The following is a 121,896-nucleotide window of genomic DNA, read 5'->3' as shown; positions in this document are numbered from 1 at the left end:
AAATGAGCACCATTGAAGAAATTCTGAAACAAATCATGGATGCCTTTTTTGAGGACGGTAGAGTGACAACGATTTGAAATAACCTGCAGTTCTGACCCACACAATCAAGGAAGGATTTACTGTCGTCCTCGGTCAGTAACAATTTTGACAAATCGAAAGCTAGCCGTCTCCCTCGAAGAAAAACACACAAACTCGCTAATATATGCAAAATCATTTAGAACATTCATTTAAATAAGTCTTATTTTCAACACCGCTTTTGCAAGCGATTCTACAATGCTAGTTTGAAAGACGTATTTTTAAGTAAAGTAAACTAATCTTGTCCAGAAATGACAAATTGTGTTCTTTGTGGCAAGATGTGTGTGGCTGATGGCTGAATCGAGTCGTTTATAACCTGGCTTGAATAGAATGAAGAAAGCACCAAGCCAAAAGCAGTGTCCGATTATAATAATTGAAAACATAGAATAACCAAAACATGATCTTTGCCATGGAGAAGTCCGATAAGCTGTTCTAATTGTTTAAAACATAAATAAGTTTTAGTCAATTGTATGCACACTTTCTTACTTTGGGTAGGTCATCTAAAACTGATGGCGATATTCTTTCTGGTGCTAGCTATATTTGAATATATTAAATCAATGCGCGAGCCCCTGATCAAATTCTTCAACTGACGTCTATGGAAAGTATATTGACAACATAACAAGAATTATCCAAAACGCATTGTGAAATTATCAAAGAATTTGAGGAGGGAAGTTACGTAAACAAACGTACAGATGAGTCTTTGAGCATGCTACCAACTGACAGGTTATCGAACAGAAGAAATAAAAAGATCAGCAAGGACATGGTGGCAATTTTGACATTAAATACAGCACTTCAGATAACACTTTACAACGTTAGAATTAAAAGAACCGTATCGCAGAAGAGATTTTGGCTGTTTTGAAGGAGATTTTGGATATCGAAACTGACAGTTTGAAACCGAAAGGTCTGAATGAAATGATGGCCAATAATCTTTGTAAAGACATTTGGTTAAGTTTCCGACTGACTGATAAAGGAAATTCTGTCCGGATCATTTAAAAAAGTTTTTTTTCTGTTCGATTTTTTTTCATTTTTCATCAATTTGACATTATTTGTTAATACTATTTTTGATTCTTTCCTCCTGGCAGGTTTACCTTTAGTGTTTGTACTATTTGTTTGTGACGGACTCATTATCTTCCAAATTCGATCCAATCAATGGAACGAGCAAAATGATCTGCAATTTGGAACAATCTAGATAACAGCTTACAGTATCTTCGAAATACTGAAAACAAAAATGAATATGCGAAGCTCTCGCCTAAAAATTAGTCGTTAGAGAAAATTGGTTTTTCGATGGGGGGCCCCTTTATTGAAAGTGGAGTCCAGTAGACAATACGATATCTATTACGAGGGTGGCTTTTGAGTTTAGAAATAGTTACGACATAGTAAAGAACTTTTAGGCGATCTAGTGGAAGAACAACGCGCATAACCAAGGAGTCAATGGGAAGGACGGACCAGCTGTGATCATGTAAAGAAGGACGCTCAAGTTATCCTTGATTGAACAACCTGTTCATGAGGTTGAAGTGTAACAGGATTCATTTAGTGTCTTGCATAAAAAATCTCAGCTCCACCAATGTGTTTGGCTTCTGATGGTGATGGCATATGTAGTCAATTATCTGACTCCGTGATGGATCGAGATCCACCAGTAACATCAAATATTCACTCTCAGTCTCAAATCTTTTACTTGACACCAATTTGGGCAGAATGAAGAAAACCAAAGAAAGAAAGCCCATAACTTTCCTTGTCTGGGGGATTAATTCACATGGGGGAAATTTTTTCATGTTTTAGGCCAAAGTATCTCTTAATGAAGAGCCAACAACAAAAAAGTCAACATTGAAACGACTAGTTTTCTACGACTCAAATATGGTGAGTGTTGATTTCAAAACAAACGACCACATAAACATTGACACACCTAAACGCCACATTCCGCAATGCACAAAGCACCGTCGACCACTACCCAATCATTTATCTTCTCCAAACCACAACAAGCGCAAACACCATCCACACAATCCGAATTCGAACCTTGTGGGCATGATTGAGGAAGAACAATCAAAAGGTCCCAAGCAGTTTGGAGCAAGTAAGTCACCCCCATTTTAAAGATAATTACAACAATTTTCACACTGGACAATGATACAGAATGAATGAAATTTGGGAAATGATCCACCAAGGAATAAAAAGAAAGATTAAGCCTAGAAATCACTTTCCATTTGAATATTTGTTTTTATTTTTTACATAATGTACGTAACTAGAGAATAAATCTATTCGAAAGATGCGGCATAAGTCAGATGGCATAACTTATGTTGTACCGATTGAAAATGTAAAATAAAGACCTAAAAAAAGCTCCGTCGCCTTCGACCATGGTTTCAGCCCACTTTTCAGGTGCCCCCATTGAGCATGGTGCCCCCAGCAATTTAGGTCCCCTTGAAAAATTGCTTTGAGTTAGGTACCCTTAATGAATAGGTAACCCCAAAGAATTGCAAGGCATTAGCCCCCCTCTACTAACCTGGCCTAGGTGCCCTTCAGATTTCTGGGGGGGGCTGATACCATGTTCAACGGATGTGAAATTTTGCTGAGAAGGACCACTATTTCGAGCCCGTATTGAAAGAAATGCTGCATAACGTAAGTTAGCTAAAACATCTTTTGCAATGTTTTAACTTGATTGTGGTGGAAGTGGGAACGAGGGCAAAAATGGCAAAAGTATAAGTGAAAAAATTGGGCTCCAAGATAGGTTGTTGAGCCAACCTTAACCCCTCACTCACTGCAAACAAGCAATATTGATCAGTATGTCAAATCAGGGATTTTTCCAAGCACCAAGCAATGCCTCCGTTTTTACTTTCAAATTGAGTTTTTAACAAAGGCGTAAGCCGCGATATCAGAGGCTGGGGGCGCCTTGAGCCCCCTGTGGGTCCAGGGCTAGCCCTGGTGGGGGGTTCAGAAAGCTGAGCATATTTTTGTCTTAACTAGCACTTTAAAACGGTTAAAATTGAATGAATTTATAGAATTTATCTATGAACTCAATTTGAATTGAGTTTAATGCCACCGTCTAACGGGGGCATTTGGGTGCTTGGAAAAAACACTGCAAATCACCTGATGAGCTTGGTGCCGTCATTCTGGCAATCTTTTACCGGAAGCCTGGAAGATAGACAAGCAAAAGTTAGACGATCAAATCAATAAAGAAAGCAGACATTGGTTAGTTCCCATTGTTTGGGAATTAAAAGATTATGTGTGTTTTATAAATTCTGGAATTGTACCATCCATCTGAGTTTAACAATGAACGGGTTCATAGTTTGAATTAGTAATCTGAACGCTTTGCTACTATGATCAGGTATTAACAAAAAAATTGAAACCAAGGAACCACTTTTTGAGGTGGTTCAAAAATTAACCAAAGGTGCATCTGGGAAAATAGTACATCCCTGAAACGACTAGGCTAGGCTGTCACAACAATATTGCAATTCCTATTGTCTATTTTACCAAAACCTTTAAGGGATGACAATTTTCAACAAAAGATAAGGAGAATTCTTGGGTATAAAACTAATTTGTTCCTACTGCAACAACATTTTGGAATAAATTACCAAATTCAATCAAAAATATTGAATCTGAAGTTTTTTAAAGCAATTTTATCAGGTTCCTTAGTTTGATATCTAGGTAAATCTAGTGTAAGTTTGCCTAAAATTGTTCAAAGTATCCATTTTGTCACAGCATGACAGGTTTTTTCAAAAATCAAAGGGATTGCAAGATTCCAGCCTGGGGGTACCTAATGAAGGAATCTGATTGGCTACCTTATCAAGTGGGCTTTTTTGGCACAAAATTCAAACCAATATAAACAAATTCAAATCAGGCCATAAATACCATACTCTCACTGAACAGCTTCTGATGGGATATTTAATAATCAAAGTACCTCTGAACCAAAAATGAAGTCTTATAGCACCCAAATGAGAAAAAGTCCAATTTTTGGTCAACCCTGATGACCCTTCAAATCCCTTTCGCGATTTTTTCCCCGACAAGACTTCAAAACTTTTCATTTTAAATCTGATTCTACTACGTTTTCACAAAAATATTTCAAACGGGTTTCTAGAACCGAACATCGCTGATGGCTAGCCCTAAGCAATATTAGTCATTATTCCGATCAAAATACACGTGTGATTTTCTTTTCCCTCTTTATTGTAGTAAGACAGCAAAAATATATACAATTTTAAACCTTTAACCTTTCTTGGCACTCTGAGCTGAACAAAACTGATTTTTAGACTGGATTGTCACTATTTGATCACCATCTATCTTATTAGAGCTTTAAACATTTGAGAGCTAATAACATGACAAAATCAATCATATTCCTTTTCTCGCAAAGTTTGGTATTTCTCCACAATAGGGTCTATTTTGGTTTGTTTATATTTCATCACAGTGCACACTTTAAAAGCAAATGGACTTTAGATGGCTCTCTCTTTTTTTACCTAATTATTAAGATCACTTTCTTAACAACCCTTTGAGACTCAATAACTGGTTGAGCACTTTGATTGTTGATTACTAAAATAACTTCGATAACCAATTGATTACTTCAATAATAATTGATTTCTTCAATAACCAATTGATTACATATAAGAAAATATATACATTTATCTTTAAGAAAAACCAAAAAGATTGACCTAAAACCAAAGGGCAAAAAGAAGCACCACCCATAAAGAATAACCTTCAGTAATCACCCAGCCATTTTGAGTGTTCGCCCAGGTTACCTCAAGTAACTCATATCGCGCAATCTGATTGGTCGGAGAAAACAAAAGTGTTTTTTTTATTGGACAAGATAAACTTGGTTTCAGAATCTGACACGTTGCTTCAGGAAACATATTCAACATAATCGAATGTATTCAATATGATCAAAAGTAATCGAACAGTAATCAAAATCATCGAACAAATAAAAAATGGTAGAAGAAAACCGTAAGTTCGTCCAATGCCGACATCCGTCTTCTAATCTCAACACCTTTCTTAAGAGATAGGATTAATTAGGAAGGTTGGAATCGCTGATGGAGACTATTTTTCTTTGCTTATCAAGCAGAGTGGAAACATTTTTATTTATCAGTGATCCTGACCTTCCTATTGTTCCCATCTTCAAAGAAGGGTGTCGAAATTAGAAAAGGGATGTCGATATTAGACCAACTTACGGAATGCCATGATTTGGAGGTGAGGGAGTATTCAATCACCGATAGAATAATCAATAGGTGGTCACTGACTACCTTTGATTATTACCTATCGATCATTACTGATGACTTCGATCACAATCCAATGTTCGATTAGTACTGTCTGGTTATTATGAACCTAACCCAGTAGGCGCAGTAGTGTAGTGGTTATTATCAATCTTAACTACCGTTCAGGGTTTGATTCCCACTTGGTAATGTGATTCACTTGGCAAGTAAATGTACCTTCGCCCGAGCCAACCCATGCCATGTGATGGGAAGGAATTGGGTAGACAGAAACTACAGAATCCTGTCAGTTTGTCGGCCGGTGACTGTGCTAGGTATCAATTCCACAATGGGTAGTTCCAGAAAAAAACCATTATCCCTTGTGGACAAGGTTTTTTGGATTTTTTTTTTTCACTTGGAAATCCTGAGAAATTTGAGAAGGTTTCTGAAAATCCAGGATTTTTCCACGTTATTTAGTTATATGTATCAAAAAATCCATAAAATTTGCTCTATTCTATTACTAAGTATTGGAAAATCCATAAAATTTGCTCTATTTTCTTGTCAAATATCGGAAAATCCAAGATTTTCCCATAAAAAATATTGAATGTTATGGAAATCCTGAAATTTTTCAAAAGCAAAATGCTACGGAAAATCCATGTCGTCCACAGGGGGTAACAGACTATAACTTGAAATTTTGATCTGTTCTGATAAGATCTTCGAAAATTTATCAGCTAGAAATCAGCTCTTGTTGTCTAGGTAACCCTAGAAAGCTTCAGAACACATCTTTTAAGGAGTTAGTGGTATAATCAAGAAAAAATTGATGAGAGAACACATCTTTCGCGGAAAGAAACAAATATCTTACAAGTATATCTTAGCAAAATGTCTTTCCTAGATTTTAGAACACATCCAACCATAAAGTAGCAATAAGTTTAGGGAGACAAAATAGTGTGATAAAAGTTTCCTAGAAATAAGAACACATTATTGTATATAAAAATTGAAGGTCATAGCGTGATGAAAGTAGATGAAGGTCATACCTATGCATGTCTGCCTCCACTGATGCAAGTTACCTGATGATCTCACGGTAAAACATGTGGTCTCCTAGAAAATAAGAACCAGTAAGAACACATATTTCTAAAAAATCTCTCGGCCAGCTGCTTCTGGTGAGAGTGCGCTGGTCTTGTGCCATCATAATGGTTCACGCCGGATTAACACACTTTATCTGAAAAACTGTGTGTCAGTATAAAATACAGTTCTAACCTGAGCTGAGGACTCTTAGTCAGACTGTTCAATAATAGAACTGAGCATCCTTTGTTTATGTAAGGAGAAGCCAGTCGCCGTGTATGAACCTAACCAAAAACTGCACTTTTGCGGTATTCTTAATTATAATGGAGAAAAAAAAATCAAAGAAAAAAGTATAATCACCTGAATTACGGTAGACTTGTGGAGCTGCTTTTCCCTTTTCACTAACCAATTAAGTATGGTCAATATGATCGATGTGATCGATAAATGAAGAACACACTGCCTGACTGCCTGACTGCTGACTAATGAAAACTTTCGAATTAATTTGGCAGTGCAGTCTCCCAACGTGCCTTGCAACTTCGACACCAATCTACTTGTATTCGAATTTGTTGTTGCTCCACAATAAGGTTTATTTTTTCAAACTTTTTCCAACGTCGAGTCGAGCTGGTCCTAATCTCAGTCATTCAATATTTCCCGCGCAAATATGGGGCAACCTCGGCCCATTCCTTAAAATACTGAGTATAAAATCATTGAATTTCCCGCGCAAATCCCAGCTGAAATCGGGGAAGCTGTTTTGCTTTGGCTCCATTTTATTTTTTGACTTTTGATGTCACAGATCTCCTGATTGTAGCAGTGGCGTTGTGGGAAAATCTTTCTGCAGGGGCCATATGCAAAAGTCAATTTCTTGAAACGGTGCCCCCATCTTTGGAATATATGGCCCCCCCCCACAATTTTTTTTCAATTGGTGTGGTGTTTTTCCCCAAGTGTTTTAATGTTTCTCTTTATTATTTATGTTACATTGGCAAGAATAACTTTTTGTAAAGTTTATGTTAATTAAAGAATAGAAATACATACAGTAGTGTGCAATAATTTTGATTAAATTCGACTGGATTGGAGTACTCCTCCGAGTAACTAGTACTTTCATGCATGGAAAAAAGACACTTCTGACTGCCGAAAAGCCTTCCCATCAAGAAGATGAAAATCAGAAAATTCAGGAATTTTGCCATACTAATTCTTTTAGACAGTATATTATTATATATATAGCTAGTCTTAAACTCGTATATATAGATTACGGGATTTGGAGTACCAGTCGGGTGTTTAAGATAAAAACTGCAATTATTGCTCTTTTTGGAAATTATTGCCGAAAACGGCAATTTTTTTAACAATAAAATGCTGAATCAGCAAAATGTGTTGTCCTTTTAAGGGCAAAGATGTCAGAGGTGTTTGAAAATAGTAAAATTGCATTGAGAAAAAGGTTTTTCGGATTTCTAAAAGTGATTTTTTCAATTTTTCGCTGCTCAATAACATGAAAAGTTCTAAAATAATATGTTAAAAGATCCTGCATCGATGCCGAAACACAGCCAGAAAGAGATAACAAAACCCCTGTTGTAAATTGTATGTTTATATAAGACTTGATTTTGCTATCTGCATTTCCAACGAAAACCAGTTGAAAACAATACTAAACGAGGCACAGTGGACCTACTTATCGCGCGGGTGTCAAATACCACGTGCTCAATAATAAAATCAACTTTTATTTGCAAAAACGGCAATAATTGCCGAAAACAGCAATTTTCATTTATTTACTTTTTTGTATTTCTGCTGATTCAGCATTTCATCGTTAAAAAAATTGCCGTTTTCGGCAATAATTTCCGAAAAGAGCAATAATTGTTTTTATCTTAAACACCCGACTGAGTACAGACTGATTTTACTTTCATTGTAAAGTGGTTTCATTTTCGATTTAAAGCCAACATCTTAGCAACAGGGTGCTCGCCCATAGTTACAGGGGTTTGTGCAAAAAACTAAACATAGAAAATTTTCCAAATCCCCCATCGGTGCTATGTCACCTATTCGACAACTCAATTGTTCGACAACTCACTTGTTCGACATTTTTGCAAATTTGTCGAACAAGTGAGTTGTCGAACAATTGAGCGCCCAGATGATAGACGGACCAGTTGTTCGACATCAATTTGTTCGACAACTCACAGTATTGTCGGACAAGTGGATGTCGCACAGTTGACCATTAACATGTTCGACTTCCATTTATTCGACACCTACTTGTTCGACAGTCGAACAAGTTGGTGTTGAACAGTTGAACGTTTACATGTTCGACATTCATTTATTCGACACCCACTTGTCGACAATAGCGAGGTTAAGGAACCGTCGTAAGACAAAACATTGAAATAAACTAAGATCTGTCCCCGTGAAAAAAGCATCAAAAAATATTATTCTCATTTTTTATTACACAGTACCAGCCTGGTTCGTTTCTCAACTTTGCATTTTCCGGGCCATTTTCTGATCTTTTTAAATTCATTTGCCTATCGAAAGATTTTTAACAGCCATAGTTGGCGCCTTCGCAAATTTTTTCCGTGCATGGACGGGGGTAATGTTATTATAATATGGGTAAAATTGCCCCTTTTTAACCTGACTGAAATTCGAGCCGTTACTAGCAACCCTGCGGGGCCCAAGGCACCGAGTATGCACCCGGCACAGTGACAAGCCGTTACTAGCAACCCTGACCTAAGCAATTCCAAACAACAAATCCAAACAACAAAGATGAGATACTCCCAACCGTCGATGATACTCCCGTCCATGTACGGAAAAAAAATTTGCGGCGCCTTCAATACTTCAATATGTAACTGTTTAGTTACCGCTACCGATACCTCATTTTCACAAAAGTTTTGTCAAATTAGAAGCTTTTTGTCTAAGCGAAATATTTAGGTAAGAACAGCACGGTACCAAGTACAATATGGGTATATATATATTTTTTTTGAATTCTGATTTTCTAAGTCACAGAGGCAAAATTCCGTTATTTTCGGAAAATGACGTAATATGGCGTAACTTGCATATCAAGAACATGCAATTAATGGTTGTCGAACAACTGGTTTGTCGATCAACTGCTATGTCGAACAAGTGGGCGCTTAGATGTTCGACATCCATTGGTCGAACAAGTAAGTGTCGAACAGCTGGGTGTCGAACAACTGGGTGCTTAGATGTTCGACACCTCACCAGTTCGACAAATGAACAATGTGTCGGACTTGTAAACGTCGAACATGTGGTCTGTCGAATATGTGAGCGCTCACTAGTTCGACAGAATAGTTGTTCGACCAAATGTACTGTCGAATAACTACATTGTCGAACTAGTGAGATTCCCCCCCCCCCCCATTTCGATTAATGCAATGAAAAATGAAACTTTTCTATGTTTCACTTTTTTGCACCTATTCTTCAAAATGAAAATATTTAAGATTTTGAAGGCACTGAAAGGCCACGGGTGCCAAAAAGAAGGGCTGTTTGAAATGTGGCAACCTCATTGGTGGAAATTTGATAAACAGCTGAAAGGAGCGCTGGGAAGCAATCCGTAGAAGAGACCACTTTCGTTTTTGTTGCAGATTTCTATAAAAACTTTTCTCAGGGATTACTTGTCAATGTACATGTCAACATTGTATTGTTGTAAAGGAAAAGATTAAAGAGGTAACACAACTGTAGCCTAATTTCTAATCCTGATATAGGAGACTGTTATAGAGCTGACTCTTCTTCTAGTCTTCTTTTCTTGTATTTTCTATTTTCTTTTTTAGGGGCCCAAAACCTGCATTTTAACAACCAGGATTATAGTTATACCGTCAACTGCACCAACTTGGGACTATCTGACGCAACCTGGGACGGCCATTCCATTGAAAATTTTGAAAAAGAACTTTCTGGAAATAAAGTAGAGATGTTAAAGTTTTGCATGTAGCAGAAATTTTTGTAAAACTTCTTTTCCTCTGGATTTGAGAGAAATTTTAGATTTAATCAATGTTTTGGGGGCTGTAGGCAGTACTCTCAGGTTCCAAATAAACGGGCCTCCCCGCTTGTTAATTTTTCGAAAACTTTCCAAGCCCCCTGGACCTTATTAGGACCCCCCCCGTTTATTAATCTCTAAGAATATTTTCAGCTGTTAAAGAGAAGGCCCCTTATTTTGCTCTAAATAGCATGATTTTAGCCTATTTTTACCTTATTTTTGGGTTTCAGAATTACAATTTCCAACTCCCCCCCCCGGCAATTAGGTCCCCCCGTTTATTCGAACCTCCCCCCCCCCGTTTATTTGGAACCTAAGAGTAACTACTGTGAGTGGACCTAAATCCGACAGCCCTGCCTTTATCCGATGGGGTCTTTCAAAGATACAAACTAAAATAAAAACAAACCTTTTGCTGTGACGCAATGAAGATACTAAAGTGTCAACTAAACTGAGAGAATTGATACACTGAACCAATTGAACCAAATAACAATAATTGCTTCTTATACAAAACATAATTTTCTACAGTATTACAAAATTGTTAACGTTTTAAACACGAGCAACGGATTCGATAGAGGTAATTATTTTTAACTCACACTTTTTTGATCAAATTAATTGACATCTTGACATTATAGTCATCTTATTAGATGTTTTGTTTCGAGAGTTCTTGCAGTTTATTGTTCAACTTGTAGAGAGAATGCTTGTAAACATAGAATTTTTTTTCATAGTAATTATTTGGGGGGGGGTCGGATTTAGGCAGGGCTATCGGATTTAGGACCACTCACGGTATAAAACTTTGATGCCCTTCTGAATTCTATGGGGTGCTAGCTAGCAAGCTAAGGGCGCAAAGTTTTTGAAAAAAGAAATAAAGGTTATTTTGTCTAGTCTCATTTGTTGATTTTGTCGCCCCTGAATCTTTGACACCCCCTCCCCCGACCACAATGCCACTGGACTGTAGTGTAGTAGTAGGTAGAAGAAGTTCATTTTTCATGATAACAGATAATCAATGACAGTGTTTTAAGAACTTAATTGTAGCTAAAAAGTTAATGAGTTAACATAAAACATGAAACATAATTCTAACTTTGCCATCAAATATCATTTCTGATTCAATCTGAGGGTGATTTTGAAAATTTTAATAAAACAAAAAGAAACTGACATTATTATTTAAAGATTTTTACCATTGGATTGGTTGGTTGGCACGGGTTGATTGTGGACAGTCCAGTGCTTCGCAACAGGGTCGTGTAGGTGGTATACTTAATTACAGCTGAATAACCTCTTTGGAAATAGTTGGCAAGCAGTGGCTCGTCCAGTACTATCAACGGCTCTAACTTGGGACTATCTTACAAAACATTGGACTGCAATTTAAACCTCCAAAGTCATTTAATTAAAATACTGCAAATCATAGATAGCAAATAATGTGAGTACGGAACAAATCTAGCAAGAAACGCGTAAATGTGGTCGTGGGCATTCGCGCAAGCCTTTGTTTGACACAGATATAAAAAAGTCCGTTTTTCTGTGGAAAATTGTGAAAATTGTGAGAATATACCCATCTGAAAACCATGTGTGTTTGAGTGGTTTGTAAGAGCAAAAATATTGATTTTTTCAGTCTCTATCACAGGTTAAAATAGCCTTACTAATTTTCTAAGGAGAAATTACCCATTTTTAGCACTTTTGACTTTCAGCTTCTTACAATATCTTGGAAAGTAGACAAGCTTCTTACAATATTTTTTCTGCATTTGGTCAGTACTAAATTTGGTCTTATTTGTGTGGATATTTTTAGTCTAAACTCAACTAATCAACTCTTCAGATGACTCCAAAGTTGAAAATTGACGAAAAAAAAATATTTTTCAGAAATTTTGGTTGCTAGGCAACCTAGTCTGGTTGCTAGGAGCAAAGTATCATTAACTTTAAAGTATGTATTCAGACCATCAAAAAGTCATTCTTCATTCGCCTAGGTGTCAAGGAACCCTAAAATACCAAAATAATGTGCAGATCCAAAGGGTTAAAAATACATTTGGTTACTGATTATGGGATGGTGAAAGTTTGATTGATAAATTTGGTTTTAAAGTATCAAAATAAACTTGTTGTCAAAATTAAACAGTAAGTGAAAACGCAGTCCAGATATCAACAATCCCATGTTTTGACCAATCGTCCCAAGTTAGAGCTGTTGACGGTACAGTTGCTAAGGAAGATGTCTAAATGGTTTTTAAAAGGTCTTTTGAGCAATTGGTCATAGATGTCTTATACTTTTGGGGGGGGAGTTTAACAAATGAGGACCCTCTCACCTCTTGTGAAAGATATCCCTTCAAGATATTTTTATGTTTGGTATTGACAGGTTAGCAATAATCCAAGTGTGGAATTGCCAAAGATTTCTATAAGTTAAGCATCAGTTCTACCTTCTTCGATTTTGAAGGTTGGATAGATCTATGCACTTATGTTCTTTACTTTTTGAATTTGATCTTGTATGTGTACCTTAAGAGAAATATTTTGGCGGGCAACGAAAATCCTAAAAGTTTTTTAATTTTGGTGGCAGAAACTTATTTTTGTGAATGGCAAAATTTCTAAATTTTGGCGGGAACTAATTTTGGCGAATGACAGCGTAAATCTTTTCTATTTTGCCTTATTTTGAGCAACTGAATTTTACAGTTCATTTAGGCAAAAAAACAAAACATTTAATTTTGGTGGGAACTTATTTTGGCGAGTGAGCAAAATATTTAATTTTAGCGGGAACTAATTTTGGTGAATTTCGTCTAAATTTTCCAAATCCGCCAAAATTAGTTCCTGCCAAAATAAGTTCCCTTATTTATTAAGGTATGTCATATTGATGTCCAGTGTGACTCTGAGGTCTTGATTTTTGGATTCAATAAATGTCAGAGAAGTAGAATGAATTCTATTTCAGGATGTCATTTTTGCCATCTGCAAGATGTTCAAGTTTCAGAGCATTCTAGATCATATTATGCCAATTGTCAGTTTGAAATGCAGATCACAGGTCACAGGTCACAGATCATCTTCAACTACTGTAAAATACAAAAGATATTATAAAAAATGTCACACTGAAGGTATTTTATTGATCTAGAACCCTTTTAAAGGTCAAAATCTATTCATGTGCTTGCGTTTCGCATTCTGTGGTGTATAACACAGACCTGTGATACTTGTATTATTATATTACACCTATATCACACATGTAATAAATAAGAGTTCTCTTTTCAATGTTATCTGTATAAAATAACAAGAATTGATATGAATATAAAAATGAAATATAAATTACTCTAAAATTTTATTTACCCCTTTATCAGGTAATATTTCTTGATATGTATTGAAAGTGCTACAAACTTGAAATTTCAACCAGTGGCAGATGATGAATATTTAAATTCAAATTTTATCGTTTTGAACCACTAACCTTTTTAAGATGTATTATTTCTCATGGTGTTCACTCATATTGTCTAGTATATCATTACGGTTTAATTTGATTTCAGCTAATGAACAAAGAATCTTAAAACATCTAAATGGAAGTAGACAGCCACCAAGATGATCATCAATTATTGGATTGGGAAGCCAAACTTTTCCTGGAAATCATGGAAGATGATGGACTGCTTGTGTTAGCTAAAGGACTTGGCCTTGACCGTATGTTTTTGAAAGTTGTTCAAACATTTTGTAAACAAGACAATTTGGTTTTTGTACTCAATACCATTCCAGAAGAACAGTTCCATTTCCTTAATGAACTCAGTGCACTTGATGTTAAACATTTACCTAAAGTAATTTCAGATAGTTCAGTTGAAGAACGTCGACAACTTTACCTCCAAGGAGGTGTTTTCTTTGTTTCATCAAAAATATTGGTCATGGATATGCTTACTAAGAGAGTTCCAATTGATTACATTACTGGTATTTTAGTAACACGTGCACACAAGATAGCAGAATCAAGTCAGGAGAGTTTCATTTTGCGGATGTTTCGTGAGCACAACAGTGATGGGTTTATCAAAGCTTTCAGTGACATACCAACTGCTTTCATGGCTGGGTATTGTCAAGTGGAACGTGTGATGAAATTGCTTTTCATAAGACATCTCTTTTTAAGACCACGTTTTCACAATGAGATTGCTGCTTGCCTTGAATTACATAAACCTGATGTTATTGAGGTGAACATTGAAATCACACCAAAAATGAGAGCTATTCAATTGTCTTTGTTAGACTTGCTGAACATCTCCTTGCGTGAATTGAAGAGAGCTGTACCAAACTTAGATCCTGATCACTTCACTTTGGAGAACTCCTTAAATAGAACTTTTGATCGCATGTTAAAAGTTCAATTAGATTCAGTCTGGAATGAGTTGGCAAACAGAACAAAAGAACTCGTTTCTGACATTCGGGTTCTTAGAACTTTACTCTCCTACCTTACTCAGTATGATTGTGTGACATTTTATAACTTTCTTGACACTTTAAAGAAAAATGAGAAAAATAAAAAGAGTATGTGGATGTTAACTGATGCCGCTAACACTGTTTATGTCAATGCAAAAGAGCGAGTGATGGGAGTCCCTGAGAAAGATAAGAAAGGAAAAGTTGTTAAAAAGGGCAAACCAGAGCCTTGTCCAAAGTGGGAAATCCTCACAGAGATCTTGGATGAAATTGAGAAGGAAAAGGTTAATCAGGATGAGAAAAAGGTATTGGTTTGTGCGGTTGATGACCGAACTTCTTATCAGCTGAGTCAAGTTCTATGCCATGGTATTGATAGTTTCTTACAAGGGCAATATGAAAGGAGTGCGCTTTCAACCGGCTATCATAGTGGCTCTGCTGAAGAGACTGATAGCGACTTTTCAATGAACTTTAGCAAATTTTCTGACAATGAAAAAGCAGGTGACAAAGGCAAATCAGATGAGGAAGATAACGATAGCAAATTTTCACTTGATTTGAATACCAATCCTCTCATCATTCATTCGTTACATGGCAGTGCAGACCATTACAGTTTGTTCCAAACACTCTATGAATTTGAACCAACTTATGTTGTTTTGTTTGATGCATCTGTTGAATTTGTTCGTCAACTTGAGGTATTCAAAGCGTCTCGACCAGGAATACCTCTTCGAGTATATTTTCTCTTCTACAGTAGTTCCATTGAAGAACAACGCTATTTGACATCCTTGCGCCAAGAAAAAGATGCATTCGAGCTTTTAATTCGTCAAAAAGCTGACATGGTTATTCCAGAGGAACGACAAGCCAAAACACAAGCAGCTAAGAGTAGTCTTCGAGATGCGTCCAAAGCTTCTGCTACCGTTGTAAGCTCTCGTAAAGCAGGTGGACGAGATGTTCAAAATGCAAAAACCCGCAACATTGTGGTTGATATGCGTGAATTCGGAAGTGAGCTACCCAACATGTTGTATTGTCGTGGTATCGAGTTGTTGCCAGTAACTCTGGAGGTTGGTGACTATATCTTGACTCCTGATATTTGTGTTGAGCGTAAAAGTGTCTCTGATTTGATTGGTTCATTGAACAATGGACGATTGTACACACAGTGTGTTTCAATGACGCGATTTTATCGGAAACCTGTTTTATTAATTGAATTCAACGAGTCGAAATCGTTTTCATTGCAAGCAAAAGGATCATTGAAAAACGAAATCAGTTTGCAAAATATCTCATCCAAATTAACCTTATTGACAATTCATTTCCCAAAACTCCGTATTATCTGGTCACAAAGCCCACAGCTGACTGCTGAGATCTTCGAGGATTTGAAATCGAATGCTGATGAACCAAATGCAGAAGTTGCGATGGCTGTTGGAGTCGAGGGTGCCGGTCAACAAAACCATTTCTACAATATCATTCAACAAGATCTGGTGGATCGCTTACCTGGCGTCAACATGAAGAACTGCCGTCACATTTTGAACAAATTCAATACCATGAAAGAATTAATGAACACTGATGAGAAAACTATCAGTGATGTTCTTGGTAATGCAAACAATGCCAAACTGTTGAGTAATTTCATTCATAAAAAGCATGACGTCACTCAACCTAAAATGAAACGTAGGAAAAAGTAGTTTTTGTTGTTATTTTATTGGGAGCCATCTATTTTATGCCATATTTAGGGAAGTTTTGATGCGTTGCTATTTTTTCCATCTTTTTTTTGAGTTTTTGATATGCATTAGGAAGGAAATTTTGAACATATCAGTGAACAAAATTTTGTTAATTATTTCTCCTTTTTTATCCATTGTATTTTTCGATTTATAGCTAAAAACAACTGTACTGTAGTAAATGAACTTTTGCTTACTAACTTCTTGTCTTGTCTTGTTCTCTCTAAGCGTCACTGTGCCCGTGAATTTTTTGCGATGCTTTTTGAATTAGTCAACCTAGTCAACTATTCTATTTGAATTCGCTTTTGTTAAACTCCAAACTTTCATTCTAAATTCTCCTTTGAACGTTCCTGATAGCATTGCTAGATTCATTCATTAATTCTAGTCATCAGAAAGTTCGTGCATGATAATATCGATATTAAAATATGTTTTTCGTATTTTTCTTTTAGAAGCAACAGAGAAAACATGGCAACTATCAAACACTCCATGTTCTTTCCATCTGAACTTGATCGGAATCAAGATATTCCAGCTATCGCTTATGGCAAAGATTTCCTTACTTTCGAAGAACTGACTGAAAGTTTCGACCATAGTGGCGAGTACTATGTTATTTTTCGTCGAAATTTCGCCCATGAAGAGATTCATTTGCAGATTATATCTTTTGATAAAGACACGTTGAATCTCAAGAAAAAAGATGTTCTCATAAAACGTCCAGTCGTTCCGGATACTTCCAAAGAAGATTTTCATTTTGAGCCGGAGAGCAGAAAGATGGTACATTCGGTGACCAATTTTTCACCAGATGAGGACGAAGAACTGAAGGTGTCCAGTGTTGATCTGCATTATTTTTATTTTGACGACGATTTCTTGAAGAAGAAAGACCAGGAGATTTTCCTCGATTGCAATCGTAAACCTGACGTTACTTTGAAAGGCTACAATGAATTGTTCAATCAAGTTCGTGTACAACAGATCTCACAAGATAAAGAAGTCACAAAGTTCATGGTGCTTGCTCATGACCGAGTGTCACCTTTTTGTCCTATCGGGCCAATGAAATATAGCGGATATTGTATTATTGATTTTATTCACACATCTGATCACAAAATTTGGTCATCTCAAAGAGTAGCTTTTGGATTAAGTGATGACAGTATAACATTACATCGATTTCCTGATGTGGTCTGTTTTAAAGAGAAAATCTATTTCTTTGGTGACATTCGACAAGAAAAGAAGTTCATGGTTTGCGAATGCGATTCTCGTGACGGTAGCCAGCTGAATTTTTACGAATTAAATGACTGTGAATACTTTCAAACTTTTCCTGAGTGTAAAGACACATTATTTGTCGTGTCAAATAGTGCTAAGCAATCGGGATTAAAACGATTAGTGACCTTTGATGAAGGTGAAGTAAATGTCTTACAAGAGATCAATATGAATGAAAGAAAACATAATTACTACCATATGGATGGAATCATCAAACGTCTGGGGCGTCATTACATTTTGTACCGTGTCTACAGAAAAACCGTTCACTATCTCCTTGTCGACTTTCAAACTGACGAATTAGTAGCTGAAATTCCACTCCATATTAGTGGTGCATTCTTTGCTTTCGCACTCAACTGGAACATGACAGAATTCGCATATGCCTTTAGTGAGAATGAAAAACTATTTATCAAAGTGTCGAAAAATGTTCACTTTACAAAGGATAAGATTTCTTTGAAACACTTTTCAAGGCAAGCCGTTCTGACTTCATTCAGCCATGAGCATTTATTGAAGAAAAATTTGCCCTCCTCTCTGTTCACATACCTTGGTGTCAAACCTTGACAAGGACAATTCAACCAGCTTCCCTTTCTGTCTTTTGTTTTTCATATGTGTACAAAATCACGTTATTGCGTTAATATAAATACATCTTTTGTTGTCACTTTTTTGTCGTTTTAATTTGTGATCGTTGTTTTCATTTTATTATGACTAATTTTCCCATGAAACAATTACCATTGGTTTTGCAATAAAGTAAATACAGTCTCTCTTTGTACCAGCCATCATATCCGTTGGAAAACTAATGGAAACGGCGAGACTCGAAATCACGTACTTTTCATCTAAGTGGAATACGAGAACTTGACAATTGAGAAAGAATTTTTGTCTGCTGGCTGAACAGAGACAGTGAATTGGAAGAACTTCATATCCACGTTTGGTGATGCGTTTGGATTACACTAGACCATAGATATTAATTATGAAACCATCATGATGGTCTGAAGAGAATTTCATAAGAGCGACTGTTTTTACTTGATTGCGATAAGAAGCTCATAAGAAATACTTTCATCAAAAAATAACGAAAACTATTGACATATCCTTGATATTTTGATACTGAAGATTTATTCTACTGATCTTTAAAACGATTGTCTTTATTATTCATAGAATTATATTTCACAGGTCTATCGACCTCTACGAAATAATTTTAGATTTATAAATTGTCTAATTCTTCATCTGTCGTCCAGTCGTCAGAAGATATGGACAGAAGAGAAGACGTTGTTTTGGTCTTTGTCCTAGGTTTTCGAACTAGGCGAAGGTTTGTTCTAGGGCTTCCTCTTACATGCCAAACGAAATCGTCATTTTTTGAATTCATTTTTTTCGCCTTTTGGCACATATTTTTAATAATTTTTCTTTCGTTGATGGTGAAGTCGTCTGTGATGCCAAAGCCACCAATTTCATTGAATCGTTTCAGCTTATGCAGATTTTGCATTATCCGTTCTTTTTCCTCTATACTTTTTAAGATCAACTTGATTGGACGCCAATGTAGCCCTTTTCGGTTTTGTCCAATGCGATGATGGTGGGACGGTTTGATATCTTGAACGCCAATGTTACCTAGTATACCTTCAATATCTATTTTGTCTTGTTCCTGTTGTTCCTCTTTGTTGTCTACCTCTAATTCCACCATTCCATGTATAATAATATTTCGTTTTCTTGATTCGATGTCTCTTTCTTCATTCTTGTTTTCTTGTTGGTGTTCTCTCACTGCTGATTTGAAATTATCCTTGTGTTTCTTAGTTATTTCAGCGTATGTTTTTTCTGATGTTTTCTCTATGTAACTCGTCGTTTGCTTTATTTCTTCTTTTATAATCTGCTTGGTTTTTATTTCAAAGTCAGCCATCTTATTGATTAAGATGTTTTCGATATCGTTCTTAAGGCTGCAGTTCTTGGCTAGCTGGTTTTTGAGCTTTTTAATGACGTCGTCCTTCTTCTCAATCTCCCTCTGCATCATATGATACGAGTTCTCACCTATTTTACTCATTAGAGATCGTGTTATACGCACGCAATTCTGACATAGATATTGTTCGTTATAAGTGTTGGCAAAAATTTGCAGCTGATAAAGCGGTAATTGTGTGCACTCGTAGTGTACCATGCGATTTATTGTAATACGAGATAAATACTGGTCTATATACTTGTTTTGTCTTTCTCTATTTGGTGTACCAATGGAAGATTATATTGTTTATATTCGTTTATCTTTTCAGTGCAAAATACATAATAAATTAAAAAAGGCCAACAATGATTATTGATTGTATGAGGATATGTCATCAACAGGTGGTCATCACAGCAGTAATCGTGTGGTGAATGATCTCGGTAAACGGTTATTGGAAGCTGCCAGGAATGGAAATACTGAAGAAGTCAAACAGTTGATGACAAATGGTGCTCCTCTCACCACTGACTGGGTAGGTCACATCGTGTTTCTCTGCCTCAGTGTATGGGGACATGGGTATGATGACCTGTTTTTAAATCCACTATACAATTCGTATTTTGGGCTTATCAATTTTTTTTTAAATCTGATAGAGAAAATATTTCCCAGCGTGTGGTAGGACATAAAGGAAAAAAGTTGATGGATATGAGAAAATTTGAAATGTGGTAGTCATTAATAATAATTTTGATAATTTTTGGTTTCATTTTAGCTAGGGACCACTCCACTTCATCTGGCATCAATCTATGGACATACAAGCACAGCAGAAATTCTCATCAAATCTGGCATCAACAGAGATAGTCGAACTAAGGTAGTTGAAAACGTACTTGTAATCAATTGAATTATCATCTCTATAAATATTAATAGATATGCATCTGGTGTATGTCTCTGTGCTACACATATAGGGTCTCTATCCTAAAAATCCTGCATTACTAAAAATAGACAAAAAGAACGACAAATTACGCGTACGTGTTATTAATGCAGGAATTGCAAGACGCACCTACTGCATAGGTAAAAAAACTCTGATAGATTACATATGGTGGAGCTTTCGTTCTTTAGCACTCTACCACCCAATCCACACATCTACATTTTTTTATAACTCAAAATGTTTAATCGAATGAATTTTCTCCTAATGTAAATTTCGTGTACAGGTGGATAAAGCACCTCTCCATTTTGCTTGTCAACATGGCCACATGGAGATTGTGAAACTACTGGTGTCTGGTGGTGCACACATCAATGCTACCGATATGGTGAGTCTTTAGCTGCACAATGTTCACAAATTGCTGAAAATAAGATTAGACTATAAAATTAGATGTCACAGCTGCTTTTAACCCTATTATTATCAGGCTTTTTCGGTTTTTGTATTCTCAAGGCGGGGTGTTTTCCACCAGCCTTGCATAACTTTTGATCTAGAAAAGATATGGACTTGAAATTTGGCAGAAATGTTCTCTATCATAAAAGGAGTTCATAGAAAAAAATTTGGGTTGATGACGTCATCAAAAATGTGATGACGTCATCACAAAGTTCCACAATTATCGCTGACCAATGAAAAAGTACCATTCAATAAAATAGCAATTAAAGTTGAACTAATGAAGATATTTCAATTCTGTTTTAAATTTCTAAAAGCCAAAAAGAATATCTTTAACATAATTGCCGGTTTTTAACATACTAATAAAATTGACGTTTAAAATCCATGCAGAAAATGAGCAAATTTTTTCAAAAAACAATGACGTCATTTTTGATGACGTCAGCAGTTTTTGAAATTTTCTTGAATATTTTTTAAATGTTATTATTGATACCTAAAACCTGTCAAAATTTGAAATTGGTTGGATGCCTAAATCAAAAGTTATGATAAATTTAAGATTTCGGAATTTTACAGGGTTTTAGCTGGATTTTATGATATGCCTGCACAAAAAAGTCATAAAACCTGATCTGGTCGGTGTATAATTGTAAAATTTGGTATACATGCTCCTAATAGGATTATATTAAAAGTCAAAAACTTTCAGAGTGTTAAATTTTTTTTTCAGTGAGCTATTAGCAAAAGAGTGCCAGCCTGGTGGAAAACACCCCCCCCCCCTGATAAAAATAGGGTTAATGGATGTGGGATTTCTGTTTCTGTTCTTCTGTTGTTCAAAAATCAGAAATTCTCAGGGATTCACAAAATTACATTTACTTTTCCAGTGGGATGAGACTTAAGTGAGTTTACAACATGGATGAAAATATGGCTTCACTTGAGAGCTAATTTTCAGCCAATGGGGATTCGAGATACAGGGATGTAACAATTTAAGCTACACTTAAAGGTTTTATAAAGATTTAACCGTTCACTTTTCATTGAGACTTATTCTTGCTTCTCCAAATACGTCATTTGTCATTCTAACTACAGTTAAAGATGACGCCTTTACATTGGGCAGTTGAAGCAAACAAATTCGAGATCTGCTTAATCCTTATCAAAGCTGGAGCCAATACTGACCTCAAAAATAAGGTGAGCTCAAAAATTCTTTTTTTATCGTTTTTTCGATGGTAAAACCGTAAATTTACCGACTTCGAACAGGTTTTCTCATTTTTCCAAATATGGTTAAAACAAGTCTTGTTCGACAAAGCACGCCTACATCAGGATCACTCTTTTTGGACCGACCTGGAGGTTAACCGTTGTCCGTTTGTTCGTTCGTTCGTCCGTTCGTCCGTCCGTCCGTTCGTCTGTTACCAACTTTTCTCGAGATTTTATCATTAGCTTTTTCTGATTATTTGCTCAAAGATGCGTATTAACAATGCCCAAAACATGGCCGCGTCTGATTTTTGAGAACAATTTTTTTCCGGCCGAAAATGCCGGAAATATATGCCGGAAATCGCCGTTTTTCTGGATTTTCATTGGACTTTTTCCTTATAATTGGTTATTTTTTTCTCATTCAAAAATTTATTAATAGCAATGCCCACCATCAAGCATGTTTCAATTTTCAATACAATTGATTTTTGAAACAGGAACTATTTAAAAATCGCCGGAACAACCTATTTTCGCCGGAAAGACAGTATTTCTTGAATTTCTCGAGTTCAGTGATCAAAGTTCTTCCGTCTCAGACGGATTTCCGTCTCACAGAAATTTTTGTCAAAGTTTTCCATCTCAGTCAGAAATGGTCATTTAGCAAGAAATGGTGATTTTATTCTCTAGAATAATTCCATCAGAAAGAAATCTTGTATTAAAACTGTATGATAGGCATTTTAAGAACATTCTGAATTGTTTTAATTAACAAATTTTAGTGCCTTTCTAGCCAACCTCTAGGGGGTAAAATATCTGAAAATTTTCTGGCCCTCCGCCCCAACCATGGTGGGGCCTGCGGGTGTCACTGTATAACTAAATATCTCTATCAAGAAATTTTCCGTCTCACAGAGAAAAAGTGCTTTGATCACTGCGAGCTGTACTTTATATTTTTTAATGAAATTTTGTACACTGATGCAAAATAACAATACCTAAAATGTGACGGAGCCCGATTTTCGAAAAACATTTTTTCCCGGCCGAAAATGCCGGAAATATGCCGGAAAACCAGGTTTTTTTCATTTTCTCGAGATTTCATCATTAGTTTTTTCTTAATTTTTGCTCAAAGCAATACTAGCAATGCCTAAAATATTTCACAAAAATTGTTTACCGGCTGAAAATGACAGAAAATAATATGCTGGAAATCGCAGATTTTCAATGGACTTTTTCATTTTTCTTCGTTTTTTCAAACAAAAACATTATTTATAAGAATGTCCAAGATTAAGCATGGTTCAATTTTCAACGAAACTGATTTTGGTAGTCGGAACTTTCTAAAAATCGCCAGAACAGCCGAGAATTGCCGGAAAACAGATTTTCTTAGATTTCTCTAATTGTTCATGTATTATTCTGCACTATCATATTAATGTTGCCATGTTCTCAATTGTCTTATTACATCAATCTTCAGGTAGGTCCATTCAGCATGTAGCTTGTTCTCCTTTAAACTCTTTCAGTTTGGTAAAACAGCTTTAAAGATAGCTACAGAGAAGAAATACAATTCTATTGTTCAAATACTCAGTGCTGAAAAGGTGAGATTTATGTTGACATTTCTACTGAGCTCAAGTTAATTTCTGTTCTTATTCCACTTTGGCCAAACAAAATTTATCTTTGTTGTGAATTGTGTTATGTTTTTTCACATGCATGTAAAATCTTTCTTTCCTTTTAGCTCCGAAGGGGTGTGTAGAATCTACCACGCTGTTGTTTTTTACGTATATTTCGAAGAAATTTCCAGACTTTTAATAAAATCTTATTAAGAGTTCCTGTGCAGATTTGAGGCTCGTAGGTTGTCTAGATCAGGTTTTATGATTTAATTGTGAAACATGACTTAAAGCCCAGCTTAAATTGCTTAAAACTCAAAACTAGGCTTAGGGCTGTTAGGGTTAAGAATTTTACGGAAAATTGTATGTAAGGTTGTCTTTTGGGAATTTCCCCGACATTACAGCCCTCTTTTATTTTCAAATTCAAAAAGATTCTCGAAAGATTTGGGAATCATTGTCGTATATCTTTCTTTATAGATTAAAATCCTTCAAGAATTAGGTAAGAGTCTATATTAAAGTTTTCTCAAATGTCTATTTTCTTTTTCATTTCTTTTGTCATGGTATTTGTATTTCCAATGAAGATTTTTCTTAAGTTGTTGCTGTTCGAGATTGATACATCTTTTCAACTTCAATACATTTTAGATATGTTGGGTCAACAAGACTTTCGCAATCATTCTGTCACTTCCGTCGAAATATGCAGACGTAAGCAACTTTTATTGGCTCGTATGGTTTAGTTTTGCGAATTCATTTCTAATAGTAGGGGGCCAAGCCTTAGGTCCCGTGACATCTTTTCTACGACCTAGCCATTTTTAGTCTATTCCAAAGAACAGTATATTACAAGATATTTTTGAGAGGGAGGACGCGGATTAGGCCCTTTTTATGACCAAAATAGTAACGCCATAGGCAAAACTGCAAGGGAAATAAGGGGTAGAGAAATAGCTGATTTTCAAAAGTCAAAATAAACGAAAATGATTGATACCATCTGAGAGAGCAAAAAAATGTATTACAACAACTCTCTGACTAAAACACGCAAAGAAATATAGCCGCTCGAAGTTCAAAATCATACCGACGTCAGTACGATCAAGATAAGATTTGAGGTCAAATCACAGTAAAGAGCTGACAGTTAGTTTGTCTTAAAGCGGCTGTATTCCTTTGTGTGTGGCCCCCTACTATAAGGCAATTTTTTTTTGATCTGGTAACCCCATGTGTAGACCCTAAATATTATCTTTTTACGGGATAAATTTTCGCGGGGTTTAGGAAGACAATATTTTCAATATTTTGTGCCTTTTTACACCAAATTATGCATGTTTGCTGTCGAAATACGCATTATTAGCGCTTCTCTGTTGCCCGTAAACATTATAAAAGTTGTTATTTTACATTTTTCGAGTTTTTCTCAAAAGTATTTCGCGGATAAGGCCTTTCCATTCTTTCGTGGATGACACCCAAATCCGCGAAATCTGCTAAATTTAATCCCGGCGGAAATTTATCCCATTAAAGTATTTTACTCATTGGGATTTTAGATTTTCGAAAGACCCAATGTATTTAATTCTCGAAAAAAAAAATTTATTTAGCTGGCGACTTCAATAATTTAAAGAAACAAAAAACTCATCGTTTTCCCATGGTAGCTGGAACCTGGACAGGAGGTGAACCACAATCTATAGGTAATCCTTTCATATTGCTGCCACGTTGGTTCGAACACCGGCTGCATTTAAACTCGGTATCAAATCACCTGTGTCTTTTTGGAGTTCCTTTAAATTAAGTTTCTTCCGTCCGCCCGTCTAATGCAAGCTTTTCTCAGGATTGGCTCATTCGATTTTTTGCACAATGATGCAAAATGGTAATGCCTAAAATGTGATGGAGCCCGATTTTCGACAAAAAAAAATTTCCGGCGGAAATATGCTGGAAACCCCGGTTTTTTGGCATTTTCTCGAGATTGATTTTCACACAAAAACATTATTGATAACAATGCCAACCATCAAAATGATTTTTGAAGCCGGAACTGTTTTCGCCGTATGAAACAAAAACTTTTGTTTGTAAAATTAGTTTTTAACAATCTAATCAGATCTAATTGGAACATTATGGATCATTGCAACTCAAAATATAATACATTTATTTTTTCTTTGGATTTTGCCTACCCTTGCTTGAAAACTAAGTCTCAAGAATTGCTAATAAACTATTTCTCGTATTTTTGTCGAATTTTGATGACCATTTGTTTATTTTTGTCAGTCCCTATACGTTTCTTATTTTACTTATTTTTCTATTTCCATTCTACATTTTGCATTAGGTAGGTCCAACATGCATTGTGCTTGTTTTTTACTTCAAGAAGAGTCAGATAAGATGCCCTTGGCTTAAATCTTTTATGAAACTATAGGAATCGATTTTTAAAGGTCATAGTCATAGATATAAATAAGTAAGATTGATGTCTTTTTGAAGCATCTATATTTTGAACATCCTTTGATTCTTTCTATGTTTTTCCCTTCTAGATCGTCAAGATATGCATGAACGTAAAATGTTCGGCAACTTCAACAAGAAGAGACCTTTAGTTTCCTCACATACTGATGTTCTGTCGCCTTCACTCGGAAATCTCCAATTATCCAAAAATAAAAAAATTGAAGATACATCTAAAGGACGTAAGACTTTTGCTTTACCTCTTTGCCTGTAGACGACACGTTGTACATCGTTTGATGCACTTAATCAAGCATACCAAATATTCTGAAAATAATGAATGTAGTTTAGCATCCGTATCATTTCGTAATAGGATCACCATTACAACAGCTGGTAGAAACGGTCCGCCAATCCACCAGCAATTTGGAATCAGACAATCCACCGCGAACCATCAAACCAATCAAAACAACGGAAATATATGATACAAAGAAGGAAGATGGAAATATGGACTCGGAGAGAACTACTTGCCTTCCTTCGAACATACCGGTCATTTCATCATTAGCATTAAAATCATTGCCACCGAACATCAAAGCTATTCCATTGCAAATGAACATCAGGGATCACCTTGATGCCACTGATGTCAAGCAGCCAGAAAATAAGCCTCCACAAAAGCAAGATGGCCAACCAGCCCTGAAACCTGCATTAGACGTACCGATCGAGTTGCTCAACCAAATCATTAATGGAGAAGTCACCCTACATTCTCTGTCAAGCAACAGTAAGGAGGAAGCTGACAACAACCTGGTAGCCATCAATACTGAAATGGGCACCATACCCATTATCCCTGTCAAAGGTGAGGGAGGCTTACAACTGATACCTGTTCAAAAGGAAGCACATCGCCACCCTTCTCCACCAATATCACATTTAATGCGGCACCCACCGCCAGCGGTTGTATACCCTGGCAACCGACCGCGCTACCCTGTATCGTTGGTTCGTCACCCGCCAACTACAGGTGGTCAACTTTTTGAGAGTGAAGGATTAAAAGTGTCAACTGTATCTTCACAACAAGGTACATTTCATTGGCCGCATTTTTTCTCATTATTGTATGTTTATTTTCTCGTAAAGATTCATCAACTATTGTTGCCAAAAAGTTTTAACCGCTTGCATAAATTATCTGGCTCTATAATTATTAATGTATAATTGGTCAAGGGCTATCCTTTGCCATGGTTAGATTATCTAAAATGCTTTCACTTTACGTGATACTGAAAGAAATTGGCAAATTTGTTAAAGAGCTCTTTATAATAAAATCACAAATTTCATTGAAAATCACACATATTAATTCCCCTATTTCTCAAATGTATTTTTTACACTGTTCTTTTTTTCAGTTCGAACACCAATGCTTGTACCAACTGGCATATACGTACAACCTGGCCACCCAGCCTTCCTTCAATTACACCGCCCACCACCCCATTCCTCCGCACCACCAGGTCAAATTTCCATCTACCCACCACGACAAAGACAATTCACACATCCAACGCATCCACCTCTAATTCCAACTACACCCATCCTCCAACCGACGGGGAGGCCACAATTTCTGGTGCACCCTGCGGCAACCAGGGGTTCAGCCGCTTTCGTTCAACCTCATCTACCGACGTCGTACGTTTACGTTGAAAGAGATGACGGATGAAGGGAGCTTTTATTCGTTGGGTCAAATTTACTCTTATCCAAAATGCTGGAACAGACTTTCGTGGAATTTTACTATGGAGTTTTATAGAGTTCCTTTATTGTATGGAAACTGTCGCTCTGACCTTTCCTTAGAGTTATTCTCACAACGGTGATAAAAATTTCTATCAAAATCCCAATGGGGATCAAAATTGGACGGGAGTATCATCAACGGTCGGGAGTATCTCATCTTGACGGTCGGGAGTATCATCGACGGGCGAGAGTATCTTAAACTTATCTTAAATCTTGAAATATCGACCCGACCGGGGTTCGAACCCACCAAATGAAAGAGTTTCTGATCAGAAACCCAGCGCGCTATCCGTTGAGCCACACTCGCACAGCAGAACACAAAATTTGGAAATACTTATAGAATGACAAAAAAGACGGGAGTAATGTTATTATAATATGGGTAAAATTGCCCCTTTTTTAACCTGACTGAAATTCGAGCCGTTACTAGCAACCCTGACCTAAGCAATTCCAAACAACAATACCAAACAACAAAGATGAGATACTCCCGACCGTCGATGATACTCCCGTCCATGTACCGAAAAAAAATTTGCCGAAGCCCTACCGGGTCTGTGACACAGGGGAGTAACTGTTAACAAAAAGTTGGTTAGTTCCAACTAATATATTTATTTTGTAGTCACTTTGTACATTTTATATTATCTTTTTTATGTTCTACATTATATTCTATAATCTTCAATTTTTATACAACCAAATTTTAGAGAGATATCCATAGTATATTTTCATAGTATTTTTGTACCTCAGAGTTTAAATATTTTTGATAGTGTTTAAAAAGAAAGAAAGACTTTACGAAATGAACTTCAACTTGAACTTCAAAACAAATCAAATTTGTAAACTTTGGGACAAGATATGACCCCACACGAGCCATTTGGGTTTATAGTAAAAATCGGATGTATCTTTATAGTTTTGACCTCCTACAAATGTACTTTTATAAAATACCTAATTTCGAGAATTTCGATTATCTCAAAGTGTCGTAAAATTCGAAGATATTTATTCAAAATTTTATCAAAAATCCCTTCAAAAAATCAAGTTTGTCGGACCTACAATCAAGGTCATAATATTTGAGAAAAAAGGGAAATCCACCGGGAAGTTTTTGAACCACAATCGATTTGTAAGTGCTCTAAAGTAGGTTGGAAGGGTAGAGTTTTAACTCTGAGTTTTAACATGAGACTTAAGACTTAAAATAGTCCAATAAGGCTCAGAGTATAGCCTGTAAGTCTGCCAACCCCTTCCGAATTGAAATATTCGATTAAATTAAAGAGATAGCCCAAAATCGACTTTCTCGCCGGAACTTTAAATTATGAAAAACGTTAAAATAACCAAAATTATCAAAATATTATGACCTTTATTGTAGAGATTACACAATTGAATCTAAGGTCATAAAACCTCTATATTATACTTATGGTAGGTATGAAAAAATAATTTTCTTCTTCATGGTTAGACCCCAAAGAAATCGTACGGCCCTCAAAGTTCTATTTTAAAGCTCATTTATGGTAGTGGCCAATTAAATCTGAAAATCGACTTTCTCAAAACACGGTCATATTGCATGTCACAAATTATTGATGGAGATTTAATACAACTATTGTTTTGGGAATGGATTTCTAGCCAGTATTTGATCAATTGAATCACGGCTCAGCACCTGGCTTGCAATTTCACAGTTTCAGTAAGTTGTGAGTAAGAGCTCATTGCTTGTAGGTTTGAAGGTGCAGTAGTGTAGGTTTTAAGGTGCATTTTGATTTTAACGCAGTTTTAAAAATATTTAGGTACCAATGATCTAATTCCTCTTGAAAGACTGAAAACTAGTTTCTACAAAACATCACTGCTAGGGAAGAAAACCATAGACAGTGTACTTACAACACAGAAAGTATCAGCCTAAAATTCGACTTAAATTTTGAGATAGAGGGTATTTTTTGTAGGTTTTAAGGGGTATCCACTAATGGTAATTGAAAATTTTGATTTTAAAACAAATTTTGAATATCACTGATTTCATAAGTGTGTTTGAATTTTTTATATCATTTTAGGATCGAAAGTCACAACCTTTTGAATGGAAGATTTGATCCAAAAGAGGTAAGAAAAATCGGTATGTGTAATCGGAATCAACGGGGTTTCAAGTCTGCCGGACTCCTGACTTAAATTACTGCCTGAAAAAATAGAGACTAATTGTAATCGATAAAGCAGGATAGCATGCAGTCGTTTAAAGTAAATCAGCTAGCAGTGGCAATTAATTCAAATAATACTTAATTAGGTTTTTAATTCCCATTAGTCTATTTCTTTTTCATTCAGGTTAATCATTTCGTTCAATGATTTTTTACATCAAGACAAAGTTTACAAATGAAAAAAAAACACAAAATTCTAGAATTCTTACAAATTTACAGAGGAAAAATATAGTTTTTAGTAAAATTTTATTCAGAATTGTTTAGAGTTGACGAATGGAAAGCTTTAAACAATAGTCCACTCATTCCAACGCCACACCCCTTCGTATCCACTGCTATAGAAACAAGGGAAAGAAAAAAATCTTCCTCTGGAAATTATTAGAAGTTGAAAATCACTTTGAACTTCTAAGAGTGGTAGCTAAGCAACAATATTTCAAAAGTATAAAGTGCGTCTTTGGCTACTTTCAACTATACAGTAAGCATTATGAAACAGCAGCGACTTCAATTTATTAATGCTAGAGAGATGTAATTGAAGTTTGATAGCATTCTTGTTTTACCAAAAATAAATAGGATATCATCTGATTATTACCTTTTCATAAAAAGGAGAGCTCAGTTATGAAGTGAGTTTGTATCGTCTATTAATAAAGCATGCATAGTGTGGGATCAAATCGTCTTGCATCAATGCGAGATCAAGATTCTTCCTTGTGTTCTTTTAGAAATAAGATACACGTTTTTTATAAGAACATAAGGTTTCGGTGGCTAAAATGTTGAGAACAAGTTAAGAACATTTTTAAAGGCTTCGCGGACTCTAAAACACCCATTTTCTTAAGAAAAGGAACAAAAATACTCAAAAAATGGCGAAAATAAGAACATGTTAAGAACATTTTTAGACTTAAAACTCAAAAAGTTAAGAACATCCGAAGGCTTCAAAATTTTTGGATGTTCTTACAAAAAAACGTGTAGAAAGCTCCAGCCTACGCATTGATTTATGATGGCGATTATTTGAAAAAAAAAGAACAGCTTAATCCCATTCGTCCCTTAAAAGGATCAGATTAACAGAATGTTTTGTTCAAAACCACAGCCAACCAGTCAGACGTTGAGATTTAAAATCGTAGTAGATCAGAACGTTAAGCCGTGGTATTTTTTGTAACTTCATTCTATGCTATTCTATGCCTTGCTGGGTTCTATGGAATTATATATTCTATAAGAATTATCCTTCTTCATCAGAAGCTTCAAATATCTATCCTGTTAGATTTTCTCATCCCTTCGATCATGAGGCACGTAAACTCAAGTCGCTGCTGTTCAAATAAAATTTGAGAACAAAAAATCCCTACTAAATCTAATTAAATTTTATACACTTGTGAATTGTATCAAATAAATAAGTTAAAAAATAAATGTTTTTTCTTGCATAAGACGACCTCATCACGACATTATTACAGCCAACGAAAGATAATATAACCGAAAGCGATCCCGTTACTTTGACTTAATAAAAATATAGCAAGAAAAAATACGACCCCTTGACATAGTTGTACAGTGGTGCACAGAAAAAAATTGAAGTTGTTTTTATACACATAAATATAACCCATGAGTGCGTTAACAGAAACGGAGAGATTTCAATATTTGATGATTTTATGCCACATAGCAATGGGTTTGCGGGGATGATTCATCATTTCAGTCCAATGTTTAAGAGAAGTACCAGCCGTCCGGTAACCAATAATCACTTGTCCGATAGCTTCGTTCGGTAATAAGCGGTCAAAGTCTGTTACAGTTAAAATGAAAGAAATCTCACGAATTTTATCAATGGGAACGTCGAAATCGAAATTCTCATTCCATACTGGGTTGAGCGCTCTCCGTTTGATGCTCGTTTTCTTCTTGTCGATTCGTTTGCCAGAATAGACTAGGTAGATTTTGACATACGGATCTAGCGAAGGAAAAATCGAATGACAAATTAACAACATGACCAGAAAAGACAGTAGTAGGTCATTAGAATAAGGAAACATTAGTAGATTGATTTGTTTGTTAGAGAATTGTAAACGATTATCTTTCGGACTGGCTTTCGTCAATAGTTATGATTTTGTAAACTTTTCTCCGTGACAAAGATAAGTTTGAAAGGTACGCAATGGGATTAAAGATATTTTGAGGGCTTCTATAGGAATGAACAATGTGAATGAAAACATTATCATTCTTAAATTGCGTGTGACATTGTATGTGAAAGTTTTATCATGGTCATCTTTATACCATTTTGGTCAGTTTTTAATGAATGAATAAAATGAAAAGGCAAGGGAGATCAAAACTAATAGAGAAACATACCGCAGCTTCCCGTGATATCCATCACTTTCAAATTGGTACATTTCATCACGACAATATTAATCTGACTTGAAGTCGGATTGTAACACATGGAAATTAATAGATCTCCCAGATAATCCTACAAAGAAAGTAGAAACATATTCAGAAGATTAGTGACCTTGAAAACTTGAAAATAATATTCACAAGATGGATAATACTTCAAATGTTTTCGCCGGATTAATCTAAATATCAGGCTACAGGAAAAAGAGCATATGGTGTTGATCTATGGGACCTGTTTTTCAAAAAACAGGATCAACAAAAATAGGGGGAAACTTTGCACCAGTCACCGCGACCAGATGGGAAGCTTCAAAGAAGGGAAAATTATTTCATCAAATAATATTTATCATATTTTAAAATGACACGAAAAATAATATGTGGAAATTTACATGCATTTTTCTAAACACAACGCACGAGAGGGAAATATTTTGGAACTTGTAATAGTTTTTCTTAACAAGAAAAGAAAACAATGAAGAAAACTGAAAATGTAAGCAGAGAAGCAGGTGTTAAATTTTTGATTGCTTTTTAATTTTCAGAAAGATTATTCATCAGAAGCTTGTGAAAGCTAGAGAAATTTCTTCTCTTGGTGTTTATTCGACCTCAAAAGAATAAAAATTAGACCTACGACCTTAATCTTTCCATTAGGGAAAACTAGCCTTTTATATCTTTCATTTGTTTGTAAAGGAAAGGTTCAATTTTCCATCGCAATAAAAAACAATGTTTCAACGTTCTTTCAAGAGCTGTTTTAACACCTAGACTCTTTCTTATGTAAAAGACCTTTGAAAGATTGTTATAAATTTCATCCCTATATCAAAAGAGAAAAACAGTGATCATGTTAAACCTTAGATTAGTTTTTTTTGTGAAAAAAGAAGTTGTGAGAGTAAAATATGCCCTCAAAGATAAAGGGAAACTTCATCCTACAGAGAAAACCTGAATAATAAAACTCGTAATTTCTGAGGAATACAAGTGTTCTGTGAATCAAGATCTCAGCAGTGGAAAAAATTCCCCCACAATGAATTAAAGATTAATCTAAAATACTTACAGCTGAACGTTTGCATGGACTCAACTTCTTCACAAAAGGAACAGGTTCAGACTGTAGATGAACTTCCGATAATGGCAATTCAATTTCACCAATAGGATCATTCCTTGAAAATCTATCATAGTCCAAAACTTGCAGATATAAAGTCCTTTGCACTAACTTTTGATGGGGAAATCCCTCAAATGTAAATACTTCATTCCATACTGGATTCAGCTTTTTCCTTTTCACTCTTGTTTCAAGTTTATTTTTTTTATCAGGTAATAATAATACTTTCACAAAAGGATCACTTGTACCAGACAAGTCCTTGGCTGGAAGATTAACAGCTTTTTGAATTGTCAATTTCAATACTAAATCATAAACATCATATGAAACACTAAAATAAATAGAACCCAAATCTTCTCCTCTATCCGTAGGAATTTCTGGCTCGTCTGGAATAGATGCCCAGGAAGAAACTAAAGAATCATAGGATTGTGACAAGTCTTTATTTTTTGGTTGTACACCCATGCTCTCAAATGTTGTATCGCCTGGTGGACTTCCGAATTTCAATGTTTTACGCCCCCATCCAGGCATTTCATTAACTGGTGATTCATTAGAAGCTTTACCCAATGAATTTTGTGAACGAGATTTTCCATCATCTTTTGAAGAATTTAGGAATGAGAAACCATTTGATTTATTTTTGGCTGATGATGAAGACCCAAGTAATGGACGCTTAGATGTTTCAGAAACTGGGTAATCTGCAAGATCCTCAGCATCAGTATCTCCATCATCACTCCGTTTTCGCTTATTCTTCCTTTTGAAACACCAAGCACAGATAGCAAAAAAAGCAACAGTTGATACGATTGAACATGCTATGACGTAGGTGACTGGGTTGCTTAAGATACCTATAAATAAAGTATGATTTTGTTTGTTCAATAATCACATATATACAAATTGTATTTTTGGATCAATCTAACCCGTTGAAATTTTCAATAGATTATATAGACAGATAAATAAATGCCGATTCTGACTACCTTTGTATAGAAAGCTATACATCATTGGAAAGATAATTCCAAGGAGCTAATCTAATAGATAAAAGATTTTTGAAAAGTTTAAAAATGAAGAAGAAGAATGAAGATGAAAAAAATGAAGATTTCTTCTTCTGATAAAAAACTCATGAGATAAGACTTTTTTAGAAAATCCTTGCTGATTTCAAATTTGTGTCAAGGTTTTTATTATCTTTCTTAGATAAAAAATTACAAACACTAAATATGTTAATTATATGTCATTTCTGCTGCTTTTGGTCATTATTTGGACCTTTAAGGCATTATTATAAATTCAAAAGTAACTACAGACTTATATGAAAGAAACTCAAATTGATGGTTTTATGTTATTGACACAAAGTAAGTTTGACAATTTTTTAATTCTTACTTTATAGACAGATTTGGCAAAATCTAGTGATGAACTATCTTCAGCCAACTCATGCAAGCCGCCTGTTCTCAAAGACAAAATTTTCACCCAGGAAATAAAAAGACATACAATCATCATCAAAGAAAACAAATACAAAACTATGCCCAGGTTCAAAGTGGAATCCTGCCTAAAAGCAATGGAGCTAATAAAGGTGTTACTAAATCATCCTTCCTTCTGTTTCTTAGAAAAATGGCTGGTCAATCGTGGGTGAAAATGATGTCACATGTAATTAGTATTATTATGCAGAATATGTCATTATTTTGACGCTGAGAATTAATTATTCAACATGTCATTGTCTTTAGCAAAAGGTCTATTTGTTATTAAAGTCAGCAAAAGTATTGAAAATTAAGTTTTCAGAGTTAAAATGAATGTTTTTTTCTAGCATAAATTATACACTAGACTGTACTGTTGGAATTCTCTAGATTTAAGGCTATATTATCAAATCCGGCCATATTCTAAAAAAGTAGGGCTGCTTCTATCGCAGACCAAAATATTTTTCTCATAATTTGTTACAAGGGCAGCGTCTGATCACCGCTGACAATGCTTCTTAAAGGTTTTGTTTTTGAATAAGAGCAATATCGTTTGTTTGCTTACTCATCAATTTTAATTTGCAAGCTTTTTCACATTTTGATTGACACGGAGGTGGAGCAAGATGATCAGAAAGAGGGAAAGAAAAACATTTTTTTGTTTATATCAGCATAATATAACAATAGATAGACACTGTCCTGATATGAAATATGTGTCTGATATGAAACGAAAACACTCATCTAAAAATAAAACCTTTAGCTAGAAGGAATGAAAAATGCAAAATGGTTCTGCAAATGAAAGATCAATCCAATAAATGAGTACACTAACTAGTATTTCAAAGTAGAATTACCTTTGAATTTGTGACTAGCTGATACCATTGCTTTCCCATCCAAGTCAATTTTCAGCTTTTCATATTTTTTTTCTTTTACTGTCGAGTCAGTTCAACATATTACTTTCATCGCCACTAAAAAAACAAACAGCAGCTAGCAGGTAGAAAAAATGAATAAAGTCAGAATTAATGGCTTACTAGAATTTCCTATAACGTCACTCTCTAGAATGGTATGTCCTTTCGATTCAATTATAATATACAGAGGCCATTGTAGAAAAATTAACCGTTTTTAATCATCAGCATCACATCCTATTGAATCTTTCCCTTCCAATCACATCAATCACGATCTCTAAACTTCAGTCAGTCCTCTCAAGATAATTAATTTCTGCTTGTCGTTCACGGAGAATGTTTTGATTTGTACTACATATTTTGAAAAACGGGGGTCATAGATGACTTTCTATCCTGTTTTCAAATACTTTTCAAAAAAATAATTGTTATATCTTTAAATCATAGGTTGAAATTGTATTAAAATTTGTATTTCTACCAAACAAATATACAAAAAATAAAGTAACTTAAATTTTCTGATTCAGTTATAAGTCTAAATTACCCCCGTAAAATTATCATAGACAAAACTCCTCCATTGGTAAAATTTACATGTAAACAGACGGAGGGTGCAAAATGTAAATAAACATTGCAGACTTCACGCTTGCTCTTTTTCCTGAAGACATGGCTGCTCATTTGGAAAGAAATCCTGGAGTTTCTTTTGATCCTTCCTGGTTCCAGGATATCAAAATTAATTTTCCTGGTGTTAAATTGAGAGCTGATACAATAGGAAAAAGAAGATCAATAAAGAAGGAATGGCAAGCTGCATGGCTCCTAAGGGCTGTTGCTTGTATGGATTTGACAACACTGTCAGGTAAAAACTAAATTTCAAAAGCAAAAAATCTTATAAGGTAAAGCCTAAACTGTCTGAAAAGTGTCAGATTGATCTATCCTGGTGACCTAACCTGATGCTTAGGCCACTTCCATCATACTAATAAAAGAATAAAAAAGGAATAATTCAATATATGTTTTGTTTTACCGTCAACTGCTCTAACACTTGTATTGTTGGGACGATTGCGGTCGAAACATGGGATTGGTTGATATCTGTGTAGTGACCTACCTTGATAGGTTTATGTTGAGCGAGGCAAAAGCCTCTTATTTGCAGTTTGGCAGAGAGTGCAGACGTTTGTTTCATGAAGAAAAAGAAATAGTTGTAAGAACTAAACTTACCTTGTCAATTATCTGTTTAGGCGGCAATCAAAAATATGTTCCATTCGGGTCCTAAAATATGTTCAAATCCAGTCGGTCGGTCGGTCGGTTGGTAGTAAATTTTGTCGAATTTTTAAGATCTAGTAAATCCCGATGAATCAAGTCGGCAATCAACAGAATCTTATGCCGCCATCACAAGTGTTACGCGTAAGCCAAATCGCGTATTACGTACAACCTCTAAATTGCTGAGTACAGGAGGAAAAAAATTGAAATTCAAAATGGCGGCCAAGGCCACCCTGATAACTATCAAAAATCTTTGTTTTTCAATCAGCTATTGCAGCTCAATAAATCAATGAAATAATTTGATATAAAAAGTAAACAAACCTTGAACCTTTCATGAATCCAAATAAATAAAAGTATTCATCTAAAGTGAAGATTACATTTGAAACACAAACAAATTTCTCTGCGGGGTCACTGGCAAGGAGTTACAACTTCAGACTTTAGATTCCAATTCTTGTATAGGCTGCAACTACACTGCCAAATTATCTGTATTACAAATACTTCCAAATGGGTCCATAAGTTAAGAAAATGAAATTATCATCTAGCACGGGGGTTTTGTTTTTAAAAACAAACTTCAAAATAAAATTGTTAATGAACTTGTTACTTAAAATATCACTTACTTAGATAATTTATTTATGATAAAACACCTCTTTCTAATAAATGGCCTCTTAAAGTCTTTTATCTTTGCCGCAAGAAGGGAGAAAAATTTAATTTGACCCCCGGTTTTTTCTCTCTTTTTCTAGCTATTTCCCGCGTGTTAGTGTAGACACAACTTTAATCCAGGGAAATGAAGCGTTTTCATTGGTCTAACATCACGGATGGTCACATGACCAGAATTTTTATCCAGGGAAATGCCTTGGCGGTAATGTTTTGCTTTAGTGAGATTGACCATTTTGTTGTTTTGTTTTGAGCGGGCGAAATTTCTGTACAAACCAAAATATGGCTTCGTTGGAATACCGGTTGAAAGACTTGTGCCATCTTTAATTTGCCAAACTAAATGTGCGCGCACATGTGTTAACCTTAAAGCGGCCAATACCCCCCAGGGTATTGGCCCTACTGCGTTGCTAAATTTTGACATGAAAATTTCAATAAGGGTACATGAAAAAACTTGAACGGGACTCAATGTTTGTTAAGTAAACAAAAAATAATGATTCAAAGACATGCTCCGTCCGACCGACGATTTTACCGACTTTCCGAATCGGGTTTTCTTGTAAAGAAACGGTCGGATGACCCGAATGGAACATATTTTTGATTGCCGCCTTACTCCCTGTTTGTTGACCCCCAAGCATTACCAACTAAGTGGGTACTACAATCTGGTCTGTATTTTCACTTACTGTTAAATCTCTTTGACAACAAATTTGTTTTCGTGTATTTTTTAAGAGTCTGCTAAATGACGCGCCCTACGTGCCCACGTGCCCTCATTTTTTGACTTGCCTTTGTGCCTTACACTTTTTTTTTTATAAGAACAATTTTATAAGAACAATGAGGCTCAAAAATGCCAAAAAATAGGAACAATGAATTTAAGAACAACCCTGAGCCTAGAATTGCTAAATTCCAAGCAAAATAAGGGCCAAAATAATGAAATTAGGTTACAAACCCAGAAATACCCCAAATTTTCCCTAAAAATAAGAACAGGATAAGAACAATTTGAGGCTAAAAGTGCCAAAAAAATAAGAACAGCCGAGCCTCAACAAAAATTTACTGGTTCTTATAAAAAAAAAAAAGTGTACGTGCCTTCGTGCTCGCGTGCCTACGTGCTCGCGTGCCTTGACGTGCTCGCGTGCTTACATGCCCTCCAAAATTTTACGTGCCCGACGTGCCTACGTGTGCTTACGTGCCCAAAGTTTTGACGTGCCCCCAACTTTTGACGTGCCCCCAAATTTTGACGTGCCCTCAAGTTTTGACGTGCCCTCGAATTTCCACGTGCTCTCAAATTTTGACGTGCCCTCAAATTTTGACGTGCCCTCAAATTTTGACGTGCCCTCAAATTTTGAAGTGCCCTCGAATTTCGACGTGCCCTCAAATTTTGACGTGCCCTCAAATTTCGGCGTGCCCTCAAATTTTGACATATTGTCAAAATTAACAACAGTATTCTCATTATGATAAATTATACACTCAGGGCTCCCACAGCTCCTCAAATCTCCTCAATTCTCCTCAAATTTCAAATGTCTCCTCAATTCTCCTCAAATCTCCTACTTTTTCTTGAATTTCTCCAATATTTTCTTCAAATCTCCTCAATTAAATTTGACCAAAAATAAAAAACATTCAAGGTAGTATCGCTGGCCTTTGAAAGATGTTTCGAAAATTGATTTTCAAGAATAAAATGCAAAATCTTTTGCTCGCTTCGCTCGCACATTTCTTTACTCTAATATCATGTTTCCATTTTCTAATTCTTTTTCAAAAACACGAAATCAGTGGCGTTTTAGCAGGGACAGAGACGACCACCCCAGAGCTTTTTAAAGGGGGCGCTAAAGAGCAAGGGGCACTAAAGGAGGTTTTTAAAACGCCCCAATCTTAAAAATTATACTTTATGCATGGCTCCCTTAATTGCCGCCCAGGACCAATTTTACTAAAATCATTTTAAGTTACTTTCAATTTTTCTTGCTTGCTTCCCTCGCAATCTAGTTATTTGGTAATTTCTTTGAAACCTTGCTAATTTACAAGTTTTTTTTGTGTAAATTGTAGCTTTATTGAATGAAAACCTAACTGCGCCCCAAGACCAATTTGCTAACAACAATTTTTATTTAAAACATAAAAACTCTTTTTTCGCTCGCTTCGCTATCGCAGTCTTTTTGATCTAGCAAATCTAAAATTTGTCTCCTTTTCTTTCATGATTTAGGGTATCTTGGCAGTTAGATTTTAAAAAGCTTTAATTTTAGAATTTGAAAATCTTTTCAGGTCTTTGTGGTTTTACACTTAGAGCCACTGCTCCCCTCTAAGGATAATTACTTAGGACCCCTCCCCAAGAAGGAGACTTTGGTAAACCTTTCCTTTGTTTAATTCGTAAAAAGCTAATTTTTGCAATAAAAGGAGACAATCTCAAAAGAATTTTTGTGCATCTTTCAGGAAGAGCCACCACCCCTACTGCATGTTTGGATGATGTCGATCTAACCCATTACCCAATTTTTTCATTGAGCAGTATACGTTGCTTTTTTAACAACAAAAAGCATCATTTTAACTTGAAAAGTTTACTGTCAAGAAAATCTCCTCAATTTTTCTAAAAATATATGAAAAACTCCTCAAATTGTTAGAGAAATCTCCTCAAAAAAGTGAAAAATCCTCCTTAATTCTCCTCAATTCTCCTTAAATTTGAAATTTTGAGAGCTGTGGGAACCCTGTACACTTCACTAGGCTGGGGTTTTAAAATTGGAAGAAAAAAGTATGAAGAAGATGTTTTGTCTGCTTATAAAAGAATTAGCAAGAAACACTGAGGGATATGGTTAAGCAATACTTCGAAGCAACCAAAACTAAATAAAGAACATTTCTGATTGGTTGAAAAAAGAGAAAATATGTGAGACGCGTGCTATTTACTTTTTATCAGCTGGCTCTCTTTTTATTTCAAGTTAGGGGATATAGTGTTAATTATTAGAACTTTCTGAAATAGGAAGGAATTTTTTAAGATTTTAATAGAGGTATGGCATTAGAAATCCCTTCAAATCTCAAGTATCACATTGAAATGCAACTTGAAATTTTGCACAAAGACAGTCTGATAGTTTTTTGCTTCCCTGTATAAAAACTGTTTTAATTCGTTGCCAATTTTTTGGAAATTTGTATTAAAAAATAGTGTTTCCATTTTGGCAAGATCGTATGTTGTCTCAACTTTAAGGAGAACATTTTAAGTAAAACATCATAAAGTCGGTGACGCTGAAAATCTTATATCCGCTGACCAAAAAGAAAAGTTTGTGTTTCTTTAAACACCACATTTTCTTATACAAATTGTCTGTCAACGTTATTCTTATGTGTAAATAAGCGACACTCGAAAACAATGGCTTTCGCGAATATTCAAAGACAACCTTATTTAAAGCTGTGAAGCGTGTGATGTACTCAATATGATGATGAGTAAATACGGTGATTTTTGATTTTTACTCTTTTGTCGACTTTTTGCGATTTTTGTGTGCAAAACGAGGAACAGTTTTACTTCACAGAAGAATTCATAGGAGAGGGATGAAATGTCTCCTGATAATGAATCATCAAAGGTAAATTTGAGGGCACGTCAAATTTTGAGGGCACGTCAAAACATTGAGGGCACGTCAAAATTGGAGGGCACGTCAAAATTTGAGGGCACGTCAAAATTTGAGGGCACGTCAAAACTTGAGGGCACGTCAAAACTTGAGGGCACGTCAAAACTTGAGGGCACGTCAAAACTTGAGGGCACGTCAAAACTTGAGGGCACGTCAAACTTGAGGGCACGTCAAAACTTGAGGGCACGTCAAACTTGAGGGCACGTCAAAACTTGAGGGCACGTCAAAACTTGAGGGCACGTCAAAACTTGAGGGCACGTCAAAACTTTGGGCACGCAAGCATGTAAGCACATTGGCACGTCGGGCATGTAAAATTTCGGAGGGCACGTAGGCACGTAAGCACGCGAGCACGTCAAGGCGTGCACGTGCTCGCGAGCACGTTGGGCACTTAAGGCACGCAAGCACTTAAGGCACGCAAGCACGTAAGGCACACTAGCACGTAAGGCACATAAAAAAAATGAGGGCGTGTGGGCACGTAGGGCACGTCATTTAGCAGACTCATTTTTTAATACGCTGTTCATTAAGTCAAATTAAATGACTTTGGAGGTTCGGTGAAATGGTGAAATCGCACACGCTGACAAACACCTAAAATGGTTTGCGAGTGCTAAAATAGCACTCCTATAAAATATACAAGAATGTAAAAAATCCCTTTTGCAAAGGCTAATAGAGCACACCATAATCTATGACATATTTTTATGGAGTGCTATTTTGGCACGCGCAAGGTGTTTTTCATGGCCAGGCCTGGCAGGTTCGCAAAGGCTGATTTAGTGGCATAATTCTTTTGTGGTAACCAGGAATGGTTTTCATCGATCTTTTGGATACCAAGAAGTTTGACAAGTTGTTCATATTTCACTGATATACCCTCTGACCAAAGAAGATAGGATCGATCGGATAGAAGGACTCTTGGTTTTCAAATAACCATCATCTGCAGCTTATACTTGTACTTGCTGGTTAAGCCAAATCGTCCATTTGACAACTGTTGGCGGTTCGTCTGGGATGAACCATGTCCCTTTCATTTTAGTGCTTCTTTGTAGAAATTGTTATTTGTCAACCCAGAAGATTTCATCACTTTGTCTTCTAGTTCTAGTGTCTCAGTTGGTCGACCAATTTTCGTACGTTTGTTTACGTTGAACAAGAGTCTTTTTGTTAAACATTGGTTTGGTTGTCGCGCCAAGTGTGCGAGATAACTTGATTGTTGTTTTGATACGAAAGTTGCGATATCATCGGTTCCACAAATTCGTAGAATGTCTTGGTTTGTCACAACAAACCGATATTCCTCAGTCTTGGAGCTATTTCGTACAAGTTTCCTAAGCATACCAACATAATACAGAATTTATTCTATTCATTTCTGCAGTACTCGCATTCCAAGTCTGGCAAGAATAAGTCAGTCTAGTGCGAACCATTGAATTGAAAATCAGTACTCTTGTTTTCAAATTAATTTTATAATTCAGCTAGTGATATACGAAGGCTTATTTCTGCGCTGCCCGTCGATGTTTCGTCATATTTTATCTTGTCTCCGAGGTATCGAAATGTTTTAACGTTTTCGATCGCCAGATTCTGTAGTTCAGCAATAGATTCAGGGTACGTCGACTGGTAATGTTCTTTGATGTATTCAAAGATGAAGATCATACTTTTTGTTTTCTTGATGTTAATACTCGGTCCGTATTTTGAGAATATCTCATGTAAAAGAACAAGGCCCTTTTGAAGATCGACTATATTTTCGAAAAAGAGTTCTAAATTGTCCGCATAACCCGACCAGTTTGCGTCATGATCTCCTTCGTATCCTTTTGCTCTCTCTTCTCGGGTAGTTGCAGTTGAACGTATACGATATTTCAGTTTTAGAAAATTGATTTGTTGAGTTTGACATTCATTTTCATAAACTCTCATAACGTAGTCCATGTACAAATTATACAAAAGCGGGGATTCAGGACCACCTTGACGTACACCAGTTAAGATTTCAAATGAGTCATCAGGAGTTTCAGACAAGGCTGTTGTAGTGTAGGAGTAAACACTTGAAGAATATCAAAAAGTTTGGTTGATCGATTGGGTTTGAAGCGTTCGGATATTGATTTAAACAACCATTCTCTGATAACGTGGTCGAAGGCTGAGCTGAGGTCAACAAATAAGACGTATACCGGCTTTCTAATAAAGTCAGTTATTTGTTGGATTCGTTTGGTTATAAAGATACCATCAGATGTTCCTCTCCCCGAACGAAATCCTTGTTGCTGGTCCATTAGCGTTTTATCGTACCACGACTTGATTCTGTTTATAATTACTATCACGAGAATCTTACATAGGACTGAGCCAACTTGTAACGCCCTATAGGTTTTAGGGTCAGATGGACTTCCCTTTGAGGCTCCTTTCCATAGCGCAACTAGTTTGGAGTGTGTCCAAGAATTCGGAATTGTCTGTGATTCCCAAATATCATTGAGATTATAATGGACTTCATTTAGGAGTTCGACAGAGTCGGTGGCGTATTTGAAAAATTCGGAAGGGGCATCTGTTGACACCTTTCCGTTTTTCATCGATTTTAGCACTTTCTTTATTTCCTCGGGTGATGGTGGATTTTGGTTGATATCGTTTTCATTGTCCTGAAGCATTTCAATGAAGGATGGGACAGAATCGAGTTCATTCGGAATTTCAGCCTGATCGTTAAGCTTCGCGGTGAAGTGGTCATAAAAATAGTTTCTGAGTTTTTCGGAGTCACATTTGTTTTTCCTTCGAACGTTTTGGAACGAAGAACTAACATTTTTAATCTTTCTGAACAGTTCCTCAGTTTCTCAACGAGTTGCGTGCTGGTTTATCGTCTCGGCTTCGCGTCTTAACTTTTCGTTACGTAGGTATTTCACACAATTCTTTATCTTCCTGGTAGCTTTCTTGAATTCTTGAGTTCTTGAATTCTTATCACTGTTGAAAATAAGGCCAAAATCGGTCTTGACTAGTTCAAAAGTTTTGTCAGATCACCATTCACTCTTTGATTGATTGATTGATTGTATTGTATGCATATCGTATCAAAGGAAGTTTGGATTTTGAGTATGCCTATTTAATCCAAAGGACAGTTTTTTTTCGTTTTTTATTTTCGTTCATCTATTGGGACAATTGTTTTGGATTTGATAGATAGCGAATGATTATTTGGATGATGGATTTTCTAAAACCTATTAACCAGTTTTTGTATTAATGTGATTACAGCGATTACTACTTCATTTGTACATAAATTTGATTATGTCTCGAAGTTTCAGTAGCAATGTGACTGTTGAGTGGCCTTTGTGGAGTCCCAATTTGTAGCAATATAAACTTGAGTTTCTACATAGTTCAGTATTCTGTTTAGAATGATACGTTCAAAGATTTTTGAGAAGATTGGAAGAATTGATGCCTTTGCAACTAACAGATTCAGAACTTTTGGAATGGGACAAATGTATGCAAGCTACCATTGTTCTGGAAAGATTTTTGCAGTGATGAAAGTTTTGATGGCGTGAACAAGTGGATTCATCAACTTGACTGGAATCTAATCATGACTACTCAAACAGTTGCTGTGAAGTTCCTAGATGATCTTGCTCACTTCTTTATAGGTCGTATGGAGATTCTTTGGTATCAAAAGATAATTCAGACATGATTTGCTCGGTATATCTCTCACTTATTGGAAAGTGTTCTTTATTACTTAATGCTCCCTAATTTAAAAAAAGGGGATCCATCCCCTCATTACCAACTTTTAACTTTTCGGTTTTGAAAAAAGATCACACATCATCATCCCCAGCCCAAGGATAGATCCTTACCCATTGATTTACCCCCATGAAACTTTGAATTGATTCAGATGGTGTTCGAAAAAAAGGCCTGGTTTGCGGCATTTTAAATATCTGATTGCCCTTTTTGCCATTTGACGAGCTGACAACCAAAACTTTTGTATAGATAAAAGGAAAAATCCTTCTCTCAAATTGTTTTGATGTCAGATTAGGTCACTTCTTGGTTTTGAAGATATCATTGATCACATTTTGAGTCATTAAACTTACATTTGGCTTACAATAATACCAGTTGTAAAATGAAGAATTATTGATATATTTTGTTGTTGTATAATTAGCGACTAGATTGTTGAATCTCGATAAAATGAGCAAACAAGGATATTATGTAACTTTCAGAATGTTCCAAAATGCCTTGAAAAAATTGTGTACAAAGACTTTGGGCGTTAGATATGATCATTTATATACCAGAAGACGCATATTTGAAGTAGAATTCAGAAATCAGTGTTACTAAAATTAATTTTTTATAATTTTTGAGAAATTAGGTAAAAGCTGGTTTGCGATGTCACAGATGATGACAGTTAACTATTAAATGCTTTGTTCTTTATTATCTGTGAGACTTCACAGCAACAATTTGGGATTTTATTAAAGATGTGGGAGTTGAGAATTACGCGAAACAAATTACTGAGATGTACTAATCTCTTGAAAATTAGAACTTTCAATGTTCGAACCTTGAATGGATCTTCCCAATTCAACGAGCTTGTGCGTTCAATCTCTGAAAAAAATTCTATAGATATGATTGCAATCCAAGAACATCACATTTTCCATCCTGCTGATAACCTTATGTATTTTTCAAACTCTTCTTTTCAACTTATTACAACATCGGCAACTAAAAACTATGTTAATGCTACGGTTTGGGGAGTAGGTCTTCTTCTTTCTTCTTTCTTCCAAAGCAAAAAATAACTTGATTAAGGTAGAATCTTTCACGCCAAGAATTTTGATTGCTGAGTTTTCAAGCAATCCAGTTTTATCAATTGTTTGTGCAGGTTTGTGTCTAAAGTCCACATAATAGTGCCCCTAAAGAGGAAGTTGAGGAACTCTATTTGGGACTTGAAAATTTACTCGACGATATTCAAAGACATAATTTCGTAAGCATTGCTGGTGATTTTAATGCGAAGCGTGCCCGATGTCTCTTTCTCAGATAACGACCTATATAGTGCACATATGCCCATATTTTAACTCAGGTTGAAAAAGAAAGCGAAATTGTTTAGGGGAAATGTAAGATCATCTGTATCCCTTTGGAAAGTATTTTACGGGATAATTTAGTAGTAAAGTAAACATACTAATCGCAATGGCGAATACCTCTTAGATCTGATTGATGAATATGGCCTTTTCTCGTCAAACTATTTCATGAAATGTGTCATTAATCACCTTTGGACATTCCGATATCCAAATGGCGATAAAGCTCAACAAATTGACTATATTCTCTTTCGTAAAAAATAGAGAAATGGTATTAAAGACTCTAGAGCAAATTCTTTATTCTCCTCTGTCACCGTATTGTTTCTTCAAATATCAAATTAAGCATTCGTGTATCAAAACACTGGAAGCCACACACTCTGAAGAAAATCGATTGAAAGGAATCTTCTCTCAATCCTGAAATCCGTAACAGATTTACTGTTGAAGTATATAACCGTTTTTTCATCTTTTCATTGAAGATCTAAATAAAGACAACATTGAAGATGCTTATTCCAGTTTGATTTTGCACATCCTTTAATTTTCGCGCATCTTGCGAAATCTGAGATATTTTCTTAGTGTTTTAGACGATTTAAAGTGAGCTTTACTCACTTTTAGTGTGCATTGAAGCTAGATTTTACATACTAGAGGCATATTTACCATAAACCGAGGCCCCATTTTGTTAAAAGAGATTCAAAAGATTTAAAAGATTTCTACTCATTCAAAACAATTACTAATTCGTGCATCCTTTAATTTTTGTGCGGTCAGGTGCGCAAAAATAAAAGGCATGTGAAAATTAATGGAATTAAGGTAAGAAATAAAATTTCTCACCATTACCCAGGTCATCCTTTTTTGTGGGTCACTGGGTACTTAATGCTGGAGGTAGGGGGTAGGCAAAAAATAAAAGCAAAAATCAGATGGATGGTGAGCTCTGCTTTCGATTCTTTTTGAATCAAGGCTAATAGTCTTTTTGGTTGGAATTTGCCTACCTAACCCTTCGTGTTTATGTATATTGCTGATTAATGTGATTAGATCTAATCGGTACGGTATGCAATGCTGAAAATACATTTGTCAGCTCCGCTAACAACTCTAACAACCTGATAGTTGTGGAGAAATTTTTTGACATAATCTTTGTTATTTCTTTTTTCTAAAAGTCAAACAGTTTTAAGTATGTACATACCCACATTACCCATATGGTTGACATCTGTTGACAAAATTTTATCATTAATGATTAAACGCCATTGTATCATGTATCATATATGAAAAAAAATTAAAAAATATCTAAACTCGTCCGTTAGTATCTACAGTAATCAACTAATCGAATTTCAAGGGTAAATCACTTTTCAATCACTGGGATACGAGGGAACCAGGAGTATCCCCTTGTCATGCAGCAAGGGTCGTAAAATATTTAATACTTCAAAGATTTCTGCAAATAAATTCCCGAAACTTCGCGCAAAAAATACTCATGAAATCTAGGAAATGAATAATAGATTTTTAAGTCATAATCTCCCTAACAAAGGTGTTAATATAATTTTTCGATCCTTTATCACTCTTATATTATCACTATCAAAATCGTACATAATTCAATATTCATTGTCGATGGGAAATGAAAGGGTGAAGAAAATCTTCAACTGGTTTAATGGAAGATTTCAACTGGCTTCTAATGATATAGGAAGTCGAAGCATTAAAAGATCTTTATTTTCTTTTATCCATTAATAACTCCATTAAAATCATCATATGGATTTAATACATTTTACGTGGCTAACAATTTTTTTTTTCTGGCTCCGTAAGAACTTTCATTTTATTTGAATAAACACTACAATATTGAGTGGTATTTTTGATAAAACCGAATGAAACTGACCTTGCTTAAAAATGCGCCTGCAATTCCTCCCATTGTCATTTTAAGTTACTGACTAAGTTAGCTGACTAAGGAAGATTTCTATTTTCGTTATTTCAGACACAGTAGATTAAAATGATTGTGATTTTATTTTCATCCATTGTATACCTTAAGAGAAGAAATTTTGGCTAATTTGGCGAATTCCCTAAAAATTTCGCTAAATTCGCCAAAATTTCTTTTCGCAAGATTTAAATTCAAAGGTCATTCACCAAAATAAATTCTCGCCAAATTTGATTTTCTTTAAATTTAGTCTCTATTTCTCCTAAAAACCCTTTCCCCCCCTCTTTTTCCTCTTTTTTCCTCTTTTTTCAGCTAAAATATTGAACAAAAATGGGTCGTTCGTCGCCAAAATTTATTCTCGCCAAATTTAGAAATTTTATTAAATCGCCAAAATTAATTCCGCCAAATTGCACCAAAATTGGCAAATGGGCTCTATTTCCATTTTGTTTGTTTGGTAGGTGATGACTCGACTTCAAACGTTCGTCGATTGTGTTTCAAAGGACAGAATCCCATCCGTGCGGACCTTGTGGAGAAACTAGGTGTTGGACACTTGAACATCACTTGTGGTGCAATATGTGTTTACTCGTCACGTGTCCCTGATGCAAAGAAAGCATTGGCTGATGCTCGTTCCAACCTGCCTATCGCCTCTGTTGCCTTCGGATTCCCAGCAGGTACTTATACAGGTTTTTATTGTGTTTTTCTGCGACGGAGACAGTTAGCTTCTCACTGACTGGGAACCACGGTAAATAAGCACTTTTACCGTCCTCAATTTTGCGTGTCAGAACTAAAATCGTTTCACTCACTATACCATCCTCAAAAGTGCAGATACCTTGACACGCGGTAGAACGATATGATATATGATAGTTCGGACAATCCTTCTGACCTGAAAACATACTATTGAATCTTCGAATTCGATTGGGCTTTTCCAGAAATAGTCCGTGCCCCCCCCCCTGTTGAGGATATCGGATATCCAGGGGGTTAACGATTTTTGTTCAAAAGTGGATATCCAGGGGGTTAAAATCTACAAGGGAGCGGGTATCCAGGGGGTAAAGTGTCTTTTCAAGTAAAAAATACGATATCCAGGGGTAAGTATCTTTATAAGAGAGGATATTCAGGGGGTTGAGCATATTTTTAAGAATGGATATCCAGGGGGTCTTTACTAATAAAGTAGGATATCCAGCGGGTTTGATACTTCGAAAAATCAATATCCTCAACAGTGGGGGTAAATTTTTTTTCTGGAAAAGCCCATTGTAGGATTGTCTGTAGTAGTCTCCACCGCATAAATCATGTAGAGGTTTTATTAGTTAGTAATCTTAACTGGTAAAACAATAATAAATCTTCCGTTAATATGTCCATCATTCGATCTTTTTCAGGACAGACACCGTTATCATACCGTTTGATGGAGATCAAAGACGCAGTTGCCAAAGGAGCCACTGAAATCGATATCGTCCTCAGTCGATCACATGTCATGCAAGGAAACTGGGAAGATGTATTTATATTTTAATTCATTCTTCTCTTGTTCAGTTGTTGTAAATATACCCTTGCCAAAAAGTAATTGCTGTAGCGAATGGTTCGGATTTCTTGCAAGGAGAACATCTATTTGGTAAAAAGAAAATCGTTTTTTTTGGCACTTCACTAACTTTGTTTCAATTTCCAGTCAAATACTTTTTCTTTCTTTTTTCAGATATACAATGAAGTGAAAGCAGCTCGCGAGGCTTGCGGAGACGCCCATTTGAAGACCATTTTAGCAACAGGTGATTGTGGTTCCCTTGACAACGTGTACCGTGCAAGCATGGTTTCCATGATGGCGGGATCAGATTTTATCAAGACGTCGACTGGTAAAGAAGGGGTCAACGCCATCTTACCCGTTGCATTGGTCATGGTTCGATGCATTCGAGAATATCACCAGGTGAGCAATACGCCTTCCCAACAATAATCATCCCAACTATTTCTTTCTTCCATTCCTCCTAAGAGGTCCCGACCTTGATTTACAAGCGTTACTTCGCAGAACTCAAACTGTTTAACTCTCACTGTGAAGGCCAGAAAGCGCAGAATTTGTGGAAGACAATGCTATCTGAAAAACTTTTCGGTCACCCTTTTCACGAAGCTCGCTTATCTATCAGACGTCGTGTTAAAAATATATATATATTTTTTTTCTTTATTGAAACAAAGACAAATATTAAAAAACATTAAATGTATGAAGAAAGGATCTACAGCTTTTTTTTATACTTTGTGTCTCAAAAATTGCTACAGGATTTGTTACTGAGCAATGTTACCCTGGCCTTCTTAATATCTCTTAGATTATACTAGAATACTGAATTTAGTAAAGAAGAAAATAAATAATATATTTGAATGATACCTGACTCGAAGAAGCTTGATGCAAAAATTTTACTTCAATTTTCTTCTTTCCTTCTGTTGGGACATTTTTCAGTAAAACCACTTGTGTTTACACTTTACAAAATGTTGCTTGACTTCTGCAAACAAAAACATTCAAACGTTAACTTGGTTGATAGAGGCATGGTCGTTAAAAATAGTTAAATAGAATATGTGGAGTGGTTTTTATTTTCTGAAAAACTACAAAATCTCTCTCTTTTTTTGGGTCAATTTGGGCCAAAGTACAGTTGAACTCATGTAATTCGAACTCCCATAATTCGAATACTCACCTAATTCGAACAGATCCTGTGCTCCCCTCAGAATTTACCTTAAAAACCTTACAAGAAAAAACTCCTTTAATTCGAACTCATGTAATTCGAAAAATCATTTAAATCGAACAGATTTTCAGGTCCCATCAAGAGATTTTAATCATGTAATTCGAATTTTCGACCTTTTTGATTGACGGGGCTATCGACACTCTCAAAAAGATGACTCTTTTCGAATCATGAACGTCATCCCACTGATTCAGAAGATCTCCGAGGAGAATTTTTAAGAAACGAGATTAGAAAATGAAAAATCGATAATCGAAGACTTTTTTGAAAAATTATGAATTGACTTTTAAATTTCAAAACTTGTCCGTGTCAAGATAATTCATACTAGTATTTCACTATTCTAGCTCGAAAATACAAAAATTGTTCAAAAGTAAAAATGGGAAAGTCTGTTTTCATCAAATCAGGTCAAAAATATGAAAACTCATTTAAATCGAAACTCATGTGATTCGAACAAAATTCTCGGTCTCTTGAGAATTCGAATTACACGAGTTCAACTGTATGCCCAAAAATGAGGTTTTTTGAGATTTCCTCGAGTTTGAATCATTAAATGTTTCTGATCTTTTGCATAAAGACAGAGCGCCATCATAGGAAAGAAATGGTCGAAACAGATTTTTGTAAATAAATTTTCTCGGCTCAAAAAATGAATTTCTAGCTATAAGAATCACTATTTATTAGCATATATCAATGTTATGATCTTACCTAAGTCACTCATTTTCTCCATGAGATGGATGTTTTTGGACCTACCCCGGTGGAGGTCCTATAAATTAACCTTTGTCCGTTCGTTCCTTCGTTCGTTCGTTATTAGCTTTCCTCATTATTGGCTCGTTAGTTTTTTCTGATTTTTTGCACAAAGATGCATAACTATAAACCCTCGAATGTGACGGAGCCCGATTTTCCAAAAAAAATTTTTTGGGCAAATTTGGGCCAAAAAACGGCTAAAAAACGGGTTTTTTGGACTTTGTGAAAAATTAGGTCGTTAATTTTTTCTGATTTTTTTGCATGAAAGTAGGGTACCATCGTAGGTAAAAGATGGCTTAAGCAGATTTTTGCAAAAAAAATTTGTTGGCTCAAAGAACGCATGTTTATCTATAAGAATCACTATTAATAAGCATACATCAATGTTCTTAGTCAAATTACTCAATTTTTTTTATGAGATATAGATGTTTTTTTTGCTCACGAGGGCTTACTTTTAAAGAATATGTGTGTTTAGACATGAAGTTTTGGTTGCTTGGCTTGTTTTTTATAGAAAAACTGGCCAAATTCGATATTTTTTTATAAGCACACTATCAATTACTTAGGTATTAGCTTTTCTCGAGATTGGCTCTTTTATTCTTTATGATTTTTTGCACAAAGATGCATAACTATAAACCCTCGAATGTGACGGACCTCGATTTTTGAAGAAAAAAATTTGGGGTAAATTTCAGCTAAAAAACGGCTAAAAAAAGGGTTTTTTGGACTTGTTTTTTTCTGACTTTTTGCATGAAATTAGGTAAAAGATGGCTCAAGCAGATTTTTGTAAAAAAAGAATTTTTCAGCTCAAAAAACGCATATTTATCTATAAGAATCACTATTAATAAGCATACATCAATGTTCTTATAATTACTGAATTTTTTAATGAGATATGTTTTTTTGCTCTCGAAGTCTTGAATATGAAAGAATATTTCAAGAGCATGAAATTTTGGTTTCTAAACGTGTTTTTTTATAAGAAACAAACGACTAATTTTAATAGATCGTCACTATTTGTGTTCTGAATGTTTGTTTAATGGTCACGCTTATGTAGATATCAATTATATATGTGTTAAATGCATAACCAGGTAGGTCCATAAAAGTATCACTTGTTTGCTATTGAAATTTGTACCTTTACAGTCAGATTGGGGTTTAGGTTTGAAATTTTGAGTTGCTAAAATGCTTTTTATAAGAACTTGGCCAAATTCTTAATTTATTTATGAGCACATTGGGAAAAAAAACATTTTTACTTGGCCTGAAGAGTTTTTCTCGAGGTTTTATCATTATCATTCAAAAAATGAATTTCTAGCTATGAAAGAATCACTATTTACAAGCATAGATCAATATTCTTCTATCTTATAAATAAACAAATTACCTTTTTACCCAAACAAACCTTATTATTTTTGATTTTGACCAGATATGTCTTGTGTGTTTCATTGTTTTAATGTTCATTGATTAGTTTTGATAACCAGGTAGGTCCATAAAAGTATCATTTGTCTTTCTACAGAGGACTGGGTACAAAGTGGGTTTCAAACCAGCAGGAGGGATTCGATCAGCCAAGGATGCTTTGGTTTGGTTGGCATTGATGAAAGAGGAGCTTGGTGACGAGTGGACACACCCTAACCTCTTTCGTATCGGTGCAAGCTCACTATTGGTGGATATCGAAAGACAATTGTTCCACCATTGCTATGGAAGGTGATTTTTCTTCACTTTATTATCTGGGTTATCTTTTTTTCATACCTTTATCGGTTTCATACTCGCCAAGTCGCCTTTCTAAGAGGTATCGATATGTCTATTCTACAGGAATACTGGAATTTGAATGGGGGGAGGGTACAGCGGCAGGGTACTAACTCGTTTGGTGAAAAGGGGACCGCCACCCCCTACTTAGAAGCTGGTTACCAAGAAAACATTGCTAAATCAACCTAGAGAATGCCTTGTAATACGTTGCAGCCAATCTTAAGGGATGTTCTGGAGTTTTTATAAGATACTTCAGTAATTGGTCATTTAAAGTAATAGAGATGACGCGTTCTTTAGAAAAAGTAACAAAATTGTTGTATTACAGGTTAACGACCAACCAAATCAAGAAAGAGCTTGTAAAAACTCCAGCTTGTCCCAATCTTAACTCACCAAAATGTGGGAGAGCTCAAAATCTATAAAGTTTTGTGTGACAATTCGATTTTTCAACGTTAGGAAATCAGAAAAACAAAAAACATTTTTCCGTTAAATGAAGTTATAATTTTTTTCGGGAATATTTTTCCGTTAAATGAGGAAAATTTATATTCTGATTTGCCAAAATTGGTAAATTTTTACCCATTTTACCCACCGAAGATCAGAATTTAGTACAAGGTACTAGCTTGAAATGTAGTACCAGCTACTAGTTTTTTTTTGAGATAGACACTACTATTTATTTAAGTACCCTGTACCCCCCTGTTTGAATAGCAATATTTCTTTCAAGGGCTGTTCTTTTTAATATTAACTTTCTTATGTTTGATTCTGTTTCCAGATACGCAGCTGCGCACGAATTCCCCATATCATAATTGGGACTATCAGTAGTATTGAACGCCTGTTTAAATGTTTACGCCCTGTTCATCCTGGATCCACGTGTGCATTTGGAATGACCTTTGTGCGCAGATATATTTTTACATCAATCCATCAAATCAACTTAAAATGCACTTAAAATATTATTTTCATAAAACACGTTCAGTTTGTTTACATTTTTTGATTAAGACGTACTAAAGCACCATTTTAAAATTATATTGCCGTAACATTGTCAATCAAGCATGATTTTCGTCATTCTTCGGCCAAAGGTTATACTCTATACAAAGGTTGAAGGTGTATCTAACCATGCTCGTCAGACCGAACCACTTTTCACTTCAAAGACCAGCCTCTTTGTGGTTTCCCTTAAGCTAGATTTTTCTAAGCTAAATTAGTTGTTTATTTTTGGGTAATATAACATTGTCATTGATAATTTTTGTACTTTTTCCACATGTTTTTCATGATGTAGATAATTTAGTAAAAAATAGCATTTTTATACAAAATATATAATATGTCAGAAATATCAACTGTAGCCTCAATTTTGTCGAGACACAAAAAGCACTCTTATTATGGAGCATTCGTGTTGAAAATCAAAATATTTCGCCTACAACAGAAACCACAATCATGGTCGAAACAAGTGTATTTTGGCGTTTTTTAGAATTTAAAGTTCGGGCGAGAATTGCTATTTCAGCTCTCTCACTTTTTTCATCGAATATTTTGATTCTGGAGGGGCTCGGTGGCTTCTAGGCTATATTCCAAGCAAATGGAGCAAATTTGAGCTTTTAAATTATAAGGTCGTAAGTCTTAAGTCTCATGTTAAAACTCTACTTTCCAAACGTACTTTAACGCGCTATAAAATCATTTTTAAAATTTCGCAGGGAAATCACCTTTGTCTCAAATGTTTTGTCCATGATTGCAGTTTCTGCAACTCTTTCTTCAATCTTTACCGACTTCGGAGGTGTGCCGCTTCGTGGCAAAAAGAGTACCTTGTCCAGCGACACTGCCCCCTCCGGGTCTTCATGTCCACTGGATTTTGCATTTTTGCTTCCACTTGATCAGTTACCGGCTAAGATGTCATTTTGCTGTTGTTAGAATTATTTTGAACTCGCACTCTTGGCGTGTCTGTAATGTAAACAGCCTATCTATGGAAATTTCAAAATTCATTGCCATCGTAAGATAAAGGTATATGAGATGGTTCAGTGTAACTCTAAAACAGCAGTTTAATCACACAATGGACGAAATTCAATTTTTCACAAATCTAAGGTGGTTCGGAGGTTTCGAACAATCACGATTATTGTGCGTGAAATTTCCAGCAGACTAATCCGCCCTGTTAATTGTCCCTCGTTACGTTGAATAGAATAGGATATTGGCTATTTTAACACCTCCATTCACGTGACATCTGTTATTTTGAATAAGCTTCTTCAGTATATGCCCCATTTTGTAACGAATGATCACGTGATCGGGGCGAAATGTCATGTGAATGAATCATGGGGTAATTGCCGTAACGGAAACGATCTATTAGCGTCTGATGAGTTATTTAACTTTCTGACGTCTCTCAACCATTAGCAAATTTATTTTCGTACTTGAGTGGCTTTTTAATAAAGTCTGGACAGAGTAGAGCTAATCAGAGTGCGTACTTTAACCTTTACAACCTGCTGTTTTGATAGTAAGTGGTGTCTGATTTCAGACTTTCCTGTTTCAGAGAATTTTATCGTTCAGCATTTTCGTAATTTTCTAAATTAACCTTGCAAAAACACGAAGCTCCAAGACATAAAGTGACGATGAAGCTCTGTGACTTATCTTTTTTGAACAGTGCAATTAAAAGTTGGAAAATGTTAAGTGTTGGTGCATTGGTATCATTGATCATTTCGAAACGAAGTGAAATCACAGTATAATTGTTTTTATTGAAAAGATAAGCACGAACTTATATTGCCTTTGTTATTTTTAAGTCATTAAAGAACTTTGCTAATTCCCAAAACACTAAACACAGTTTGGCTATGCGGTCATTAAAGAGATCGTAAAATGTGTTATGATCGAAAAACTGTTTTATCAATCATATCACTACCCCCCCCCCCCCCCCCGTTTTTAATAAGTTGGAGATTTGATATTTCACAGAAAAGTGCTACCAAGGGGTACTTCGGGTCCCATATCTTCCGAAGGACTTTTCTGTTTATGCCTTAAAATTTAACAAACTTCTTAACCTAAGGTTGAACTACCACTGGTGTAAAAATGAAAGTTATAGCATAAGTAGAAAAAAAGCTCAATTTTTACAATCGCAAATTTAACCGCTAAAAATCGCGAATTTTTCAACCAAAAATACATTCAATGTAGCGCTTTTGATTCTCTAAAAGAAGCAAAAAATTTTCCATAATCATATTTGACTATCAAAAGTTACAGACATTCTTCTTTCCACTGCAAATTATATCTGGACAGACTTTAGCTTGTGCTACGGGACCAATAGTTTGACAATTTCACATTAGCAAAACTTCACCTAAGTTTCCTTCCTAATCATGAATTCTTGGGCGTATACGAGCCCTGCAATGGATGTTATCCGATCTTTGAGGAATATTTTCTAAATACTTCAAATACATGTTTTTTTTTTTATAAGCATAACGCTTATAAGCATATGAAGGCTCAGATTTGCAGAATTCCTAAGCATAACATGAGCATATATGTCAGCCTAAAATATTTTTCAAGTGGTAATTTTTATCTGTTTTTGTTTCATTTTTAACTGGTTTGGTAGAGGTCAAGTAAAAAATGAGACATTCCACGGCTAGCTACAATCCACTGCTCCCAAAATCTGAACAAATTTTTTACAAAATTTCTGAAATTTCATTAAAAAACTTGGCTCGGGGTGAATCATAGGGCATAATTCTTAAGCATATAATAAGCATAAACTATGCCTGGATGCTTTGAGAACTTAAGCATACACGAGCCTGACCAAGGAGCATACACTTGCTTATAAAAAAAAAAACATGTACCAAAACATTTTCTGAAACTTAAATCATAGAAAAAATTTATATGACAAACAATAATATATTTTTGTTTGTCTCAGCCCAATTCATTTCACCATGGCGGTGACCTTCGTACTTTGTGCCGTGTTCAAGCCTGGACGAAAAACGTGGCGATGAATGAAAACGTGTAAGAACTTTGACATCTCAGGAATGACAGGGTATGACAAAACATTAATCAAACATGACTCAACGTTGAGCAAAAGGAGTTCAATGGCCGATCTTTTCTTTCTCGGTTTGAAAAAGAACTTCTCAGACATGCACAATTTTTTCGTGTTTTCAATTTTAAATATTCTGCTATCAACATAATTATACAGAAATTTGTTTCAAAAAAGACCTAAGAAATTATCAATAAGGTAAAATATGGCTAACTATAAAAACAAAAACAAATGTAACGTGATTAGAAAATTCTAACGTCCTTAGGAGCTATTTTACTTTCACTAAAACAAAAGTGTAGCTAGTGTGTCTGTTGTGGTATGGAGATCTATCCCAGTAATTGTCTATAGAAATGAATACACAAGACAGGAAAAGGTTGGCGGAGAAATTTGAAAATGAGCCTAAAAAGTGGTCTATAATAGTCATATTGCTTTAAAAAGTTCATTTCCTTTAAATTAATTTATTCTTGCTTTATACTTTATTTTGTATCGGTATATCCCGGCGTAAATTCTTTTGTCATTTTTTTCTTGGATGCATATACTTCAACAGAATGAATGTTTGATGTAAGTCACCATAACAGTAAAACAACATATGTACATTTCTTTGAAACACACACACAGTTCAACTAATGCATGTTGAACAACAGTCCCCAAGACAGAACGTTTTCAAAATGTCTTTTAACGTCAACAACAATTAGTTGAACCCGGAATCTTTTAGAAAACCAATAAAATAATATTCGGATCAACTTTTTTGTGTGTGATGTGTACGAACGAGGGATGCGATTTAGAATTCTTCAGGTTCACCTCCATCGATATATTCTGCCCCTTCTTCTTCTTCCGGTGGTGCGAAACCATCCTAAAATGTTCAAAGAAGTATTTGACGAAGGGAAATTGCATTCTAAACTACGCTGACTTTTGTAACGTTCGAGTCCATCTAGCTACAAAACTAGTGAGGTTACTAAATTTGAACGGCCGATATAATAAACTTCGCATTTATTTTTTTCTAAGACCTTTATCTTTCTCAGTCGAGTTTCCATAACTCGGGCACCCACGAGGAACACAAAACTGCTCGAATCAAGGAAACTTCGAGTTATGGAGTAAGGTTTATTAATCGGATATGAGACGATAGCATGAGAGGACAACAAAACGTCCGACAAATGGAAACGGATACGTGATTATCTAATTCCTTCATTATCGTGCTTTAAAAAACCATTTTCCTGAGTGTGCACGTGCTTTACGATCAAAATAGTCGATTCGAATAATTGACACAGCGCTACTTTAATTTCCGCGAAATGAAAGAAAAGTCAATCAAAAGTAACATGACAATGAAGACGGGGGAGTCAATTCCTTCAATTTATCAAAAGAAAAAAATACCTCAGTTGCGTATAAGATGGCCAGTACTTTTTCACTAAGGGGTGTTCCCACTGCTCCTTCTTCTTGACACAATACTTCGATATCACGTAATTTGCCGAAATAAAAATCTCGCTCTTTTTCCAATCCGTCCACGCTAGTCTTCATTTCTGAGAGCTAGAAAGTAATGAAAAAACTGAATATCGATATTCACGTTACTTTTATACTTCAAACAGAACAGTTTCGTTTTTGTCGTAATCGACTTAAATTCTTTTTGACATTTCTGAAGAATGATGACAGAAAACTTTGCTTTGTTTCGATCCAGTTTACCCAAATAACATAGTAGTAGGGGGGAATTTGTTCGATTTTTGGAGGTCACTCGACTTTTTTAGTCAAAGCACTTGTTATACATTTTTGGAAGTCTAAGGGGTAGGGGAATCAAAATGACATATAAAAGGTGCCAATTTTTTTCAGACACTTTGGTGTCTTGCTTTGAGCTTGAGAAAAGAGAAACATGTTGTATATTTTTGGAAAGCTCTTAAAAAATTAAGATTAGAGATATATTGCGAGTATATATGATTTCTCTACCTAACTCGAGACATTGAGCTTCAAAAAGTGCAAAAAGTGGACAAAAAAGCTATTTCTGGTTGAAAAAAAAACACACTATTTTTGAGAGCTTTCCAAAAATATACAACAGGTCTCTCTTTTCTGAAGCTAAAATTTTCATTAAATTTTGACCCTATGACTTTTGCCTGAGACCGTCATATTTATCTGAAAAACACACCAAAGTGTACGAAAAAAAATTGGAACCTATGTTATTTTGATTCCCCTACATCTTACCTTTCCAATAATGTATAAGTGCTTTGACTAAAAAAGTCGAGCGATTTTACAAATTCCCCCCCTACTATAGAGAGTTTCTTTCTGTTGGCAGTCAACCAAGTACAACTTACTTCGGCAGTTACAGTGTCCATTTCTTGTTGGCTAACACCTGACCCTTTACTACTTGGTGCTTTTGATACAGGGGCTGCTTTAGGGGCGGCTGTTCGTTTGGGTGGAGCGGCCCTTGACTTTGAGGGAGCTGCCATATTTCTTGAGCCAGCTGCAGCAGGTTTCTTTCCGTCAGCAATGGGTTGGAGACCTCCACGGATGGCCAATGCGTCGTACTCTTGTCCAGCGTAGTTTGCATCGAAAAACTTCTTGAACCACTGACAAAATTCGAAATTGTCTTGGAATCGTGCTTTGATCAATTTATCTACTGGTATAGTCTAAACGAAAAGTCAAAACAAGATGAGGTAACCTATGGGAAACGGAAATAACACGATAAAAACGGTGGAATAATTATAGGAGAAAACCTGATAACAAAAAATAATACTACCTCATCAAAATATACCCAAAAAGAAGGATTGGTAAAAGTGCAACAATTGTATGTCCATCAAAATCAAATTTGTCAACCCCTAAACTCTGTAGAGAAATAAGCTTCAAAGTAAACATTCCACCACTTACCTTATCTACGCCAACCTTTTTGAAGCCATTTTGTAGCAGTTTCCAATTGACAATGTACTCATGTTCTAACTTAGCCTGAACTTTGACTTTCTTCATTGGTACACAGTCTGAAAAGGAAATTAATAGATATGACTAGGAAAGCCATGGGATCCTCTTCTGTCTAGGAGGGGTAATTGAATATTTCTATCTCGATGGGGAGGGCTAAGCCCAATGGAGATTTCAAAAACATCTTATGTGAAGTGCAGCTGAGTGCAGAAATGTTTATATATTTGTATGTTTGCTGCAGGGAAATATTACTCGATTGCTAAGTTATAAAAGAGGATGTAAATTTATTGTTCTTGACAGTTCTTCAAGTGTGGGAATCGAAGAAAAGGGTGGGTCAGGGAGAAGAGAAATACAAATGGGGGATTCGGGACCCAGATAGGGGACATTAAAAACCTGCAGAACACAATGCATCCATAACCAGTCAAATCATAAAATCCAATAAAAACTTGACTCACTTTCAAACAGCATATCAAGAAATTGACAATATGCAGCACCTAAAGAGGAAATCAGAAATGAAAAATTTTAAACAGGATATCCAAACAATCTTGTTTACAAAGCCCTTCAGGTTCAGTTAGAAGACAAAAACAAAAGGTTTCACAATTCATCTAATCTACTAAATGCACTAACTGTGGGTGCATGATAGACCCCTTGTGGTGAGAGTTTTGCTTTTGTTAAGAAAGAATATTGTATACTCAAGACATTTTTACCTAAGAAAATATAACAAGACTACTCAAATGTTAAAAAATCATCAAGCAAAACAACTCAAATAGAGCAAACGAGAAATACCTAGTGTTTGCAAGATTACAAAACTTTTTCAAAAAAGATATTTTTTATCAAGGAGTTTCAAAACTAAATTTAAGATGGAGTTTCTACTATCATTAACTGATAGCAGAAAACCCCTGGAAATATGCGCCTCGATATATGACACGAGAAGCACTAAAAATGCAGTATCCTGTTTAGCAAAAAGTCTTCTATTTGACTCAATGTTAATGAATTTCAAATTTTTTGACAATTTTTTTGAAAGAGCTAGTCAATTTTTTTGAAAGAGCTAGTCAATATTTTATATCTGTGTTGCAACTAGGCTTTGTGAGTCTGAATGGAGGTCGTTAAAATGTTTTTTTAAATTCTTCTTGCTGGGAAGTTGAATGTATATATTCATATCTCAAAAGGAGAGAATTCTGTCCACCCTTTTCGTACTAGGGAGGGGGTGGGAGCTTTTTCTGTTAGTGGTAAAATAAATCAAGATTGCTGCAGGGTGTCTACAAATTTTTTTTCAGGATTTTCAAGGTTTTCAAGGTTTTTTTGGTCATTTTTAAGTGGTTTTTCAAGGTTTTTGGCAAAGGATTTGGCATATTTCAAGGTTTTTTTGATACTCAGTTGACATGGCTCTCAACAGGTTTTGGTTTTTTTTTCAGAGTGGTACTAGGCGAAAGAAAAATAGAGGACGGCAAATAAAATTTATTGGCTTTTGGCAGCCGGCGAATTATTTCCACAGTAAAATTCCTATCTCCCTCTCGAGAACGATATATACCACATTTTAACTCCGGCTACCTAGTCTTTCAACTGTCGAAATAAAGAATTAGAAGTAAAAGCCAAATGTTTACAGTGACCATGGTTTGCGCTAACAAGAGAAAATTTTGATTTTTAAGACTCTTTCAAAAGGCAGAAGTGTTGTTTTAAGGAAATTATTTTCGATGCTCGAAATTTTAAGGATGAACGGCCATTGTTCCAAGACGTCAACCAGAATACTCTGGGGTATCCAGTTCATAAATAGGGTAACGTGACATAATATGAATGGAATGATTAATGGCCTGAAGAAAATTGGGGAACAGCCAATTTCCTAGGGCTCAAAAACTCAGCTAATGATAAAAGAATATGTTGCATTCCTTGAGACATGGAATCACAACAGAAACATGTGAATATAGAATTCTCTAAATGTTATAAAGGTTTAGCGTCGCAGGCAATTTTTGGAAATTTCCCCATGACAAACAGTTTAAGAACGTACTTATTCTTACTTTTTGAATGACTGGATAGAAAGCAGCAAAATTTCATCGGCCAGCAAATGGATTTCCAAGACCAGGGAATTTAATTTGTTTAGAGTCTTTAGGCTGCCGAAATTTGCCATTCACCGGGCCAAAATAAGACCCCTGCTCTCAGATAAGTTTTGTAAGATCTGGTAAGATACTACTAGCAGACAATTGATAGAAAAAATGAAAAAAACTAGTTCATTGTAAAGGGATTGAGATACCTCAATTTGCGATTCTAGAGAAAAACCTAGACTCAGCCACTGCCCTATTAAAAAGCTTGTATGACAAAAAGAATGAATATGAAGAACTACTTTTCAAGGTTTTTAGCGATTTCTCAAGGTTTTCAAGGGTTTTCCCAGAAAATTGATGGATTTCAAGGTTTTCAAGGTTGAGTGGTCCATTTTCAAGGTTTTCAAGGTTTTCAAGGTCCTGTAGTAGGGTTCAGGTTTTTTAAATTAGAAGTATGCATTGTCAAATGGACTAGAATTTTATCTTACGGTATCATTTACTACAATAAATTTTGAGTAAGATAGTTAAAAGGGCTTTTAAAAATTCAACAAAGTGATCTAAATCAACTGAGGTTTATCAAAATGATAGACTAGAGAAAAGGATGAGACAACACTTATCACCCCTTTCAGAAAAATTTTGATGAGTTATAAACATTGTAATTGCCACTTTGAAAGTTTGACTTAAGGATTAAATTGTCTCATTTGTTGTAACTTTCCTGGCACATTTCTGGGATCTTAACACTATTTTTCCAAGACATGATGGCAAAAATGGCGAACAAATGCATAGACAACACACATTGCCACAATTAACATTTGAGTGACATTTGTAAAGTAACCAAACTGCGCTGCCGTTGGATTAGCAGAAAATCCACAAAAAAGCAAAAACTAAATGATACATGTAAACTCAAGTTTGCTATTTCCCATTGAAAACAACCATAAACATCACTACTTCCCAAAGCCAGGGAGCATCAAAACAAATTATCTTCCATGATGAGGCACCCAAAATGATCATCCAACAGAAGGGGACTTTGTAAGTTCATAGTGTGCACCCCCCCCCCCAAGATAGTGGGGGATTTGGTGTTCTGGGTCAAAAATTTCCAGCTGGGATTTGGAAATTTTCAGGTTTTAGGTGGGACAAATAAGTTTAAGGTGGGGATTAATTTCTTTAGATGGGAGTCTGGTGTTTTGGTAAAAGTATGTTAGTTTTTTCTTATTTCCAATTCAATTATAATTTCTTCTATATTTCATATTCTATAAATAATTCTTTTACATACTAAACCTTTCTCCTTTTTATCATTATACAGTAGGAATTTTTGTTTCGTTGCTGAATTTAGTATAATTTTGTGTGGGGATTTTTCAGCTGGGATCTGGTAGTCTGGATTGAGGGTGAGAATTTTAGGGTTAGGTGGGACCTGAATTTTTAGGTGGTACCTGGAACCTCCTTGCGCACTATGCGTTAGTTGTTATGTGAGTTGCGTCATGCACTCCATAGCAGCACGCAACAAACAGTGTTTCAGGAAATATCAATAATCATAAGAATATCTTATGTACTCAGCTTTAGTAGATTTTGAGTGCTTGATTGAAGATGAAGGAGGAAGATGAAAAAATTTGATGGTTAATTTTGTTTAAAAATAGAATTGTTCTAAAGGGGCACTCACATATTGATTTTGACCGCGCTTAGCGCCATTCCGAAGCTATAGGGTGGGTGGATTAGATAGAGTGACACTAAGAAAATCTACTAGACATATCAATTTTCGAGGTCCAAGAGATGTTCAAATTTCCAGAAAACTATAACTTTCATACTTATTATTTTTCTGGTAGCAGCCTCTTCATATTCAAGATTCAACAAAACATCCTCACTTCTTCAAATTTGTCTCTTTTTCACGGCATTGAGAATAAATTGGTATAGTAAAATGCCGGAGACGCTCATTATGTTAAAAAAGTTTGGGGCCTTTTTTTCCCGCATCACAACTAATGTGGGTCTGGGATCCAATCTGTGTAAAAGTCATATAACAAAACCACTATTAGAAAAACAAGCGAGCGAAATGTACCAAACAGACAGAAGGGGGAAGCAACTTCTCTGGCAGTTGAACATCAATACTTGAAGTGAGAAAGGAAAAAGGGTTTTCATCTATTTCCGGTTTATTTCATAATATGATGCTAAGGGTAGGGGGGTGGGTGGGTTTTTTAATTAGCGTATGAATGATGCTTAAGTGTGGGAAAATTGATATGTGAGTGGCCCCTAATAGACCTTTTTCAAAGAGGCCACCCTGTTGAATAATTATGTAGTCCAGCAGAAAAACAATGATAAAACCATGCATAATTATTACAATATGCATGATACAGTAAATTATGCATGACTTTATCATTGTTTTTATGACTGGAATACATAATTATTCAACAGGATGTCCTCTTTGAAAAAAGGTCTATATTGTTGAAAATTGTACCAAATTCTACAGTTGCAAAAATTTTTTACAGCCAATTAAAGGCATAGCCTGCTTATATACTTACTATGTATGCTATTTTGCCTAGGCAAAAAACAGTAAAAAAGACGGGAACGTAATTTTTTTGAGTATTGTTATGATTATTTTTATTGCTGCTGCGTACAGTACAGGCAGTCTTTGCTTAAACTCCTATATCAAGATTACTGGACTTGGAGTGCGGGCCGATTTTACTTTCATTTTCAGTGGTTTCAATATCTTAGCAATGGGGTGCTTGCACATAGTTACAGGGGTTTGTGCAAAAAACCAAGCATAAAAAGTTTTTCCAAATCTCCTATTTCGATTGAACCAATCAAAAATAAAACTTTTCTGGCAAAACTACTGTTCCCAGCCGGTTTGGTTTTTCGCAACAATTCTTCATTTAAATTTAAATATTTAAGATCTTAAGTTCTTCTTTCATTCAATTATTTTTTACAGCACTTTGTTGACAATCTAACTCTCGCATCAAATTCATGCTTTCTTCAGTAAATTGAAGATGAGAAAAAAAAATTAAGCCTTAGGATCACGGATTGAAACAAATACTGTGAGTCGTCCTAAATCCGACACCCTTCCTAAATCCGATGGGGTATTTCAAAGATACAAACTAAAATAAAAACAAACTTTTTGCTGTGACGCAATGAACCAGGCGCGTACCCAATCGATGAAATCGATACGGGAAATCAATCGATATTAATCGATATTAATCGATTTTAATCGATAATAATCGATAGTGATCGATAAATAATCGATAAATAATCGATAGCCAATCGATACTAAGACTTTACGTTCTTATCGATTGGATTCGATTGTTATCGATTGCTATCGATTAATCGCTGATTGCTTTCGATTGTTATCGATTAATATTGATTTCTTTATATTCGCTAAAAATTGCAACCCTACCGTGTTTTTTCTAATTTAACGCGTGGCAATAAATAATTATTTTCGACGCTACGCGTGAAAAACAAGAGAACAATTAATTACGATATTCAAGTGTTTTAAGTACGCGTTAAAGGCTTGTGTAATATATATTACATATAGATCGTATAATGTATTAACAAGCATTAGCTGATTTGGAGGAGCCAGAGGAGGATGACGAAGATCCCTTTAATTTGTGTTTTTGAAAGAAAGAAGTTTATCAAAAATAAAACTTTCCTGTCTAATTTTTCTTTTCCAAGGCTTGATCACGCGTAATAATTAGAGTGAAATTAATTATGCAGAATTTTGGCTACGCGTTAATAATTAGACTACGCGTTAGATTAGAAAAACCACGGTACATGGTATTTGGCCATTCCTATTCCCCTGCTGTGCATTAATCCGATTAATACAGTGATTTATTTGTGTGATTCTACCCAAGCCCTGGTCGCCAAGAGGGTTAGAATTGTGGGAAATTCGGCCATCTAGATAGTTATTCGATCGGTGGATAGTCGTCCACCGACCGGTGGAAAATTGGTCGTCAGAATAGTCATCTGGCCGTCAAAATACTTCATTGCATGAAAATTTCGTGGTTTCGCGGTCGAGTTCAGAAAACCGCGAAATTAAAATGCCGCGAAACACGACTATTTTCAGGATTTAAAAAAATGTATACCTGAAGCCATTTGTTCTATTTTTGTAAAATTTGATTGTAAACTGTCATTGATCCAAGTTAGCATTTCATGTCGACTGAGATTGTCAGATGTTGCGCCAGTGTTGAAAACGTTGACAGCCATTTTATTCAACTTTTACTAAAAGAGGTAAGGAATATAAGTAAGAGGAAAATAACAATGCAAATAATAAAAAATTTACGAAAAAATCTAAGGATTCTGTTGGTTTTTCCCAAATAAATTTACTACTCCTCCCGCTTGCAGGCTTGGAGAACGCGGAAGACGCACCATTACATAACCGTGGCCATACGATAAAAGAAGCAAATACTTCAAGTTTTATCATAGTCCGTGTAACCAGGTAACAACAAATCTAAAAGATTGCGACGATATGAAGTAGCTATCTACTTTCTGTAGGCCAATGGACACGAATGACTTGGCTAAGTCGAGACTTCCTTAAGTGAAGGATTTAAAGTGTGGAAAAAAGTACGAAGATAGCAAGATAAATTTGTTGAAAACAGTTTTTGTTGTTCTTGTTTTTTTTCTGAGAAATAATTTTTAAATAGTAAAATTTTTCCTCTAAGATAGATCAAATAATGGTTCTTAAACCAATTTATCGAGGAAGAGTATTACTCTGGAGGTGTTACATTAGTAGGCGTCACTTGTCAAAAGAGGGCGTCGTTGAAAAACGCCCATTCGAGCCATAGAAAAATGTAAACAAACATATTATTATTGAGTGAGTCCGAAGTCCAGAGCCATTAAAAATTTTTCCTCACTTTCAGTCATGGAATCAAAGTTCAATGTATAGACTTTCTTTTAAAATGAGAACTGAGATTTATTTTTATTCATTAAAGCTTGAAACTGCGATCGAGCACTTTCTCAAGAGGTTGCAAAACAGGGAACAAATTTTTTTGAACTGAAGACTGTTGACATTTTTCTCATATTTTGTTGCTGAGAGAGGTGAGTTTTATCATTGATTATTTTAAAAATTGTTACCCTCGACTCTAACTTGGAACGAGTGGTTGAAACATGGACTTGTTAATTTTTGGACTGTATTTTCACTATACTGTTGAATCCTCTTTGACAACAAGTTTTTTGATATATAAAGGGGGGTACCCAGTCAGTATAGACCTAACTCTTCACACAAAAATTACGGGAAACGCATGTTTGGACTTTGTACCCTATGCTGCACTCAAGCACTTAAGCCAAAGTCCCGCAAAGGCGGGACAAAAATCAGTTTTTTGAAGTTTGCAAAAAAATGCCACATAGAAGATCTTTCAAATTCAGCATGTGAATAGAGCAGTAAAAAATACAACTTTTCTATTTTTCCTTTTTTTTGCAAAAGTTCTAGGAATGAAAATAAAGGGATAATGATAATTGAATACTATCCATTGATGACCTGCGGCACTATCGTAAAGCTAGAATCGCTTCGCGTACTCTTCGCTTGAGAAATTGATTGACAGATTGAAGTTGTCACCCGCGCAGGAGTTCGCGGAGCGTTCTCGGCTCAATCCTCGGACCGCTCTAAAAATGGTAGACTGAGCTGTGATAGATCATTTCGATGGAAGTTGTTGGAATGTTTACAAGGCTCTTGACAGAAAATCGTTTGTTTTATTGTCAATGATGACAGTGTGGTTATTAATTTTGTTAGATCTGACAAATTGATGTTTGTAAGTGCACTTTATAGTTTTGATTCCCATTGAAGAATCATATTCTGGTTTTCATGTTATTAGATGCTGTTTTAGATCTTTAGGTCTACACTGCCAGTGCACGGACGGCAAACTTATTTTTCTCTTTTCTGACTTACTTTAGGTTTTTACATAAATCCTTTTTGACCATCTCTTAAACAAGCTTGAAGTCCTTCTTTCAGTTTGTTTTCACTTTATTTGAAGGCTTCTTCTTGGAATAATAAGTCGTTAAAGCGAGCACTATTCGGACCTAGTCCGCGAACGAGGAACCAGTGCGTTAACGATCTTTTGAAAGAAAAAATCAGAGCTCCGCTCGCAGGTAATACTTTAACTCTCTTCCGAGATGATACAGGGGTATTTGAACTTTTCAAAACCACGCCCTTTTTCACCAAAATGGCGTCTTTTTTATAAGAACTTTAGCGTTTTACTAACCTGTTTATTTTTGTAAATATTTTCCTGTCGTCCATTTTTTTGTTTTCTTTTTCAAGTTTTGCTCATCGAAAAGCGCGGCAATGTAGTGTCTTCTTTTTTAATTGAGATTGCCAGCGCTTTCGAATGTTTTGACGTTGCAATGTCTTCATTTTGAATATGGTGTTCTGATCGTTCGCGGATTGGAACCTTTTTATATCAACTACTGGTGATATGTTTCTATTGATTTTGAATAAATGAGCTAACATGTTTCAATGGAATTTTGTGTGATGGAAGATAACAGGTTTTTAAAAGAGGAAAGTCATTTTCAGAACTCTTCTTGCGCAAATTTTCTTATAAAAAACATTTTCTCTCATGATCAGCCATATTTACAAAAATCCCGAATTGCGTGATTTTTTTACTTGGCCTCATCCAAAATTGGTTTGGTGTTGTTCTAGTGCTCTGTTTATTTTAATTTAATTTAACTTTTGGAGAGATTGCAAGGAAAAGTTTGAGGATTCTGCTGCAGCAAGGAATTTCTATAGAAGTTTGTTTTTGGTTGTTTTTTTTCAAGTTCAAAGACGCTCGTTCATGCACTTGGGCCGTTCGTGCACTGGTGACTTGACTCTTCTTCAACCAGCACCAGGTTTATCAATCAAACTTTATCAGCCATGCCACAATCACAGCCAAATGCATTCAAAAGCATTTATAATTACATAGTTTAATGAAGTTATTAGCAGTTTAATGCTCCTCTTGACAACGCCATTTTTAATTGTGTCTCTCTCATTTCTTAAGATTTTTCTCCAAGGTGTGTGGTGCGCGACAGAAGTAACACTGTGTACAGATCTCACAATTTTCTGCGGAAGAACAGACTTTTTAGATATCTGTGTTAGGGTGCAGGTGGGAATGCGCGCGATCGCATTTTACGTTTTTCTTTTTGCGTAGATCTGTTCCTTTTGCAGACAGAGTGAAAGCCTACCTGGTGAGAGTTAGCGTATTCACATTATTTGCAATCTATGATTTGCGATTATGTTAATCAAATGACTTAGGAGGTTTGGTGAAATAGAGGCAGAATTGCTATCCCATGTTTTGTTAGATAGTCCCAAGTTAGAGCCATTGATGGTCTCATGTTGATTAGATTTAAAGTGACAGATAAAATATACTCATTCCATTTAGTCACTGAGTATAGTTGTTTGGGAGTACGCAAATAAGTAATTACTCTTATCAGCAGTAATTTATTTAATGATAACATCATATAATTGATGTAATTGATTAATGATATAATTGATTTGACTTTTACAACACAACTGTTACTTAGGTACAAGATAATTTATCCCTTTTTAATGACTAGAGTGATTTTAGTAGGAAAAACTGAAAAGAAAGAACTTTTTTCCAATCAGCTAGCGCACAGGGACATTCTTTGATATTCTTTTATAATCTTATAATAGCTTTTTCAAAAGTCCAAAAAATGCTTTCCTATTTAGATGAAGTTCCTGATTATTTCCACTTCAACAACGGAAAGAGGGTAAGCTGTAGGTACCATAGCAACTTTTTTGTGTTTTATGCCATTTGTAGTTTTGAATGATTTTCAGAATTTTCAGTAAAGTACAGGTGTGGCATTTTCGATTCCATGAACTAAGCATAACAAGAAAAAAAAACAATGAGGTGCCAACAGAGCAGAGATAATGACTATCACTCTTTGCTACCTTTGGTTTTCATTCAAAATGGCAAGGATTGGACCCTACCATGCGACAGCCCATCACCATCATCATGTTAAAAAAAATACCAGCAACAATCTGTACCACAATACTCCTTTAGACAAATGCGATGGTCTATTGCATAACTAATTACTTCATACCTCAGTGGATGCAAGTAAAAGAAGTGGGAAATTAGATGTTACCTATAAATAAATTTTGTTCAAATTGGCAAGCTGACATCATCCCAAGTTAGCATACAATAACCCTGCAATTCTTCCCGCTCAACATGCTATTGGTGTTTTATTTATCTAATATGGAGTAGATAATTTCCGGAGCGAATGGCTGGAGAAATATTATATGCGGAACTGAGTCAATAGGAGCCCTAAACAAGTTTTTTACAAGTCAATTTTTGGTAGCAAAAGGCCCATTTTGCATACCTTTTAAACTAATAACTCACATAACTGAGATGTTTAGAGCTCGTTGTCTTTAATGAGGTCTTTGAACAAAACAATTTCCTTTTTTCACTTTTTCTCCAAAGTTCATATTTGGCATCTTCAAAAATCTCTTTCTAACAAGAAAAATTGACAGTTTTCAAAGGCAAGCTTGTACAAAATGAGATTATATGTTGACCCAACTCTTTTACTTTAGTTTTTAAAGCAGCAATCTGCAAAACCTGTTGTAATTTTTCCCATAGTACTCTGACTCCTCACACTTTCCCAATTTAACTCAGACTACTCCTAGTTTTAAAAAATTCGTAATAAACTTGTTTGATAAAAAGTTTTTTGAATTTTATGTACAAACACAGATCAACAAAAAAAACTTGGATTGACGTCATAGCTCACATCTTGTGTTTCTATTTTAAAAGATTGTTCAGGTTCTATTTTTACAATGTGTTTAGTTTAAGGAGATTTTAAATATTATCATAACGTAGAACATGAAGTACATGAATTTAGATCAGTTCAGACTTTTAACCTTAAAACTTTAGAATATCTACCATCAACAGGAAAGTCAATTTCCAGCTTGCTATTAAAATTATACAGTTGCATTGATACCATATGTTTCATTATGATTATGAAATATCAAGGACAAGTGAAATATGATCCTTCTAAAGAAAACAGAATACACAATGTCACAAACGCGTCTCAACAAATTTGTTGACATTTACAATAAAGCTACAAGTCTTTCTTTTGTTTGTATTCGAGTGCTTTGATACAGATGTTTTATTTATCCCCCACTCATCCATATCTTCATTTGGTTTTAGGGCACGCACATTTCAAAAGTGAAGATGGGCAGTGAGAATACCCCTGAAGCGATGGCATTGATTGCTTTCATTGAATTCATGGTAGCAATCGTTGCTGATTGGTACACCATTGTTTTGACTGGTGTGATTGTTCTCTTTTTCATCCCGGTTATCATACTCATCTTGTTTTATGCGGTGGCTGTCTTTTTGTATGCCTACAAAAGGAGTAGAATGGAAGCTTACAAGACAAAACGACATTTTGGAGAACGTTTTTGGAACAGTGCTCGGCTTTCTGTGTGTACATTTTTATGTTTGCTGGCTAAATATTGGCATGGTAAGAGTTTTTGCTTTTGTTTTAACTGAATGTTCTCAGTATACTGTTTTTAAGGCTAAAATATGAAATTTTAAATTTGATATCACTTCCGTTTAATTTTAATCTCTTCAATTCAAAATGACAAAAAATAATTTCTTTTAAATTAGTTAAATCAATTTTTAACCTTTGACCTTTTAATCTGACAATACAAATTTGCCTCTCTCAGTCCAATAATAATTAAGCCAATATTAAGAATTCTATGTTAATGTTTCCCATTCTAATTTCTTCTCCACAGCACATGAGGTTGTTGGCATGGAAAATATTCCAGATAGGGGGCCAGCATTATTGTGTATGTACCATGGCACTCTTCCTGTAGATGTTTACTATTTGCTAGCTAAATTACAATTGTTCAAGAAGAGACGCTTGAAAATTATCGTCGACCACTTTTTGTTTAAAATGCCAGGTAATTAATAAATGTTTAAATGTTTAGGTTGGTTGATTTAACAAAGCAATGCAATACATTTTATAGGCCGTCGTCAGTGTAGCCTTTAGGAATTTGTTTTTAGTTTTTTTCTGGATAGCTGGACTTTGATACCATTGATCTTGCTTTTTTCTGCCTTTACATGTATTTCTCAATTGACTTGACTTGTTTCAAGAATAAAAAAATATTTGTGGTATGCGGTGTACACCTTTTAGGGATCACGTTTCTCATTTATCATATGCAATGGTGATACGTACGAGAGAAATCTTTTTTGAAGAAGTATTTTATAAATGTGCTAAAATGACTTTTCATGGATTCTGTCACGTTTACAATTTAATTTGATCAATCTCGTGATAAGCTAAACGTGAAATCAATCACACAGACGGGCTGTTTATTTCATAAAAGGAATCATGTGTTTGTGATCATATATTATTGATTTTATTTACAGGCTTGAAAAACCTGTTAGAAGTCTTCCGATGTTTTACAGGACCGGCAGCCGAATGCGTTCGAACTTTGAGGGTAAGTTTAAAAAAAGTTAAGCCATTGTTTGTTAAGTCACATATTTTTGTGTGTTGAACTCATGTAACAAGACACCGACTATGTTGTTAGGATGACCTCTGAAATCCTTTTGGCTCTTTGAATTTCACTTAATGTTTGATAGTTAGAACACACATCACGAAATCTCTCGTTTTTCTTCTTGATGTCGTCTCAAAACAGGTCCTTATTAGACAAACTCCCAAAGTCGAGTAAAACATGGACTTTCAATTCCCTTTATAAAATATCACCTTTAACTTTGTTTTATAGAAAGGTCACTTATTAGCTATCTACCCTGGAGGTGTACGCGAAGCTTTATTCTCTGGTGACAATTATGAGTTGACGTGGAACAAACGAACTGGATTCGCTAAAGTTGCGCTTGCCGCTCGATCTGTAAGTTGCCGATCTTTATTGATTCTTTTTTTCTTTCGCTTGTTTATTTTTTGAAGTGTCACGGCATCAGGAAGTTTTCCCTTCTTTTAACAACTATAATCCGAATAAATCAAAACAATTTTCGTACGAATAAATACATTTTTAATAAGAACTGTACCAATACTTGGAATTGATTAGGTTGAAAGATATACCATAAAGATATATCATAAATTTTTTATTTCAGCCCATCATTCCAATCTTTACAACGAACAGTCGCGATAGTTTCAAAGTTGTCAGAACAGGGCAAGGTAAGTTATTATTGATAGTTCTTTCTAATTATAAAATTAATCTTTACTTCACGACACTTTATCAACCCTTGCACACCTTTTACAAAGGATTTTTGTTCGAGTTTATCAGTGTTGAATGATGCCGAATATTTGTAACGGGAGGTCTGTTAATCCAAAGGCTTCAGACTTTTGAGATCATAGTTACAAAATGATTGATAGGTATATGTACGCTAGGGTATCGTTTATCTGTACAAATTTGGCTTAAGGAAGTAACATCCCTTACACCTTTCCTATTTCCGTATTTTTCTTGGTACACTCGCATGTATATATTTATTACGTTTTTTTGTTTCGTTTACAGGGTTTGCCAAGTGGTTATATGAAAAGACCAAATTCCCTTTCGTCTTATATTACGGTGGTTTTCCTGTTAAAATGAAGTAAGAATCTTTCGTTATGTTCGTGTGTTGTTTACACGGTACAATGACGTAAGACCGGCACGAGAAAACAAATGATTTGCGCCCTTTCATTTTTTTTGCACTCATGGCGACAAGTTAATTTTGTACCTTTATTCTCTTTGTTGTGATTTCTTACAATTGCTTTTCAAAAACTAATATTTAAAGTATGATCCTCAAGTTTGCAAAGGAATGCCAGTTTTTGTCTCCCTCTCTTTCAAAATATTTGAAGTGCTAAATATTTTTTCTTTGCAATAGGACTGTTATTGGACCCCCGATTGAGTACGATCCCAGTATGAAACCAGAAGAAGTCTCTGCACTGGTAAGTTTGTTGTGTTTCTTAAATCAAAAAGTCACGAAATTATATGTTCTCGCGTGTCAATAGCAAATATCCAGTGTTCACATTGAGATGGACAAGGCGTTCTTTTGAGTTCTCAACTTACAAATATTTACTTCTCAAAAGCCCACCATCATCGATGATCACAAACATTGCATCATTGTGTAGATTTTTATGAAGGAGGCATAAATAAAGAAAGTAGATTTTAAAAACTTTTAAAGGGGTATACCATTTCACGTGATTGAGAAAAGGGTTTACGATTACATGTAATACAAAGAAAGGGACATATTTCTATTTGAAAAATTCATTTACAAAGAAGATCGCTCATTTGTCACAGCCCTCTACCCTCTGTCTTAACCACTCAAACATTTTGCCAATGGACAAAATTACTGAATAAAGGATTGAAAGAGGAACGCTCTCTTCCAAATCTTAGATTCAAAAGATGCCAATCAATCTCCTCTTGAGACAGGGGTGTCTTTTCAAAGAAAGGTGAAATGTTGATCATTCTTTTCTGTTGAATTTATAGTGTCAAGCAGCAGTCGAGAAATTGATTCAAGAACATCAAACGTTACCTGGCACTGTAGTTGGAGGTCTCAAAGATCGATGGATGCCTTCACTGAACAAGAAAAATAAAAAATCTGTAAAAACCGACTAAAGACATTGATCATTGTCTAGCTGAAAAAAAAAGAAAATTTAGTATTTTTATTGATAGTGTAGTGTATTTAAAGAACATCTTAAACTTTAATTGGTCTTAGAGTTGGAGTGAACTTGCTTTTTTCTTTCGAAAGGATGGTAGTCCAACACTAACGGCAAATTCAAATCCTTACCTTGAGATTAACTTTTTTTATATTTTGATTCACTAAAATGTTGATCATTTTCTTTTATTATTTTTTGACACTAAAATAGAATATATTGTAAATTTATGTTGTATTATATTTCTTAACCAAGCATATGAGAATATGAAAAGGCTGGTGTGGGCACAGTTAAATTTCTTTGAGATTAAATTTGGTATTTTTAAGACTCTTGCTTGATTGAAGAAGCTATAATAATCATCTTGACAAGAAAATCAAAACACTGTTTGGAAACTTTTTAGGTCAAAACTTAAAGACTTTTTTCAACGAGGGGTCTACAAATAAAGGACCACTTTGTGATGCCGAGTTTTCTATAGATTAATATAAAATGAAATAAAGATATATTTTTATGTTTTTATAAGAATTAAAATTTATTTCTTGTGCGTTTATGGCATTTAAATAATGTAATATAGTTTTTTAACATACAAAATTTTATACGATAAAAAAGGGAAAATACAATTAAAAAAACTAACAAATACTAAAATATTGATTTGGTCATATACTGCATTTAAACCCTTGTCTCTCACAGCTGGGTCAATGATGAAATCTCTGATGAGTTGATGAAAATATTTACCTTTTTGACGCTAAGACTTGTATATCATTTGAAATGAAATTATTGTAAAATATTTTCAGATTTGATCGTCCAGTTAAGTGGTCGATCTCCAAAATGGAGTTTAAACCATATTTACGGTTACCAATCTGATCACTATTTTTTTTCTGGAAGCGAAAGTAAACTTTTCATGTGACGAAGCAGAACTAAATCCTTTCAAAGACTTTGTTTTTGGAGCAAAGATGTAAAGGTGGAGAGCAAAGAATTATCACCAAAGCAACACACGCTTTTTTATAAGAATATCTTCTACAAGAATATCAGGGTGAAAATTGGGTCATTGGCCAGATTGTAAGAATACCCTCTAGGGTGGGTTTCACAGATTTTGATAAGAATACAGTCATTTTGTATTTGGTTAACAGAAAGACTTTTTTTGTTAGGCATTAGGAATTGTTCATTCTCAATAACGCTTCGTTATACAAACGTCATGATTGTTACTTCTATCATTTGAACGAAATTTAATCCCACAATCCTTTTAGTCTTAATTCAAAAGTTGTGAAAGCTATTACTTTTTCTTTGTAATTGAGTGTAATTTGCGTGCAAGCGTAATTAACGCAGAGGGTGATGGGATAGAATTTCGGTCAGGGTTTTTGCGAAGCGAATTTATGTGCACGTACCTTTAACTTCTATCCCAAGCAAAAATTTTGCTATATAAATCACATCTTCAAACCGATGATTTTGTCAAAATGACCTTGAAAAGTTTGGCTTAAAGCCACGAAAATTTTCTCGGTTTGGTAGCTAGGACTGCAAAAAATGCCGTTTTAAAATGGTGTACCCTAGCAGTGAACAGCAAAAAAATTACCGGAAACCGAAACACGGACTTTGATCAAAATCATCTGAAATTGATCAAATTGCCGCGCGGGCACGCATCTAAACAGTGGTTCTTCGGTTTTAAATGTTTATTTTGCTGTTAAATGGGGAAAAAATTAGTTTGAAAGGTGACAGAAAGAATCTTCATCATTCCTTGACTTTTTTAAAAGTAACTATCAAGTATCAAATAAGGTCAATAAATGAGAAGTTTTTGCAGGTCGCGCGGGCGGGCGGGAGGAGTGCTCTTTTAATTATCTGGCAACCAGATGGTGAAATTTCATCCGACACGCTAAAGCTCTGAAGGTCGGGAAAATTTTCAAAATCTGGAAGGTTTACATTACAGAATTTTGCGAGACCGCGTCAAGAATTTTGCAGCGGGAGGTCTGGCAACCCAGCCCTCGTTTTCGGGGATTGGCGGGTCCAACCGGCAAGGGCAAGGGCTGTTGAACCCGTAGATTTTTGGTTTTGTTTACTTTTGATGATTTCGTCAAACGTTCGAATATTTTCGATTTTTTAAGGCACCATTTACATTAGAAGAACTAGAAGGAAAGAAAGAGCGTTGCGCGGGGCGGCGGGTGTTGTGCCACCATGGTTTGTGTGGTGTGTTTGGAGTATTATAAGGCTTAAGACCCAGCCTCTTTTGGGGTTTTATCAGAGTGGCTCTTATTTTGCTAGCAACTTGCGAATATGAGGTGGAGTCTGGATCGCTTCGCAGCCCTTATACAATACGGCTAGTTACTCCGTAGTAGCCTGGAGGTAACTTAGAGGTTTTTGATAGGCTGGATAACGCTGATAAGTAACTATGCAACATACTCCACTGAACTCAGCGCCATCCAAAATTATCAGAAAGTAAAGTTCAGCCAGGCGAGTTGAATCTAGTCCAGGCTTTACGAAATTCTGTTCGTCTCGCATCTTCTCTACTATGTTCGTTTATAACAATATGCTGACAAAGCATATTTAAAGACTTTCGGGATATTTACGACCATCAATTTTCCGACGATTTTGAAAAAAATCTGTCCGACCATCAAAAGATATTTCCGACCATCAAAATGATATTTCCGACCATTATACGCTAGGATATTTCCGACCATCAAAGATATTTCCGTCCGTCTAAGTAAAAGAAATACGCGCAGCCAGCAAGACTTTAAAGACCAAGTTCTGAATATTTTTTCTTGCGACGTTCCCACAAAGGTAGCATTTTCTGGCCGTCATATACGATATCACCATAGTCAAAATGATGTCTAATGAAAGATTTTTAAATGGTTAGTAGAGATCTTCTAGGCACATGTTTGCGAAGTCGGTTAATAAGACCAATTCTTTTATTGGCCTTTTGTATCTTCTCATCTATAGATGGCGATCAAAAGAAAGTTTTGAATCTAAGATTAGACCAAGATGTTTTTGGTACTTACTGGTCGCGATATTAGAGTTATCAAAGGAGATTACTGGGAGCATTAGCAGGAGTGAGTCTACAGGTAAAAGAGACTTCAACAGCTTGCTTAGACGGGTCAGGGTCAAAAGACATCTTCCATTAATGAGCCCAATTAGCAACCTCGTCCCCGTATATCCCAGGCTTTATTTACGTTACTTATAGACGCCAGAGAATATATTCTAGCGCTATCAGTAAGCAATAAAAAAGCTGATAATACGCAGGGAACGAGGTTGCCCAATTAGTTATCCTGAGAGATCTCTGTTAAGTACATCAAGGCTCAAGAGTTGATCAATCACAAGAGAGAATAAAGAGGTATCGTCAGCAAAGATCTTGGGTTTTGACTCAAGGCTTATTGGAAGATCAGTGATGTAAACTAAAAAGAACAATTCATTTATATTTTCAAGTTCAAATCCCAAAGGTCGCTCGGGCTGTGTGACTTTGATCAAAACTTTCAAAATTCAAAACTTTTTCAGTTTCCTTTCCAAAAGGTTAAGGAATAGCGCCAATGAATGCATTGATGACAATGCAGTATTCTCCCTATTTTCTATCAGTTATATCATGATTATAACTACAATCATGGTCGAAATCTATTGAGAATTAAGCTTATTTCCTCGTTTTTCGAAAGAGAAAGTCGATTTTGAGCCATCTCTCAAATTTAATCGGATATTTCAATTTGGCTCGGATTTATAGACCTCCAGGCTATATTTTGAGCCTTATTGGACCATTTTTGAACATTTGGATGCTCAGATCCTAACGTCCCAAGCCTTAAGTCTCATGTTAAAACTCAGAGTTAAAACTCTACCCTTCAAACCTACTTTAGAGCACTTACAAATCGATTGTGGTTTCAAAACTTCCCGGTGGATTTCCCTTTTTTCTCAAATATTACGACCATGATTGTAACAAATTATCTGATATTTCGATGGCGGATTGGCGGCCGCCCAAGCTAAAGCTCTAAAGGAGCAGGCCAATTTCCCATCGGATAGGAATGATAGTCGGGCCTTTTGATGTGCCACATCCCCAGTCGGGTTCAACTACCCTTGCGCGTAAAGCTAAAAATATTTCGGTTGAACCCGCCAATCCCCTAAAACGAGGGCTGGGTTATCAGACCTCCCACTGCAAAATCCTTGACGAGTTCTTGCAAAATTCCGTAATTTAAACCTTCCAAATTTTGAAAATTTTTGCGACCTTCAGAGCTTTAGCTTGTCGGATGAAAATTTCGGCATCTGGGTGCCAGATAAACTAATAAATAGCGCGGGCACGAATATGAATAGAAATTATTACACTATAATGAGGAGGACAGCACCCGAGAGGGGGCAGTGGGTTTACCAACTGACGCGGTATGTGCGGCGAAAAAATTGGCTTTTAGAATAGAACCCTTCCAGTGCAGGAAAAAATCTAAGAAATTCCCACCCTTACAGTGCATTTCTGATATTTTGAAAAACATACCCTTAACCGCCGCACTTACCCGTCGGTCAATTTGCCTGACTGCCCCCTCCCCCAGGGGACAGCATGGAATATAAAAAAAAAGATATATGATAAAGATATATATGTGAAGATTTATATAAGATAATTAAATTTTCAATACTATATATTTGTTGACAGTGTTTGATTGTATTATTGATCTTGTAGGATTTGAAGCTGCTTTATAGCATGAAAAAGATCACCTTCAATGTATGATAAACTATTGCTATACACGCCTTATAGGCATCTGCATCTGGAAGAGGCAGAGACTCGACCCCTTGTTGTTCAGTTTGTGCAGCTTGACTTTCGTATTGAGAGCATGGTGACAAATCAAGTCTATTAGTGCTAGTGTGTGCGCTAATGTCATCACCAATTAGACTTAAAACTTTTCCTAGTGCTCTTAGCAGTTTCTCATTATCATCATATTTTTGAAATTCATCCTCCTGTTTTTCATATTGAGAGTTAATCGAGGATACAGGTTCTTTAATAGTAGTAGTGTGTACACTGATGTCATCATCAACCTGGCTTATTTCTTTTGCAAGTTTGTTTCTCGCCAGGCGTATTTGTGCATGTTTAGCTTGCTGTTTAATAGGAATCATATTAGCAGGAAAGTGAGTTTTCATAAGTTTGTTTGAAAAGAGCATAACCTTTTCAATAAAGTTGTCAAACTCATTATAAATGGAAGCAAAAATACGAGAATTTGGACCATTCAACAACATTTCTTCAAGTTCGTCACTTAATCGAAAGATATCTTCCACCACTGTTTTTTCTAGTTCGCTAAGAGCACCTCCAGCCAGTAGGTTCTTTGTAAGCAATTCATAATGCAGAACGCTCATTTCGAAACGTTTCTTCCATACTAAAAGTGGTAGAAGGGTACGCTTTTTGTCCAAACTATCGATGAATCTTGTGAAGTTAAGGAGCATAATCTGAGCATAAAGTATAAAACTGCGTGGATTTGAGCACAATTTTTTCGTATCAAGAACATTACCTGCACCAGCTGAAAGATTAAGGAGAAACAGATCTTTATTTATTCAACGATTCAAGACTAATAATCTTATCGGGTGGATTCAAAAAACAAAAGGGCGGCGCTTATTAGAAAACAGCGCTCTTTTTAGGCGCGGTGCTCATTAGAAGTTGATGAGAGAAAATAAAGTATTTCAAATGTTTCAATCCACAATAAGTGGTACCATTTTTAAGCTTTGAATCAAGAAATAAGCATTGAAAAAGTTTTTAAAATTTAAACTTACATTTCCAAAGAATCCAATATTTTCGAGTAGGATTTGAAAAGAACAGAGTACAAAGTCAACGTCAAGAAACTCCATTTGCCAACTATTTTTGCTTGGCAACACTTGTACTTCAAAGGTAACTGTAATTTGTGTCGTTTGAGCATTATATGGGACATCCGCTTGTTTCGAATCTTCTTCATCTCGAATCCTTTTGCATGAGCATTTTGCCAAGCTCAAAAATTCATTTTCTTCAAATGAATCTCGGTAAAAGTTTGGCAACTTTGATTACAAAGTAATACACAAAGTTTAATTGATCCATGCTTCCAATAACACAACTTAGCAGTAACTTCGGGGAGGTGGTTCAAAAATGCATCTTTTAGATACCTCCAAAGAGCTTTAGATTTATCAGAGCGTCTGTCTTGATATTCATCAAAAGACATTTTATTTGATGTTATTTCGAACTCAATGCGTGTATATGGTGAATTGTTCGAAAGGTGACCATCTTCCATGCGGTACCCAATCATCAAAGTTTTGAGCGGAACTCCACTATAGTACAAACACATAGCTTTTTCAAAAGTAGACTGAATATCATCAGCCTCTTTGCAATCATCATCTAGACTGAAGTCAACACCGTCTGGAAACGCAAATTTGACATCGATTCTCAATGGTTTATCAACGTCAGCTTCTTTTGTCGCTTTCATATTCAAATGAATAGCATTCAATTTAGCCTGATTTTCAGCTAACGTTTTTTCAGTCTCATCAAAACCTTTGTCAAGTTTTGATCTAACGTCTCTGAGTATTTTATTAGCGTCAACAAATCCTTCAATTTGCATGAACATTTGAATACTATGTTTGAAGAGAGCCATCGCGTCAATGTTGACGCTTGTGCAAATGGTACGTAGCGATTCTAAATGACTATTCATCTCCAGTAATGACAGGGTTCCATTTTGCTGTAGATAGAGCAGAAAAACTTCCACAGCATACCAAATGGTATCTCTAATCATAGTCCATGAATTACAATATGCTGGCAGTTTCGGGTCGTTAAATGAACCCCTATCCATCTCATTACATTTTTCATTCGTCAAATCAACGATGTAAAAATAATAGATAACGAACTACCTCTAGAAGGCACTTCTCCCAAGAGAACAACCATTGTTTTCCTATTGAAATGAGCACTCCTTTGAATAGCTCTGTGTGCAGTGCGTGTTATGCTTTTAGCTAGATTTTGACACACTTTTTGACATCCACTGAATTGATAGAAAATTTGAATTGTTATTTACTGCAAATTTTGGAATTTTTTTCAAAAGATAAAGGTACCAATCTTTAGACAAATTGACTACGGATCGGCCTGATACCACTTAATCTTCATCTGGATAAATAAACGCTCATAAAATGATGTTATCTGAAAAATATATGTGTGATTTGAAGTGCGATATCTCACGAATGAAAAGTGCACGAAGGTTGCCTGATACAAAATAAACAGATGAATGTTTATAGAACAATAATATCTAATTAAAAAATTCCTTCTGTGAGGCTGCCTATAGGAAAATACACTTTTTCTTACCCAAATTTTGGAAAAATATACATCACGTGATCGATTCTGTCCAATAGAAGGTTGCAAATGAAGCAAGTTTTTATTTAATTGCACTTTTTACGATGCAAAATGTCATTAATATTTTTACAACCGTAACACGGATGTTTTTTGAGAATCAAGGCAAGTTGGTTATCTATTATTTTTACATTGTTGTCTCAATTGAAGAGTTGGGCAAATTGTGGTTATTTTTCCGGAGAAACAGTTTTTAAAAAGAAGCAGCATTTGTGGTCACAGTTAGCACAGCACTTAGTTTGGTGGTTCGATATATCTGACCAAGTCCATCCAGCATGGCGACTTGGGCTTGCAGAATGAAAATCTTTGATTCCACGGAGGATCTCCATCAATGTATTGAGGTCCAGTCAGTCAATTGGAATGCTCGAGTGGAAAATATCCTTGGGAACATCTAGGTAGATAGCCTCTCTTACTGTAGGAGTTGTGAAGATACTGCTGAACTTTTTCCGCACCTTGTTTTTTTGGAGTGTGAGAATCTGACTCAATGCTTCGAAGGCGTTTGGTGATGATGGACGAGCAGTAAGCGAGAAATTCATTAGTAATTGTTGTAAAGCATATTGGCCGATTGAACAAATACCAAATAATTGTAGATGATGCAAATGTAATGTCGTTGATGGAGATGCAGCTGTTGCCATTGTTTATTGTTTTGTTTAATTTTGTTTTTTTGTTGCGCTGAAACGATAGAAATGATACGTAGTAATAAAACTTCATGTATTTTCTCTGGATACAAATTTATGTTGACATACAAGGCATCAACGTGGGACATTCTAACTGGACCTTGAATTATACGTATTCACTTAACGCCCTTATATATCTTAAAAAGCTAAGAAGTCACATTAAACTATTAAATCTTTATAAAAATGAGATCGCTTTCATTAAAATAATCTTTTAAATTCTAGAGGGGGGCATATACAATGAAATGCATATATAATGAAGTATAAGCCCGAAGGGCTAGAATCGAATCTTTAACCTTTCTCAGGCAAGAAAAAGTGAAGCCTTAAAATATACGCCGTATTTGAATCTAGCGATTCCTTTGTTTTCGAGTGATATCTTTTTCGAAATTTAGGTGTAAATTCTGTCATTTGTGTAAAAACCAGACGGACCACGCTAGACTGCGCAACTTTGGTAGGATGAGATATTCGATTCTAGCCCTCCTGGCTTATATTTCATTGGGCATATACTGTAAGATTTTTATCTACTATTACAAAGGAGAATTTGGTCGGTTTTTCGTCAAAATTACAAAAGAACGCAGAAAAAATAAAAATCTGCGCAAAAATTACAAAAGTACGCAAAAATATCATAAAACTGCGCATATAACAAATGTGTTCTATTATTAGGAAACGATCGAATTCAATTTAGAGAATTGAAACCACCTGGAAGTCAGAGCGAAAGAAATTATTTTGAAGGAAATTCATTCGGCTACCTATATACTGTACACGATTTCCAGAAGAATTCTAGAAGGCTAGTTATATGTAACGATACAGCTGCGCTGTCTTATTCGACTTTCTACTATTCGATGCACTCCTTCATTCGATAATATTTAAAGTCATCCTCAAAAAGAAACTTTTATATAAGCGACACTCTTCTATTCAATACGCTCCTTCATGGTGTACAAGGGAGTTCCAGGTCCCACACCTAACCCTAAAATCCCAACCTCCAATTTAGACTCCCAGATCCCAGCAAAAAATATACTAATCAAACTAAAAAATATTTTTTTCACATAATAAATTAGGTAGATTCGCTGGAGTTTTAGGTATTCGGTATTCGGGATTCGGGATTCGCATTCGGGATTCGAAAAAGCTCAATAAAAACTTAACGAAAAAATATATTAACTTGAAATAAAAAACGGATGCAAGTACACATGCCAGAGAACATATCTCAATAAGAAAAATTCAGAATATGAGCTTAGTTGTCACGTGACTATGGGAAATTCCCCTATTCGGGATTCAAATTATTTCAGGGGCCTTTTTCAAAAGCTTACCAGTCATTAGGAAATAGTTGGATTGACTTCAAATAACAAACGGATGCAAGTTCACATGTCAAGAAAAATATTCCAAAAAAGAAAATTCAGAATATGAGCTTAGTTGTCACGTGACTATGGGAAATTCCCCTTTTTGGGAGTTATTTCAGTTTAGGGACCTTTTTTGAAAAGCTCATAAAAACTCAAGGAAGAAAGGTATTGAAAAATTTTCTAATCGGACCCAACCATGGTGGGTCCTCCTGATTAATTGAAATAACACTGCACACTATTTCAATGAGACATTAAACTTACCCAGCGTCAACCTTCAAATTCAATATTGTCGGTAACATGAAGTGTTTTTAGTTGGGGTAAACTAAGCATTTTTTCAATTCAATTTTATGATTCTGATATTGTAAAGCTAATGAGCAATATTGAATGATCTTGATTAATTTAGTACAAATATAATATTCATTAAACCTAAAATTGTTTAGCTAAATTATGTTTTCAAAATAATGCAAGAAACCTCTTGGAGTTTAATGCACTGTAAGGGTGCACACGTTTGAAAGAAAATGCACTGTAAGGGTAAGTTTTTCAGCAAAATTTACTGCACTGTAAGGGTTGTTTTCAGTCTTTAAACCGACTGCTGCATCGTCTTTTATCATATTTTCAGACGTGCGGTGTTTTAGAATTCTTGGATCTTTGTTGGTCACAGACGCAGGGGTGTCTCTAGTTTTCCGGATATGTGTAATTATAAATTGAGCTTTGTTTCGCTTGTTGTATTTAGATATTTACGAATTTTCTGGTTATTAAAGTCATTTGAAATATTTTTTCCACATCATTGCGGCTTTTGTTGACTTCTTCATTTCGCCTTAAGTACTTTCGTTCTGAATTTTATTTTCATTAATATCTTTGGTGATCTTCCTCTCATCTTCCTATGGGGCAGGTACCAAAAAATCTTTCTTGTGGGCGTCCAAAACAAAGCTTCTTTCTTGTTTTCTTGCAAAATGGCCAAATCATTTTAAATGCGTCTTTTTCACTACGTTTGTAATAGTGGATGTTATTCCTAAGCTTTTTCTGATGTAGCTCATACTGACTGTATATTCGGTTCACACCATATTGTTCGCAGGCAGTCATTTTCAAATAATTTTCTCAGATAACAATGATCAATCCGTTATTGATTTATAATTGATTGATTGGAGTTTTATAGGTCATTACGAGACCAGACATTTGATCTCAGAGCCGACAAAAGCTGAAGAAAGCTAACACTATATTTCGTTAAGATGATCCTGGAACTATGAGCCAAGAAAGGTGAACTCGTCTATCTTTTTAACAGTTGGCCCACTGATAATTATAACATAGTATAAGAAAGCCGCATACTATGATTATATCATCATAGCTGGGTAAATTCAATTTACATTTTGCGCATGCAAGTTCAATTTCATTTGTTGATATCTTTAATAAATCAAAATGTGGCTGCAATCAGAGTGGTGTTCTATGCACAGCGTAAATTAATTGAAAGACGTTCATCCAACTGCAGTTCTTCTTGTCTATCTAAGATTTATCCATAAATCCTTCCGCTTTGGCTCGTGTTAATTCTTCTTTAAGTTTGTATGAACTTTTTTAAAAAGGTCCCTAAATTGAAGTAACTCTCAAAAAGTGGAGTTTCCCATAGTCACATGACAAATAAGCTAATATTCTGAATTTCTTTTGAAATATTTTCCTTGACATGTGAACTTGCATCCGTTTTTTATTTTAAGTCAATCCAACCATTTTCTGATGACTGGTAAGCTTTTTAAAAAAGGTCTCTAAATTGAAATAACTCCCAAATAGGGGAATCTCCCATAGTCACGTGACAACCAAGCTCATATTCTGAATTATTTTTTTTGTAATTTGTTCCTTAGCATGTAAACTTGCATTCGTTTGTTATTTGAAGTCAATCCAACCATTTCCTGATGACTGGTAAGCTTTTGAAAAAGGCCCCTGAAATAATTTGAATCCCGAATAGGGGAATTTCCCATAGTCACGTGACAACTAAGCTCATATTCTGAATTTTTCTTATTGAGATATGTTCTCTGGCATGTGTACTTGCATCCGTTTTTTATTTGAAGTCAATTTAACCATTTACTGACGACTGGCAAACGTTTGAAGACAGGTACCTGACATTATTTGAATCCCGAATAGGGGAATTTCCCATAGTCACGTGACAACTGAGCTCTATTCTGAATTTTTTTATTGGGATTGATTCCTTAGTATGTGTGCTTGCATCCGTTTTTTATTTCAAGCTAATATATTTTTTCGTTAAGTTTTTATTGAGCTTTTTCGAATCCCGAATGCGAATCCCGAATTCCGAATACCGAATACCTAACTCCAGCGAATCTACCAATAGGTAAATTACGATATAATAATAAAAAGGAGAAAAGTTTAGTGTAGTAAAAAAATTATTTATAAAATATAAAATATGGAAAAGATAATAACGAAATTGGAAATAAGTTTAACAAAACACCAAAAGTCCCACCTAAAGAAATTAATACCCTCCATAACACATATGCTTATATTAAAACCCGATTCTCCTTGAAAAGTCTATCATTATTTCTGTCAGTTACCGATTTTGATTACCGATACTTCTTTCGTTCAAATTTTCCCCTTTTTTCAGGTACTCGTCTCCCTAAGGGGGGGGTAGGCAGAAATGGGTGCTGGTGGGTAAGTGCGGACGATAAGGGTCGTCCCCCCTGGTGAACTCCTACCCATATTTTCTTGAGAAAATTTGTATTGCGTGCCACTTATATTAATTTTCTTATCCAGCAAAAAATGTAATGGAATATGAATTCCATATAGAAAATCTAATTTCAAACCATTGTAAAACAAAGAAAAACAGGTAAAAACAGATTTTAAAATAATAAAAAAAAAACGTATGTCTGGTTTTAAGAACTGTTACAGATTCCATATTTTCTTTAAACGTCGTCTTAAGGAGTCAGAAGTCATGGAGTTTACAGAAACTGAGCGAGGAAAGCCAAAGATAATAAAAGATGGATGCATATACACGTTCAAGACGAGCAGGTTGAGAACATTGAGTGCATTTTAAGACGCAAGGAGAGCCAATGTCATGCCTATGGGATAGTGGTTGAGGCAGTACAGACATGAAATATGTCTATACCAAGTAATACAATCCTAAGTACATGGTTCCTCAAAACACTGTCTATGTTTTTATACACTTTTTTGGCAAAATATTTTCAAACACAGAATATCTCACTTCACCACCTAACTTGAAATATTGAGCTTTTACTTATTTCTGTATTAATGATTTATATACCTATCGGGAAGTACTCCGCCTAAGATGCCAGTTTTGACATCTTATCACTTCTAAGGAAGATTTCTGCGTTTAATCCAAAGAAACTGTAAACGCTGTTCGTAAAATATATGGGCGGGAGTTCTTACAGTATTCTTGGGTTTGGATTCTAATTCAGACTAGATTTAACATTTAGTACATACATCTCAAGAATAAAATGGCATTTTTGTGAAAGGAGTGAGCCTTACTTGGATAATTGACAATTTATAATTGAGAATGCTCTTGAAATGGCATTCAGTAGCTAAATTCCATGATGGCGATATTCTTAGCATATTCTTAATTTTTTGGCCATTTTCATTCTTATAAAGTGTATTCTTATAAAAAAAGCGTGTACCTTCCCTTTTGACACCTGTTTTTTTTCTGTTCTTCCTGTTTCCACCAAACCAACGCCTGGAATTTTAAGTATTTATACCATCATTGTTTACTTCTTTGAAATTGGGAACTTTACCTCTGATGATAAAGGTTCGCTGCTCATACAGTTTGATAAGGATGTGTTTCTCCTCATATCACTTGATAAAGAGAATCTGTTTCTCCTCATATCACTTGATAAAGAGGATCTGTCTCTCCTCATATCACTTGATAAAGAGAATCTGTTTCTCCTCATATCACTTGATAAAGAGGATCTGTCTCTCCTCATATCACTTGGTGAAGAGAATCTGTTTCTCCTCATATAACTTGATAAAGAGGATGTGTTTCTCCTCATATCACTTGGTGAAGAGAATCTGTTTCTCCTCATATCACTTGGTGAAGAGAATGTGTTTCTCCTCATATCACTTGGTGAAGAGAATGTGTTTCTCCTCATATCACTTGGTGAAGAGAATGTGTGGCCTATTTGAATACTTGATCTAGTCGGCGACTTTCGGTTTGGAGATGACGGATAATAACCATCGCCACCGCCACGACCACGACCACCACCACCACCACGACCACCACCACCACCACTGCCACCGCCACCGCCACCAATATTTTTAATTTCTGTGAATGAACTTTGGATCCTATTTACCTTCTCAATGCTGGCAAGCATCTTCAGAGCGTATCTGATCATGTTCACCGGATCTTGTAAATACTGTTTTCCATCCTCATTTTTATTGCGAATCACTACACCTATAAATTGTTAAAACAATAGCAAAATAACATAGAATAATGCACAATTCTTAAGTTTGTTAACAAAAATTGACATCTCGCACATTTAGATTAAAAATGGGCACCAAAATGGACTTTTGACCTTTGATCCAAGCAAGAATCTGAAATCATATTTGAAATAGTCTCTATTTTGTTTGGCGCAAAGTTTTCGTACACAGAATCATCTTCTCTTAAGCCTATTTTGATTAGGGATTGTCCCCTGGCGTCGTGCAGGGATATCATAAACAAAATGCATCCAATAAGCCCTAGAATATCACAAAAGTTCTTGAAAATGAGCACAAATTCTGATACAATAATCAAATCAAATTAATTTCTTGAAAAAAGCTTTAGCGTATAGATTTTAAAAGTCAATTTCATTGGCATTAGTCCTTTGGCGAAATAGCCTTTCTTGTTTCAACAAAGTAGCATAAATAGGGTGTTTCATTCTCATCGCTTGGGACTAACGATTGCGGAAATTTTCTATGGAGAAATGAAGAGGGTAAGATCATTTTGGCCAAGGAAAGACCCTTAGAAAGTCAACTTTTGAATTATAATAAACTGATTAAAATAAACTAGATCTACAGAATGAGGTCATCTGTCTGATTTGGCCGAATAAGTTCCCAGAAATGGAAGATACGCTTCAAAATGCAATTTTTATGAGGCCTCCCAGTCGACCCTCGATTCACGTATTCACGAACAAAATTTTGCCAATTCACGTATTCAAGCACGGAAATTTTTTTTCGCTAAATATGATACCTTTTTATGGTTTCTTTAAGCAATTCGACCTATTCTTATGCCAAACATTTTTGCCAATATGTAGTTTTCTGCAGTTTTGTGACCTTATTGTTGATAGCGTCGACCTTTTAAGGCATCTTTTACAGCTATTTAAGCTTTATTAAAGTAATGTTTTAGGCCTGACGTGCCAAAGTTACAAAGAAATACCCCTCTGGCGTAGGGTGGGCCTTTGGTGTGGGATTTTCTTCCTCGCAGACCCGTAAGAAGTCTTTTTTTAATTTTAAATCGAGGTTTGGCCAATCAAGGTTTCGGAAGCTGTAGACTTCAACTCAAGCTTCAAAGAGGTGGAGCGGTAGGATGTAAATTCAAATATTTGACCCCCCATCTCATGGAAGGAAATTTATGGAAAACAACAACGCGAGCGAAGCGGGCGCGAAATTTTTCGATAATTTTCGCTTTTTTAGGACTAAAAAAACGGCCAAGTATGCCTCATTTGGTCACACAATTCTTTCGAAAATCTTTGATTTTATTTAAGGGCTCTGACCATAGTCTAAAAATTTGTTAAGGGATTTGAAATAAAACTTTTATTTTGGATTCCCTGACACTTTTAACAAAAAGTTGTCTTTACAAGTTGTTTGGAAATTTATTCTATCAAGAGTTATAAAGAATTTAATTACAGAAATGATGTTACGAACTTTAAAAATAGGTTAATAGAGTTATATTACCCTATTTTGCAAAAAAATGCTAAGTTTTAATCGGTAAGTAACCTTTTTCTTTCCTTTTTTTTAAATTGTCTGCAAAGAATTGAACTATTTGAAATTTTTTGGAAAAATGTTCTAAATTTGATGTATCAAAAATTATTCGGATGAAAAATTGGTCAAAAACCGGTATTTTCAAGATTTTGAGACAAAGAAGCTTTTACAAAGATTTTCCGAAAATCTTTTCTTGGTTTGGTTAAAGATACACCATTTAACGCAAAATTTTTTCAAAATGTCGCGAAAATAAGGTCTTCAAAGTTGAAATTTTTTTTTCAGAGCCCTGAACACTGACATCTTTTGACAAAAATCTGGTACGGCGAGCGACGTACCTGCCGTACCCGGTGCAGCGTTCCAAGAGTTTCGCTCAAGAGAAAACTTAAAATTTAGAATGCCTAGATTTGAAAAGGCATCATGTGCATCATTATCTATGGGAATTATTTATTAATTGTTCGATGCTGCATGCATACAAGATGTTTTAGAACTACTTTTGCAAATTATTGGAGTAAGGAGCAAAAATCCTCTGAGTCTCTAAGTTGACGCGGTATCATTTTGTGTATTGTATTGTAGTAACAATATGAGTGACTACGGAGAGACGACCATTATTAAACGCTGACGGAGAAAATTTCCTCTAGATTCTTTTGTTTTTCTCTAGGCTCTCGTTGGATGCAGTATTTGCATCACAAAAATTGTCATTAAAAATGAAAAAATACGTCCTCAGAAAAATACCGAAAATATTTGTTTAGATATCTTTGATGATTTTTATGTTATAAAGTTTTATTATTTTGAATGACTTTACCGTAAGTTAATATGTTAATATGACAATAAGTTAATCCAAGACTATGCGAGCAAAGCGAGCAAGAAAACTTTACAGATTTAGGTCTTAGATTTTTAGAATAAATTCCTTGTGTTTTAGACCGTTTTAGACAATGATTTGCTTTTCACGTTCACGCTAAAAATCTCAATTCACGTATTCACGTCGGAAAAAAGGCTCATTCATGTGTCACGCCAGCCCCTGGGGAGGGACTTTTAATGACGTCAGCAGCGTTTGAGAATGAATGAAAATTGTTTGACAAAAGAATTATTTTTACAAAATATGTTTCTCGATCAAAGTATGAACATATAAACGACTGGACGTCTATCTTGTAATTCACAAACGAATTATTCTCCAATTTATAAGGAAGTTGGGCAAACATCTCATAATTTTGCGCGCGTTTTTCAGTATTTTAGTTCCGGTTAAATGGTGTACCGGTAACATTCTTAGCTTGACTGTATTTCTATTGTTTTATCATCATTAAAAACACTTTTCCGGATTTTTTTTGATCTGATTACCCATTTTCAAAGCTCTATATGTCTTTATTTATTACCTCAGGGAGTCGAATTAAGGGAAATTCCTTTTTTATTGGGAAATTCCCTATTTAAACCGCAAGGCAATAAGTTAGAAATTTTTATCCTTTCAAAAACTTGTCGTTTGACTATTACAGTAAAATGGCAGTTTAGTAAACCATAATATACCATTATTTTGGTAATAAAAGAGATGACAAAAATAAAAACAGATAAATAACTTTATACCTTATCTCTATAAGAAGATATCTATGAGATGGACACAAATTGCTAATATTTGTAGACTAAATTTTGCTTCAGATGAGATGCCATTCTAACAGAAGTAAAGGCTATCAGTAACATTTCTTTCCAAATTCAACAATTTATTTGATCGTTCTTCTGCGGTGGCACTTTAATGAAAATTATGGCTAGTATAGGATCTTACAACGAAAAGATCTTGCTAAGAAAATCTAAGATCTTGGATAATATAGGGTCTTACAAGTTCTTACAAGAATATGTCCCAAGATTATGAAAAAGAAAACAAGATTTCATAAGATAAGATCTTAGAAAATCTTGCAAACAACTTGTCAAGAGATCTTAGATAATATAGGATCTAATATGGCTCTTACAAAAATATTTTCCAAGATTACAAGAGGGAAAACATATTGTAGAGTACGAACTTAGAATATCTTCTCAATCTTGATAAAATCTCTAAAATTTTGCATAATAAAGGATCGTCTAACATTCGGTTGAAGAATCGTCCCAAATTGTAGGAATTAAATCCTGCTTGAATTTGACTTGGAGAATTCCAAAATTTAGAGCGACCTAAAATAAAAAAGACGACTTGAAGTCGAAAATTTCGCCTAAAGTTTAAATTGCATGGGGAAAGCAAGAAGTAGAGATTGAAGCTAATCTGAAATCTACTTTACATCGAGCCTTGATGAAATAATTTTATAAGAACAACGAGGCTCAAAATCGCTGAAAAAATAAGACCAATTTAAGAACAATGGTTGTTTAATTCTTGAGAACTAATAACCCAAGGGTATCACCGTCTATCAAGAGTTATTGACTTGATTCTTATAAATTAAATGCTTATAGCTCTTATAAGAAAAATAAATATGCTGATGTATTGCCCACCATCCCTTGTTTACTTTGTAAGAATTAATAACTGAAAGGTATATCACCGTCTATCAAGAATTATTGATTTGATTCTTATAAAGTAAATGCTTATAAGAAAATAAATATGCTCATATTGTGTGACATCCACAGATCTGTAAAGCCCGAAGGGCTAGATTTGCGGCCTTTATCGAAAAGTGAAGCAAGTTTTGGTAGCGTTTGCCGCCTAATTTTTTTGATCTCGCGCTCTGAAAACAATTAAAATGCTAGATCCTATCCATCGGAACGAAATTTAAAAAGTCAAATTTTTGCTTCACTTTTTTTTGCTGGAGAAAGCTTAAAGTTGCCTATCTAGCCCTTCGGGTTTTACAGATATCTGTGGTGGCATCCCTTGTTTACTTTGTAAGAACTAACTAAAATTTTAATTGTTTATAATTGTTTTATTCATCTCTTGAAACTTCATTTTATGCACAGATACGGTTTTCTAGAGAGAAAAAAAGTAGATATATTGATAAAAAAATTTTAAATGGATTTTTAATTCTTGTTTTTCTTGATTTTAGACCTGAGGATGATCGCAAGATCGAAATATACATATATACTGTCAGGAATAAAATATCACTATTGTTGGTTCATTTTGAATATCTTCTAAGCTTTTAAGATAATTATTTTTTTGTTGATTTCGTATTTCGTAGTAGAATCTTTTTAAATTAAATGCAAGTAGAGCAGGGTTTTGGAATAGTGTTTTTCAAAAACTCGGGAAAGGTGTATTGTACACGCTTTTTTTTATGAGAATACACTTTATAAGAATGTCCATAATGAAAATGGCCAAAAAATAAAAAATATGCTAAGAATATCACCATCATGAAATTCTGTTACTCAAGCTAAGAATGCCATTTTGAGACCATTTTAAATTATAAATTGTCAATTAGGATCCTTAACCTAAGAATGTTGTTAGAATATTTTAGGATGATTCTCCCAAAAAACTTAAGAATGTCCATGCTGAAATGGATTTACACCATTCTTATAAAAAAAAGCGTGTATGTCAAAGACGTAGAAAACTTGTGTAGCAATCTTTAGCAAGTGTACATAGCCTCGAGTTAGTCATGAAATTAAAAAATGTTTTTCTTTTTATAAGCATAACGTTTCTAAGCATGCTGAGACCTGGGTAATCAGTGAAAAAAATAAGCATATTAGTGAGCTTTGGTCATTGGTCATGGGTTGTGTACTTTGGAAGATTCATTTTTCTTTTCCATTTTAAATGAACCTTAGAAGAATTCAGTGAATGGAGAGCTTGCTATTATTTGCACTCAATTCGGTGGCAGAAGAATCTACAGAAAAAATCTATCTCTGTTTTTTTCGGAAATATAAATAAGCATAATTTGTGCTTGATTCCAAAATATAGCTAAGCATAACTGAGCCTGTTTTTTAAATGAACCTTAGAAGAATTCAGTGAATGGAGAGCTTGCTATTATTTGCACTCAATTCGGTGGCAGAAGAATCTACAGAAAAAATCTATCTCTGTTTTTTTCGGAAATATAAATAAGCATAATTTGTGCTTGATTCCAAAATATAGCTAAGCATAACTGAGCCTGTTTTCCAAAGAAAATATGCTTATAGAAAAAATATGTATTATTTCGTAGCCCTTGGTACCTTGATCTACTTAACAAAGAATAAAATCTATCAGCCCCTGTAAGATCTTACCTAAAATTCTTAAATCCATGAACCCTTTTGACATGTAAGATCTTGCCTGATCTTGCAAAATTCTTGAATCCAAGGAAGTAATTGCAAGATCTTATCAAGATTTTCGACCAGGGGGGCTGGCGGTGTCACTGAACTTATGCCCCCCTCAAAAAATGCTTCCTACGGCACTGTCTCTAAAGTGCAGAATTTCAACTGCGTGTATACTTGTATCTCTTTTATCGCTGGAATAATTTTTTTGTGGATTAAAAAATGCCATGTGAAAGTTCAAAGCCTGTGTTAATAGAATATCCTTATGTGAATCCCGTACTCCACTCCACTCCACTCAAAAAGGCAAATTGAACATATTTCTTGTTTATTTGTCGTTCTTCAAAAGAATCTTTTGTTTTATTTCGGTTTATTTAACTTACTTTTTACACCAAATCTGGACACCACTCTCTATTGTCATACTCTGTATTGTTTTAGCTTTATTGTCAACTTTTCCTTTGTTGTGAATAAAAGGCAAGTTGCGATTTGCATATCTTTTGATCACGTTACTATTTTTGACTCTTAGGATTGGTTAACTTTTTAATCACATGATCAAAAACTATGCAAAGCAAACCAATTTAAGGTACGCAAGCTCTAACTGTTAATTAACCTGGATATTCAGGCTGTAAACTATTTCACAGTCTAGCTTTTGATATTTTATGTTCTGGTTTACAGCCTGGTCTCCCTAGAACGATTTGCATTCTCAGATCAGAATGCAGTCCGCTTGTTTGTACCAACTCCACTAAAGCCGTAAGGGCACGGAGAAACACTGCAACAAAAATAGGGTGAGCCTTAACCAGGCTAGGTAACCCTCTACTTGCTACTGAACATACAGCTTTCTGTTAAATAAAAACATGAAAAAGAAGAAACAGGGGCGAGTTCATTTTCCAAGAAATCATGGTTAGTCATGGTTATACATGCAAACTTGTTTATGGATACTTTGGTGTAATCTTTAGATTTTTTAAATGGCTTTAGATCATTTGTGTAGTTGTCATCGTCATCTCATCATCGAAATCATTTTCCAATTTACTCATTTAAAATGAATTGGAACAAGCTAGATGCTGAATGGACCTACCTGATGATGAAAGTTAGATATCAATGCGAGGAGAAAAATGAAAAAAATCAGTCAGAAAATATAGCGTTTAGCGAAAATGCATAACGCAATAAATTCATCATTGATTGTTGATGGGGGGAGACGGAAGGGTTGTAGGGAAAAAATAAATAGAAAGTTCTGGTCGCAAAAATCAATTTAATTGACAATTGAATCAGGCTTGATGGTGAGCATTGTTATCAATAATGTTTTTGTGTGAAAAAACATAAAAATATGAGGAAAAAAACCCAATGAAAATCTGTAAAAACGGCGATTTGCGGTATTTTCAACCGGGAAAAAAATGTTCTCAAAAATTGAACTTGGCCATGTTTTGAGCATTGCGAATACGCATCTTTCTGCAAAACATCAGAAAAAACTAAGGATGAAAATTCGAGAAAATGTCAAAAAAACGGGTTTTCCGGCATATTTCCGGCATTTTCGGCCTGAAAAAGAATGTTTTTCAAAAATCGGGCTCCATCACATTTTAGGTATTGTCATTTTGCATCAGTGTGCAAAATTTCATAAAAAAATATAATGTGAAGCTCGAGAAATTCAAGAAATACTGTCTTACCGGCGAAAATAGGTTGTTCCAGCGATTTTTAAATAGTTCCGGCTTCAAATATCAATTTTATTGAAAATTGAAACATGCTTGATGATGGGCATTGTTATTAATAATGTTTTGAATTAAAAAGCAACCAATTATAAGGAAAAAGTCCAATTAAAATCCAGAAAAACGGCGATTTCCGGGATATTTCCAGCATTTTCAGCCGGAAAAAAATCGGACTCGGCCATGTTTTGGGCATTGTTAATGCTCATCTTTGAGCAAAAAATCAGAAAAAACTAATGATAAAATCAGGAGAAAATGCCAAAAAAGCAGTTTTTCCGGCATATTTTTTTTTTCGAAAATCGGGCACTTTTTAGGAATCATCATTTTTGCATCATTGCGCCAAAAAAGCCAATCTCGAGAAAAGCTGGTAACAGACGAACGAACGAACGGACGACCGGGACGGAAGAACACAGGTTAATTTATAGGACCTCCACCGGGGTACCCGGAGGTAGATCCAAAAATCGTTTACACGATTTCTTTTCAAAACTTAATGGATCTTCTCCTCGTTACGTCCTTTGTCTTAAGAGGCGTACCCAAACCTGCCTCTTGTAACAATGGCAATAGCGAGGGGAAGATCGATTATGTTTATAAAAGAATTCGTAAAAGTGATTTTGAGCTTTTATTAATTTCGCTTAGCGAAAGTATTACAATAGCCTTCCGTGTGTCTGGCTGGCGAGACATTTTTTGGGGCGCAAATTATGGCGTGGGCGTTTGGCTGCGGGCGTACTACGGCAAATATTCTAAAGGTGGACTCACTCACAAAGATAAAAAAGTGATAAAAACAGGGCTTTTCCTAATAAATAAAATACGCTAAAGCTAAGAAGTGTAACCAAGCCTTTGTAAACATTCATCGTGAGAACTTTTTAATGGCTGCTTGGAAACTTGCTGCTGCTGTATAAATAATATTTTCTGATCTTTTGTAGAGTGTTTATAGGTTTAATATTTGTTTACTACTAAGTACTTTATGTTTGTGTAGTTAGTGAATGCACCAATAAATTGATCATGCTTAGTAAGTAGTACAAAAAGAGTTAATTTTCCACAACAAACAAGAACATTACTAACCCTCTCTTCTCTTCTTCACCAAAACTACAAAACAGCACAGGTATGATCTTTTTTTTCTTTTTTCACCAGATAGTTATGTGTTAATAGTGAAACCAGTTGTGACAAAGAGTCATTTTTAGCAAGTACCATGAAGTCCGGTAACAGAGGGTAACTTGCACAGCCATCAAACGACTGACCAATCAAAGCAGCAAAATTTCAAAACAAATGAACTATGCAGCTCCGCTTGCAGCTCTAGCCTACCATTTTTGTTTTGATTTAACTTTGTATTTTAATGACCAAATGGGTAATTCATTTGAGGGCTTATGCAAGTTACCCGATCTCACGGGCGGTATTTCTTAGAAATCATGTCAATTGAAATTCAGCAATCATTTTTGTATAATCAAAACAACCCTGCCTAGACACTGCCATACATTGTCATTGTACGATGATTTACTGTGGGTAAGGTGGGGTATACAGATAATACAGCAGATTTCAAATTAACCTATTTTCACCTTCGTACAAAGGACATTTAGATCCAGCCCCACCGTACACCACCGTACAATGTACAGCGGTCCCTCGTTAATGATGACAGTTTTTTATTCGATGAAGTTTGATTGGTGTTCGATGAGTTTGGTTAGTAAAAGTTCCAGCTTTTCCTCCCCGATGGGATGATAGATATTGCCTCGCTCTTTAAGTTTTAGCGTGGACGTCTGCTAATAAGCCATTGGAATGTAAAAAGAATGGGCTATAAGGTAATAAATCAAACTAATCGAGCTTCAATCAAACTTCACCGATCTTGATACACCTTTTGCTAATTAGGATTTTCATTTTGAACCATGGTACGTTGTTTGTATAAGATTCCCATTTCCGCACTATGATTCTTGTAACTTTTCTGGAATCTTTCCCCTATATATTTTTCACGGGATAATCGGCAAGAGATTGGGGAGGGTTTGTTTAATGGGGTGCAGTTTAAAGCAGTTATAAAGGAGTCAAAGTTTAATAATCTCAAGAAGTATTATTTCTTTAAAGCTTAAAGTTGGCTAGTTTTTACCCTGCAATTTTCTAGTCCAGAAGCTGGAGCTCAACTGCACTCATTTTCTTTATAAGCATAACGTTTATAAGCATACTGAAGCTCAAATTTCCAGAAAAATTAAGCATATGCTAAGCATACCTTTGGGCTCAGCCAAAGAAATCTTTAGAATCATAATTTCCCAGACTTCAGAAAATAACAGAAGAATGAAGAAGAGAATTACAAACAAAATTCGAAAAATTGGTGATTTTATTTTGTTTAATCTCTTATAAATAACACAACTTGGTCTCTTAAGAATGTACACTATCTAAACTTACAAATTTTTTTTACCAAGCATAGGGTTAAGCATAATTCGAGTCTCAAAATTGAGCTTTACTTAAGCATAGTGAGCTTCAGCCGAAATTTACCGTATGTTTATAAAAAAAATGTGTGTGCTCAACTTTTTGCCTTTAATGGGCTCTTCCAGAAAATGTCTGTACATGGGGGTCCCGGGGGGGGGGTACTACCCTTGTCGACCGACGGGGGTGCTCCGCTGAGGATCGAAAAATGGACCCTACGTGGGACTCGAAATTTGCGAAAAAAGTGACCCTGAATGGGACTGAAATTCCAAAATTTTCTCAAATTTTCTACTTTTTCCTCAAATTTTCCAAAAATAGGCACCCTACGAGGGACTTATTTTTCTTTTTGGTGTTTTTGCGACCCTACCTGGGACTCGTGGAGGTCAAAAAAGGTACCCTGACCAGCGGAGCATCCCCGTAACCCATCTTGCCCTAGTACCCCCCCCGGGATGGGGGTGGAGGATATAGTGTCTGGAGGGGAGGGTAGTGAAAAATCTACAAAATTTGCCTTGTCCTGGGGGGGGGGGTAAACTTGCTCTCGATGGGATCAACTGATGCTTGTCCGGGGCGGGGGGGGGGTTAGACCTGCTGTCCGGGGGATCAAAAGTCACAATGTCCAGGGGGGGGATTTCCAAAAAATGTTATATCCTTCATCCCACCCCCATATTCGAATTTTTTCTGGAAAAGTCCAATGATTTTGATGGTGGTGGGCCATCATTTATATCAGAAAGCGAAGATAATATACAACAGATTTTTCTGCCTAGCCATTTTTCTCAATTTTAGATAAATTCTAATGTTTATAAAAAGAAGTTGATATAAACTTTGCGCAAGTGAAAGAAGTCTTTATCACAAGTTCCTTCAAAGCACAAAATGAGGTTTCTGGCATCAAAGAATGAAAAGTTCATTTTTTTTTCTACGTTTTCAAAAAAATTTAAAATTATTCTTCTCAAGTATAATGCAGTTCTCTGAATTATTCTGAATTGAAAGATTTTGTTTACGCTTTATAGAATAGAATTCTTTCTCTAATTCTTTTAAGGAATCTTTTTTTTAATGGATTGAGATTTTTCATTAAAAAAAACAGGGTATCTATGACATCTATGACCTGTGTGTACAATACATTGTGTATATTTTGTGTAACGCTTCATTCAAAATGCATAATGCTGCAGGAGTCACGTTTCACGCGTCTTCGTCGTTGATGTTCAAGTATTATGCGAAATTTTCGACTTTAAGTCGTCTTGTTTAGTTTGGTCGTGTTCAGACCAAGGGTGCTTTTTCACTACGCTAGATAGATAAGTGGTTCTCATCAACGGTCCTTTTCATATATTTCTAAGGGTTGTAAAAAATATACCATGAAGATTCGTGCTTAACATCAGATTTTGATCGCTTCATATTAAAATTCTAGATTTAACGAAAATTGGTTATTAAACCTTTTGTTCTCCAAGAGAGGGGTAGAGGGTGGGTTTACATCTAGGAGAGAATAGATTAAGGAATACAATGATAATCGCACTATTTCTTTTGATTCCATCTTGATTCCTTTGAAAAGCATAATTGATTTTCCCTAATTTCTGATTGGTTCATTTCAGAATGCGACTATGGTTTTTCTATATTCAACCGTCTTAGATTTCAACTGGACACAATACGGGTGCTTTTTCACTACGCTAGATAGATAGGTGGTTCTCATCAACGGTCCTTTTCATAAATTTCTAAGGATTGTAAAAAATATACAATGAAGGCCTAATGACCAATTAAACCAAAGTTACACCGAAAATAGATTGTTTCCAATAAAATAGTATTCAGAGCATCAACATTTATCAGCAGTGAAATGGTTTGGTTTTGCATAAAATGAAAGAACTGCCTCCACTGTTGGAGAGCTGCTTATAAAAACGACTGATTTATGATTACTTTCAGTTAAAATTTGTCATACCATGCTGCAATTAACTCTAAATTCAAAGGATCGTAAATCCATTTTTGATGAATAGTGATAGAGGGAGAAGAAAGTTGTTTTGAGTGGAAGTTGAAAAAAGGAGTATCATGTCTAATGCAGAGTGGAGGCAGATGTATAAAGATACGGTGGATACCTATAAAAGTGTGTATGGAATCGCCTTTCAACCACCGACATTCGAAGAGTGTGCCGCCTATCAGACATCAAAGTCCAACGCAAATCTTCACTACATCACAAGGTCAAAGTTAATTTCCATCCTCCAGCCGAAATCCTTCATTTCAAGGCCCCCCCCCAGCGGTTTGCGTGAATGCGTGAATGGGCATTTTCGGTTGCGCGAATGCGTGAAAATTGGAAAAAAAGGTGCGTGAATGCGTGAATTTAAAAAACTTGCGTGAACGTGAAAATTAACTTTTTGATTGCGTGAATGCGTGAATCTGGGCTATTTTGTGCGTGAATACGTGAATTTTCCCTTTTTCCCACCGATCATGTGCAGTTTTCCCGATTTTCCAATGTCTCCCCGATTTTTCTCGAAAATTTACCGATTTCCTGAAAAATCGGGTTATTGCGTGAAACTCGAGGAAAATTTGCGTGAATGCGTGAATTTCGATAAAAAAATTGAGTGATTGCATGAATTGAGGGTCCGCTGGGGTCCTCTTTCATTCAAAGCCAGGATTATCAATCTGATCAGCTGAACCAACATTTCCGACCATCTTTGTAAAGTCCGTATTCAAACATTCAAAAGGGGATTCCTTTTTCCTCGCTTATGTAATCTATTTAAAAAATGAAATAGCAATTAAGTCGTTACATTTCTTAATTCCCATATCAACTTAGTACTACTTAAGCATAAACTTAAACTTTCATGTCTGAACAAGACCTTTATGTTCTGAATTGTTATCGACAAAGTGAGTGTTAATCGATTCTCCCACCCTATGTTATGATTCTATCACTGGCTATTTTTGAAAAGCGTTGATGACATTTTTTAGTTGTGTTTTCAACAGCGGTAAACCTTTCTTATCAGGACCCCATTTATTTCTCAAAGGCCGAATGGCTCTTAAAATAGAAGGTTGGTTTTAGTATATGATAACGTTTTTTTAGGGGATATATTTGCAAACTCCTAGCAGTAATTAAGCCTCCCGTTTATTAGTCAGCCCCGGTGACTCTTCAAATCGGTTCGAAGATTTTTTTCCCGCTGGTCGTCGTCGTTAAGACTTTCATTTTTAATTCCGATTTCGGATTTTTTCGGGAAACAGGATTTCGGGATTATTTAGCGCGCGAAAATAATTTTTTCTTAGCAAGATAAAATTAGAAAAGAAAAAAAACACATAACATAAAAAGAAGCCTTATAATTAATAATAAGAAAAAAAGAAGAGAAAAAAAATTCTTTTTTGCGTCATATCCAATAGTTAATAAAAGATGCTTTTGTATTGTAAATAAAGAGAGCTAATTATAGAGAAAGCATATGTGGAGAAAGTGAGTACACGTTTTTTTTTTTATTAGAACCTAGTTTATAAGAACATATAGGCTGAAATTCGTCGAACAATTAAGAACATCTTAAGAACATGCCCAGCCTCACTTTGGAAAAAAATGACAAGAAACTGCAATTCTTTCCTCTTTTTAAGCAGTTTTAACCGAATTTAGGGGTGGATCTTCAAAAGTCGAGAGTCAAATATTGTCCAAATTTTGCCAAATTTAAGTGCTCTTTATTTTGTATCATATTGTCGATTTATAGTAGTCTGAAAAATTAAGAACGCATTTAAGAACATTTTAGGCTGAAAATTGCTAAAAAAAATAAGCACATCCAGGCTGAGCCAAATTTTAGGTGTTCTAATAAAAAAAAAAACGTGTATATCAAAGAAATTTTTTTCCTTCGAATAATGTTAAAAGTTATATACTACTTGTAGTGTAGACTATTTCTTCTAACTGGGTCTTTTATTATTCTCATGGAAAGAGTATAACAACAACGGAATAAATCTTTTTCACCGACTTCTGCTTTGGATACGGATTCCACTATGCACTGCTCTGTTTTCTTCTGAACGTTTCAAGCAAATTGATACGTTCTTTCAAGCTGCTCAGATTTTAACAAAGCCAGATTTCTTATCTGTACTTCCTATTAATCATTCTAAGCCTTCTAAGCATTTTGGGCTGACTTTCCAGCGCAGCTGGTTTATTAATTTTTGATTTCTGAATTTTTGATTTTGATTTTTGATATAGGAAATAGATCTATGCTACTTGCACTTTCGTAACGAACGAGTAGAATTGCAAATCAATGCAGACGAATGAATTGCAGTTTGACAAAACGTGTTTTCTCTATACAAAAGTATGAACTAAAAGAGACCCTGGTTATATGGACCAGGATATAAATTATAAACTCTACACCATAGTCATAGAAATTTTATTTCTCTTTTGTTAGTTGCGCTGGAGACCTCGTAATAAGCGCCCCCGCTAGACACTTACAGATACTTAGATACAAAATGCATTCCACAAAAATAAGTCATTAGTTTTTCATTGTTTGAGACAATTTATTCATTGTCTATAAAAATCTTCAGATATTGCAAAATTATGAGATGTTTGCCCAACTTCCTTATGCGTGAAGCTATGAATGCCATCCTCAGAAGCTTTAGACTTCTTCCTTCCTTACAATTAGCTTGAATCAATGTAAATTAAAGACGTTAGAAAACTCTCCCTACCTACCTTTTATTTGGACGCCATTCTTCCATGATGATTGCCAAAAAGCAGTCAGAAAATCAGGAAAGAGCCAATTCATATGTAGAAATTTTTCTACAGAGGTTGTAGGGATATTGAATGTGACGGTGACTTTCATTTCAGATTGACCAGACGCATCTGACGGTTCTGATCCAATCGCATCATCATTGCTGAGCCTTCTGCAGCAGCATTCGACAAGTGGCAGATAATTTACAACAGAGGCAGAGAGTGATGGTAAAAACAAATCAATGATCTGATGTTCACATTCCGTCCAATTTTCCCCACTCTCCTTCAACAAGACCACATGAATAATCAGTGATCCCAGCTCCCAATGTCCTCGTGTTATTTTTGTAGCAAACGGAAACTTCTTCTGGAATTCTTCTGTCAAAAAAGTTTTCTTTATCTCATTCCACAAACTCAATGATTGACCAGATTTTCGGTCAGCGTATTCTTTAAAAGAAAGTTCAGTTGAACTGATTTTGAACTCAATACGAATCATATGAGCCTCGGCTATGTGAGAGTTTTCTAACCTGTAGTCGACCATGTAGGCTTGAAGAGAACTTTCATAATTTGTTAAAGCCATATGGAATCGATTTTCAATGTCTACTGCTTCTTCACAATCTAAATCAAAGTCGACATCTTTCTGAAGAGCAAATTTGACGTCAAGTTTTAAAGATTTCTCACTCATCTTTAAATCTACAGCCTCGAACTTTTGGCAGATATCCTCCAATACTTCCGACGTATGCGTGTAGCCCTCAATGCTCAGAAATGTTTGGATTCTACCATCAAAAAATTTCAGAGGATCTACACTAGTTGCCGAGGAAATTGATCTAAGGGTATACAGCTGCTGATCGTACTCATTCGTTCCTATTGGGCCATTCTTTTTCAAGACATCCAAAACAAATTTTACGGCAAAAAATAGAGTTTCTCTTATTTTCTTCCATGTGTCACAATGAGCCGGTGCCTTTGGGTCTTTGAAAGATCCTTTATCCATGTCATCACATTTTGCACTTGTCAAATGCATCGTAATGTTGCGGAAAATATGAATGATTTTTATGGACAGTCGTAATTTCAAAGAATCGCAGATACCACCGATCGTCCTATCAACGCATCTTTCATACAATTCGTTCCACGCGGAAAGGGAATGTTTATTCAAAACACAATTGAGACACATCTTACAAGATGAACAGCACACATACTTGTTTTCAACACAATCATACTGCTCTGAATTACACACATTACATTTATGAGCACACTTCTTTTTTGAATCACAGCATATGTTCTTTTTGCATTGATCTTTCCCACAAATGGAACATTTGTGGTCACAGTCAACACAGCACTTAGTCCGGTGGTTCGATATATCTGAGCAAGTCCATCCAGCATGGTGACTTGGGCTTGCAGAATGAAAATCTTTGATTTCACGGAGAATCTCCATCAATGTATTGATATCCAGTCGGTCAATTGGAATGCTCGAGTGGAAAATATCCTTGGAAACATCTAGGTAGATAGCATCTCTTACTGTAGGAGTTGTGAAGATACTGCTGAACTTTTTCCGCACCTTGTCTTTATGGAGTGTGAGAATCTGACTCAATGCTTCGAAAGCGTTTGGTGATGATGGATGAGCAGTAAGCGAGAAATCCATTAGTAATTGTTGTAAAGCATATTGGCCGATTGAACAAATACCAAATAATTGTAGATGATGCAAATGTAATGTCGTTGATGGTGGTGCAGCTGTTGCCATTGTTTATTGTTTTATTGTTTTTTTTTTGTTGCGCTGAAACGATAAAAATGATATGTAGTCATAAAACTTCATGTATTGTCTCTGGATACAAATTTATGTTGACATACAAGAGATCAACATGGGACAATTTAACTGGACCTGTTTTAAACCCTTAAATTTTACGTATTCAGTTATGTCCATATATATTTTAACAAGTGATACTTTTATGGACCTACCTGGTTATGCATTTAACAAATATAATTGATATCTACGTGAGCATGACCGTTAAAGAATCATTCAGAACACAAATAGTGACGATCTATCCAAATTAGTCGTTTGTTTCTTATAAAAAAACGTTTAGAAACCAAAATTTCATGCTCTTGAAGTAATCTTTCATATTCAAGACTTCGCGAGCAAAAAAAAAAACATCTATCTCATAAAAAAATTGAGTAATTTGGCTAAAAACATTGATCTATGCTTATTAATAGTGTTTCTTACAGATAAACATGCGTTTTTTGAGCCAACAAATTTTTTTTGCAAAAACCTGCTTGAGCCATCTTTTACCTACTTTCGTACAAAAAATCTGAAAAAATTAATGATCCAATTTTTCACAAAGTCTAAAAAACCCGTTTTTTAGCCGTTTTTTGGCCCAAATTGGCCCAAAAATTTTTTTTTTTGGAAAATCGGGCTCCGTCACATTTTTACCACCACCATTTTGCACCTTTGTACCAAAAATCAAAAGATTCCTATGATTCAATCCTGAGGAAAGTTGGTAACGAACGAACGAACGAACGAACGAACGAACGAACGAACGAACGAACGAACGAACGAACGAACGAACGAACGAACGAACGAACGAACGAACGAACGAACGAACGAACGAACGAACGAACGAACGAACGAACGAACGAACGAACGAACGAACGAACGAACGAACGAACGAACGAACGAACGAACGAACGAACGAACGAACGAACGAACGAACGAACGAACGAACGAACGAACGAACGAACGAACGAACGAACGAACGAAAACGAACGAACGAACGAACGAACGAACGAACGAACGAACGAACGAACGAACGAACGAACGAACGAACGAACGAACGAACGAACGAACGAACGAACGAACGAACGAACGAACGAACGAACGAACGAACGAACGAACGAACGAACGAACGAACGAACGACGAACGAACGAACGAACGAACGAACGAACGAACGAACGAACGAACGAACGAACGAACGAACGAACGAACGAACGAACGAACGAACGAACGAACGAACGAACGAACGAACGAACGAACGAACGAACGAACGAACGAACGAACGAACGAACGAACGAACGAACGAACGAACGAACGAACGAACGAACGAACGAACGAACGAACGAACGAACGAACGAACGAACGAACGAACGAACGAACGAACGAACGAACGAACGAACGAACGAGATGAGATCGCTTATATTAGAATAATTTTTTAAATTCTATAAATTTTCAATTCTAAAAAAAAGGTTTCAAACCTGATGCTATCGTCCGAGGTATCAAAAAAAAAAAAGTATTATGGGAGGGTTAAGATGATACAAGATATATAATATAAAGACAAGACTTCATCTAGTCAACCTGCAAATTCAAATAGTTGAATTCTTAGATGTGTCGTTCTTCTGTCGGCCGGATCGACTTTTCATCCACGCAAAGGACTTTTGCAAGACGTGCCATAATGGAAGCAGAAAGAAGATCAAAGCCACCAAAACAAAATAACATCCGTAAATCACGAACTAGAAAAAAAATATTTAAAAATGATATACACACAATTTTGCTCGCATTGTCTCCCAATAAACCAACAAGGAATGAAGGTCACATGTAAAGTTTTGGAGAGAATTAGAATAAACGAAACTATTAGTAACCACTATGTAATTTAGGACATTGAATGTTTTTACGGTACCAGTGGCGTTAGGGATATTGACGTACTGGCTTCACTGACAATGTGCAAGTCAACGTTTTCATCAAAATCACTCTAGAGATCAGAATATGATAATTCGTTCTATTATTGTGGATAAAAAAAATGCTATTGCAAGTGCAAGATCTATATTGAGAAAGAGATGTCAGACATTACAAAAGAAAATTAATGTGCTCGTTACTTTTTCGGTGTCCTCTCTGTATAGTGCTTGTGTTGAGGCCCCAGGGAGCACTTAGGCAAAATTGGGTACGGAGAAGTACTGCTGGTCAGGGCCTCTCTCTTAAGTTTTGAAGATATCTGACAGAGGGTCCCAAATTTACGAATTTTCAAAATGTTTATATGATTTTGTACAATTTTCAGAGTAGAAATTAGAAAATTCACAAAACATTCATATCTGACAGGGTCCGCTTTTAAAACTCCAGTGGTACGTCTCCGTCGGCCATCAAGGTTACCCCCCCCCCGGGGTTTAGGCTATAATTATCATATCCATGCACACATCATGTACAAAACTATACCTGCTTGCTTTCAGGAAGGTCTAATCCATTTTTATCAACAACGATCAACGTCAAAATACTTTGCAAACAAACAGCGACCAGAGTGTTCCAACCAAATACTAAACCAAAACCATCCATCGTCAAACGATTTGCTATCTGAAAACTTTAATCATGAAAAATATACTGACAAGTTGAAAACATATACCTTATCGACAAAATTATTGCTACTAATTAGTTTTGGCATTCATCTTCTGTATTCATACCAACTAAAGAAAACAACCCAACCTACCTTGCAACAGTCAAACTGAAAGCATACGATGCTCTGAAAATCACATACATGACGTAAGCGATCGTGACGTCACTGGTCCACGCCATGTTAAAGACCATGGTGCTTTGCACGATAGAGAGACAACCAATTACAACTTCCGATACTGAGTTCCAATCAACTTTAGCGATAGAAAAGAGAAACACACAAACGGCACTTGTTATGGTGCCTGCAGCAAAAACAGCTCCATTGTAAGCTTTCTTGATCTCATCACCTTGCAAAGCTGACCACAGGTTCATGACGTAATCTTCTACTTGTAGGCCACCACACATTGCGATGGCCCAAAAACATGACCATTGTAAAAGTTTTTTATCAGAATAACATGATTTGAAAGTGTGCCAAATATTTTTAAAATATTGTTGCAATCTAACGGAACAAGTTTGTGGGACAATGTTTTTGCTGGAAGTTATCTGGTCGGTTTGATCTTCATCGTCTATCCTTTCCTCGTTGTCAAACCGTTCGAATCCTTTCTCCTCTTTCATGGTTCCAAATACAGAACCTGTGACTTTAGGTAAGAAACAGGCAGCGATCACTGAAACAGCCACACTGGCCAACGAAACGTAATTCAATTGTAATAGATTGACTGTATTTGTCGATAACAGAAGTTGTCCACTCAAATCACCAACACCTTTGCCAGCTAAAACAGCAAGTCGAGTATAACTGGACACTTTCTGGTAATGCTCACGATCTACAAGTGCATAGATGTAGGAGTAATAAGCAACTTCAGTGGCACTTGCAAGACCATAAGTCATTTGCATAATCTGCATGATCAAAACACCTTGACCCCAAACTAAGATAACACGTGTGGCCAGGTAAGCTAAGGATTCAATGATGACTAGCGGTTTATAACGTAGAAAGTCTGTGGTCATGAGTACTAAGAATAAGAAGACGAGATACGAATATGTGGATATAGGGTAGATTTCATCAGAAATGGTTTTCTTGGGGATGTTTTTAAATGTGCTGTTGAGGTATGGTGTGAGGAATGATTCCGATGGCTTCATCTCTTTGAAGAAACCATACAATGAAAGGATCAGGGTGGGCTTCATCCATTCTCCAGCCATGTTTTCAGACTATGATGACAGCAGGTAAACCTGGAGAAATAAAGCAAATATAGAAATTCCACAAACAGCAATGCTATATTGTTTTATAGTCTTAGTTCCAAGCAATCCAGGAATGAGGCATCGATTAAAAAAACTTACAGGTAAAATACCTATGCGTAAGAAAAATGGAAAAAGATTGAAATACAGCCAGGATAATACTTTTCAAATGCAAAACTTTTCTTGATATAAATCGGAAGCTGCGCGTATGCACATTTCTTTTGGTTCAATTCCGAGTCTTAGAATCAACATTTATAGAACTTTTTCCCACCCTACTTTCTGAATGAACTTTGCTTTCTGATGATTTTTGACGGCACTGAGTTCATGAAACAGACATCACCTTCGTTTTCAAAAATTATACTAGCCAATAGCAGAGGCCATGGTACGCCCGCGCTCATAAGGGAGTATCGAATTTGAGGAAGTGTTACACGAACATAGCCCTTGAATAACCAGAAAGAGTGCCAGAGAGCATTTAATCAGACACTATAGCATAAACACGTTAGCAGTGTCTATCATCGAATACTGAAAAAATATAAATGGCAAAGTCAACCACTAAGACACTAAAGTAGGGTAAAGTAAAAGAGAAATCTTTTTTATTAAAAAAATTTTTTTTCTTAAACTGGTATATACTATTACCGGAGCCAGTCCCGGCACGGGTCTTTTGTGTTACAAAAGTTAATTGTCTTTAAATAAATAAATAAAAATGAAAATATCACAACCTCACTCACGGAAAGACGACAAGACTTCGTTCAGCTTTTGATCTTTCAGTGCTACTTGGTCTGGGGTAAATGTGCGACTCGCACGTTCACCTCTCAGACAAGCAACAACTGGGGCAAAGTCGGGGTTCTGACTTTACAAAGGGGGGAGGACACTATGTCACTTCTTGCACATATAGTCTGAACAGGTAAAAGAGAAATGAATGTCAGTTGAGAACAAAATCCTCCATGATCTTTATTCTTCAATTGAAGTTGTTCGAAAGAAATCGAAATTTTAAAACCAAAATTGCTCAACATTCAACATTCATTAATGCTCGTGGTGCACTTCGCAACTTTTTATCTAATTTTCAATGGAAGTATAAAAGCGCTCAGCGACCAAAACAAGCTTTACTGCAAAAGTCTCTTATTTAGTTTTTATAGTTTTATAGTTTTATAGTTTTAATTCTCTTTATCTAAATAAATCTTTTAAATACGTAAAGCCATGTGTCCACTCCACCGGAAAGTTTGCAACAGATCGGTACGGATTAGACTAGTAAACTAGTCGTTGAAAACAGACCCATATACAAAAAATCAAGCTCCAAATAAAAAGAATCGAAGGGGTGAAGTTGCGTCTCTTTTCTGAATTTCAACGACTAGAAGCTACTTCCCTCAAAAAAACGTTGTTTAATTTTACAACATTTTTTAGGTTTTTGAGATTCCATCCAACTTTTTTGACTAAATGATATTTCATAGTAACATTGAACATGGGAACATATAAATAAACGAGCATTTCTAAAAACGCAATAAACAGAAAGAAAATAATGCAATCCCGCACGGGTCAGACATACAGAAATCTGTATGTCTCTCCTTACGATTTTAGGTGAAGAAAAAAAGGCGTTGGAAGTAGCTTCTAGTCGGTTATTTTCCTTTTCTCTCACGGGCGCTGAATATTTAATTAGTTTTTACATTATTTGATTGACAGTTTTATTATTAGACTATGCTATAGTCTAAGACGAGTTTCATCTTATCTAAGTAAGAGGAACAAACGTGAAGACGGGAATTTTTTACGGGAGTAGCTGTTGTCTTAGACTATATCAATTTGGTAGAAAAGCGTAAATTTTGGATTTTGGTTAGCGGTGTGACCGGCCGGCCCGGTTCGAACAAATGTTAACAAACAGTCGGGTCTGACTGGTAAAATTTATAAAAATTAATAAAATTTCCAAAAAATCTAAGTTAGAATTTGTTTGTGGGCCTTGAGGAAATATAACAATCCCTTCTAACTAATATTGTCAAAAAAGCTTAAGAAACAGCAAATGCGTTTATGTAAGGTCTTCAGCCTCCAAATTATCATACAAGAACATTCTTCTTTTCTTCACCAGACCCAGAACCATCTTGCTCAAAGAAAACAACCATTTTTTGGATAAAGTTCACTCCCTACTTCCCGTGTTGTTTTGGTTTTCTTACCAAGTTCGTCTATAAATCTGCAGGGATTTTCCGCAAAAATCACCGACCCTTCTCCAAGGTCGGTAAGGGCAAAGATAAAATCGAGAAAAGCGCCAAATTGATATCGTCCGTAAACACAGAATCTATCCGCCGCGAAACATATTACGTTTTATAGTATACAAACTATGTTATATCATAATATTATATTATACGGACGATAACATCGTCTATTTTATTATAAGTAATAACCGACTAGTTTACTAGTCTAGTACGGATTGGAAAGAAGAAGAAAAGCGATCTGAATCGTTTTCCAAATTCCACTTCGGACTTTTTAAAAGTAGATTCTTTCTGTTTACAACTTTCATACAAAAGAAATCGAATTATTTTATCTGTTTTGATCCAAACACGTGAACAACCGTTTACGTGAAAAAAATATGTGGCAACTGGGTCGAAGATAATCCTTAAAACAATAGAAAACGTTCCAATCCATACCGATCCGTTGCAAACTTTCCGGAGTGGACACAAGGCTTAAAGCAAAAGCGCAAACAGAAGAACGTTTATTAAACAGATTAAAGCACATATTTCAAAACAAACGATTCACTCGACGATTAAACAAATAACTCTGTAGAAAAGATTAAAACCTACGAAGGAAAATGAAATAAAAGACGAATATAAGCAAGGTTTGAGTTATCAAGTCAAAAACTGGGTTATCGTTTGGATTTTGTCTCTCGCATTTCAAAATAGATTATCGAAGCGTAGTAAATTTGATCTGAATAATCAGGACATGGATTTTCCGAGATTCGACCAGGCCTACAAAAAAGCCGACAAACCGTATCTTTAAACGCGCGAGCGCGTTGCTCATGAAGGCGCCCTGCGGGTGCAAAAACTGAGGAACAAATAACCCCATTGAAGTTCATGAAATTATGACAAAAACATAAAAGCTACGTCCCAAATTTGAAAAAATGGTCAATTGATCATAGTCTTCTTATTGTTTTCCTCGAGAATGAGCTCGTGTTCAAGCAAGGCTAAAAGAAGGAGCTTGTCAAATTACGCCGTACCACTTTTCAGGACCATTCATTTTATCAAAAAGCTTAAGCCTTAAACGGACTTTTGAGATTTATATTTCTCCGCATAAAAATTAGTAGCCAATATCACGCTGAACAAACATCAACATCAAAACATTTCTCAATACCTAATAATAATACCTTTAGAAGATGAGTGAAAGGTATAGCATCTTAAAGGTGGACCAGTATTTTGGGGCCCCTAGAACCAGCATTGATGGAACTGAAAACTCTAAAAATGAGTAACGGAAAAAATCTTGGAACCATACATTTGTTTGACTAGATTTTGCAAAAAATGAGGTTTATATGTTCATATTTTAAAGAAAATATGAAATCGGTAATAATGCAAACCTATATTTTTGGGGCCATCAGAAAAAAGCTACCTAGCGATTGAAAAATATTGTTGAAGTTTTGAAAAAGAACTTTTCGGAAATAAAGTTTCGCATGCAGCAAAAATTTTTGTAAAGCTTTTTTTCCTCTCGATTTGAGAGAAATTTGACCGACGTTCTGGGGGCCACATACTGTAATTAATTCATTGCAATGAACATAGATTTGAAAGATGTGTAGTAAGTAAGTAAGTATGTAGAAAAAGATTAAGTATGATCAAATTAATTAAACCACTGGAATTTAAATTAACTTCACGTCTAGAATTTACCTACTGTACTTTCATTTTCTAGTCAAATCACTGATTTGTAGGGAAAATGGGGGATGGTACACGGAGGTCATTAAAAATATCTAGCTTGAAAATAAATAAAGAAACCTAGCACCTGATGTATTTTTTAAATGAGATACTTACTTTGTTGGGTAGATATTCAATGTTTAATTCGTCACAAACATCACCATAATAAATCGTGTAATATTTTCATATCTCAACTGTAAAAAAGTATAAAAGATACAAGTCAAAGTACAGAGATTGTTCATTCTTGTTATTTGACGTCTTTCAACACACTTGATAAATCAAAACAATTCGATAAATGTTGACTCAGTCAGAACGCTTACTCATTACTTTTACTTTTATTAGGCTAAAAGCAATACTTTGAGACCTCACAGTGGATCGAGATATGTATTAGATGAAAATTAATCGAAACAAGAAGTTGAAATAAAAGGAGAAGGGAGATAGGCAAACTGCAGATAGACATTTGGCTCGAATTACAAAAAAACCGATTAGATTTGAATTAAAAAGAAGTTACTGTAAACGATATATTCTGAAAAAAATCTCCAAAAAGACATTTTTTCATAAATAACCTTGGAAAATTACAAACTTTTCCTAAATGACATGAAACTAAGGGCCAGTTTGCTTTTGCTGAAAACAAAACACTTCGTTGTACATAATGAAATAAAATACATAAACATATTTAAAATCTACAAAATATATGTATATTTACCCTATCTTGATCTATTTAGACACAATAAAAATCTTATACAAAAAATAGACAAACTTGATAAAAATCGTTTACAAAATTTGGGTAAGGTTTTTTCAAAATTAAAATTTCTCCATGAACCATCATGCTTTCAAAACGGAACAAAATAGGTTCTCAATAATTTCATATTTACAACACAAGCATTCCTAACGTACAATGAGGCTTAACAAATCGAATTGCTGTATCTTCAGTACTTTAGATCCAATGTGAGACCAGTTTCAATCAATTCTGAATTTTGTCAGTATACAAAATATATAGAGATATTTTGTCAGTTTTGTATCACATCCCGTCCTTAGATGATTTATGTCAGCAGCACACTCGCTATATTCAGTATTTTAAAATGTCAGTGTCAAAAAGGGGAAATCTGTAGCAACTTTCATGTATCACTCTCTGATTAGTTCATTGAGATTTTCTCCTTTTCTTAGGTCTCTCTTCTTTGTCTTTTTCTTTATCATCCTTCTCCTTACCTGTCTCTAACGCAATTACCGAATTATCTAACATTTGTCGTTTCTCAGCCGGCGGATCGAGCACGTGGCGTGGCATAAACACATCTTTAGAGGTCTTTGGTTGGTGCGATGTCGAGGTCTGTGCATCTGTTGATTTCTCTGACGGTTCTACTTTTAAAACTTTCGTGTTGAGTTTACGTTCGTTTAAATAGTCATCAACAAGTTTGGACAGTTTTTCGTCTGAAAGTTCAGCTGAGCGTTGTGACCATATTTTAGTAGTATGTTTGACTTTTGCCTTAGGTTTAGAAGTAGCAGAGGGTTGAGTAGTTTCATTATTGGTCGATCTCTTACGTGTTGCTCGACCCAAAGGTGTTTTACCTTTATCTGATGGATTACTGGTGGAAGTCTCGTCTTGTTGAGGTATTTGTGTAGAAGTTGTTTCACGTTGCTGAGTACTTGTGTTCGATGTCGGAGGACGTTGCATCGTCCCGTGACCAGATGGAGCCCTCATTGGGAAAGGTACCATTTGGCTCATGTATCGCTGATGAGGGTTACCCACCGGTGCGTATGGTGCTCTGTAAGGGTATGAAGGGGCTATCGGAAACCGTTGCGGCGAAAGATTTATTTCAGCTCTTGAATGACCGTAGCCACTGGTTGTGGTGTGACGCAGCATGGTGGTAGATGAAGAGGAATTGAAAGGAGATGGGTTGCCAAGAATAGTTTGCCCTGGACGTTGACGAGTGTAAGCCATTTGGTGCATGTGCACAGGTGGATAGGGTGGTTGTCCTGGAAACTGGCTATGATTACGCTGCGGAGATGCGGAACCATACATCGGGTGTTGCATTCGTGTTTGAGGAGACGTCGGTACACGACGCCCTGGAATATTCATACGTTTATTGAAATTGAACTGCGGAAGTTTGGTTGGTGTTTGATCCAATATCTTCTTGGATGGGAGTTCTTCTGCTCTCCTCGGCATGAAGGTGGCGAGAAAGGCCGGCCATACGAACATACTCTTGAATCTTGAGCTTAATGCATTGTACATGGGTGTGTCTTGGAGAGCTTCTTTATTGATAGGCGTGGTTGATTTGTTGACTTGTTCACTCAGACGTTTACGGTGTAGCAAAAGAGTTCGAAAACCACGCAACGTGGAGGAATTAGGCGACAGGGGGAGACATTTTGGGAATGTATTTCCTTGATTGTATGGGTTCTGATCTTTGATGGAGTTAGCTAGGTCTTTCTGTGGTAATGACCTCATTACGCCTGCTGTATCTATATGCAGCGTCTAAGGAAGAACGTAGTGAAAACACATGAAGAATAAACAAAATATTGGTAATAAAAGTAACAAATCAAACATGAAAATTAAAGAATCAAATCAACTAAGTGTTCAGTAGCAAGAACAAATTTCTTCCTAAAAATCATAAGACACTAGTACCAGTTTCGTGCATAGACACTCATCATCCGATGTACCAGGTTAAGAAACTTCGAAATCGAATCAAATAATAACAGAACGATAACAAATTTCAAGAATAATCCAATTCAAAACAGAAAAAAACCTGTTATTGTGCAAACGACAACATGAAACAAACCTGCAAAATCCATGTAAATATCTTCAGTTGGTCTGTTTCAGTAACGGGTGGGCGTTTGGTGGGCGGCTGACTTCCCAACATTGGCGGTGGGCGTGGTGTATCAGGCATCGAATCGTCAGAATCGAATTCATCACTGACATCGACGGTGATCGGATCTTGATTGATGGGACGTCTCACTTTACCTACCTCCACAACACGTAACGGTTTACTGGCTTTCCGATGGTGTGACGTTCTGCCAAACGAGGATGCAGCAGAGGTAGCAATTGTGCTAGGTGTTGTTGGCTGTTGTGTTTCTTGTGGTTGTTCTTCTCCTGCTTGCATCTTCTTTTTCTAAGAAGGTTGAAAACAAAGAATTGTCGGATTGTTCATTTTCTCATTCACCTCCAGTTAAAACAACTATGAGTTTTAATGAGAATATTTATTAAAAAAATTCAGGTTGGTGTTGATATTGGTTTAAATGTTGTAAAAAGGTGACCTGCAGCTACCACAGAGAACTTATCGCATTACTTACATGTGATGCAATGACGTCCTCTACTTGTTCGATGAAAGCGTCGGCACTTCGGACAGTTTCTGTCAGGATCTTCTCCAATAATTCTGCTTTCTCTGGTAGCCTGGTCAGCAAGACTTGCCGACAAGCTTCGAATTCATCTTTTAATGTTTGTGGTGCTACTCGCTTCAACTTTAAGTCAGTTATTGCTATCTAGAAAGGAGGTCGGAACAACTATTGTAGAGGTAAATTTGATTTTGAGTATTGACGAAGATTAAATTCGCACTTAGTTTCAGATGGAAATACAGGACTGTGTTAGTGATAGCTAACCGTCAAAAGAACAAACACTAATGAAAAAATGTTGAGGGCTTTACCCACTACATAAGAACAATTTGATTAGAGAGTTTAGCCTACTTTTCTGAAAAGAAGCTGAATCTCGCATTACATTTTCAGGACAAACTAGGGCAAATCGAATAAGTAAGGGTGAAATCAACATGGAAGATCTATTTCTGAACACTTACATTACAGCGGGCGCGAAAAGCTTTAGGTTCGGCCATACAAACTTCATCGAGAACTAACTTCAAACGTTCATTGACATCTATGACCTGTGCGAAACCATCCAAATAATAAGTAACAGTCGGCCCATACTCTTTTTCCTCCTCTTTGTTTTTTTCCTCCGCTCCTCTCTTCCCTAGCAAATTTGTTGGGATTGGAATACCAAGCGGATTAGCGTTTCGTCTGCGTTTCTCCTTTTGTGGCGTTTCAGGCTCTTTCTTCTTCTTGTTGTTATTCGTTTTCTTCGTTTTCTCCGATGGCTTCGATGGAAAAACGAAATGGAGGATGATTAACTTTGCTTTTCTCACCCCTGGGCTATAGTAGTTTTTGAAATAGCTCTCAACGAACCCGGTTATTTCAGTTCCCCTGTTTTAGTATGCGAGATTTATCTCGATAGTTAGCCAAGAGGGTTTCAAGTAGCAATGAAAAGTACCTTTTTTACCTTTCTTACTTCACCAACTTCTAAATCTAGTTCCTAAAATAAAGAAAAAGGAAGCAAATGAAATTTGGAAGTAAGGTCTACTACGCTTGAGTTGCATAATGAGTACTGTACTCTATATCTTTAAAGTTTGTGTGAATAAACTGCTTGCGAAGAAACGCACGATCTCCTGTGCGCAGCACTAAAACTGCAAGTATTGCTAAACAGGAAGATGGCAAACTTCTCAAAAGGGGTGGAATATCAGTCAGGAAGGTAACATTCACTGGGTAGGTATGAAGTTCAACGGGTAACATTTTTCCTTCTGGCACATTCTTCCCGAAAGAAGCACAAAAAAGCGGTGGAAAATTCATAAAAATTCCATAAAAAAGGAGCAGAAAAAATTCCCGCGATTGTAGTTTGTACCATTTCGATATAGTTTTGCTGACTGCCCATGAAGAACCATCTTAATGTTTCACAAAAAAGGAAAAGGAAATAAAAACCTTAATATCGTAATCTCTTTTTTCATCTTCGCGATGCATGAAATAAGTCAACACGTGTTTCTTCTTCGCCAACACTTCGTTCTGATATTCAGCATACTGAAAAAGAAAATGGTGAGAGTAATACGTATTTTTCAAGGAGAATTGAACGGTCGAGCTTGCTGAATTTAAAAGGTTACAATTCCTTCAGAGGGAACTTCACAGAAGCTACATACATAGGTATACAGAAACCTACAAGACTTCCTAAAGTATCAATCACAAAACACCCTGAAAACGTCAACGTTATTCTTTTTAAAAAGTTTGAAAAAGTAGCCTGATGCACCCTTTAGCAAAATAAGTTGACCACCATTGATTTCAAAGCCCCGAAAGGGCTAGATCCGAGACTCCTGAATGGGAAATGAAGCCAATTGTTTTCCATCCAAAACGCATGCTCGCGTGGTTTTCACACAAAAACCAGATTGAAAGTAAAACCTATCGCTAGATTTTGAAAAGCCTGCCGCTTAAAAATAAAGAAAGGGCTAGATTCAACCCGTCCATTCTAAATGCAGCGCAAATCTTAGGGTACCCTTTTTCTTGCTTGAGTAAGTTGAAGATTCCTACCCATCTCTTTCAGAACTTAATGTTGTCCATCTTGCTAGAATAAATACAGTGTTTTCACCATCTATCCTTGCACCCGCCAGTTCAAGTAGGGAGAGAATATTCCTCTGTTATAATGGGGTTTTACAAAAGGAAACATTTCTCCTCTAATTCGCTAACTACTGTAAAGCAACAAGGGAGTACAAGAATGAACAGGTTGTTACGTTCTTTTGTTCCTGAAAAACCATTTAGTAATTAGTCTCAGTCTCTGTACAAATAACCGCTTTAAATTAGAAAAATTAAAAGAGAAAAAACAGAGGGGAGAGAAAAATCGTAAGAGTAAAAAGTTGTGAGAGAGAACACTCAACGTGTATTTCTTGTTGAAGTGAAGAAAGTTCAGAAAAGATGAAAAGATTCAATCACGAAAACGGTAGGTACAAAGGTATTTTTCAAGAAGGCGCGTTGGTTCATCTAACTTTTTAAATATGTGTGGAGATGTGCATTTTTATTGAAATTACCAGAAGATTTTTTCCACCAACCTTCATCCTTCATGGGTTGAGCTTGGTTATATTTGAAGAATTTTATAACATATCTTTAAACTTATCTCGGCTCTTATTCTTTCGTTCAGATTGGACCATATCTTTACATCCAGACAAAACAAAGTTGTGCAACCCCTTCACACAACAGACAAAGAACGACGGTAGGAGCTCACAACACGACTATTGGCAAATGGTTGAACATTATCATTCATATGAGCAGCGCGTTAGTTGGTACCATCACACATCCTTCGCTCCACCTGATATCAAACCTCCAAAGAAAGTTCGCCATCGATTCACACAAGACGACAAAGCGGACATTCGACAGCATTACTCTATCACAGGTAATTTCAACGCCACAGCAAAAGTATATGGTTTGAACGAGTCGACAGTACGAGGTATCGTCAAAACTCCTCCTATCACACAGGCCAACCGAAAGAATGCCACAGGTGCTGGCAGACCTTTATCTTATCCATTAGCGTTAGATGATCAACTATTAGAGTGGATGTTAGTGCAAAAAGATTTGAACGTACCAATTACCACATATGGACTTCAAGAGAAAGCCAAACTTATAATTCGACCCCATAACCCAACATTTTCTGCGAGCACAGGATGGGTCGAGAAATTTTACGCTCGACATCAAAACATTCTTGAAGGCTCAGTTCCGTTAAGTCAAAAATTACCAAACGAACTTGAAAATAATCTAAAGAGATTCTACAAAGATGCCAGATCCATTCTAACGGACAAGAACCTATCTAATGTTTGCAATATGGATGAGATACCAGTATTTTTCGACGTCGTTTCGTCAAAATGTCCAACAAAGAAAGGGGCCAAGGAATACATTGTGCGAACCTCCAATATTGAAAAGAAACAAATGACGGTTGTACTGACGATAACTGCAAATGGAAAGATTCTTACACCTTTGGTCATATTCAAAGAAACGAGTGACAAAGTTTTACAAAGACTAAACATTCCCACAAGAATCTTCTGCAAAGCGAATCAAAAAAGCTGGATTGATGCAGAACTCATGCAAACCTGGCTTGATCAAATTTGGTCAGAATATCTTAGAGCAGTCAATAACGAGAAAGCGAACTCTTTGATTTTATTGGATGCTTTTGAAGGTCATTTCACCACAAATTTTCAACAAAGACTTAAAGAGGAGGGAACAGAGATTCTACCGATACCAACAGGTTGCAGCACTAAATGTCAACCTATTACTCTCTGTATCAACAAACTTTTCCGAGAAAGATTACAAACTCATTGGCACAAATTCATTTCAAGTGTTTTAGAAGATTTTCCAAACTCTAAAATCCCTTCACCGACAAACCAGCAAATGTTAGATTGGGTGGTTCAAAGTGTTAAATATCTTAAAAAGCAGAAGGAATTGATTGCTTTGTCGTTTCATCTTTGTGGGGTAACCACTACAGAGACGGAGAAAGTAAGAAATGAAATACTTCATCGAGAGTTTATGGAAAAGACTTTGATTGAAGAACTATAACATCTTTTAACATATAACCATCATGTTGTATATAAGCTGAGAGTAAACTTTATCTTGGAGATTTTAGATCTCTTCATTGAATAGACGCAAATTTAACTCGATTTCATTCGCGAAACACGTTTGCTTTCACTACGTTCAGTTGATTAGTAGCTTAACTTGGAGGCTGTTCTCAATGTCTGTATATGTCACCTCAAAACTTTAGGGCAGACTGGAGACTTCAAAAATAGCCCGATTTGATTGAAATCTTGCACACTTTTTCCTTTAATGAATATCGGTTTTTCCTATTCAAGAAATTTTGATTTTTGGGCCTGGGGACGAATTTTTCGGCAAAACGAGGCAAGCTTTCGCGCGTACTTTCATAAAGCCAGAAATTTGAGCGAGAAATTTATGACAAAAGCATATCTCACCTTCTTGGGCATGATCTGTTTATACCGTCTCAATAAAAACGAATCTTGACGCCGGTCGAAATATTTTGTCATCATCGACCATTTACCTACGAGAAAGGGAGTATTGAAGATATTTATCACAAAACTATTAAAACGACTAACAAGCATCAGCCAAAAAAAATTGGTTCTATACTTTTGGCCGATAGCACCTACACACCCCTTGTCATAGCGTTATTGAGTGACACAATTATAAGATTTTTGTTGGAAAAGGTTCCTCTTTTTATCTATGTTACATCTTTTTTCTCAGAAAACTGTCTTGGTCTGTCCTGGTGATCTAAACCGTTGCTTGCGAACGCCATCATAATGATCAGAAAGATCGGCTTTTCGCCATCTATTTTCTAGCCTTTAAGACACTAGAAAGTGTTTTGATTGGAAAGGTTTGATAAAAAAAACAATTAATGTGAGAACGCGGGCGTGCGTTACCTATTCCAAACTGATTGACAAGTTCAATTAATAACTCGTCTTCTTCGAAAGAAAATAACGTTGCGTTTATATCTGGATCCAATCTTGACACAAATCTAAAATGGAACGCAAACATGTCAACAATCAGGTTACCACAAACAACTGACATTTTTAACAAATAAACATTAAATAAAGATACTTTGATCGTAGAAATTTTAGCGAGATTAATTTTAGCGTATATTAGCGAGTCAGGAAAATCTTGATTTTTTTTAGATTTATTTTAGCGAATCACGATTTCAAAAAATTTCGTGTGGATAAATTTTAGCGAATACTCATCTGACAAAAATTTCGCGTGGATTAATTTTAGCGAGGGCAATGATTTTGAAGAATAAAATATTGTTTTTAAATACAAAAATCAATATAGTCACATGTCTTCGTAACACAATTCTTGACTAAGAGCAGAAAAACTTGGAAATTTACGCCCCCATTACTAGTTTTTGAAAAAAATTATGAAAATGATAACAAAATGATAAAAAATGAAAGAAAAAACATACTGGATTTATTTTAGCGAATCAGCTTTTCGAAAAATTTCGCGCGGATAAATTTTAGCGATCTGTCAATTCGGTGCGTTTTAGCGAGATTTATTTTAGCGAAAATAGGGAAAACTCACTAAAACGCTAAAATTAGTCTCGCTAAAATTTCTACGATTAAAGTAACAAGAATTTCCTTTTTCGTTTTGTCGGTTTGCAGTGGCGTGATGGTTTGGCCAAGAAATTTGGATTTTGGTTCTTTTTCGGAAAAGTGTTTTAATAATAACGCGAGCATGGAATGTTTTCCTTTCTTGGCTAATAAACTGCTATACATATAGTATCTCTTTGAGAAAAAAAGGAAAGGAGCACCAAAAATAATCATCTGAGGAACTTTAAGGTCATTTGGCACCCCTCGCAAAAAGAAAAGCTGCTGCAGAGGGGGTGTATTGCCTCTACTGTATGTTTGCCATCATTTTGATCTCCAGGTCATTTGGGACCCCTTGCAACAAAAAATTGGCTGCAGAGTGAATTTCATGTACTGGTAAAAGAACCGGTAAAGAACAAATCTAATTTTTTTAAAGGAGGTATCGTGCCTACCTCTCTCTGCACTGAGCGGCCGTTCGTCCAGGTACTGATTCCTTTGCAGCTTTCCAATTCTTCCTACCAAGTCGTAAAACGGCTTCCATCAGTGCCTAAGGGGGGTTTAATTAAATAGTTTAAAAAGTCGGAAAACTATGATGGTTGAAGAACATATGACAACCTTATTTCAAGATTGGAGACCTTTAAGTATTACCGGAGATTAAAAACTTATTGGCTTTGCTTTGGATTCAGATTTAGTTATTCAAAAAAGCGTGAAACAGGTGAAAACAGCGTTGAAGTATTAAGGGGAAAACCTGAAAATATAAAAAAATGTAAAGAACGAACTTGACAAAAAAACTTGACTAGTTAAGGCAGACTACGTCACATGAATAGAGGAGGGGAGAAGAGAGGAGGAAAGGA

The 121,896-nt window shown here is 35.6% G+C and overlaps 9 protein-coding genes across 10 annotated transcripts in view; 4 read left to right on the top strand and 5 right to left on the bottom strand.

Annotated features, from left to right (window-relative positions):
* Nucleotides 1–13,474: 13,474 nt before the first annotated feature.
* Nucleotides 13,475–18,215, top strand: LOC136820550 (DNA repair endonuclease XPF-like). The gene has a single exon (XM_067076739.1). The coding sequence runs from the start codon at nt 13,752–13,754 to the stop codon at nt 16,260–16,262; it is 2,511 nt and encodes an 836-aa protein (XP_066932840.1). The 5' UTR covers nt 13,475–13,751; the 3' UTR covers nt 16,263–18,215.
* Nucleotides 18,216–19,786: 1,571 nt separating this feature from the next.
* LOC136820549 (uncharacterized) lies at nt 19,787–28,507 on the top strand. The gene is made up of 12 exons (XM_067076738.1): nt 19,787–19,984; nt 20,219–20,317; nt 20,658–20,756; nt 21,890–21,988; nt 23,488–23,562; nt 24,049–24,070; nt 24,214–24,273; nt 25,143–25,232; nt 26,055–26,201; nt 26,330–27,022; nt 27,339–27,879; nt 28,184–28,507. The coding sequence occupies exons 1-11, from the start codon at nt 19,844–19,846 to the stop codon at nt 27,638–27,640; spliced, it is 1,827 nt and encodes a 608-aa protein (XP_066932839.1). The 5' UTR covers nt 19,787–19,843; the 3' UTR covers nt 27,641–27,879; nt 28,184–28,507.
* A 2,519-nt stretch (nt 28,508–31,026) lies between these two features.
* On the bottom strand, nt 31,027–35,680 carry LOC136820521 (synaptotagmin-7-like). The gene is made up of 4 exons (XM_067076706.1): nt 35,558–35,680; nt 33,238–34,115; nt 32,163–32,277; nt 31,027–31,773 (listed from the first exon to the last, which is right to left on the bottom strand). Exons 1-4 carry the CDS (start codon nt 35,583–35,585, stop codon nt 31,466–31,468), a joined length of 1,329 nt encoding a protein of 442 aa, XP_066932807.1. The 5' UTR covers nt 35,586–35,680; the 3' UTR covers nt 31,027–31,465.
* A 533-nt stretch (nt 35,681–36,213) lies between these two features.
* LOC136820522 (deoxyribose-phosphate aldolase-like) lies at nt 36,214–54,008 on the top strand. The gene is made up of 6 exons (XM_067076707.1): nt 36,214–36,452; nt 48,411–48,623; nt 49,326–49,441; nt 49,637–49,861; nt 52,891–53,078; nt 53,887–54,008. The coding sequence occupies exons 1-6, from the start codon at nt 36,263–36,265 to the stop codon at nt 53,918–53,920; spliced, it is 966 nt and encodes a 321-aa protein (XP_066932808.1). The 5' UTR covers nt 36,214–36,262; the 3' UTR covers nt 53,921–54,008.
* Nucleotides 54,009–57,124: 3,116 nt separating this feature from the next.
* LOC136820543 (microtubule-associated protein RP/EB family member 1-like) lies at nt 57,125–66,242 on the bottom strand. Its single transcript, XM_067076731.1, has 6 exons — nt 66,083–66,242; nt 60,438–60,476; nt 59,938–60,044; nt 59,385–59,699; nt 58,459–58,611; nt 57,125–57,940 (listed from the first exon to the last, which is right to left on the bottom strand). The coding sequence occupies exons 1-6, from the start codon at nt 66,201–66,203 to the stop codon at nt 57,869–57,871; spliced, it is 807 nt and encodes a 268-aa protein (XP_066932832.1). The 5' UTR covers nt 66,204–66,242; the 3' UTR covers nt 57,125–57,868.
* A 693-nt stretch (nt 66,243–66,935) lies between these two features.
* LOC136820542 (DGAT1/2-independent enzyme synthesizing storage lipids-like) lies at nt 66,936–74,629 on the top strand. The gene is made up of 9 exons (XM_067076730.1): nt 66,936–67,034; nt 71,129–71,441; nt 71,716–71,883; nt 72,350–72,420; nt 72,706–72,828; nt 73,052–73,115; nt 73,453–73,528; nt 73,802–73,865; nt 74,407–74,629. Exons 2-9 carry the CDS (start codon nt 71,153–71,155, stop codon nt 74,533–74,535), a joined length of 984 nt encoding a protein of 327 aa, XP_066932831.1. The 5' UTR covers nt 66,936–67,034; nt 71,129–71,152; the 3' UTR covers nt 74,536–74,629.
* A 12,968-nt stretch (nt 74,630–87,597) lies between these two features.
* On the bottom strand, nt 87,598–104,473 carry LOC136820561 (uncharacterized). Its single transcript, XM_067076749.1, has 2 exons — nt 102,692–104,473; nt 87,598–88,280 (listed from the first exon to the last, which is right to left on the bottom strand). Exons 1-2 carry the CDS (start codon nt 104,442–104,444, stop codon nt 87,598–87,600), a joined length of 2,436 nt encoding a protein of 811 aa, XP_066932850.1. The 5' UTR covers nt 104,445–104,473.
* Nucleotides 104,474–105,873: 1,400 nt separating this feature from the next.
* On the bottom strand, nt 105,874–112,378 carry LOC136820537 (thiamine transporter 1-like). Its single transcript, XM_067076725.1, has 4 exons — nt 112,296–112,378; nt 107,168–108,294; nt 106,900–107,041; nt 105,874–106,202 (listed from the first exon to the last, which is right to left on the bottom strand). The coding sequence occupies exons 2-4, from the start codon at nt 108,262–108,264 to the stop codon at nt 106,056–106,058; spliced, it is 1,386 nt and encodes a 461-aa protein (XP_066932826.1). The 5' UTR covers nt 108,265–108,294; nt 112,296–112,378; the 3' UTR covers nt 105,874–106,055.
* A 351-nt stretch (nt 112,379–112,729) lies between these two features.
* Nucleotides 112,730–121,896, bottom strand: part of LOC136820527 (uncharacterized) — a 30,984-nt gene continuing 21,817 nt past the window's right edge. Inside the window, exons 15-23 of one of the 2 annotated variants that reach the window (XM_067076713.1) lie at nt 121,495–121,589; nt 120,389–120,483; nt 119,927–120,012; nt 116,913–117,008; nt 116,437–116,469; nt 115,961–116,254; nt 115,464–115,652; nt 114,953–115,282; nt 112,730–114,648 (exon numbers count right to left, since the gene is read on the bottom strand). In XM_067076713.1, coding sequence (XP_066932814.1) covers nt 113,320–114,648; nt 114,953–115,282; nt 115,464–115,652; nt 115,961–116,254; nt 116,437–116,469; nt 116,913–117,008; nt 119,927–120,012; nt 120,389–120,483; nt 121,495–121,589 — 2,547 coding nt within the window. In that variant the 3' untranslated portion in view covers nt 112,730–113,319. Of the gene's footprint in view, nt 114,649–114,952; nt 115,283–115,463; nt 115,653–115,960; nt 116,255–116,427; nt 116,470–116,912; nt 117,009–119,926; nt 120,013–120,388; nt 120,484–121,494; nt 121,590–121,896 lie in introns of both variants that reach the window. The other variant, XM_067076712.1, reaches the window with a different exon arrangement.

Source organism: Clytia hemisphaerica, unplaced genomic scaffold (assembly GCF_902728285.1).
Source record: "Clytia hemisphaerica strain Z4C2 unplaced genomic scaffold, Clytia hemisphaerica genome assembly, whole genome shotgun sequence".
NCBI classification, from domain to species: domain Eukaryota; kingdom Metazoa; phylum Cnidaria; class Hydrozoa; order Leptothecata; family Clytiidae; genus Clytia; species Clytia hemisphaerica.
The sequence above is the reverse complement of the archived record's forward strand: the minus strand, read 5'-3'. Positions and strand labels throughout refer to the sequence as shown.

Bases quoted from the DNA above. Each gene is read 5' to 3' on its own strand.
- LOC136820550 (XM_067076739.1), top strand. From the start codon at position 13,752: ATGGAAGTAGACAGCCACCAAGATGATCATCAATTATTGGATTGGGAA.
- LOC136820549 (XM_067076738.1), top strand. From the start codon at position 19,844: ATGTCATCAACAGGTGGTCATCACAGCAGTAATCGTGTGGTGAATGAT. The intron at 19,985-20,218 runs GTAGGTCACATC...GTTTCATTTTAG, and splicing joins CTCCTCTCACCACTGACTGG to CTAGGGACCACTCCACTTCA. The intron at 21,989-23,487 runs GTGAGCTCAAAA...AAACTCTTTCAG, and splicing joins ATACTGACCTCAAAAATAAG to TTTGGTAAAACAGCTTTAAA.
- LOC136820521 (XM_067076706.1), bottom strand. From the start codon at position 35,585: ATGGTATCAGCTAGTCACAAATTCAAAG. The intron at 34,116-35,557 runs GTAATTCTACTT...CTTTATTTATAG, and splicing joins AGCTAGTCACAAATTCAAAG to GTATCTTAAGCAACCCAGTC. The intron at 32,278-33,237 runs GTAAGTATTTTA...CTTTCTTTGTAG, and splicing joins GTCCATGCAAACGTTCAGCT to GATTATCTGGGAGATCTATT.
- LOC136820522 (XM_067076707.1), top strand. From the start codon at position 36,263: ATGGCTGCTCATTTGGAAAGAAATCCTGGAGTTTCTTTTGATCCTTCC. The intron at 36,453-48,410 runs GTAAAAACTAAA...TTTGTTTGGTAG, and splicing joins GGATTTGACAACACTGTCAG to GTGATGACTCGACTTCAAAC. The intron at 49,442-49,636 runs GTATTTATATTT...TTCTTTTTTCAG, and splicing joins TGCAAGGAAACTGGGAAGAT to ATATACAATGAAGTGAAAGC.
- LOC136820543 (XM_067076731.1), bottom strand. From the start codon at position 66,203: ATGGCTGTCAACGTTTTCAACACTGGCGCAACATCTGACAATCTCAGT. The intron at 59,700-59,937 runs GTAAGTGGTGGA...CTTTTCGTTTAG, and splicing joins AAAAGGTTGGCGTAGATAAG to ACTATACCAGTAGATAAATT. The intron at 58,612-59,384 runs GTAAGTTGTACT...ATTACTTTCTAG, and splicing joins TGGACACTGTAACTGCCGAA to CTCTCAGAAATGAAGACTAG.
- LOC136820542 (XM_067076730.1), top strand. From the start codon at position 71,153: ATGGGCAGTGAGAATACCCCTGAAGCGATGGCATTGATTGCTTTCATT. The intron at 71,884-72,349 runs GTAATTAATAAA...TTTTATTTACAG, and splicing joins CTTTTTGTTTAAAATGCCAG to GCTTGAAAAACCTGTTAGAA. The intron at 72,421-72,705 runs GTAAGTTTAAAA...TTTGTTTTATAG, and splicing joins AATGCGTTCGAACTTTGAGG to AAAGGTCACTTATTAGCTAT.
- LOC136820561 (XM_067076749.1), bottom strand. From the start codon at position 104,444: ATGGCAACAGCTGCACCACCATCAACGACATTACATTTGCATCATCTA. The intron at 88,281-102,691 runs GTAGGTAGGGAG...AACAATTTATAG, and splicing joins GAATGGCGTCCAAATAAAAG to GTGTAGTGATTCGCAATAAA.
- LOC136820537 (XM_067076725.1), bottom strand. From the start codon at position 108,264: ATGGCTGGAGAATGGATGAAGCCCACCCTGATCCTTTCATTGTATGGT. The intron at 107,042-107,167 runs GTAGGTTGGGTT...TCATGATTAAAG, and splicing joins TTCAGTTTGACTGTTGCAAG to TTTTCAGATAGCAAATCGTT. The intron at 106,203-106,899 runs GTATAGTTTTGT...TTTTTTTTCTAG, and splicing joins ACCTTCCTGAAAGCAAGCAG to TTCGTGATTTACGGATGTTA.